At 43.3% G+C, this 121,896-nt stretch overlaps 4 protein-coding genes and 1 long non-coding RNA gene across 7 annotated transcripts; 3 read left to right on the forward strand and 2 right to left on the reverse strand.

The window, feature by feature from the left end:
• The first annotated feature begins 38,254 nt into the window (after window positions 1–38,254).
• Window positions 38,255–58,723, forward strand: ZDHHC15 (zDHHC palmitoyltransferase 15). Its single transcript, XM_014877153.2, has 12 exons — window positions 38,255–38,421; window positions 41,284–41,310; window positions 43,349–43,443; window positions 44,361–44,481; window positions 45,459–45,528; window positions 45,899–45,931; window positions 46,990–47,110; window positions 48,268–48,400; window positions 49,578–49,704; window positions 50,263–50,372; window positions 51,516–51,598; window positions 52,591–58,723. Exons 1-11 carry the CDS (start codon window positions 38,280–38,282, stop codon window positions 51,557–51,559), a joined length of 1,023 nt encoding a protein of 340 aa, XP_014732639.2. The 5' UTR covers window positions 38,255–38,279; the 3' UTR covers window positions 51,560–51,598; window positions 52,591–58,723.
• Window positions 58,724–59,607: 884 nt separating this feature from the next.
• Window positions 59,608–72,956, reverse strand: UPRT (uracil phosphoribosyltransferase homolog). Its single transcript, XM_014877156.2, has 7 exons — window positions 72,626–72,956; window positions 67,061–67,103; window positions 63,400–63,469; window positions 62,292–62,354; window positions 61,373–61,534; window positions 60,745–60,843; window positions 59,608–60,002 (listed from the first exon to the last, which is right to left on the reverse strand). The coding sequence occupies exons 1-7, from the start codon at window positions 72,919–72,921 to the stop codon at window positions 59,896–59,898; spliced, it is 840 nt and encodes a 279-aa protein (XP_014732642.1). The 5' UTR covers window positions 72,922–72,956; the 3' UTR covers window positions 59,608–59,895.
• On the forward strand, window positions 71,577–76,564 carry LOC148222088 (uncharacterized). Of its 3 annotated transcripts, none has more exons than XM_088172957.1 (4): window positions 71,577–72,086; window positions 74,492–74,549; window positions 74,843–74,931; window positions 76,199–76,564. In XM_088172957.1, the coding sequence occupies exons 1-4, from the start codon at window positions 71,697–71,699 to the stop codon at window positions 76,208–76,210; spliced, it is 549 nt and encodes a 182-aa protein (XP_088029083.1). In that variant the 5' UTR covers window positions 71,577–71,696; the 3' UTR covers window positions 76,211–76,564. The 3 variants fall into 3 exon arrangements, 1 of the variants encoding a protein (XP_088029083.1); XR_015806650.1 differs by lacking the exon at window positions 71,577–72,086 and adding an exon at window positions 73,652–73,891; XR_015806649.1 differs by lacking the exon at window positions 71,577–72,086 and adding an exon at window positions 73,904–74,196.
• LOC148222089 (uncharacterized) lies at window positions 73,175–75,381 on the reverse strand. Its single transcript, XR_015806651.1, has 3 exons — window positions 75,234–75,381; window positions 74,466–74,581; window positions 73,175–73,657 (listed from the first exon to the last, which is right to left on the reverse strand). It is a non-coding gene; the product is annotated as an uncharacterized LOC148222089 (long non-coding RNA).
• A 2,843-nt stretch (window positions 76,565–79,407) lies between the features above and the next one.
• On the forward strand, window positions 79,408–114,309 carry ABCB7 (ATP binding cassette subfamily B member 7). The gene is made up of 16 exons (XM_014877167.2): window positions 79,408–79,607; window positions 85,389–85,466; window positions 86,971–87,057; window positions 91,703–91,822; window positions 99,003–99,135; window positions 99,950–100,218; window positions 101,392–101,480; window positions 102,003–102,090; window positions 102,714–102,888; window positions 104,267–104,424; window positions 104,950–105,113; window positions 105,273–105,402; window positions 105,909–106,080; window positions 109,587–109,690; window positions 111,166–111,273; window positions 113,739–114,309. The coding sequence occupies exons 1-16, from the start codon at window positions 79,434–79,436 to the stop codon at window positions 113,955–113,957; spliced, it is 2,268 nt and encodes a 755-aa protein (XP_014732653.2). The 5' UTR covers window positions 79,408–79,433; the 3' UTR covers window positions 113,958–114,309.
• The last annotated feature ends 7,587 nt before the right edge of the window (window positions 114,310–121,896 follow it).

The raw sequence follows: 121,896 nt of genomic DNA on the forward strand, positions 1-121,896 counted from the left end.
TTGATATCTTCAGCAGATACATTTTTGGTCATAGATTTCTGCCCTGATCACCACGGAGCTGAGGGTGAGAAGTCTCAGCCCTCCTGTAAAATGTTCCCAGCTGTGCAGAGCCCCAGTGCAATCCCAACAAATCCAGCATATGGAAAAGGGAGATCTTGTTTCCTAGAGTCTATTTGGTTTTTGTTTGTGTCCTTTTGTGACCAAGTAGAGATAATAATTCAACATTACTTCTTCCAACAGAATGTGCACTAGGAAAGAGCTGAAGATTTTTACTCAATGATGTGAATTCCCCTTTTCCATATTCTCCAAAGGCTTTGTCGGCAGGGTTTTTTTTCCTCACTAAAAAGAGAATTATTGGCTAATTATTAACCACAGATGTGCTCCCTGATACCCAGACTTGACTCCACTGGGTGCAGTGGGTGGGATGATCAAATAGAAGAATTGAAGAATTCTTGGGCATCTCAAGTTGTTTTCCAATAAACTCACAATAAATGTTCTATTCCTAAGTGACCTAATCCTCCTTATGTCGAGCTCAAAGCAAAAGTATGACAATAAAACTCAAAACACTTTATTTTGTTATCCTGACACTCCCTCCTCTTTTCCTTTCAAGATGCATCTTTAAGCCAATTTGCTTTTTGTTTCTAAATATCCCTCCAGATCCAGCCTATAGCATAATTATATACTTTGATTTATTTTCAGATGGCAAGGTTGTATTTTCATTTCTGAGCACGCCTGTATGTGCAGTTCCTTATATCAGAGCTTGGTCCAAAAGGGTGATTGTACACATCTGCTTCAGTGCTCCTGCTGTGTATTCCCACCAGTGACCAGAGACAATTTGGTTATTCCCACCTCTCTCCGGGATAAATCCTACCTGCAGTTAATCAAATATTTAGAAAATACTATTAGTTCCTCCTCAGCTTGATGTACAGCTGGTTTCAAGTCTGAATTGGAGAAGATAAAGTTTAAATTGAATATTATTCGTTTTATTCCAAAGGAAAGTGTGACTTGTCAGGATGAGGAGTGAAGAAGGAAATTTTAAACTTGAATATGAAGGTCTTGTCTCTGCTTTATGTAGTTGAAACTACATAAATTGAAAATACTTGTGTGTACTTGAAATGCACTTGAAAGTTCCCAGAGCAGTTTTCACAGAAATGGAGTTTTGACAACATTATCTTTGCCAACGTTTTATTTCCCTCAGACGTTGTACGATGTGTTTTTAGTTGCCACTGTCTGCCATGAGAGTGGTTCTGTTTCAGTGGCACTGGAGTCATTTGTGAGTGTTGGAATGAAATGCTTGGTGTAAAAACAAGATTTGACACCAGTCAAATTCGTCACCCCCTCGTTTGGAGTGTGGCTGTTGCCAGCTCACTCAGGGCACAGGCACAAAATGCCTCTGTAGTGCCCAGCACTTCACCAATGTGGAGCAGCTCCTGAGCTGGTCCTGACTGCATGGAACTGGGAATTTCCTGGCTGGTTTGACAAGGACAATCTGAGTTTTAGCAAAGATGTTCTCATGCCACCAGACTTGCATAAAATGAGGACATTTTCTGTAAATATTCCATAGCAATTGTCTCTGTTGCAGCTCCGTGTGTTACTCACACCTTTTCTTGCTTGAGGCAGCTCTAGTGAGGTTTAAATATTTGAGTTGGGAGGGTGGAGTATCTTGCCTAACCCCCTTTATTTTGACCGAATTGTCCTGTAATACCTGTAGATGAGGGAAGAGTTTCGTTTTCCAGCTCCTTAGCTTTAGCTGGCAAGCCCAACAGCTGATATCTGTGTCTGGTCTGAAGGATGAGCATCCAAGAGGCTCCAGAGAGCAGCTGGTTATCAGTGTGGAACCTGTTCTATAGGCACAGGATTTACAGGAGCTGCTTCTGCCTCCAGAGATGGTTTTCAGTGCACTTTACCTGGTGGTACTTATCACGTGAACGTGAGCCAAAAGATGTTCCATGAAGTGGTTTTTGTAGTCAGAGCTTTCCCTGGGAGCCCTGTGTGTGTAACAGGGAGGTTGGTGCCCACCCTGCTCTCTTTGCTCGTTACTGTGAATGAAGGACTGAGACCACACCTGCATTAGCAGTGATTCTGAAGAATTGGTAATTACAGACAAAAAGCCTGAAGATGAAGCTCTGTGATTGTCAATATTTCACGGATAATCTGCTAAAAAAATAGAGAGCTCTTAAACCATTTCTAATGGATGCCAACTAATTTAAGACCCTGGTCTCATGCTGTGTTGGAGCCAGAAAATCTGGTAATCAGAGCAAGGACAATCTTTGTCACTTCTGTTTCCCAGCTGCTCTTCTTGGATGCAAATGGCAATACAGAATTTCCTTGCAAAGGCTGAAATCCAAATAATTATCTGGATTATTATATATCACAGTCTTTCTGTGATTTCAAATCTCATCAGGACTCAAGAATGAAAAATGTTTGTTTCAGGCTCTGTGTCCTCACCTCCTAAAAGAAAGCACCAAAATCATAAACAAATCATCTGCCTGTCACCAGAGATCACCAAAACTTCTGAGAGGTGACAAAAGCCACTTAACAGTTAGAAAAAGCAATTGCTAGAAAAGATCTGACTCTGTACTTGAAAACAGTCCAACCTCAGGCCACTGCTCCAGCTCCCAGGCTGCCCATTCCAACTGGGCCTGGTTGTTTTCAGTGCAGAACAATGGAAATTAGAGGTAATGGAAACTCCCTGCACAACAGAACCATGGAGGGTTTAACTGCACCTGCACTCTCCTTCTCTGTCTCTGGGTCTCTCTTGTAAAAGGTAACATGGAAATGTTATAGGAAAAGGTAGAAAGGACAATGCCACAAACAAGTTCCAACTGTCACAGCTCTAAGTGGGGTGGGGATACTGTGCCAAGAAATGGAGGAGGGATTTTGAAGAGTTTGAATATTTTATCATCCGAAACAATGGTTAATCTGAGTCAAAAGTTGAAGGGGTTTTTTTCGGTTTGGTAGCTTGTTCCAAGAGCTAGAACTGAATATTTTGATCTCTGGAAAGATTCAGCTCCAACCTGTGCAGGCAGCTCTTCCTTCATTGCAGACAGAATTAAAGCTTGAACAAAGGTATCCCGTTTGAATCTGGGCTCGAATTTGGTTTCTGGGGCACCTCTCTTTGTCACTGTCCTTGTCAAATTCTCCTTCACACTGCAAAATCTTACTGAGCCATTGTGTGTGAGAACCTTCCCCTCGTGGATGGGCTGGAGAGCAGAAATGCTCACATGTGGCACTGCTGTTGTTGACTGGTGCTGTGGATTTCCCTGGCTCACCTGGCAGCCTCTCCATCTTTAACTCTGGAGTCTGATTCTCACAGTGTGTTTTGGATAAAGCAGAGAGAAGTGGAGGAATGGATAGAGATGTTGAAGCTTTGTGCCATTTGCTGAGGTGCTCGTATGCCTGATTAATTATTGCTTAATTATAAACCCTCAGGGTCATACTTTTCACCAGTGAGAAGAAAATGTTACTCAGACTGCCAAGAAATATCAGATTTTCCATCCCAGCTGTTTTCTGATTAAAGGGCTGCACCACAAATTTAAGAGAGCTGTTCAGCTGCACTTGGGGATGGTTTGCCTTTTGTTTATCCCCCTAATGTCATCCCAAGCAGAACCTACACTTTTCCTCTCTCTCAGCAGGGGATTTTTTGGTGTCTAGAAGCAGTGGATAGGTATAGCTGAAATAACACACTTGGTTTTCCCTTTTGGCATCCCAGAGGTTGCTGTGCCCACTCCAGGGGAAGGGGACAGAAACACAGTAATAGTCACACTATGTACTGGGCAAAGGAACAGTGAAATTCTTTCTTTTTTCTTTTTCTATTTAAAGAGAGAACAAAACTGTTCAGAGAACTTTGGAAAGGGTTTAGATGGCTAAAGAAGATAATGGTGCTCCTGTTCCTAATTTCCCAGGTTTTTCAAAAGCACAGAAACTTAGCCCTTGACATTGTAGTTCACAAACACCCTCAAGTCTCTTCTGATGCACTTGAGAGCATTTTGGAGCCATGAGTAGCAGAGTTACCATTGCTTATGTGAAAAATAGACCCTGGGTTTGGTCCTGCTCTCTGCAGAGCTGCTCTGTGTAAGAGGCAGTTTTGGTCACAGGACTCTTTTTGCTGCCATATTCCAGAGTAAAAACAGGATGCAGTTTGGAGAATTGCTGACCCCTGTGCTGCTGGGGTAGAGAAGGACTTCAAAAAAATTCAAAATAGTTACTGATGGAGAACCTGCAGGTCCCTAACAAAGCATGAAGCAAAGACAGCAAGGATGATAGTAAGACACTGGTTTGTGCAAGTTAAATGATCTTTAGTCTATTGCAAGAAAGGAGCTGATTAAAGTGGGGATTTATCAACAGCAGAGCCATTTAATAGACATTCAACATGTTTACTGCTGTTTCGACATTTGTTTCTGGCAGAGTACTGTCATAAATACGAAAAATATCCATGGCAAAAAAAAATATTATGGACCAGCAAGAGAAGAGCACAGGTCAGAAATCTGGGTCTGAGTGACCTCTGAGGAGCTGCTGCAGCACTGTGGGATGGGGGGTTTAGAGAGTGATGGCTCAGGTGTGTTTGCAAGAGGAAGGCAGGGAACACACTGCTCTAAGCAAAGAAGCAGAATAAAAACCAGCAGGTAAGAGAATTCCAGAGTTAGACGTTTTTGGAAATTGTTAAAATGCTGATAATTGCTCACTGGATGAGATGCTTTAAGGAGAGTCCCTATTGTTGTAGATTGCAAAATCCTGTTGGGATAAACACCTGTTAAAATTGGAATAGACCTGTTAAAATTGTGTAGAGCTGTTGTAGCACCACACCTGGGGGTGAGCTCTATTTTCTGGAGATTATATAACGAGTCTGTGCAGAAATGAAACATCACATTTCCATTAAAAGGCAACAGAAGAAAGTTTTCATTTTTGTCCAGCTGTGCTTTATAGGCAATGTAATACTCCAGAATGATGTTCACTTGTCTTAGGACAGGAAACAAAGACTGTTGTTAGACCTGTGCTATATCCATTAGGAAGTCACTGACTTGTAGCATTTAAACTGTGCAGTAGGAGTGGAAATCTTAAAGGTATCAAAAAACACCTGACTTAATGAGCAAAATACAATTATTTCTAACAAATGTCTCTCTACTCTCTGTCTAGAGCTAGAGGGGAATTTTGGCCTTTGCAGGCTGGCCCAGGGTGTGATGCATATGTGTGTGCCAAGGGGCATTTCAAGCCACTGCAGTGTCTTGTTTGGAGGATTTAATGCAGAGCTGTGTTTGAGATGAGATTCTTCCACTGTCAAAGGGTCATCCTCAATCTGAGTGTCCTGGAAGAAAAACCAAAACATCCCATCAAACATCTATTCTGGTCCAAAATTTTAATTTACTTAGTTATTTGAATTTTCCCCCCTACTCCTTGATATGTGCCCTGGACCAAAGTGAGTTATCTGGGGTTTAGATCCAAACTTTTTGTTGGTATTAAATCTGCCCATTCCTTGTCTGTCCTATGTGCTGCCATGTTTAGTCACCTTGCCAAGCACCTTCTTTCTTCTATTCAAATCTGGTAAGGTCTTCTAGAAAAATCTTTTATCAGTACTTCAGAATGGGCTTTACTCATAAGTATTTGCCTGGAAACTGATAGCAGAAGAATTGTGTTTGTTATGGGAGAGGAGAAACCTTCTGCTGCTCACTGCAAAACATGAAATCCTCCTGTTTCTGCCCTTTAAAATGTCAAAATTTTCAGTGTTGACTCCAGTACTTGTCCTTAAGCACCTGTCCCTGCCCTGCAGCTTGTTCTGAATTCAGCCACTGTGTCAGTGTAGCACCAGGACTAATGGAATACACTTGGATTTGTCAGCACAGGCAGTTGTCATTCCTGAGTGGCCAGCAAATACAGATAAATATCCATAAGTATTAATTTCAAAATTAATGCAAAGGAGAATGAATTCCTACAGTGAGCACTGGCATAGGTGGTTGCTGTTGTTCTGTTTGACCAGTCTGCTCACCTCAGAGTGCAGCTAAAACCACTTTGTTACAACACCCTCGCTTTTATTGCTCTTTAAAATATTGATGCAATATTTTCTTCTCGAAAAAAACCCCACTATTTTTGTGTTAGAGGATTTGAAATTGACCTGTTCCCCAGACGTATGAGCAACAGGCTCCTGGTTTCTTCCCCAAGAACTTAATCCTGCAAGCACAGCTCACATGGAGCAAGCCCTTAGTCACAGAACAGTTTGTTTTGACAGTCCTAAATGATCCATACAAGTCACCCTTGCTGTACAAGAATTAAGTAATGTCTCCATGTCAACACTTTGTAGAGAGCATGCTGAAGTTAATTTGCACCCCAGGTCAGAGCCCAGATTCTTTCAAAAGAGTGACATTGAGCATAACTGGTTGGATTTCTGTAGCCCTTGGCTGAGGTCTTGGCAGCACAGTTTGTGTGAGTGTCCTGCACAGGACTGGTGTGAAAGCAGAGCAGCGAGCTGTTCACAGGCTTGGGGCTCCACTTGTGACTGCTCCCACAAATTGTCCAAATCCATTTCACTGCTGTGCACATCAGCAAGTGAAGAGCTATGAAATTGCCAGTGGTAATTGCCATCACTTGTTTGCAATACTTTGTATTTAAAAGATAAATAATAATCCCCCTTGGACATCCTTGGTTTGTATGCTGCCTGTGACAAAGGAGATCCACATCTCTCCCTGCACTTCCCTGGTCCTGCTGTCAAAGTATGAAGCCAGAAACTTCATGCAATCACAACTCTCTACAGAGAGCAAAAATCAATGACAAACATCACTGTAACCTTAATTTTCCTGCCATTTACCCCTTTAAAATGATGCTTAGAATTAGCATGCAATCAAGTATTATCTTCAAGAGAAAAAATAATTGCGCAGAGTCAGATCTTTCTTTTTTTATGTGAATCATCCTTAATTGCCTGCACTCAACAAAGGACAATTCAGTTTGTATGAAAATAGAGGAGATTTCAAAGGGAGAATAGTGTTAGCTATAAGCAGTTCCTTCTTGATGGAGCCATGATGGGCCAATATCAACAGATCCAATCCCAGCTGCTGGTTATTTCAAATTTATCTAGCAAAACAGAAAAGACCTGGAAAGGGACCCATTAATACCCATCCTATTATATTCTGCATAGAATTTTTGATACAGAAAATATTTAGCTGTAATTGTGATTTTGCTCACTCATTGTTCCTCTGCTCCCAGTAAAACTGGCAATTTTTTCCTTCATTTCATTATAGCAATAGCATGGCAGTTATCTGAATTCTTTGTAACTCAGCCCAGTGATTTAGATTGGAACCTGCTGGCGAGATTAGACCCCAAATTTTTTTCTTACTGCATTTTCATCAGTACTTTCCATGTAAAGAGTTTGATGCTGTAGGGATTGGTAACCCTATTCTGTAGGGATGGAACCCAAACTCACAACTGTAGGTGTCTTCTGTAGTTTTTTGGGGGTTTTTTTTGCAGCCTTGCTGCTGCCAGCTGCAGACACTCAAAGTGGATTTCCCAAGGCCATCTGATTCATGACTGAGATGCTCATCAGGACCTTCATCCTTTCAGAAATTCCCTTTGGTGTTTTCCTTTGTATATAAAAGTTGCCATGATCATAAAATTAAGCCGCTGTGAGATGGAAGTCGATTAAAAAAAAAATACTGGAAGCTATCCTTGAAGAAGGGGAGTAAGGAACATCCCCATCTGTGAGGTGGGAGAGTTGACTCTAAAATCAGCAGTGCTAATGCTACTGCTTGTAGGACTGCAGGTGGGCTGTGCTGCTTTTCTTTAGAGGACATCCAAGAGCTGCAATTCCTTGGGGAAAGGGAGGCTTTGTTATGAGAAGCAATCCCAGGGACTCACTTTTTCCAAAAGGTGCCTTGTACTTGCTCTCAGATTGTTGCGCTGTGTGGTGATGAATAACACTTGGAAGCAGATGTCAAAGGCACCAGTGCTCAGTGGAAATAGTACATTTTTTCCATTTTATGTCTAGTTTAGACTATATTAAGGAGGAGGGAAAAAATTTAAAAGCTGAAAACATGTTGAAACAAGTTACGGTTGTAACAGAACTGACGACAGCCAGGAAATTCCAAGTTCGGGTCCTCACTCCATCCTCTCTGGGCACTCAGAGTAAGAGTTCAACATCCAAGCCCTTGGGTCAGTGTTGGTCACATCAGCTTCAGCCTTGTTATTTGCTATTATGTGTGTGCCTCTCTGGTGCTGGCTGTCTTCCTCTTTTCTTTTGATCTTTCATAAAAATTTATAAAGTCCCTGTTCTGCACCGTGTGCCTTCATACCAGCTCAAAGCTGTTAGGTAACTATGACCTTTATAAACACTGGTCTAAAATGCTCTGCATCCCAGAAAGGTCACAGAAGGTTTGTTCTAGAGACAAGAATGAACACAAATATGAACTTCTATCACTGCTTATTAAAGCATGTGATATTTGCATAAACATTGCAATATTTTCTTTGCATGTGTTAGTAATAAAAACATTCTGAATTACTAAAATATGAATATTTAAATCATGTCATGTTGTTTTTTCTTGAAGGTAATATCAAATTTTATTTTGCTCAAATGTTGACAATAAAAACTGCTCTGACTGGGTTTGCTTTGATGGCACAGAGCAGTTCCATGTAGACACAGGGAGGCACAGGCCAGGTTAGACATTAATAAATGCAGTATAACCACGCCAGCCTTGATGCCTCTGCCCTGTTTCCCCTGCTCCTCTGATGTGGCTGGATTGTGCATTTCTGCCATTTGTTAGATTTGGGAAGGTGATTTTACCTGGAGACTTATAGATCATAAAGATTGAAGTCAAAGTGGACTCCTGTGGTCACGTAGAGCAGTTATGGATCACAAGATTGAACAGGAAGAATCCTGATCTTACAGTTTCCACTGATTCATCACAGTCTGTCTTCACTTATTCCAATAGTTGGTAACCAGAGTGTCTAAATTTGCTCCTTAACTCCTACTCCTACTCTGTTTTTGTGCCCACTGGACTTAAAAGCATTCTTGTCTCTAGACTGAAATGTTCCTCTTCTTGGATTTCTTCTATTTTTTAGGTATCTAAAAAGTTAGCATAGAATTCTCTCCTTAATAAGTTAAGCCAATGTTGCTCCTAGACTTCTTTACCCTGAACAAATTTAGTTTTTAATCCTGAATCAAACTGAATTGAGATCAAGGCAGATTTTTGTCGATACCAAATTTTGGGGTGGTACCTGCACCAGTACCTTACCCAGAGATGATGAACCACACTTCCCATCTGGGATACTCCACCTTGGGGAGCTCTCAATTACCAGATTATCCAGTGGGATCCTGCAGAGGATCTGGAGTGGCTGTGGAGCAGAGGGAAGCACCTGCAGGAGGGCTGGAGGTTGAGAGTCTGAGATTTGGCTGCACTGGGGCTGCTGCTCAGCTTCCCACGTGGTGCAGAGCACAATCAGTGCCCAATCTCTTCCTGATTTCTCCTCCCACGATGTCCTTTGCACTCATCTTTGGTCGAGGTTTATTGTTTGTTTCTTCCAGTTAACCATAGAATGTGTTAACACAGCCTCATAATTACTTTGGGATTCAGTAGGCAGGTACATTCCTGACTCCCCAATTAAATGCAGACAAATGCTATTTAACTAATTTGAAATCCTCTTAATATCTACCATGTTGATTTTGTCTTTCTTGCTTCTCAATAAGCAGCTTTTGTGACGTTCAGCCAAAATAGTTTTCTGTAAACCTCTATTGATTTGGATTATTTATAAATCTTCTTTGAGCTGCAGGGGCTGAAACATGTGCTGTTTTCCCTATATTTTCTTGTCTGGGAAGCGAGGCTGACCAGGCTGTCTTTGCCAGACTGTCCAACTGCCCTTTTTAGAAAGCTGGCACACCATCAGCTTTCTTTCAGTCCTCTGGAAATTCCACAGTCTTTCAAGAATTCCAAGTATTCCAAGACTTACGATGTCGTGCAATCTTGAATCCAAACTCCCCACCACATTTCCCTTCACAAAAATAACTATGAACTTTCTAAATTCAATTTATTTCTTTAAAGCATTTCCAAAGGTATAATGTTTTGTAGAATGTCTTTTATTGCAAAACCTAAATTTGGAGCCGAGAAGCTAGTTGGCTTTATCTTTAAAAACATGTTTTTTAAAAGATTCTCATTGTTCTACTCAAGCAATTCCAGTCTGTGGTATAAATAATTGTTTTAGTGTCTATTATGCTTAAGCACACTGTGTGAAGAAAGTGAAATTCCAGCTGGACATGTGTAGATAATTAATTTTGGGGGCAAGTTGTATCTCAAGTATACAGGGTTTGAATTTTCTGTTTGAAGTAAAATCATTATTTATCCACACACAAGGCACTGATGTATATTTGCTGAAGGAATACCATCAAAAACATACTTCAGAACAGGTTAATTTTAAAAAACCAGAGAAGCTGGACACCTATGAGATGTTTAGGGCAGGGAAAGCCTTAAATTATCAACTCCAAAGTCCCTAAAGAGGAAGGAAGGCTTTAAAGGACAAGTGTCAGAAGGGCTCTGGGATCACTTGGGAATTTTTTGTTACATTGAGAGCAGGGGTTTGAGATTTCAAGGCTCTGAGGAGGAGATCAGAGCATGGAAAGAGCAGGGCCAGCAGTGAGCACACCTGGTGCTGCAGTCTGTGGTGCCACTCCTGGCCAAGGGTGATCACAGCTCCTGTTCTTTTGGAAGGCACCTTCCAGAATTCAGAAGCCTCTTGTCTGGAGCTGCTCCTCCTCTCTCGCCCTCTGGATGTGAGTGGGAAACATTTTAGCACTTGAGCAGATCCTTCAAACGAGTTTCAGGAGCAATAACTGCAAACAGGACCTGGGCTATCAATTGTCTGAGCAAACTGAAGGATCCATGCGAATTTTAGCCACACAACTGTATTCTCCTGTGCTTGATAAAGCTATTTGTTCTCAGAAACCCCCTAACAATATAGCAGAGGCCAGATGCTTATTCCTAATCACACTGGTTCATGCTACAGGCTTTTAGTTGTCCCTCAGGGCTTGATGCCTTCGGTGGTTTGGTTTCTCTAAAATGCCACTGGAAATTGTCACACATGAAATTAATGTCAGTTATTGTCTATTTAAAACTGAAAGTGCCTCACTGGTGTATGCACATAGCTTACAAGTTTACAGCTTTTTAAACCCTGTAACCTATTAAATACAGAACAGTTTTGTAGCATGAGAACCACTTTGTGTTTTACAGCTGAGGGAAACTGATGAATAAAAACACCAGTGGCAGAGCTGGTGGGAAAACTCTCAAGTGTTGAACATCAGGGCACCTTCAAGGACCCTGGTTTTTAACCTCAGCTCATATGGCTTCTATTATTTATTGCATTTCACTTTTTTATCGGTGGCTTTAATATTAAAAGATGTTATCCTTGGTGAACTTCTGTTCAGCAAATGTGCTTTCTGCCTTTAATCTGTTACATGCAATCCAGAGCTCCCAAGGTTACTGCCAAGTTATAAACCCCTATGAAAATGGGCAAAACAACCAAAATGAACCAAAACAAGATCCAAGATCCAAGAACTTTCCCCAGTTTTGTTGTCAGGGAACATAAGGACTGATGTGACCTCAGTGGCCTAAATGGAATATTTGGAAGTGCTGCCTTCTGGGAGCACAGCTAATCTCCAGCATCCCTGCCAGCTCATGCTGCTGGCTATGTGTGGCATTTGTGGGTGAGAATGATTTTTTGATGCTACCTTTTATTAAACTAGAAAACAAAAAAGATCAAAAATCAGCTCCAGTCTTATGCAAGCTGCTTCCCAACCAATTATCTGAGCAGATAGAGCAATGGGATATTTGGGGTTGGGTGATGGGGATGATGAGGGTGATTGTTTTATGTCCATCCAAACTCTGTGGCAGTGACCTGGCTGTGATATCTGCTCCTGATTGTAAATTCAGCCCTGATTCATTAGGCAGCCACAGGAGGCTGCAAAACATCACTTGGCCCTGGCAGTGCTCATGGGACTTTTTTGGGTTAGGGGCTCCATCCCTTTTCTTTCCCACGCAGTTTCAGACACATTTCTTAAAACTTGATAAACTAAAAATAGTAATAGCAACTCAGATGAAAATTCATGATCTCAACTCATTTCTGGTTAAAGTTTTGGGCTTTAAAATCTGCAAATCAAAACCTGCATATTTTTGGGTTTGCAGTGGCCTCACTCTGAAATCCTGGCTGCCAGGGCAGCACCCAGAGCCCTGTGACTCTTCTGCAGGGCCACTGCCACCCTTCCCCAGCCCTCCACACCCCACACCATTAAACCTCGGGAAAATTTGGTACTTACAGGTCTAGCACAGGAGTTGAGGATTTCAGCTACGCTTCTGTATGTTTGGGTCTTCAGTTTTGATTGGAAATCTTTATTCTGCCAATATGCTGCTCACACAGTGTGATACCAAGTGTTCTCACTTCTTAAAGTCTTTGTAGATGGATCATGAATTTATTGTCTCTGAAAATAGAGTTGATCTTAAATTAGGACGCTTTCAGCTTTGCCAACCTGAAGCTCATAAAGTAATTAATGCAGTGAGTTAGTGAGTCTTTGTTGTCATTATCTGTAGATGGTTCCCAAAATGACTTTACTCCCTACTAGAGCAATAAGTCTTCCCTTGTACTTCTGTGAACATCTGCAGTCCCACAGGAAAATAATCTGCACAATTACAGCGATGCCTTTTTCCAGGAAATATCTGCAAATTGTGTCAGTCAATCAATAAACAAAACTCCCTCTTGTTTTTATCTCTGGTTCTTGTAAATGCTACGGTCAAAGCACTGCCTCTATTGGAAAGTTCTTTTACAAGTGCTGTAAGAGTTTGGGAAATGTGTCAAACATCCTGAGCAGCTGCTGAGCAGAGCCCTGCGATCCCTGTGTGCTTTGGCACCGGAGGGATGCACAGGAGCAGGAGTGAGTGGAGGAGCAGGGCTTTGAAGTCTGCTTGGTGATGTTATATTATTCTTGGCTCTCTGCACTCTGGAAAATCCACTGCACCGAGTTCTCAGCGCTGCTGCAGTGCACGGTTTTTCTTGAGGCTGGGGAAGGGTGGTTTTAGCATTACATTCCCTATGAAACACCTCAGTCGTTTTGCTGCTGAGATTATGTTATTTTATTAAACTCCCATCAGGTTTTTCCTTTTTAGGATTGGAGCAGTTGCCCGGTTTGTTTCTTGGGGTGTTTTCGTGCTTTCACCACAATGCTGATGAGTTCCCTCCTGTGCATTTGCAATAGGGTTTTGTAATGACTAAATCACAGCTGAATTTTCTGCTTTGTAATTGGATTCACCTACACCCCACACTTGAAAAATGGAATTACTTCACCTTCTATTGCGTCTTCCACTTACAGCTGAAAAAGCTCTTTACAACCTGTAATGTAAAGCTCAAAAGACAAAACCACAGTTCTGGGGCACTTAATAATTGGAACGTGGGATGTTTTCGTGGTTGTCTGATGGGTGGGAGTCACTGAGCTCTGGGGGAGGAGGGTGCTACAATAACTCTTTGTGAGGCAACAGCGACCTGTGCTTTTGGAACAGGAGTGTCTGGAAGGCGCTGCCACTCTCCGAGTGGCCAAGTGACAACAACTGGGCTAAGCTGCTGTCACAAACTCTCGCCAGTCTTCTCCCTTTGGCCAAGAGAAAAATAAGAGTAGGGAAGACTCAGGGAAGGGGCAGTGGCAGGAGAGAGGGGACACGAGATGATTTAAGCCACAGGAAAATGCTTTTTTCTCAAGGCAGACTTGAAAACTCATATGGCTGTTCAGGAGAGTCTTAGCCTCCCTCCAGCTGCATCCCAAAGAGTCATCCCCCTCTGGTACAAATCGTGTAGTTTGCACTCTTAACTAGAAAAGCATGTTGAGTCCAAAGTGCCAAGTTCTGCTTGCCAAATATTGCTACAGATCTAGAGCTTTTTTTCTTCTTCTGTTTCAAATTTTTGGGTTGCTACTCCGCGGCTTGGTAATGTTTTCCTACATGCACACTGGCATTCCCATTTGTGTCCTTGTTATTATTATTTTTTGTTATTATTAGTGTTCCCGTTGTTATTTCAGTGAATGCCTCACAGCTACATTTTTCTAATCTTTAAATTGCAGTGCAACATTTTTAAGCTCATTACGTTATCTCCCCTCATGACTTGAATGAAATATTTTCTTCAGAGCTTTGTTTAGACCTCCATGTCTGAAAAACACTCACATGGCTCAAACCTCAAACCAAGCTGTAGATAAACAGCTCATCTCAAACTGACCAAGACAAGTAGAAACAATAAAGGACAAAGGAATTCTCATGGACTTGTAAATCCATGGTGAGCCTTTGGTGTGGGCACAACGGATGGATTCATTCAAAATTTGTGGCAGAACCCAAACATTTTTTTTTTTTTATTTTGAAAAGAGTCAAACTTTTTAAAGGGCTTCACAACCTGACTGCTTTACCATGTCAAGTATTCTTGCAAAGGAGTCTCATGTCATGTGAGCAAAGGGTGTTGAAGCAGGCTCTGAAATACTGCTGATCCAAATTGCTGCTTTTCTCTCTCCTATTTTGGATGTTTTTGTCTTGTCGTGCACGTTAAAGGGATTGGAGGGGCTTTTTCTGGACTACTGTAAATCAAAAATAAGTATTATTATTGATAATATGCACTAAGATTGTAAAAGAGCCCAGTTGTTCTCAGTGTGGGCATTAATCATTGTCAGAGGGGGTTCAGCACCTGCTGCTTTGGCTTGTGATCTTCCAGAGGGAGCAGTTGCTGCATTTCTGCCTTTCTGCAGCTCAGGGAAGTTTGCTCAGATGGGGTTAAAGAACTGGTACTGGCAGGGTTACATGGAGCTCATAGGTGAGGAGAAAAGGAAGGAAAATAGGAACAATAGCATGAGTGGATATGTGGGAGAAATTAAAAACTTCTCCTTGAGTTGGTAAGTAAAGTATTTCTGTAGTTCACCGAAGTCTAATTTATTTTTTTTTTTACCAAAAGCAGTAGGGGCAGAAGAGCACTGAATAGGGGTTCCTAGGCCTTCAGGAAAAAGGGAATTTTAAACAAAGCAATGGACTGATTCCAGGGAGGTGCCAATGGCTGCAGATGGGTCTGAACATCCCAGTGCTGCCATTGGGGACAGTGGGGTGCTGTTGGGACACTAACTTAATTTAATGTATTTGGGCACTATCTCCAGTCACATGTAGCTAGATTTATTCCTTCTTTTTTCCATCACCAGAGTTTTGGGGTCTCAGGTACTGAGATTTTCTAGAAAGGAAAATACTTCAGTATGGAGACTCACAGAAAATAATTTATGGCCACACTCCTAAAATGCTTTTATCAGCCTCTGATTTGTACTTGAAAGACAAACAGGATTTTAAATATAGGACAGATATAAATTCATAAAGCGAAAGAGTTGCGTCACCTTCTTCTATTCATTAATTTGAGCATTCTCTTCTGACACTGCCTGTTTTTCTTCTTGACACAGAAGTCATCCTGTCAGCCTGCAGGAGATGCTGAGCCACGAGCAGAGGGCACATTTTACTGTCTTAGTCAAGAGAAAATCTCTGAGGCAGCACTTCCACTGAGGAAACAGAACTGTGAGAGTGTCACAGGCATTGACAGGGCTGCTCTGGCTCTGCAGCATCTGCCCAGGTCCCCTCCTGCACTAATGTTTTGCTGGTTTCACAGCAAGAGGTGATGGCCAGGTGTCCCCAGCACGCTCCTGCTGCCAGCCAGCTCCTCTGGGCTTCACAGAGCTCCTCGTCACACTGTCCCCACTCTCCCTGGAGCTGTGGCTCATGCAGCCAGCTCCCTTCTGTCAGTCTCGGTGTGTGTCAGAGACGCCCTCGTTCCATCCTGCCTCACCTGGCAGCACTCCCAGCTCCTGTGACAGAGCAGAGCATCACGCTCCTGGGAAATGCAGCATCTCCTCAGAGCCTGGGGTTATTTCTGAAGGATCTTTGCCGAAGGCACCAAACAGCCCAGTAAGTCAGCAGAGGGCTTTGCTCTGCAGGCAGAGCAGGGTTTAATTGCCCGTGCAGCAGCACCTCTCCAAGCACGTGTTCCAGACAGCCAAAGCCCCAGAAACTTGATGCTCCATGTGAAGAACACAATGTTCACCTGGTGCTTACTGCCAAGACTTGAAGGATGATTTTCAAGACCTGGGCAGCCTATAAACTCACACATTAGGCTGAGTCACTATTCTGGCAGGCTAGGTCTAATTTCTCTTTATATAAACTTATCTGCAAAGTACTTTATCATCCAGCAACTGCTCCAACACAACAGCCTCTGAATGGCTGAGCATTGCAGAAGCAATTATTTACATCAGGTGGGGGAAACAACTGAGGTAGGTCTTCCAAAGAAATGAAGCAAACGCAGATATTTTATTTCTGTGCTTTGTTTTAATGCTCAACTCCCCTTCGGATGATTCAAATCTCTCAGTTTTCCACGCCAATTTGTCTTATCCTTCCCAAGAGCATTGGGTCAGTTCATGCAGCTTTTCAGAGAGGCTCCATCTCTTCCACAAACACACACAGTGACACCACTCAGAAATGGCTCCTGGTAAACAAGGATGGTAATTGCTGGTAATTATAGGCTGGGAGGAGGAGGGAGGCATTTAAAAGAAGCTGCAGGCTTTGCAAGACAACAATTTGTAGCTGGATTAAGCTGGAATAAACCCAGGTCCCAGGAGTGAAAAGACAGCATTTCTAAGCCTAAAGCAACACTTGTCTGCCAGTTAGCTTGGAGTGTGCAGTGCCCAGTTGTAGTTCCAGGCTCTCTGGAAGCATTTAACAACCAAACATTAAGAGGACAAGAACTTAACCCTTACATGCTGGAGGCCTGAGTCGGTTAGGGTTTTCTATCTGTATATATGAGTGGTGTTTAATATTTAATATAATTTTTATATTATTATAATTAATAATTTTTAATAATTTTCATAATCTAGGCCGGTGTTTAATAATTTTTTTAACCTAAACATAACAACAATGATTTTTCTGTAGTATCTCACAAGCATCACTTGCTTAAAAAGCCACTTCAACAGTTAAAAGAATTAAGCTGAAATTCTTGGATTTCACTGGGAGGGCATCCTGTCCTTATCCATCAAGGTCTTGTCGCCAGCAGTTTTGCCAGGGATTTTATTCTGAAGTGTGATGGATGGGCACATGTTTGTAGCAGTGTTTATTGTAGACTTTTCTAACTCCAAGAGCACATTGGCCACAATGCTTATCTTGACAGACGTCAGAGAGCGATGTACAGGACAGGTATGCTGTGATTTTGGGCTGTGAATGCTTTGCAGAACTTTTCGTTCCTGGAGTGTTGGTATTTCCAGACCTGAGGGGATTGTCAGAGGTCAGAGTTTTGAAGAAATTAATCCCTGTTTTGGACTATCCCAGAGTCTTTATGTCAAACAGCACAGACAGTTTGTAGCACATGGTTTGTGCACTTGGGTAGTTTTTCCTTTTCCCCCTTTTCTGGCTACAAATGCAAAGAGCAGATGCAAACCTGAGGTTTTAAAGAAAAGTGCTCACAGGAAAAAAATTGTCCTCACAAAACCTGGGCAAACTTTAGAGGGGCCTGGAAAATTATTGGCTTCATCAGCATAACTCACGACTGTTAGATAAATACACACAGCAGAAGCGTACTTAAAAATTCTTTTTCTCTGCAGATCCCTGTGCAGAAGTCCCTTGCAGGAGCTGATGCCATCAGGGATTCTGGAAGGAAAATACTCTGGGTTTTAGCAGAGGTTCAGGGAACTTGGTGCTTCAGGGGTGAACTGCAGGACAAGGGCATGTAGGGTGTGAAGGGGGAGATGGCGTGGGGTGGCTTTGGGTGGCTTTGATGCTACAGAAAATACAGAACTGCATCCTCAGTTTCTAGCTGTAATCTCCTAGAGCATTCTTTAGGGCATACAAACACGTTAAAGACTTGGCAGAGTCTTTATAAAATAATCATTTATCTATAAGGAGTGTTCAGTGTCCTTTCAAGTATTCACTTTCCCAGAAAACGCGTGCAGCAGAAGAAATCATTTCAGGCTTAACGTATTTTGGGTTGTTTTTCAGTTGTTGCAATTTTATTTTATGAAGTTTTCCTTTAAAAATGCCAAGCTGATTAGTCTAGTGAGCTGCTTTCCCAGCCTAGCAGCCTCTTGCAGGGTTAAAGTGAAAAAGCAACAATTGCTAGATCTTTTAATTTCTGGGCCTCACTGAACGTGCTGCCTGTTAACCCCTGAGGACTGCTGAAACATTTGTGCTCTGCAGGCCCGTGGCCAAGCTTAGCATGCCACAGATGAAGTAATGCCATACCTGTCCATCTGTTTGGCCTATTGCTTTACAATATTTGGAATAAAAATCGAATTTCGTCTCATTTACTCTGACATTGTTTAGAAATAGACCATTCTGACGTGTCAGAATGAAATGCAAATCACCCCTTTAGCAAACCAAAGTGTGATTTCTGAGTGATATTTTGCAAGCCCTGACTGTTATGATTGCTACCCAGTTGTATATCCTCCCCTTCCTCCAGCAGAAAATGTAATGGAAAACGTAACCCTGACAATTACATACAGATGGCACCATCCCATGATTTCAGCTCTGTGTGGTGGCTTAGATTTCTGTGCTACAACTGGTGTAAATTAAATTGTAGTCATCCCCTGCACATGGATTATATTGTATCTGCAGCAGCAGTGAGAGCTGCACATCTGCTGGGTGAGAGGCCGTGCTGGCAATATTCAATTTATTTGGCTGGGACACGGTGCAAGTGCCAGTGAGGGCCCAGGGATCCAGCTGAATTTGCTGGAGACTGTATGAAGTGTCTTGGATCACCCCAGCCAGGATTTATCATCTCTCTGTGGTGACAGAGCAGGCTGGGGTGTCATTTTTTCTTCATCTTCTCCCGTGCTGGGAACAGCAGCCTTTTCCAATTGGAGTTATGGGATCTGTTATGGGATGGATATGTTCAGAGGGAGAGAGATTGGGTCTGTCAAAGCACAGGAGGGAGGGGAGGGGAGGCAAACAAGAGTCTGCACCCTGCCCACCCTTGAAAAACAGTTTTCTCTCTCTTTCTGTCTCACAAATGCTTAATTTTTCTTTTAAAAATAATCAGAGTAAAAAGGCCATAGTGTCCCTGAGGCACACACAGGATCCAGCTCAGCCACCATGGCCACCACAGCACTGCTGTCACTTGTCCCTCCTTAAACCTGGCACAGTTCTACAGCCTCAGGAGACTCGGTCTTCAGCTGAGCTAGGTGAGAACATCTCGTAGAGGCAAGATGAAATGATTTTGGGGTTGTCAGAAGAGTCAAAACATCAGCAGTAGAGCTTTATCCATCAGTGTTCCCAGGGCTCCTGCTCTAGGGATTCAGCTAATTAAAATTCCTTTTACCTACATTTTCCTTTACTGCTTCAGGTGGTTATAAGAACCTTCATTTCATGTCCCCAACTATTCTAATGTGTAAACCAGATGCTCTGTTCCATTCTGAAGTGGCAGCATTTCAACAGTGGATCAAATGATCCTCCTGCATAAGATCTGTTACTGGCTTGTGCCTGCGAAGATTGTGGCAAGAATTTTAATGAAAAGCCTAAGAATAACATGAAATTTTAAGATTATAAGTCTTTGTGCAGTATGAAGTGCTGGTTTTATTTGATTTTACCTTCTTTCCATTCCATGGCTCTGTGTGTGTTTATGTGTGTGTATATATATATCTCTCAATAAATTAAATTAGGAGCTCTTTCTAAAGACCTGGCTGTGTGATTCATGCATGGAAAAGGGACAATACCAAACATGTGAGTTGTTACTGTAAGATTATGAGCCCAGTCTTATTCCCAGGGAAATTGGTTTAAAGCAAGGCCTACATCCTTAATGTTTTCTACAGAAAAGCCTGAGACAGTAACCTTAGGAGAATGAAATGTGAAACCCCGGGGGCAATTTAAGCAGGGCCACAGTTGAAAAGCAGCAAGAACAGGTTCCCTTTGTACTTGTCTGAGCTGCACTTGGCATCCCTTGGGGCAAATTGGGAGAATTTCAGCCCTCAGTGTCTACACAATCCCTCATTTTTTCAGGAGGGAGGCTCGTTACAGAGGAATGCTCTCTGTTCTTGTGAGCCTGCAGTGGAAGGTGATCACTGATTAAAGCAGAGGCTTTTGATTAAATTTTGAGGCTACTTTAGTGGTTAAACACACACACACACACACAAAGGTATTTTGGTGGGTGCTTTCTGCAGGATCTTGGATAGGAGCTAAAGTAGAAGGGTCAATGGTGGTTTTGGTGGTTGGGAAGGTGCACAGCTTGGAAGGGGAAATTACAATTTTAGGATTATGCCAGTACTCGTCTGTAACCGGATCTCTGTTTATTTTTGATTCCCGAGATGCTGTCACAGGCATGTATTGTATTTACCTTTGTGACTGCAGACACACAACGCTGTGTCACTCATCACAGATAAAAGGCTTCAGTGTCCTCGGATAATTACGGAAGTTTTATTAGCTATGATGAAACAATGATAAAAGCTATCAGGGCTTTGATTCCATCTTTTGGAAAGGAGCCTATTTTTTCGTCCACATTTTCCTTTTATTGGAGCAATTTTTGAAGGGCTGGTAATCTTTTAGGAGTCAAACTACCCATTTCCATGAAGCTTTTACCCACATTCTCCAGGCATTGACTTCTGTAATCACCATAATTAGCACTGCACACAGCCCCACTGTTGCAGAATGATTCATTAGTGGGAAGGCACTGAAATCTCCTATCCAGTAATCTCAGTGCTCAGAACCACAGAGGTTTTGTTCAGCAGGACAGGAACTCTCTGCTTTCTGTGTAACTCTGCTCTGGTTTGCGTGTGCACTCCCAGCTCTGTGGAACTCCTATAAAATCGTGGAAAAAGGCAGTTCTGCTAACATTTGTTTCTATGTATTTTGCTGAGTTGCTATGCTTGCATTTTTTAGTATTTACATGCTGCAGGGATGTAAAAAGCACAATGTTATGGGGGAAAGGGCAGGGCTTGCTTCAAATTATCACTGAAAGAAAGAAAGAAAAAAATGCAGAGAAATGTCAGGAGATCTTGATGAACATGTTTCTGCGGGAACTGGAAAAGAGACCAAGCCACAAAATTGAGAACTAGATCCAGATTCCATATCCTTCAGCCTCACCCCTAAGGGGATGAGAAATTCAGAGCTGAAATACCACAAGTTTGGATGAAGTTTCTTGACTTCAACCTCTCTCTCCACAGCCTGGTTACACTGATAACTTCCTCATAAATGTTACTAGAGCAACACTTCTATCTGATTGTTGTATCTGAGCAAAACAAGAGTGTTTGCAATCAGATCAGGCATAAATGTAATTTCTTCCTATTTTTTTCCATGACATGAATGCATTGTTTGAAACAAGCAGTTATGCTAAATATTACTGAGTTGCCTACAAAAACATTGTGAGATGTTTTCTGCTTTTAAATTCAAACTAAAAAAATCATTGAACTTGTTTACACCCTGGCCCTTTAACCAATAGAACATAAATTAGTAGTTGTAAGAGATGGGCAAACATGTCAGCTTTTGGACTGAATGTTAGAGAGTTTTTAAATCTGAAAAACTAATTTGATTCCAAGCCAAACCAACCCTCAAGACAATACCAGGAGCTGCATTTAACTAAATAATCCAGCCTTTTCTCCCAACTATTTAGATATATGAATATTTATGTCAGAAATTTGTGATCCTGCTTTTTCATTTCAATATATCTCGATGACATTAAGTGAGAACTAGTTGTAACATCTTTGGGTATCACAGTATTTCCCCTTCCTGCATGGCAACGTTTAAGATAAAGCAAAACATAAAATCTTCCTGTGAATTTTAAGATTCGTATTAGTGTTGTTATAATGATTAAATGCAAGTGGGGTTTGGTGAATGCCCGAGATCAGAGGATGTGATGGTGCCTGAGGTGCTGGTTTGTGACCCAGCTCCAGGTACCTGCTGGGATCCCCAAGGTGTGATTAAAGCACAGAGATTGATGCATTTTTTTGTCCTTCAGTGTTGTACAGAAAATGGTCTGTCCCTGAGCCCTTGGTATTCTGCTGGCTCACCCCAGCCGAGACTTTTAGGAGCTTTAGTCATTTAATTTATTAGGTAAAACTCTGCTTATTATCTTCACAGTCAGAATGTTCTCCTTCCTATTTTCTCTCCTCTGGCTGAATTCCTCTGATAAAATAGAAGCAAAACTGTACAACGATGGAAAGAAAGAACCACCTTTCTTACTAAAGGTAGCCAAGACATAAAAGATGAGATAAAGAGCCTCAGGCACAAGAATACATCACATCAGCCTGATCATGGCTGTCTGCCTTGTGCCTTTTATCCTCTATCACAGAGGTACCTGCTTGTCTCTCTCTAAGTCAGAAGTTCTGTATCATTGGTGTGCTGCCAGGTCAGCTCTGACAAAAGAGAGTTTCCCTTCTGTAAAGAGAAAATAACTGTTGAACAGGCAAAGTGACATATTTTAGGAAAAAAATCCAGAATTATAATTATAGCATTATTATAGAATATTTTTATCAGAATTGTAGGCAGCACCAGTTCAGTTGGCTCAGCCATACCTGGTCATTAGAACTGGCCATACCTGGGCAGTATAATTGGCTTTCAATAACAATCATGTGTTTACAATTAATCCTAGTTCAATACCTTGACTTAGGTCAATTAGTTTATTCATTAGCACTAGGAATATTATAACCTTTGAGTAAAAGTCTCAGTTCTTGCACCGTTTTACTTTGTTCAAGTGTTGCAATGCATTTAAAAAGACCTCTAGTAGATAAGAGTGATATTTAGGTAGATTTAACCTGATCTGAATTTTACAGAACTACCTTGTCTTCACCTGTTGATCTCAAAAGCAGGAACACAAAGCTGTCATTGCAGCAGAGCAGCAGCAACTGAACTCTGAAGCATGTGAGGATGATAATTACCTTCAGCCTCTCTCCCAGGACTCTCTTTTGACAGATTCCCACCAATGCATAGAAACGTTGTCCTAGTAATGAAAATCACCTGGATTCGTAAAGTTTTTAGGGCTGTCTGCCCTGGTGTGTGTTGTGTTCCAGCAGCAGCCCAGGAAGGGGCTGTGGGAGCCCAGGGGACCAGGCTGGGTTAGGCAGGAGGAAGAAGGAGCTGGAGAAGGTCAGGAGGAGCCAGGGCTGCCTCTCCCAGCCCAGCCAAAGCCAGGGCTGGTCGGTGGGGCACGGCAAGGGAAGCGGCTGAAGGTGTTCAGAGACTTAAATCATCACAGCTGCCTTTTTCCACCCAGTTTTGTTCTGCCTCCTCTGAATTCCGACACCTACACAGTGCTCTGTCTTTTCAAAACAATGTTGGAGTTCCCGACATTGAACTCTGCAAACAAGTGTGTTCTCAATTAAGGGAAGAACTTCTCCTGCCCCCCCTGCTCCATCCCAGCCTTGGCTCAGATGTGCCGGCCTCCAGAGGAATCACACCAGCACATTTTTCACGAGGTTTCCCCCTCCCAAAATCCCATCGAATGGCTGTTTCTTATAAACCAATGGAGATAATTTCATGGCTTTTCCCTTTCATGGCCACCCACCTCCTCTTCCCAGCTAGCTTTGATATAAAAAGACAAATCCTTTCCCATTCACATCAAAAGCAGGAGGGTCGCCTTGTGTCACCCACCCTGGGATTTTGACTCAAGCCTTTGGAAAAAAATTAATGGAAAGAGCAACTTGGTTTTAACTCCACCACAGTGTGTGTCACCGAGAGTTTTCAGGGTCATTGACAGATCAGTTTCATAGACCAAACAGATAAATAGGCACAAGTTATTCTTTATTATTATTGTTAATAATTTGTTCATGCCATAAGTGTGCTGAGTGCACTGCAGGGATACCAGCCCTTCCTCGGGGAATGCAGGGCCTAAGCTGGACATATGTTTTGTATATTTTCAGTGTGTATTCAGGCACCTCCAGCACTGGATAGGCACTTTTAAAAACAAATTTGAAGTAATAACAATAACATGCTGAGTGATAACAACAGGCATGAGGGTGAGAGGAGGACGAGGGTTACAAAAATAAAGATCATGTGAATTGTTTGCTTTATGTCACACATGAGGCTTGGGATCTCTCTGTTTTTCTTTTCCTTTGAATGCTTTTGTCATTCCTTTCTCTTTGGCAAGGAAAGCTGACAGGCTTCAGAGGCAGAGGAATTGCTGCTGGAGTGAAGGAGCAATGAGGCAGAGGAAAGGGGCTGCTCCTGCTGATACCTGAGAAACCTCTGGCCTTGCTGCAGGCTGAGAGTTCACTTCGAGAAGGGGAAAGAAAATCTGAACACGATTTCTCCCCTATCTGGTGTATGAGGCTCTCCCTAGTACAAGGCTTGACACTGATTTTCTGAGGGTTAAAACTAGAAATAACTTTCTTCATTCTTACTCCAGCTGCCTCCAACAATAGTGAAGGTTTGTGAAAGCAAGAGAAAAACTGAGTGAAGTTCCCAGGACTCAGCATTGATAGTTCAGTGCTCCTTCTCAACACATTTACCTGGTTCTGCACATACCTGGTGCCTTTCCCTGAATCTGCTCAGTGCTTGGAGCAATCCCTGCATATGGGGGATGTTTCTAAGACACCTTTAGCCTCAGACAACTGCTGGACACCCTGCTCTGCTGGACGGTTTAATCTTTGTCAGATCCATCCTTGAGCATCCTTCCTGGTGCCTGATACCAGGAGCTCTGTGTAAGCTCCTGGTGGTTGCTGTTTGCTTGTGTGGGGTCAGGAGGCTCTGAAGAGTTGTTTACACACTGGAGGATCTCCTGAGGAGTCCCAGCTCCACACCACCCTCCCTGCCCCTGGCAGAGGGGACAGCCCAGCCCCAGCACAGATTGGTGTTTCCATCTGCCCTGTTCCCTGGGCCAGTCCTTGGACAGGGCCAGGAGTTACTTGGACTCCTGGTGGGAGTCACTGGCTCTTACTCTGTCTCAAAAAGTGGGGTGTAAATTTCCTACTTTCTTTGACAAGGTTGTCATTGCACAAATGCCTTTTTGCCTGTGCCTTACATCCTGCAAATCCCTTCTATTTCAGCATATTCCCACCACTGCATTCCCAGTGCCAAGGTCTGTGCCTGCCAGGAGATGTGGTCTATTTGTGCTTTTGTTTCCAGTTAAGTCTATTTTTTTTCCTCATCAGTGCTTGAGAAATGCTGTGGCCTGTAGAGATAGAACACATTTTTGCATTTTCTCCACTGAGTGAAGGAGTTAGCGGCTAATAAAGCCAATTCCTTTATCAGATGTTGTTTGCAAAAATATTTGTAACACATGCTGGAACTAATTTTTTTATCAGTTATTTGCTTCATGTGGGGATTACAATGGGCTGTGCTTCATCTGATAACTTTTGCAGCTTATTAGATGTGAATTTACTAGCTGTGAACAGTTGAATAATATAAAACTCACAGAAGAAATAAGCTGCACCATCACTAGTGTAACGATCTCTCTTAAATTAGCTCTGGCCAAAGTTCATATTTCACAATCCACTAAATAGCTTTCTTATGGATCATAAGATGAAGATACACTGAGTGAGGCAACTGAGTTTGTAATATCTTTGGTATAAGGTGAACACTTTCTAACAGATCATGACATTATCAAAGTGCTATTTGAAATTGGCTCCATATGCTGCAGCAATGCTGTGAGATTTCACCCAGAATTTCATTTTCAAATGTTTTCCATTCAAGTTCACTGAGGGTAAATTGGAAACACTTGGGTATATCCCACTTATGGACCTGTTAAGGCCCACTTAATTTTAACATGTGGATGTGCAGAGAGAGAGGAAGGGGAGGGGAGCTGTAGGATGGGGTGAGCAGGAATGACTCTATCTACTGGTGGTTTTCTTTTTTGGAAAATCTGAACAGTGTGTGTTGGGTAGGGGTTGCACAAACACTTCTGTAAACCTCCCCTCACCAGTGCATGACTTGTGTGAAGGATGGGATTTTGCTCTGGAGGGGCTGAGAGTCAGTCTTTGACTCCTCTTTGACCAAGGAGAAGCTGCACTGGAGCTGTGCTGTGGCTGGCAGGCTCTGGGCTGGCTGCAAACCCAACTTGCCAAAGCAGGACCTGCTCAGGATGCTCTGGGCTGGCTGCAAACCTGGCTCAGGATGCTCTGGGCTGGTTGCAAACCTTCCCTGCCAAAGCAGGACCTGCTCAGGATGCTCTGGGCTGGCTGCAAACCCACCTTGCCAAAGCAGGACCTGCTCAGGATGCTCTGGGAGTGGGGCAGGGAGTTGCTCACTTTGCTTTGTCAGGCTCTGCAAGACAAACGTGGTGATCTCAGTATCATCTTTTTTTTTGTGATTGTTGGGTAACAGATGCATCAGGAATTCCAAATGGGTTTAAATTATTTCCTTTCTTTAGAAGAAACTGTATGAGGGACTTTATTTTGCAAAGGAAGATTCAAGTTTCTTATTTCACCAACAAGAAGGGCTGAGGAAGGGACCAAACTGCTTCAGTGGCCACTGGCTACTGAAGACGAGGAGTCCCCAAGAGCTTTGTTGCACTTGTAGGCTAATGGCATTCTTTATGTGAACATTCTGCATCTGCTGCTAGGAATGGGTATAAAAAATGGGATTTGGTAGCAGTACTAAAGAGTCTTTTTATGTATTTGTATAAGGTATTATAAAGTACTTTAATTTGGATCTCAGGAGCTGGACTCGATGATCCTTGTGGGTCCCTTCCAACTCAGGATTCCATGAATCATGATAATTCAATTTAACGGGTTATTTGGACTAATGCCTGAAGGGGAAAAGTGCAATTTTCTTAGTGCTAGTTCAGTTCTGCACTTACATTTATCTGTGATATTTAATTATGGGCAGAAACACTGACTATTATTTGCATTAAGTATCTCAGTACCCGTCCAATCCTATTAAATATCTTCAATTTTTCTGGTGCTGATAATTGTTTTTGTAGGTTAACCACATTCTCGAAACACATGGGTTTTTATCACACTATTTCTAGCAGGTTTTCAGTGCCAGACAGGACATCTTTTCCCTAAGGGGAAAAAGCAGAAAAGAGCTAACTGGGAGATGGGATGTAACAGCTGTCACAGCCCCACCACATCACCCAGCAGAAACCATGGCAGGGGAGGTGATTGCACAGCTTATCCATGGCTGGAAGGGTATGGTTCTCATTTGGAAACTGCAATTCATCTAAAATCTCCAGTTCTTCTGCCCTCAGTGTGAGTGTTTCTGAGTTTTGCATCAGAGCCTGGAGTGGAGCCGCACACGTGCACACCTTTACATCTGGTGTTTTATGGATCGTTTGGAGGAGCTGTTACTAAGCAGCAGCTATATCAGGGCTCCATTTTATAAAGAGGAAGGGCTGTGTTACTCATTTTGTTTCCAAAAAATTCATTTGTTTTGCATTCCCAGAAGGTACTTTTATTCTCCCAGAAAGGTCAAGCAGAAACATTGATGTAAGTCCTGTTTATGGCAATTTTGTTAGATTTCCAGCAACTGCAATGGAACATATTTATAACAAGTGTGTTTCTCTCTAGGGTGATACCATTAGTCAAAATATGCTTTCTCATATTTCCTCTACATAAACACAAATATGTTTTAAGATTCAAACTCACTGGTCTTGAGGATTCCCACAGCCACATCTCATTAGAGGTTCAGAAGGCTGCACTAGCCATGGTTTCAATTTGGGATGAAAAGGTTTTGTTAGGAGCAGGAACTTCAACCAAATCAGAAGGGTGAAAAACAGGATAATATTCCATGAGTGAGCTGTGGTCCTGAACAACACAGCAAGCCTGAGAAGTCCAATGCTTTACACACACCAGTTGTGATTTGGTGTGCTGAGGATCCAGGGCTGGGCTGGGATTTGTGCTGTTTCCATAGCAGTCAGCATCTCACAAACTTCCACTCAGTGTGCTCAGGATCCAGCTGTCATCTGTGGTGCAGTGCAGCCACTGCCTCTGCTCTCTCCAGGTATCCCCAAATATTTCTATTTTGGGATCCTAGCTGATCCTAGGGGTCCTAGCAGAAAGTGTAAGGAAGCAAACTGTGCCCTGCTACGAATGTCAGGAACAGACTTGACAAGTAAAACTGATGGCTGGGAAGGAGATCAGGGATTGAGAAGATCAGAAGTTGTGGCTGATATAACCATGGGCATAAAATAAGTTCTGTATCTCTACTTCCATCTCGTATCTTCACTCACAGGGCTTCTCTTTCAAAAACCTGAGTGTTAATCTGGAAAGTGTCCAGACAAAGAGGTAAAAATGACCAAGAGGTCGAGTTGAAATGACATTTTAGATGCCAATGTAATAATGAACTGGCCATGAATTAATTATTGAAAGCAAAGCCTCCTGTGATGCCTTAGGAGGATATGTCTGCAGTGTGTGTCAGCTACTTTCTTCCATGTACATCTCAGTCTGAATAGAACTTGGTGTAGACACAAAAACTGGTTTTATAGGAATTTTGGAACTCTGGTACCTTGAACTCCACATTTAAATGTAAATCTCCCTGATGTACATGGAACAAAAGTGAATAAAACTGGGAAGTGCAAAACCCCTTTTTATTCCTCTCCTCCTGCTCCAGTTGAAGAGCAGCTGTTTGAAATGCAGAGGCCCCCCTTCCTGGGCTCTACCAGCACATGCATTAACTAGTTTTTGGCAGCAATCTCTCCAGCTGATCTCCATGTCCTAGGACCTCAGTGAGCTGAAACAGAATTTCAGGCCGAAGTTCCAAGGCACAGCGTTAAGGGCGTTGTTATGTATCACTATGTTAAAAACACTAACTACAAGTGAGCAGGAGAAAAGCTGGCAAAGCCCTGCCTCCTTTGCTCTGCCAATATTCCTGAGCACTCTGGGGGCTCATCGGCACAGCGAGGGAAGAGCGAGGCGAGTGCTCAGATTATGTTCCGAATATTTGGGGCCAAAACTTGTTTTTTCACACAGCATTTCAAGAAAAGTATTTTGTTTTTCCCACAGATTAGAATGGACAATTGACAATAAATTGCATTTTTTTCTCAGGGTCGTCAGCCATAATTCCCAACACCCATCACATCCCTCGCAGTCACAGTTTAGAGGAGTTGGTGCTCATGTAAGGCAAGAGAAAAGGGATGTGGGCTGTCAAAGGTGGGTTTAACCAGCAGCAGTCACTGCACTATTATTATGTCTTTTTGTACATTGAAGGCTAAAAGTAACAATGTCAGGTATTTGAAAGTGTCCTAGTTTTGTGTGAAATGGATTTACTGGAGATTCATAACAATGAGAACAAAACATTCATCGCTGATGGACTCAGTTGTGTCCCAGTGAATAGAATTTGCTGAAGTTAAGACAGACCCCATGGCAACTCAGAAGAGAGAAATCATCTGCTAAGAATAGAGAACAATTTTAATTATACAATACTCACCAAATCTTCTTTAATATCTCATTAATGCAATAAGAAGCTGGAAAAAAGTGATGGAGAAACAGAGGTGAAGAATTAAATAATGGTTTTGGGATTCACTTCCCATGCAACCGATTTTCACCAACTTTCTTGCAGCTACAAATATGTTTAGAAATAAAGCCATGTGGATAACGTGGTCTTTTCTTCTGATTGCTTTAGTTGCACCTCATCAGTTGTGGATTTCTCTACACCTCCAGTTTCTCTACCCAAAAGTCTCTATCAAACAATGAAAGCAAAGGAAATGTATTGGAACTGAAGGCAAAATAATAATGAAGAAGATGGATGTTATCTCTAAAATAAAGTAAAATGAACAATTCATCCATTGGAATACTGTGGACAGAGCAGTGCACAGTCTGCTAAGGACAGTGGAGAAGAATCATTCTGAGATGATTCCCACTAGAAAATGTTTCCCTATGTGCACCACAATCATGCTGGGGTCTGTCTGTCACTGCTGGGGTGGTTGAACACCATGAAAAGAAAAACAGAGGGGAAGATTGTCATGATTGACAAGAGATTAAAGGATTAAACAATTATAACTTGGATAAATGACAATTAAGGATGAGAAAATTTTCTGAAAGTAATTGAAGTTGAACTCTGGAGAGGGAGTAGGACTGTTCAGGGTTTTTTCATGGGGCCACAGGTAGGAAACAGAGAAAAAGAACTTGGTAAAACTGAGGGTAAACACTGAACTTTGGTGCAGTTGTTCTGGCTAAGGTGGGTACAAGCTCCATCACCAAGTCCTTTATATTTCAATGTTATAAATCTTTTTATGCTGTGGGGGATGACGTGTTACTGTCAGATGTGCAAACGAAATCTAACATTCTTAATAGATATTAATTGTCTTCTGTGTGTCCTTGCTGCCTGGATAGGGCAGCAGAGGAAAAAGGTCATGGAATTAACAATTCGTCAGCTATAATTTGTTTCTCGTTAGGAATATATCTTACACGTGTAGTAGTAGATTCTTGTGGGCTTTTCCATATGTTTTCTGAGTCAGGAGTTAATATATTATAAATGAAAGCACAAAAAATTCTTCACAGGACCAGCTAAACTTTTGTATATCTTGGATTCATAGCTTTAGACAGGCAAGTATTTGAATAGATCCTTTTTCCAAAAAATCAACAATTCCAGTGTCCTAGCAACAGTTCCATAGTTGATTGCAAATATCAGACTTCTCTGGGTATTGTGGAATTCATTCTAGCAATCCAATTTAATTAATTCCCTCTTCAAACTGATCACCAGACTAACACAGGTTCTGAAGCTTGGAAGAAACCTCAGATGTGAATGAGAGTGGAGCATCCTCCAGGAGATGGGCATGGATCCATGAAAAAAGGAGTGAGAAAATCCGTGGTCAGTAGTGATGGCATTGATTTTTAAAAAGTGCCTAAAGCCAAAGCTTATTTCTCTTTCATGCTGGTGGAGGAGTAGCAGGGTGTTTGAGAAATTTCTGCAGCACTTATCATTGTACTGAAGGAACAGACACTGCTGCTCCTGGGGAGACTCTGCCCTGGGAAGAGCAAAACCTGGGGAATCGGCTCAGAAGGTTCAGTTTGTGTTTTACTCTCAGAGGCTGAAGAGCAGTGAACTGCTGGAGTCACACCAGCTCTGTCCTGGGGCATGGAGGCAGTCATCAGTGTGAAACCCTTTAGAGAAGAAAGAAAACTCCAGTAAGATAAGGCAAAATTACCTAAATAGAAAAAGACAGTTGCTTTTTCCATATGAGTGGTTCTGTAGCAAGAGAACTTGAGTCAAATGCTGAAAATGCCTCCCTTGGTTCATTAAGGACAGCTCCTCCTAGCCCTGATTAGTCCAGATGAGGGAGTTGTGTGCCAGGGATCCTTAGCAGGCTCAGCAGCAGCAGCACGGGGTTGGATTTCTGGTGTCCTGATCCTGTGCAGGCTCTTGCTCAGGCTCTGCCTGGTAAACCCAGCTCTGTGGTGCTCTGCCTCGAGCCTGAGCTTTCAGCCAGGGGTGCAGGTTCTCCTGAAATCCTGAAATCCTGAAATACTGTACTGAAATACATTCACGTTTCATTATTTTGCAAAGGACAATCCTGCAAGGACCACGAGCAGTGTTTTCAAGTCTATACCTTGAGTAAAAAACTCAAAGCCACGTTGTTCTCCTGATTTCCTTGAGATTTTTCCTCCTTCAGTGCCTGGGGGATAAAAGCAGTAATTTGAAATTTGCATCCATATTATCTGCTGCCTTCCCCATCCATATGCACCCTCCAAGAGCCCAGGGCAAAGATGCCATTTTGCTCAGTCACTGCCCAGCCAGGTGCAGTCAGGAGATCTAACAATGTTAATAAAAGGGCTGATGAAGAACAAAAAATAAACAAACCTGCTATTGTGCCTGTAAGAATTGCTGCTACCAGGAAATTAAAAAATTACACGTGGCATATGCTGCCTGGCTGCACTCAGCACTGCTGTTCAACTCTGAAATCACAGCCACCAGGTACAAAGAAAACCAAGATTTGCAAAAAAAAAATTAAATTACAAACTGTGGTGAGGTTACAAAAATGTCATTTTCTTCTCTGCATCTCTGAGACTGCATATTTATTTTTATGGCTTAAAACACAACTCTAAGAAATCACATTACTGTGTACATCTCATTCTTGAAAGATGGCATAGACTGAAATTTTAAAAAGTTTTGCTGAAGCTTCACCACACTCACAGGACTACAAGCTCCACAGTGTGTTATTTTAAAAGATAAGGAAATAATGAATTGGCTGGGAGTGTGTTTATCTGCTTTCAAAAGTCAGTAATGTGAGGGAAAAAGGATACCAGGCAGTGTTTGAAAAAGACAGAGATTAAAAAAAAACTAATTATAGAAAGCAGCTATTTCAGAAACCAGACACTGGGTATCCTGGTGCAGTGCTCACAGATGGGTCAGGATGGGATCCATGGAGGAACTGAGTCAAAAAGACCAGAATTCTGTCATATTGATTCCATCAGACACTGCTCCCATTTCTGTGGGAGCAAAGTCAGGATTGCAGCAGGGCTCTGAGCTGGTGGAGCCCTGGGACTTGGGAAATGCTCTTGATTTTTTTTGGAGAGCTGCACTGATTAAAACCACTGGAAAGCAGAATTTTCTCTTTTTTGTGTTCTCCTCGTGGGGTCTTCTGTGCACAAACATTTCAGGGACAGAGAGTGGTGTAGCCCCAGAGTAGCAGCACACACTCACCTGGGACTGGTGGGACTCAACAACCTTAAAGGTCTTTTCCAACCTAAAATCTGTGATTCCAAGACTTTAACCACTGCAACAACTCGGGGTTTGTCCCAGCATTCATCCCATCCCATCCCTTGAGGGAGCCAAGTGGAACAAGGACTCCTTTGCCTGAAAAGACAGAGATTTAAGATATCACAGAGGAACCTCCTGAATGTAGAGTTTCTTTCCACATCTCTTCTCTAAGGGCACTGTGTGAGGAAGGAAAGGAAAAAGACCCCTCTGTCAGGTCAGTAGAGTCAGTTAGTGCCAACTGCTGTGGTTAATCCAATGTCAAATAGCAAATGTCTGTGAGGAAAAATTCAGGATTCACTTGGTGAGCCCAGGAGAAGAGGAGGGATGGGTAAGACAGGTTGGCTGTAGGTCTGTAGAATGATATTTGTGTTAATGTTTTGCCTTTAAAAGGTATGAAAAGATCTACATCAGCTGTCTTATTAGAAGGATGTTATTTAGGGTGAAAAATGAAGAATTTAAGAAATGTCAGGTTTATGGTATTCCATGGCACTTTTAACCTAAATCTACCTTATAAGTGCATTTTATTATACATGAATCTTTGTGGAGTCTGTGAAGACATTAGCTGCAGGAACATATTTCAATCGATATTTGGGCAAGGTTTATACACGTGACAAAACAAGATTATGGTTTTTCATCCCCAGATTTGTCTTTCTGAGACTCTCCTGTCCCTGTGGAGAAAAAGCAGCTCTGGAGCTGGATGTGGATCGGGATTGTGTGGACTCCAGCACCCTCTAATGGTGCCAGCACTCGCTCCCTGAACGTCCCTAAATCCTTACAAATCCTTTCAAACTATGTAATAATGAGAACAATTCTGCTGCAAATGGCCAATTTTTCACTCGGTGGCAATTAACAGTTTCGTGCTATTTTAAACAGCTTTAATTGCAAGCTGTGCTGTCAGACCCTGTTGCACTCTCCATATATCCTGCCTGTATTTCCATGTTAAATTAGGATAAAATGTTCCAGTGGGGGATGGGACAAATGAGAAACCGGAGTGAGCAGATGCAGGTGGTGACTAAGAGCAAACAACACCGCGTGTGCAGCTTGGCAGGGCTGGTACTGCTGGGTAGGACAAAAAAAAAGCTGAGAAACCTGAAGGGAAAAAAATCAATCCACCTTGGTCTAGTATTAATGGAAGGATAGTTGTCTAAATCTAACTTTTGTCTGAGAGCTGGAGAGAAATCTTAAAACTGAATGTTCAAATAGAGTTCCACCTGCTTCATTAGAGCTCTGCTGATTTACATGAGTACATTCTAGCAGTTTCCTAATTGACTTTCTCCACTGCAAGGTAGCATCCATGGGTTATGAGGATGAAGGAATGGCAGGACCATTGTGTGTGTGCACAAACTCCTGTGAAATGCAGGAGTCCCAGGACAGAGCTACAAAATCCTGCTGCAATAACAAAAAATCGCTTTTCCTAGGGTTTCTGGGAAGGTGTTAATGTGTAAATGTGGTGGCTTATCCCACATAGTGGAGAGTTCTTAATGCTTTTAACAAAAATACAACTTGCTCGTAGGTCAGTACCAATCCTCACTGCATGTTCTAGGGAAGCTCTGCCTGGCTCCTGTGCACGAGCTGGGGTGCAGCATTTTTGATAGAAAGCCCAAATCTGATATGATAACATTTAGCATTTTAGATTAGATTAATCTCCTTACCTACAAGTACAGTGTGTGATAGGCCAAGATGGGATTGAGATAGGGAGGGTTGCTGTGTTTTCTGACAATAAAGGACAAAAATGGGCCGGCCTTGGGGCTCACAAGTTTTTTTTTAGTCAGCAGGAGCTCAGGAGCCAGCAAGGGTTGGGTTTAGTTCCCATTTTAGCTCATGGATTATCAAATCTTCTTGGATCTCTGTCACTGATAAGCAAAACCACGTGTAACCTACCCCAGATAAAAATATGTCTGACAATTGGGTCACACCTTTATTTTACATGCCCTGGCTTCAGAGTAGTTTGAAAAGTTGGCTGTGCCCAAGGTTTGTCTCCCTGCAGTTTGCAGGGGTTGTAGCTGACTTTTCTCACAGCTCCAAGGCCCACGTGTTACAAGCTCAAGCAAGATTTGGAAATAAACAGTGGGGAAGTAACTTGTGCAACTTTGGTTTTCTGCATCAGAATATAATTTTGAAATTCAGACAGTAATCCAGACACAGTTTCACATTCAGCACTCCAAAGACAAACTTCATTTTCCATTGTTTTTTTTAACAGAATGAGACAATTGAGCATTTTCTACCATGAGAGATTTTTTAAAAAGCATTTTCTCACAGGAAAGAGCATCTCAGTGAAATTCGTACATGTGCGGTTTTCTGCAATTGTAAAAACTGGCATTTCTTTCCTGATTTCTACTGTTTCCTGATTTATTTTAGCTGTTTTGGACCAATGCCAGAGCCATCTCAGCTGCTGTCAGCCTTGCTGTGGTCTTCAGCTCTTGGGGATGACGTGAGAGTGTCCCTGCCACTGGTGAGTCACCACCATCTTCCTTTCTTTAAGCACCCAACAATTTGTTTTTCGAGAAGAACCAGCCATGATGAGCCTTATTTAAATGACCCTAAAGCTGCTGGGATTTGGTTTTTTTTCTGCAGTCTGTGCCAGTAGTTTGGAACAATGTAGTTACACCGTGGATGCAGTCACAGCTTCCTGAACCCTGCAGAAGTGTCCCTGTTTAAAGCTGTGTGAAATGTGTCTTAGCAGGTCAGGGTTAAATTTGAAGACAGAGATGTTATTTGGGATAATCCCACTGTTGGAGTTTCTCTGGAGCCCAAAGAGGCTGCACACCCAGAGAGGTTTTCCTCTACTTTTACAATTGGTTGAAGGTTAATTTAGATTCAATATTTATTTTGAATAACACCTGCAGTGTTGATATCTGGAAAGGGCAAGAGGTGCCTTATCCCATTTATATCTCACTCCAGCATTTTCAAAATGGGAGCTACCAGCAGAACCACAAGTGCAGAAACACATCCTAAAAATCACAAGATTTAAGGTCCCCTGATTGTTTTGTTTTAAAGAGCTGTATTTGGGAATCTTACCTCAGATGAGCTCTTGTTTGTATAACTAATTCTCCTCTGGAAGCCCAGGAAACAAAAGAATTTTATGGATAATCCATGTGGACCTTAGAGCACATAGAAAAACTGGCTGTTGAACAAAAGAAAAAGTCTTAAGTGTATTTGCAGAGGCTTTGTCTGACAGGGGCTGCTCACTTTTGCATGTTCCTTTGCTGTCTGTTGGGAAGGTGCCTTCCTGCTTTACAGGAACATGCAGGAAAAATGTCCCATGGATGTGCTGTTCATCCCATCTGTCTCAGGAGAGGAGATTCTGTGAATTGCTTTAGGGATTGATTTAACTCACAAGAGAGATTTTTAAATCTTGCTGATTATAAAATATATTGCTGGCAGGAATATTCCTTCCCAGCACTTACACAGTGGGGGAAGGAGGGAAATCAAGGGGGCACTCACATCTTCTCCTAAATCCTCAAAACTTTGAGTGTATGTGCTCTAAACCCCCTTCCTGAATCTCCTGGGAGGAGGTTTTTCATATATGTGTATATATATTAAAAAAGAAATATAAATTTCTAGTTTAGGGTTACATGCAGCTCAGGCCAACCTGTGTTATCCTACCTGCAAAGCACTTTTGCCACAGCAGGGGCTACCCAAAATCTTGGTTAAGTTCAACGACACACAGAAAATTAAAACAAGTGCCAAAAAGTTCAGGTTTTATAATAAAGGAAGAATTTAGTAGCCTGGAGAAGAGGATAATACTGATTGTATAGCCTGAGCAGGGTAGAGAAGAGGTTAAGACAGCTGTCACCTCAGTAGTGAACAGATTTTTTTGTCGAAAAAAAGGCTGTAGATCAATTAATCTTAAAATATTGAGAGAACTAAATACGGAATTATAGGTGTGGTCTGAGGATTTGTGGGTGATGTCTTCATTGGTTGATCTGGGCAGGAGAATGGAAAATGTGGTGTCTGTACCCAAAAAGAGAAAAGGGTTGGTAGAGGCAGCACAGCTCTGAGTGTGATCCAAAAAAGGGAAGTTTTAGAACAAATTTTGAGGGGAAAAAAACCTTGCTGAACAAAGAGGTGACCAGAAAGTGTCACAAATTACACCAGGGCTTTGTCAGAAGAACATTCTGTCAGACAAGTAATTCTCTTGATGAGAAAACTAATTTCCTTACCAGACATGATAAAGTGGAGTTAATTACCTGGAGCTGCAACTCAAATCACTGAGAGTGGGAACGAGGAGAGTCTACCAGAATTCAGAGGGGATTGTGGAGCAGTCTGGGGCGGGAGGGTTCTTTTTGTTTTCTTTTTTGTACAATAAATGCCATGTCGGAGAGGGCACTCCTTTTGTTCCACGAGTTGTGTGGAATCTGATCCTCCCATGGATATTCTGTAGTAATAAGTGAGTATTACATATATATTCATATATATATATATATATATATATATACTTGTAGATGTGTGTTTGTGTGTACATATATATATATTTACATAGTCCTAGGTGTGTGCTGAGGGAATTGGAGATTGGAGAGCAATGCCAAGCTCTTGTCTGTGCAGAGGACAGGACAGAGCTACAAGATCCCAGGATGGGTCAGGATGGGAGGGACCAGGATGGGTCCATCTGGTGCCACCTCCCTGCTCCAGCAGAGCCATCCCAGGGCACAGGGCACAGCATTGTGTCCAGACAGCTCCGAAATATCCCCAGGGAGGAGACTCCAGATCCTCTCTGGTCTCTCTGTTCAGAGCTGGGCACTGCCCAGGGAAGTTTTCCTCGTGTCCAGCTGAAACTTCCCGAGCACCAGTTCCTGCCCTGGTGCCATGGCTGGGCCCCCGGAGCAGAGCTTGGTGCATCCTCGGACACCTCCTTTTAGACTTTTATCATTAATGAAAGCCTCCTCCCGAGGCTGCGGAGCCGCAGCTCCCCGAGCCTTCCCCTCAGAGGCGCTGAGGGGCAGCATCACCTCTGTGATCATTGACAAAAGATTCCTGTTAATCACGAAACTCCTGGCGTCTGTATAAACCACAACGCTAAGGTCTGAAGTGAAGCATGGACACTAGATAAAGGAAAATACATGATTAAATCATTCTGGTTTAAATCACCTTGTTATGAATATTATGTTTTCCAAAGAAGTTGTATCTACTACCAGCTTGCAAAATCAGACTTCCCCACAGTCCTTCCTGCCTTTGTCTGATCAATGGTGCCTATCTCAAGGACCAGACTTCCAGAACTTCTCTGGTGGTTATCTACAAAGACCAGATGGTTATCTGTGACTGACTATCCCTAGAGACTTTGTGAATTTCAGTACGGATGTTTATTCGACCACCACTGCATACCTGGCAAAATTATGACAGCAAAAAATCAAAAATTATTAATCACAACGAGAGACCATAGCATAAGAAGCGGCTGCAAACCAAGGTTCGATGGAGCGTGGAGTGGGCAGTAACCCCTCACGTTCCCCAGCGCTGCCTGTTCCGTCTGTATCAACTAAAGCAATCTAAATGTCGTTAAATACCGAGACTTTGGTTTCTCATTTATAACACTTCCCTGCCCTCACCAGCAGCTCGGAGCCGGGAACGGGGCGGATTCTGAGGGAAAAGCGGCTTGGGAGTGAAGTCGCTCAGGCGGGACCCGGCCCGCCAGGGGGCGCCGCTGCGCGCAGGCCGCTCAGCCGAGCGCCGAGCGCGCCGGGCCCGGGCCGGCCCAGCCCGCGCAGCCGCGCGCCGATGCGCGGAGCTGAGGGCGGCGGGATGGCGCTGTGGCGGGGGCTGCGCTGCTGCCGCCGCGCCTTCGCCTGGCTGCCCGTGCTGCTCATCGCGCTGCTGCTGCTCTGGTCCTACTACGGATACGTCTGCGAGCTCTGCCTCGGTGAGCGCCCGCCCGCGCCCAGCCACGCCTGCCCGCCCGCCCCGGGCCGCGCCTCGGAGCTGCCGGGGCCCCCGCGGAGCGGCGGGTGGGGGGCGCGGCGGGCCGGGGGCTTCGGACCGTTCCCCGTCTCCTTCTCCTCTTCCTCCTTCTCCTCTTCCTCTTTCCCTCCTCGTCCTGTTCCTCGCCTTCTCCACTTCCTCCTCCTCCTCCTCCTCCTCCTCCTCCTCCCGTGTCCGCGGTGTGAGGGGGCCCCGCGCCCGCCCAGGTGCCCGCGGTGTCCCCACTCCGATCCCGGCACAGGGAGAAGCACTTGAGTACGGGTCGAGTCCTTTTCGGAATTAATGAGGGGTTTAGGGGTGCTGCCCTGTTTCCCACAGGGTTTGTGCCCCGGCGGGGCTGGGTGCGGGCTGTGGGTGCTGTTTGTTAGTCATGAGCCCTCGTTTTGTGAGTCCCTGTCAGCAGGGATTTGATGTCTGAGAGGGCTGGGAGAGCGATCCCTCTGTGAAAGCCAGTGCTGTTGTGATTTGATAACGTCCAGATGTGATTTATGAGCTAAACAGACACAAACGTCAGTCTGTGCCCTGCCTTACAATCGTTTTGTGTTTTCTATTCCGAGAAGACAAGAAATAGGTTACATGGAATCACACTCTGGTGTGGAGCTGTTACAGTAGCACAAAACCACTACATTTCAGAAGAAGAAGTTTTTTGCTGGCTAGTAATTGTACATTTCATGTAGCAATTTAACTGTATAGTAAGTTGCAAACTTTCTGATGTTTGTTATTTCTGGCTTAGCGTGCTACTAGAAAAAAACAAAGAGTTGCCGGGTCTGGTGGAGAGATCTGGAAGCTTGGATTTGTGAAATTGTGAGGGGGAGATGTGACTCCTCAGGACAGAGTAAGGCAGATAAATGAAACCAGAGGTCCCAGAAAGGATCGTTTGAGATGTTCCAGGGGCTGCACAGCAAACGTAAATCAGGTGTTTGTTAGGGTTGGCAGTGCAGTGAGATCTGATATTTTTTCTCGATGGGAACTGGGATGAAATGCAGCCTCTTTGGTCTGTTTTAATCAGCAGCTTGGCAAAGCCCCCAAACACTTCATCACATTTTTCCCATCTCTGAGACTGTGGGCTGTTCCTTTCAAGAATTCACATAGGATGATATCTCTGAGGTGCATGCAACTGTCATTAGAACATGTGACAAAAAATGTGGAGTGTTTTCCTGAGACACTGTCAGTCTTTTGAAATGTGCTGTGCAACTTCAGTAATACTGAACTCAGGCTGATCCCAGCTCTCAGTGCAGCTGCTAGAGGAGACTCAGGTGATTTGAGTGAGGTTTGGATCAGGGCTGTGCTGCTCTGCAAGTGCTGCTTCAGCTGGCAGGAGCTCAGCTCACTGCCTGGAATCACAACTTAAAATCATTCATTTCCCCACACCCACCTGATTTTTTTGCCCCATTTCTCTCTCATCTTTTTTATTTGTGTGTGGAGGAGTTTATCTATGCTGAAGTTGAAATCACTGGATTATTTCAGGATTTGAGCATGAACTGTTGGCCTGTGCTGTTACTTGCCAACCAGGACATTGTCTCCCTCCACATTTCTAACACAGCAAGGCTTGCTGAGCTGGCTGCCTCTTCTCAGCTGCTGTGAGCCTGTAAATAGCGAATGCTTTGTCTGGAATCTCGATTTGCATTTTCAGCTGTGCTGAGCACTGGAAGTGCTGTGGGGGTGATGTCTGGGAGGTGTCTCCTGATGCTGGGTTTGAGCTCTCAGTGCCTGGGGTGGCCTGTGAGTCACAGGAGGAGGCCTCAGTTCTGGTTTGGCTGGTGGTTGCTGCCACAGTGCCAACAATGATCCTGCCACAGAACCTTTTATATCATCTGTGCTTGTGCTCTTTTCTCAGGTAAAATCCTTAGCAAGGCCCTGCTGCAGGTGTGGTCAGGAGGGAGCCAGGAAGTGTTTGTGAAAAGCTCATCATAGCTTGATTGGCAGCAAACTAAAGGAAAAATTAAAGGTTTTCTAACAGTCTTGTTTACCTGAAATTGAGTGGGCTGAGACACAGCAAAGATTCACTTTCTTTTTTCACCTACATTGCTGTAGATCGCTGTCACAGAGCTTTGTCTTCCAAGCAATGCTCTATGAAAATATCACAGAACTCTCTGTTTTCAGTTCAAGAAAGCTGTCCTTGTCTCTTCTGTTAAACTTGGATGCTGGCTTTTAAAATAATGGATGGATTTTCAAATAGTCACTACAAGAAGGCATTGAACAATGCATCTTTTGCTGGTTACTCAAAGACCTTCTGTTAGTAGGGGCTTTTCTCTCATTATGGTGAAGTAAGGAGGGGTTGTAAAATTTCTGCTGGTAGGAAGTGTAAAAACAATGAAGTCATTGCAGTTGCTGACTTGGCCAAAGCTGAGAAATTTATAACTTTTTAATCCTGCTGATGCAGAAATGCTTTGGGCCAGTGCTTACAGCAGAGGGTCAAGACCAGCTGGAGACCAATAGAGAGCAGCTGTGAGTTTGTGGTGAATGCCTTGAGGTGCAGCTTGGAGCCCTGGTGATCTCCTCACTGTCACCAGAGGATTGCTTTTGTCATATTTCTAATGCAAAATATACAGGATATATTTTATAACAGGGAAGGCAGAGCACAAGTAACAGTGACTGAACATCTTGCTGTGGGTGTGTGCGTGAGTGAGGAGTTGTTACAGATGCTTTTGGTTTGATGCTGAACTGTGGGTTCTCTCTTTGCCTCTTGAATTTGAACATTTTTCCTAAAATGGCTGTATTTCACATAATTGTCACAAACTTCTCTGGGATTCATATTTCCTCTCTGGACACATGTTTTTTTGTTTCTGTTTTTCTTTTCCAGTGACTGTGAGCAACCCTGTGGAGAAAGGTATGTGTGATAATTTATTATTTGCCATTCAACCCTTGTGTAAAAGGACTCACAAATGTTCTGGCTGAAATGTCAGAATAATTTGTGATCATTTTTTTAAAGGTACATCCTCTTTCAGTATTTCTTTCCTGTAGTTGCAGCCTCCTGAGGTACTCAGTGTGCTGCACCTTCTGGGTGCATTGGGAAATGTTCATTTTAGCCACAGTCTGGGCAGAACATGGAAAAGCTTTGATCCCTCTGCCTCTTTCAGGAAAAGCTGTGTGTGTCTGTGCACACCCACACGCCTCTTCTCCCTTTCCCTTTCACATTTCTAGAGCTGATTTTACAAGCCAAACAGAAAATACGAGTTCCCATCTGCAGCCCACCTGGCTTTTTTCACTGTTCCGTTTGATCTCTCACTTAAAGCTATTTTTGACAAGCTTTTCCTCTCAGTGCTGCTGCCCACTAACAGATCCCGAGTCACAACACAGTAGGATTGCTCAATGGCACTCTTCAGACCAGTGTGCTGGTGGAGGTAATGGCCCTGTTCTAAGAATAAGGAGTCAGTGGCTATTTTAATATTCTCCCCCTTCTTTCCTGGAGGTGCTTTGGATGCTTTTGGCTAATCCAGGTGTTCTCTTGGTGACTTTCTTCTTCAGGGGTTATGAAGGACAGAAGTAGGTGTAGTGTAAGCTGTTCCCTGAAGAACAGTGCCAGCTGACATTTAAAGATCCTCCAGATTGCTGCATTCAGTAAATTCTCTTTCCCCTATAGAGCAGCTCTAATGTTTGAAACTGCAGAGAAACTGCAGAAAGCAGGATGTCACTGACTGCTCAGCAGAAGAAAGTTAATAGTTGCCTAATCTGTCAGTGCATCTCCAGGTCACCTTCCTCTAATGTGCTGCTGATCAACAAAATTAAAGCTGTTGCAAGATTGATCTCCTTCCAGATTAATTAAAAATGGCTCAGCTCCACCTGTAGTGTAAGGATAACATCTCAAACCAGCTTGGAGCATGAGAATGACTTAGTTGTGATTCACAGCTCCTTCCCACAGTCCATCACATCCTTATGAGATGTGTCCCATCATTTGCCATCTCATTTGAAAGTCTCACTGATGCATTTGGCCTTTTTTACCAATTTTCACACAGGAAAAGAAGTATTTTGACACAATTAAGAAGTGTTTGAATTTTCCTAGTGAATTTTTCCTAGTGGTTATTTTAATCTTATTTCTAGAATTTGAAGCTTAAATGAAGTGGGGGAAACGAGATTGTTTGATCATGTCTTAATGAGTTGAGTGTTAAAGAAATGGCAAATAGCCTGTGCAGCTGAAGGACGCCTCCTTTGGCTCCCTGTCCATGCCAAAGGCTCTGGAATCAGGTTTGCAGGTTGAACTAAGACTGCTCTGACACGGGCTGGTTTCACATGATAAGGTTTGCAATTCTTCCTCAGAAATCACAAGCCCTATTTTGCTCAATTTGAGGGAAGTTTTCCTGATTTATTGTATCAACTGTGGCAAACGTAAAAAATGTTTAATAAGAAATGTGTCTTTTTCTGGTGATGTAAAGCTCATATTATTTCTCTCTCACAAGAAGAACGTGGGGCAGGAGTGGGCAGTGCACACTCTGCTTCCCACTTTGCTTTCAGTAGCAACTCAATCCCAATACTGGAGGTGCTGGAGCATTGCAAAATTCACCTTTACACTGCTCATCACCAGCCACACTGCTGGGCTTGTGCCTGGGATGTGGGGAAGAGACAGGAATCCTGTCATTCCCAGGGATATGGGGTTGTCACCTGCCCTGCGGGACAATTCTCTGACAGCTGCATCTTCCTCACCCACGGAATGGGGTCTGGTGGAGCAGGGGAGGCTCTGAGATTGGTACCCCGAGCCATGAGGTTTAGCTGGACTGCAATAATGGGTGGCACTGGATGCACATCTGTCTTTTCCTTTCTTTTTTGACATTGTTGTAAAAAAATTGAATTATGCCCATCGTGGATGAAATCTTTACTTAAGAACTCATTACTCTGTTTCTGTTTATTTATTTTTCTCATTTTGTTTTTAGTGGCCTATCTTGTAGTATTCCATATTCTCTTTGTGCTCTTTGTGTGGACATATTGGAAGTCTGTTTTCACTCTCCCAATACAACCAGGCAAAAAGGTAAGAGAGCCAACACCTTTCATTCCTTGCAAAACAAAAGTGGAGATGTTAAAGAGAACTCAAAAATCCTTTAGTCTAGTTGATCTGGAGAGGAGAGTTGGAGGCAAATGTGTTTTAATTATTTTCAACCAAATACTTACTTTGTCATGGTGCTTGGATTTAGTAGATTTGTTTTTCACATTTCGTTTTACCTCTGTATGAAATAAAACACTCGGTTTGAGGCAACAGAATGAGGTCAATATTTGTGTGGCACTCCAAATATACACAGCCTTGCTCTGATCCTGATTACAAAAATGTAAATTCATAAATAATAGCTAATCTCAGTTCTAAAAATTTAAAAATACAAAGGCTCTTGTGTAGCCGTGGAAAGGGGTTTTAACGTTTTAACCCTTTAAGTGTGGCAGAAATGAGATGCACAGCTACATGGTCGCCTTTCATGATAGAAAAAAGGAGACAATAAAATGCTGTGCATCTTATTTCCACTGCACTTAAAGGGTTAAAACCCCTTTCCACGGCTACACTCTTGCTTACTAGAGAGGAGCTGAATGTGTTATAAAGGTAAGTAATGGTATTCATCTCAGGAGCAATTCTAGTAAGTTGTTTTATGAGCCTTAATTTCACTTTTTCATTTCTTATTGATGTGTGTCTCAGTATTCTGGCTCTCCAGCACTCACTACTTAAGTTTATCCTCCTAACAACCACATTTTTCCACTGCATTAATCTCAGGAGCAGGAGAAAAACGTTTCCAAACTCCCCCGTGTTGCAGTGCTCCCCCCGTGTTGCAGTGCTCCCCCCGTGTTGCAGTGCTCCCCCCGTGTTGCAGTGCTCCCCCCGTGTTGCAGTGCTCCCCCCGTGTTGCAATGCTCCCCTGTGTTGCAGTGCTCTCTGACTGCTGCCGCGGTGTGTTCTGGTTGCAGTTCCACATGTCCTACGCTGACCAGGAGCGCTATGAGAACGAGGAGAGGCCGGAGGTGCAGCGGCAAATCCTGGCCGAGATCGCCCGGAAGCTGCCGGTGTACACGAGGACAGGCAATGGAGGTCAGCTCAGCACAGAGCCCCTGGCCCCAAATCCACACACACAGCACGGCCTGGCACTCAGAGGATCCTGCTCACCAACAGCATTCCCAGGCACCCACTGACTCCTGCTCTACTCCTGTTCTTAGGGAAAACCAAAAAAGCCTTGAACCCTCTAATTCAGTGCAGTGCCAGGTGCTGCCTTTGAGAACCAACATGTTACCCCTTGGACTTACAGTCCAAAAGCCCACATGTGCTGTCTGTATTTAGAAATCTGTCATTATTTTTACTCAAAACAGAGTCTGGCTTAGAGATGCAGGACTGCAGTTTTCTGGACTGTGTTCAGTGATTAAATTCCTGCTGCACTCCCTTCACAGCTTAAAGAAATCTGTGTTCACATTGGAGGTTCTGACCTGCTCGTTTCTGTCAGGCAGGCCAAAGAATTCCAGAGAACTGGAATAAATAGGGAATTATCAAAATGAAGCGTAGGTAGTCTGAGTAAATGTGGATGCAGGTGTGCAGCTTTGGTTTGTCACTTTGAGCTTGGCTGTATGGGTTAGAGTAGGTTTGGGATAGATGTTAGGAAGGAATCCTCTCCTGTGAGGGTGGTGAGGCCCTGGCACAGGTTCCCAGAGAAGCTGTGGCTGCCCCTGGATCCCTGGAAGTGTCCAAGGCCAGGTTGGACAGGGCTTGGAGCAGCCTGGGATAGTGGGAGGTGTCCCTGTTCATGTCAGGGGGTGGAACAAGAGGAACTTTAGAGTGCCTGCCAACCCACACCATTCCATGGTTCTATGATTTTATGCTTTCACTGATTGTTGCCCTATCTGCAAAGTCTCCATCAGTGTTGCTTACCTGATTGTGACCTGGCAGCAAACACCAGGTCACCTGCTGAAGTGATAGAGGAAAGAAAAAGAATAGTTAGGAAATGAGCACAGTACCAACTAACACATGAAAAAAGAGCACTTTTCCATTGTTTTGTGTTAATTTGTCTCTAATTCCAGGGATCCGGTTCTGTGACAGATGCCAGCTGATCAAACCTGATCGTTGTCACCACTGCTCTGTTTGTGCCATGTAAGTCATGGGTTGCCCTTCACTCAAGTGCAGTCACCACAAGGTTCTGTGAGTGGGCTGCTCCTTCATGTGTCTTTTTACACAAAAAGGTTCCCCAGGGTCTCTGTTCCAGCTGCAGCCAGCAGGGCTCTAGGGCACAAATCATTCTCGTGTCTCTTTATCTACACAAAGACCAAGGACTTCAGTTGTCTTCAAACACTAAGAAATGTTTCATCTTAAAATTATATCTTCCTTAAAAAAACTGAGACAGCATCATTTTGAGTGTCTATTGTGTAGAAACCTCACAAAAATCGATGTTTTGCTGTTGGTCTGCAGTTGGTAATGAAGTACCAATTAAAAATCTTCCATTTTTCTTTTTGTCCTTTTGCAGGTGTGTGCTAAAAATGGATCATCACTGTCCATGGTATGTCATAGCTACTGGTTTGTGGTTTTCTGAAAGGAAAGGCTACTTAGATATATTTCTGTATGCCTCTCACATTTTAGGCTATCCATCTCTTTAGTTTGGCAAACTTATAAAATAATTGCACTTTGAATTGCCTGAAATGAAATTTTAACAAATCATTCATGTTTGCTCCATAACCCATGTGTAAAAATGCTATTATATTGATAAAATTTAAACCCCAACTGCTAATTCATTTATTAACTACTATTCAAATTTGAAAGGAGCTCCAGCTTAGCCTTTCCTTTGGGCTCTCTCAGAGTTTCAGCTGCACTTGGGGTGCTTCCAATAACAACATTTGCACATGGATTGTTTCTGAACTGATGCTGGTCAGAGACAGTCTGTGCAGAAAGCTGCATGGAATAATTGAGCTTTACACCTTTCAGAATTGCTGCCACTAAATTTCTTAAATTCCTCCTTTTTTTTAAAAAAAAAAAAAAAGGAAGATTTAAGAATTCAGAAACAACACAAACATTTCCCAACCTGAACCTTCCTAGTGATCAAAATTGTAGAGGATTTCCCAAACCTGAATTCTGACACAAACATCCACTAGGGTTTTTGTACATCCTCGTGTTCCTTTCTAGCGTTGTCCTGTGCACAGAGAATTCTAACCAAGTGTGGGGTCAATTGGGCTGTTTGTAAACGAACAGGCAGGGGTGAGGTGGCCCCTGAGGTTTGCAAAGGAATCAAAGAGCACAGAACTCCCAGCTCTGGTTGCCTTGGCAGACAAGACCCAGACGGGAGGAGCGAGCTGCTGCCTCTGTGACCCACTGACCTGTGGTACCAACCTTAAAACAATCCCAAAAACCTGAACCGTGCTTCTGCTTGGCCCGAGGAAGGGTTGGAGTGGGAAGCAGAGCCATCAGTTCTGTTCCCTTTCGGCCACTAAGGGGAGCTGCTTCTTGGCAAATCCCGCTGTGTGATCCAGGGGTTCCAAACCCCCCAAAACTGGTCGTGCTCGTTGTGTTACAACCACCGTGTGCTGCACAAATCCTGATTTCAACTTTGCTTTTGTCCTCCAGGGTGAATAACTGCATTGGATTTTCTAACTACAAATTCTTTCTACTGTTCTTAGCCTATTCTTTGTTGTATTGCTTGTATATTGCTGCAACAGTCTTCAAGTATTTCATTAAGTATTGGACAGTAAGTCACGAAATCCGGTTACTTTTTCATCTCCTGTCAGTCTCGTGGGCTTTAGTGACTCTCGGTGCTTTGTTGCTCTCAGGCAGTGGAGGGGCTGCATTTTCCTGGGAGGTGTTTCCTGGGCCCTTTGGGAGCTCACCTCCTGTTAGATGTCCAAAATGCACGAAGCAAGAAGCAAGTAGGCTTCAGGAATTTCAGACTAGATTATCTTCTGGCAGAGAAGTTCTATCCTTTGCCTGTCTTTGTGTTTGCATGGGTGTCCCTTGGAAAGTTTGGCATTGATGTGTAAGATGCTGGCAATGATTTGTTACATATTGACAGAAAAGAAAAAAGCAGGTCTAACAACCTTGTTCATTTTCTAACCCCCATAGGCCTCCTTTTTCCATTTAAAAACTGACTGACCCAAAGGAGGCTTTTATGTAGTTACTGTTGATGGTTTCTATGCAAGCAAGGCCAGTTGATAGCTCCAGTAAGGCACTGGCCCTTGGGCTCTATTTCTGTCCCCTCTGCTCAATAACTCTGAATGTTTGTGTTTAACTCCTTTGCTGTGCACTAATTGTTCCCCACACTCAGCCAGGCACAGCCCTGAGCCCTGGAGGTCCCCAGAGCCTGCCTGTGTCACTGCTGGGCATCTCTGGCACCTGGCTCTTCTACTGTAGAGGGAAAGGAGCCTTTCTTCTGCTTGGGAGGTCCCACTTGGCTTTTAAACTGTCCCCATCCATCTGTGCTCAGTTCTAAAACTCCCTGATAGCTGCAGATGTGGAGGGCAGGTTTCTCTGGGCTTACCTTTAGTAAGGTGCAGAATTTTAATGTATGCACAGGAAACTCAGCAGAATTTAAACAGAGCTTCCAGAGCTCCTGCCTGCTCATTTCCCATGGGCACAGGGTGTTCCTCATGCCCACCTGGGCACCTGTGCTGGCTCTGAGCCATACCAGGAGTTAATAACACCCCCCACTCTTGGTGCTGAGGTACAGGAGGGGAAATGAACCACATTCATTTCTTTGTCTCTTTTTGCTTTTTAGAGTAAGATTGACTTTTTTGTCTGTAAAAGTTTGAGAACTCCCAATAGGAGTTTTAGAATTATATTTCTAAAGTACAAAGAATTTCCATATTTAATTTGTTCCTGTCACTTGTTCTGTGTTGCTTTCCTTTCCAGGGTGAGCTGACCAATGGACGTTCCAAATTTCACATCCTTTTCCTTCTCTTCGTGGCAATCATGTTCTTTGTAAGCCTCATGTTTCTGTTTGGCTACCACTGCTGGCTCGTCAGCAGGAACAGATCCACTCTAGGTAAGGCTCTTCTGCCTGTTCCTTCTAGTAAAACACACCAAAAGTGCTGTAAGAAGAAAAAAAAAAGAGAAGAAAAAAGGCATTTGTTCTATTTCTGTAGATTCCTGCTGGTTTATGAGGGGAGGAAGATTTAAGATCTTGGTACAAGCTGCAGAAATTTGTCACTGCAAACGAGGTGCATTTATTAGCTGGTGTGACAAAAGCTTTGTTAGGGAAACCAGAGCCTTAAGGTGTAGCAGTCCAATTATAAGTGTTATGCATATGTAAAACTACATTTGCTGTGAAATGAGTGCAGCTTTTCAGGAATAATGGTTTGTTATGCTCCTGTGCTGGGGTACCTCCCAACCAGCTTGGTGAGCTTGGGAAACACAGTGTCCATCTTTATTGATAAAGACAAAGAAGCTGTGACTGTAAAAACCAAAGAAATTATCACCTAAAATAGCATAATTTGGTCAAAATTTCTTTGCCTTTCCTCAGATAAATGTTCAACTTTCATAGCTTTTGGGATAAAGTTTTGTAACAAAACAGACACTATCAAGAGTGAGCAAATATTCTGATTTTATCAAGTTATTTACTTCAAAAGTCATTTCATGGGGCACTGAAGCTCATCTATCCCAAAACATCAGACCTGTGCAGCAGCTGAGGAGGGAGATCAAACTGTTCCTAGGGCACTCAAGGTTCTTGTCTCCTCTCTTTTCTTAATTTTATGCCTCACCAGAACCCAGGGTTTATTTGCATTTGTTTGTCCCCAGTGCTTGTTCATTATAACATTCATGAATGAGGTGATTTAAATCTGCAGTGCCACTTCTGGAATATGCAATGAACACCAACCTCCTTCATTCTGCAGAGTTTTTTACCTAGAAACTTTGACCTTCTGAATTTCATCAAGTCCCACAGAGGATCTTTTAATTCCATTCTCTGGATGAAACAACCCTTTGTGTGTTGGTTTGACTGTTCTCTAGGTTCAGTTGCATGAACAAATTCCTGCCTTCAGTTGGAAAGTCTTTACAGGCTTTGCAAAATGGAAAAGCCATTCTTTTGAAACTTTTTAGTGCTGTATCTCTATAATCTGTTAAATCACATTGTCTTTAGATGGCTACAAGATGCACAACCCTGTTTCAGAGTGTTTGGCATTGATTTTAATTTTTTTTTCCACTGAAATTGCCTCTGTTTGCAGAGGCTTTCTCAGCTCCAGTGTTTCAAAATGGCCCAGATAAAAATGGATTCAATCTTGGCTTTGTGAAGAATCTCCAGCAAGTGTTTGGGGAAGAAAAAAAGCTCTGGCTGCTGCCTATTGCCTCTAGGTAAGTAACCCTGCTAAAAGCTGATACAATTACAGTTTTTCACACTTTGTGTACAGGTGCAGGTCACAGGAAAGTGGGGTTTTTATGTGTCTTTCAGTAAAATTGGGGCCATTTTCTATTGGGTGTCAGTCAAACACAGGTGAGATTTCTGCCCTGAAGAATCTGTGGAATAAATTGATAAAATTTATGCCTATTAGTTCTTTCTTTTTCATAAATGTTATCCTTAGTTCCACTGTCACTTCTAACTGCCCACAAGTTAATTTTTCCAGTTTTTTTTTTTCTGTATTCAAATTACTTGATCAAATTAGCACATTTACCTTCTGCTAAAAATTACCTAATTCCAGGCCACAAGTTTCAACTTCTGCACTCCAGAGACCTGGAAAAAAATCGAGAACCAAAATGAAAGCTAAACATGGTACTTTTCCAAGCTTAAGGAGGATTTTAAGTAAACCTGGAAAATACTGGCAACAGAAAACTTTGCAGAAAAAATGTAGAGAAATTATCATCTTTTAGAACTTTGCTGCTTTTGCAGTTCCCTCTCTGCCCTTTTCCATGCAGCCAGGGGGATGGACATTTTTTCCCAATGAGAGCCTTGAGTGAAGCTCGGAACCCTCTCCTGACAAATGAGGAGCAGTGGGAAGAGGATGGAATAGATGAAGAGCCTCAGGGTAAGGAAATGAGTGAAATTAATTGTCATGACCTACAGTGGCCAATAGCTGAATTATAAGAGCTAATCAAATTTTAAAAACTGTGTTGGTTAAGTCTCTGGGAAGCTCTGACTTGATTAAGGAGCATAGACTAAAAGTAAGTTCTGCTTTGGAAACAATTATTTCTTTTTTTTTTTTAGCAACTTCCTACTTGCAAGTGAATGAATTTAGAGGGTGTTTCAAGGGTTAGAGAAACTGAAGTTGCCACAAACTGAGAGTATTTACATGTAAATGTTGCTGCATGCAGCACAGTTATTTGGGACATAAAGTGGTGCCTGCAAGAAGGAGAATATTTAGATTTTTCAAAGTGTATTTATCCTCTGAGAATGTGTGAAAACAGGCATGCAAACCCCTGAGTGCAGGGATACATTTAGGAAGCTGCTTTATACTTTGTCCAGCTTTATTACCAGACTAAATTTATCTGCTCTCCCTGGTTGGTTCTATACATTTTGGTACTTACACAAGGTAATAAAAATGAGTTTTAAAACCAACAAGATTGCCTTTAAAAATAGCAAACTATGGCATTCCTGTGAATTTTTAATGATGCTTAAAATAACTCCTCTAGGAATGAGTCAGAGCTTCTTCCAATTTTTTACAAACTTTAAATTATCTGAATAAATAATTAATTCTTCCATATGAAAACGGTGACAGTGAGGTGATTTTTGGCTCGATCAGACCCCAGATTATGGTCTGGAGTTGATATGAAGTCTCCCAATTTATAGTGCTTATGAAATAACTGGCATTTCCAGGCAGTTGAACTGGATGATCATTGTGGGTCCTTTCAACTGAAATATTCAGATTCTCTCTTACACAACAGAGGTAAACCAGTAAAAATGTCTAACCAGAAAGACCTGAAATGCTCCATGAAAACTGCAAGACCTTCATTTGTCTTTGTGGCTTTAAAGCTTGTGGCTTGGTTATGAAATAAATAAAGCCAATAATAGAGAAATGTCAGTTAGAAACAGCTGCTCAGTTCTCTCTGACAAGTGGTTGTCTATTTTTGTTTGTAATTATCCTTAAAAACACAATCCCATGCTCAGTGAAAAATGTATTCTCAGTGATAAAACCAGATTTACTTACCTCTAACTGCTTTGGTTTTCCCAGGTTCTGGTGAAGCCTCATCCCTTGCCATAGAAAGGGAGACATAGCAGTGTGAAAACACAGTGATGTAAAGCTGGATCAGAAAGGTCAGTGTTCCTTTCTCTGTTTCCTTCAAAACCGCTGCTCTGCAGGGAGTGGGGAGGTGATGTCCAACAGGTTTGGGCTTTAGCAGAAAAATATTTCTCCAGCTTGCCCAGAAATCCCATGTTTAAGGAGCCCTGAAAGGAAGCAGAGGCTCTCAGTGGCCCTGGGCTGGGTGCTGGCACAGGTGACACCAGAGCCACCAGCACTCTGTGAAGGGGAGGACAGCAGCCCTGCAGCTCCTCTGGAAAACATGGCAGGAACAAACCTTGCACTGCTTGGACAGTGACAAGATGGGAATTCTGGGATCCGTGGGAGCTGTGGGAAGGGGCAGGTGCAGTGTTAAAGTGAGCTGAGCACAGCCAAGCTGCAGCTGGGAATACAAGGAAGTGCCTTGTAATGCCACATCAGCTGTCACTCTTCCCCAGGCTTTCTCTCCCCCTGGAAAAGGTGGGTCTGACACCAGCTGGGGCAGGTGCTGCTTCCAGAACATTCCCTGCTCTGCATCCTGTTCTGACTTGGAGGACAGGGGAGATGCCCCACACACATCCTGCCCCAGGAGCTGCAGGCAGTGAGGACACAGTGTCCTTGTCCAGGGGAATGTCACTGGCTGAGATTCCAGGAGCATCCTCTGCTGTCCCACTGGCAGGAGCTGGAATTGCCAGGTGGGGTTTGCCCCTCCCAGTTCCGAGGCTGTCAATAACTGTGGTGTGGCAGAGCTCTGCCATTCCTGCCTGGCTCCCCTGGGCCTCCACACTGCTATCAGTGGGCTTCTGGCACGTTGTAGGAGTCCACCTTGTTCCACTAAGGAAAAAACCCCAGAGTGTTTTTCTGTCAGCAATGAGGGCTGCATCCTGCAATCCCACCAGGGCAGGCAAAATCAGCATTTTGCTGTTGTTCTTCATGGCTTTAAAACGACTCCCAAAGCCCAGATCAACCCTCACTCCCTCATAACAGCAGTGCTATGGTTGCACATTTGTATTTCTTTAAATTTCAGCTTCCCTCTCAGGAGCCAACATCCCTTCTCTTGGCAAGGACTTCAGTTTTGAGGGGCAGAAAACAGGTGGATCTTCAAGATGAGGAAACATCCTGAAGTATTGTCTGATGGGAATCTGCATTCTAGAGTGCTTCTCCAGGAATCCTGCTGTCCAGATGTCCCAAGGCTTTAGAAGTTTAAGTTACAGAGTTAACAGAACAATTTTACAGAGTGATTCTGGCCAATCTTCTTTGGCCTGCTCTCTTTATTTTATAAATACTATATATTTTTTATTCAAAATAGGTGAAAGTGTTGATGCGAGTGCATTTCCAAAGGCCTTTCCATTTTGCAAACATCAGGGACTCGAGCTCTTGAAATTCTTCCAAGCCATAATATTCTTGGGGATGGTTATTTATTTTGAGGCTGATTCTCCAACCTTCCCTGACAAGTGGCATTTTCTAACGTGTTTAAATTCTGAGTCAGTTCAGCTCAATGCAAGACAGACCCAGTTAAATCTGGCACTAAATTGGTAGCTGAATTTAAGAGTGTTGAAGGAAAAAGTGCTGAACATGCACATGTACATGTGCAGCTGTGAATGAAAATAAAATATTCACTTTGCCAGTATCAAGATTCAAGAATATTGTGGCCATAGATTTTTTAAAACTTTTTTAGGAGGGTGTTATTGTCTTAGAGTTAGGGTTATAGTGCTTTTGCATCTTACTTGCAGGCTCCTCAAATGCAAAAGGGAACTTCAGACAGTCCAGTTTGCATTAATTCCTAGGACTAAAGTATCATCTCATTCCTGGATCAGTGTTTGATGGAGATTTGTGTGTTCATGGAGTCAAAAAGGAAGCTGTGAATGTGAAATGTGCACTGAAGTGTGGCTCCAAGAGTCGTGTTTGGAGTTTACACTCCACAGGGGTGGCTTGAACCCCAAAATGCTGAAGACACAATTGATACATTGAATTTTTTCAGACTTCTTCCCAGCTCAGTGCACTGACTGGCTTCAGGGGTTTCTGCACTAACAGGTGATCAGATTTGTTTCTGCATTTTGCTGCATTTACAGTCAAAGAGGTGTATCCCTGTTTTTGTTCTGAGGAGTGGAACTGAAACTTGGCTGGCCAGATTATGGACATTTTTCTAGACCTGAGTCCTTTTTTTTAATCTGCATGATTCAGCCCAGTCCATCATTCTTGTTTGAATTAGGTGCATGCTACAAGTATTGGTGTAGTGCCTCTAAGGTCATTTAGTACCATTTTCTATCCCATTTTTGTGTTTGTTCATCAGCCCACTGGTGTTGGCAGTGGCTACAGGAGCAGCTGTGCATGTCAGGAGAAAGGAGCTGATGAGTTTGGTGGTGGAGGCTTTGCCTACAGACTAAACCCCTTTTTCCTCTGCTGCTGCTGCCCCAGGGAATGTGTTTGTGAGCCAGGAGAGCCTTGCAGAGGTTCCTTCCCTAAGAGAAGCTGTTTAACTCCTGGCTGACCTGTGCCCTGGGGACAGGAATTTTGTCCCTCAGCCTCTGCAGTTTGTGTGGAGCAGGCAGTGCTGACCTCTCTGTGATGAATTTAGTTGTGAGGGGCCAAGGTGGGCTGGCCCAGGCTCGTGTGGGTTTGTGTCTCTCCTCAGGGTGGCCCTGAACACTGAAAATGTTCCTGCTTCAGCCACCTGAGCCCCATCTGCTGAGTGGCTCTGTCACCAAACGGCTGCTGAGTGCTGGAAGAGTTTTTCCTGTCAATCTAAAGCTGCATTTCTAATGTAAATCTGGTGTTGGACCTTGTGCTGTGTGTGATGCAAGGTGGCAGCTGAATTAATCCCCTCATTCCTGGCAAAATGTGCTCTGGAGGGGGAGCTTGAGAAGATGATGGCAGCTAAACACAGCCAGAATTTAGCACCTACAGAGGTGCTATTTGTGCCTTTAAAAACTTGAAATTCCTTGTATATAAAACCAGGAAGATGATTTGATGACTTTGTTTCATCCTGTCAGCTGCAGTTTATTTTTCCTGAGTTTTCTGAGCAGATTCTTGTGCCCTTCCTGGGTTTGGTCCTGGTTACAGCCCTGCCATTATTTGAGTTGTTTCTGTGCCAGGCAGCAGCAGAGCTGTGCAGGAGCTCCCCTGCCTGCTCCTGCTGCTGCTGCCCTGCTCTTTAGGGAGTACAGAAAATCAGGTTTTGTCTTCTAATACTAAGCCAGATATCTTTATGATGGCACAGGTTCCAAGCTCAGATTGAGAAAGGGTTTTAAATGTTTCCAAGTAACTTTTATTCAGTCACTTTTCTTGTAATTAATTTTTGTAATTAATTAATTCCCTTTCCTTCAAAGCAGCTCAGCCTCCCATGGCTGTAACAAACTCTTGTCCAGGTCAAAACAGTACAAAGTTTATCACTTCAGAGCCACTTCTCAATATCCACACATCAGATGCTTCATGAAATGTGAAACAAACCCAAAAGTTGTGTAAGATGAGGTAGAACAAAATAGGAAAAACCCACATGTCTGAGTGGGCAGCTCCATTTTGTTCCCTTCTGCTCACTTAAGGTGATATCCTTATTTTACTCCTGGCCTTTGTCCTTTTTCTGCTGAGTAAATGCACTGGAAAACAGAAGTTCCTCAGGCTGCTGTGGTCACTGCTGCAGGTGACAAAAGACAATATTCAGCCCAATGTGTGGTACTTTTTTTTTTACCTGTAAATGGCTTTTCAGGGGTAAGCCACTGCAGCATCTCCTTTGTTTTCCATGCCCTGATCCTCATCCAGAGGCTCTCCACCATCATCACTGACTGTAAGGGCTGTATCCTCAAACCTCTCCCCCACCTCCCCTGCCTGCACCCTCCATCCCAGAATTCCAGGAGTGGAATTCATCCAGAGTACTGCAGCTCTGGGAGCTGCCCAGTGATCCCAGTTCATCCTGTGTGTGTCACACTGCCTGTGCTGGTGTCCCAGCACTGCAGGACACCCTGAGCCCTCTGTGTGCCAGGAGCAGCCCAAGTGTTCCCACTGTGGCTGCCACCAGTGCTCCCTGTCCCTCTCTGGGTGTGTGCTGTAGAGGCAGTTCTGTGCAGAGAACCTGGAGAATTGTTCATGTTCGAGTCTCAGTTCTGGTGCTGATGTCAGCTGTGTGACTGTAGGGGTTGCTGAAGGTGTTCCACTCCAGCCTGGAGCAGTGTGGAGGCAGCAAGGGAACTGTCCCAACCCCTCCAGGGGCTGTTTTCTCTGCTTAGCATTGGATCTACACCACAGCTTTCTCAGCTCTGAGCAACTTTTCCAAGGGATGTCACTGTGGGAAAGGAAGGACCACTTTTGTTGGACTTTACTGTGATGCCTCTGTCGTTATCCCTCTACTCCTGGATTCATCCTCTGAAATAACTGACCACTAACAGCCACCTCCTCACCTCTCCCCCTTCTCTCCCATTTACATTCAGGTACAAAAACCCAGACAGAGCATCACACTGATGTTTCTCTGTGTGGAATTGTCCTCAGTCCAGTCATGGGCCACTGAGTCCTGCCCAAGGAACCAGGACTTGTGCAACCCTCACTGCACTGCCAGGTTTTTCTTGCTGAGTTGGAAATTTTTGGAGTAGGATGATCTTGTTTTCCTTCAAGCATGGAGCATGTTGGAGGTATCCAGTGTGAGTGGGGTGCAGTCACTGGTGAGAATCAGGAAGCTTCCAAATCGTTCTATGCAATGAATGTTTGCTTCCTGGGACAAACAGGAATGGATTCAGCAAAATCCACACCAGCTGCAGCTCTGGAGTTCTAGATGCTGGTCTGGACTGAAAGCACAACTTGATGCATAAAGTCTGTAATATGATATGAATGTAAAATGTCAAGGGGAAAAAATTCTTAAATTACAATTTTTTTCCCTGAATTTAGCTATGAAGAATGATGTGCTGAGCAGTTACTCTGTGCAAAGCTGGTGCAGTCATGGAAGGGTTTAATTAGCAGGGGAAGGAGCCACTGCTGACCTTGTTTACTAAGCCAGAATTAATTAACTCAAAAGGGTCACGTTTCAATTTCGGTGACTCCTGTGGTACAGATTTCTGAAATGGATCCATAGTACTTGAAAATACCTCAATTTTACTGCTATTTCTCCAATTCTATCAGCTTCTGTTTCATTACAGAACACTTGCAAACCTAAACTCATTCTGAACAGATGACTGAAGGTGTTTGCCTGGCAGAGGGGCTGTTTTCATTCCCAGCCTGCTCTGCCATGGGCTCTTCCTGCCTAGTGCTGCTTCCCCTGCCCTGGTCACAGACACTGAGCTCACACCCACTGCTGCAGGGTTTTAGTCTCTTGTCCTCTTTGCATCCCACTTTGAGTCTTCCCTCTTCCTCCTGAACATACAGTTAAATATTTTCAGCTTTGAGCTGCTTGTGCTGGTTTTTTGGGTACTGTGAAGGTGAGTAGGTGTCATTTTATGCAGTTGTGCCATGTATTTTATTTGTAATTAATCTCTCTGTTTGTCAGGTATTGGTTTGTGGTTCCCATCATCAGGCCCAGCTGGCTTTGCTTTGAGCAGGATCTCACTTCCTGCATTTTCTCTTTCTTAAAAGCCTAATTTCTTCATTCTCCAGCTTCCATTTGGGATGTAAACCTTGTGAAATAAAATGTAAGTTTACATTTCAAATACAAGCCTGTAAGTTGCTCATGCCTGCATGCTCCTTAAAATATTTTTTTTTTTCTGTATGAGGTTTTAAGATTTACAGCAGCATTTGTAAAACTTTAGTGAGTAACAGCCATTGTTTAAAAAAAATATGTTAAGGGGGGGGGGAAAAACCACAACCCAAAAAAAATCCAGCAAAAAGGACAAAAGGATCATCTCTGCTTCTTATACCAGCAGTGACTAAAAATAAATGCCTGCTTGCTTCCAGTGCTGGTGTCAGACAGCCCTTGGAGCACACAGGTACCTGACCTGACAGCTTCCCTGCTGTTTCACTTCCTGGAGTTAAACCTTGGACTAAATCCCACGGGAAGCCTGAGAAACCCAACACAATCGGCCTCCCCCTCTCCTTTCTAGCCTGGGGAAGGTGTGTGCAGCCCCTTCTCAGCACTTCCCTCTAAGAGAAACAGAAGCCCGAAGTGAAAGTGTTGGTGCGTTATTTCCCTCCCCCTCCCCTCCCAACCTTTTTCTGGAGGATCCGGGAGCCTCCAGGATGTGTCCCCGAACTCCCTGGAATGCTGCTGATGTCATGAACTGCTGCAGGTGACCTTCCCTGCAGGGAGGAGGGACAAGGCTGTGGCTGAGAGCTGGGGGGAGGAGGTGGAACCTGATTTAACTCCATCCTTTGGAATTAACCACATTATGGAGTGGCTTCTGCTGAACTCAGAGCTGCTCCAGAGTGATTCCAAATCCATTGTTGGAGCAGGGAACTTTGGGTTAGGAACACAGGAAGTAGGAAAGGTCTTGTTATTTTATAAATTTATCATCTGCCTGCCCAGATGGCTGCTCCTCATCTGAAAATGCTGCTTGTGGTGCAAATGAGTCCCTCAAAGACCGAACTGAGCTTAATCTCAGGGTCAGAGAATGGCAGAGTGGTGTTGTCAGTGTATCAGGAGGGTTTAACTTCCTCCCACAAAAGCCAGGGAATTTCACATGCTGGAAAATGGGGCTGGAGCAGAACCCCCCCTGCAGGGGCTGCTGTGGGTCAGGGGGGTCCTTTGGGACATCCCTCTGCCATTCCTGATGGATGGAGCTGACAGAATTGGGAAATTCAGCAATCCCCTGGAGTGGTTTGTAACTGCATCCAGCTGCTTTTTAGGAACCCAGCATGGCCTGGGGCTGGCAGTTGTTCCAGTCAGAACTGGTGGCTTAATACACATCCCTTCCCCCTAATTCAGGGGGAAGTAATTATTTTCCAAGGAATGTCACACTGGGATTGCTGCCCACCTTTGGGGCGTCGTGTTCAGGAATTTAATGCTGCTGCTGCTGGCATTGAGACTTTTGATATCAAGTGAGTTTTTACAAAAGCTTTGGGTACTTGTTTTTACTGTTGGACCAATGTTCTGACTATGCTGATGCTCTGTGGAGTTTCATTTTCCAGGTGTTTGTACAGTTTCTACAGCTGAATATCCTGTATGTTCTGCTTTGTTGTTTTTTATTATGGTTTATACTGCACTGCAGGCAAGGACTGCATTAAAACCATTTTTGGCTAATTCATTAGACTTGTGAATGGTTATTTCCTATGCTCAGGCTAAACATTGCCTCTCTGGAAGTGTTACACAACTTTAATTAATTGGAATTACTGCTTGGAACAGGGAAGGTTATCTGTGATAAAAAGACTCATTGGTGGGGGCAGTCCAGACCTCAGCACTCCACTCACCTGATGAGAGGTAAGGACACTGCTGGAGACAACATTCCCTAATCCTGCATTTGTAGAATACGGATATATTTTAAAATAATAGGGGTTTATATTGTATTTATGGAGTTCCCCGAAGTTACAGCAAGGGGAGGTACTGGCCAGCTGGGTATGGTGTATTTGATGCCAGAGGATTTAAAGAAAGAAGGGATTTGGCTGCAGATTGATGTTTAATGACTCAAACAATGAGGGCCCTGAGGGTTTGGAAAGGCTGCTGAGCCCTGAGGGCCATGCTTGTCTTCTGGCTCTGCTGCTCTGTGAACAGGACTAGAAATCGAGTTCCAGCTTTTTGCTGCAGTTTTCCTGTCATTTAAAGGGTTGATTAGACTGATCCAACCACAAGTTTTGCCTCTTAGAACTCTCAAGTTCTGTATGTGTAGAATTTCCACAGGCAGTGCTGCCCCCACCCCCAGCTCCTTACCCAGTTTGCACCTGTGCTGCAACAGGAATCTGGAATGATTCAGGGCCCTTGAGCAAGACAAGCAGGGGTGTTTCACTACTTGAGAATGTTTGCAGAACAAAATTCCAGTTGTCTCTTTGGCTCTTGGCCACCTGCCAAAGACCAAAACTCCACGTGGCTGCTCAGGAGGACACTGAGGTCCAAGTGCACCCTGAGATTTGGAAACACTGGGTGTGGCTGTAGCTGGAGTGATGCCAAGTGACCCTAGAAATGAAGGACACTCCCTTGGGGTTTAGTTGGGTTTATTTTGCTCTTGCAGGTGGCCACGGACAGGCTGGAGAAGAATAAATAGGTTAAAGCAGAGTGTGGCAATTAGAGAGCCCCAACATGGAGATGCTTGACCGTGTAACCAGAGTGCTTTGTCATTGTACCTGATCCCTGTTCAGGCCAGCACTACCCTAAGTTAGTTGGCCAAAAAGGTTTTTAAACATGCCCTCGACCAACTCAACAGTAATAAAATGTAAAAAAACCTCTTGTAATGCCATAGAGTCGTATCCAGTTGTTCCAAGACTGTCAGTCTGTCCCAAAGTACTTCTGTCCAAAGTGTGTTGGTGCAACAGGATGCACTTCTGTAGTTAAAATGGTGATTTCTGGGAATTCCTGGATGATGGATTTGGCACCTTGGAAGAGACAGCAAAGGGAATAATGACTACAGTGCTTCAGCCCATCAAATTGTGATCAGCAGCATTCCAAAAGTAAGTCAGGCTCTGTGCTTCTGTCTCTTCTTCCTGTTCCTGCCTTGGCTAACCATGGATGAGGAAAACTGCCTGATTTTAAGGGATTGCTCTTTTGGGGTTTTCTTGTTTGGAATTGCCTTTCCCATACACACATATTCCCAACTGAAGTGGTTACAGGCTGCTCTGCAGTTCAGCTGAGCTTTTTGATAGTGAGTTCTGCCATGGCCAATTTCTAATACACCACACAAGATCCTCTTTCCTCCCAGAGAAACAAATGTTCCCCATTTAGATCCCCTTTTACCTTTAACTTGCAGCCAGGCCAGTTGTGTAGCTCCATTCAGCTCCCACTCCTGGTGTTATTCTGGTGCTGGACCAACCCCCTCCATTCCATGGCCCAGAACAGCAGCTGGCCTGGCACTGCTCTGTGAGCCATGGACCTGGCAGTGCTGCAAACTCCTGCTTTCTGGAACACCCTCCCAGATGCAGTTTTGTCATTCAATCCCCTCCTCACTGCCCACACCAAACACGGTGCTGTGCTCTGAGTTTTACAATTCAGGCAAAAAACCCCAAACCTGCTCTGAGCAAAGCGATGCTGCCATGGCAGAGGCACAGCTCTGTCCTGCCTGTCCCAGGTGTGACTGATGTCACTGTCCCCAGCAGACACAGCTGTGCCCCTCCCACTCACCATGAGGGGTGGAGAAGAGGCTGAGCAGGATGATGACGCTGGGCTGGACCCCGTGTTCCACCAGCACTTTGACAGCCTCGATCACCGTGTTCCCAGTACCTGAGAGGGCAGGGAGGGGGAGAGGGCTTAGGGGTTTTGCCCTGGCTGATGAACTTGTCCTAAGCTGTCTGAGAATACCTGTGGTACAGCTGGTGTGACTGAATGGTGATTCTGTCCTTTCCCACTGGAAAGGCATCACCTCTGCATAAACTCCTTGTTGGTCTCCTAATGGCAGAACTTGGAGTGGACAAGTAACCTCATCCCAACCAATTCCTTATAATATTAATCTAGAAATGTCTCACAATAAGAAAAACACTGTTTGAGTGTTTTTCCCATGGCAAAATTCGTATCATTAAATTTCTATCCTATCTTAACCTCAGCCTTTCTCCCAAATGCAACCATGTCCAAATGATTTGCTCTGCATTCACACGGGTGCATCTGAGTAATGTGTGTCCTGATCAATCCCCTCCTCTGCCACCTAAACCAAGCAGAAAACCCAATCAAAGCCCCTGCCTGTGGGAGTTTTCTTTCAGTGCCAGCACTCAGGTTCAGAGGAGTCTGGCTGTCCGTGCTGCTGGCAGCCACTCACTCAGGATCGGGTACATGAGCAGCACTTTCCTCCTGTAGATGTCTGGGGGGAACTTGGCGTAGTACACCTTGGCTCGCTGCGTCTCCTCGTCGCTCTGGATCAGGATTTTCCCGATGCGGATGGATCTGCAGCAGTCCCGCAGGCCCTGCTCCATGGCCTCCCCTGCAGGGAGCAGCACAAACACAGCAGCACATGGGGACACTGAGAAAGGGCTGGGGACAAGGGGCTGCAGGGAGGGGACAGTGCCCAAAGGGACAGTGCCCAAAAGGGACAGTCCCCACAAGGACAGTCCTCAAAGGGACAGTGCCCAAATGACAGTGCCCAAAAGGGACAGTCCCCAAATGACAGTCCTCAAAGGAACAGTTCCCAAAAGGGACAGTCCCAAATGGACAGTCTCACCCCTGTGCTGGTGAACAATTCTAAGCATTAAAACCTTGAAGCTCTCGCCCTTTTTCCTCTGTTTACAGCACACCGAGTCTCCTCGGTGCTGCCCAGCCCCTGGGTTTGGTGTTCCCAGCTGTGCTGAGCTCCCACAGGAGACAGCTGGAAAGGTCAGAATGGGGTTTGGGGACATCCTGGTGACAGAGTGTGGGGCAGAGTGTGGGTTTGACAGCACAGATCCAAAGGTTTGCCCAGCACTGGGCAGTGACAGGGACTCTGCCCCCACGGAGCGTGGCTGGGCTGGGCCCTGGCTCTGGGCACAAACAGGGGAGGGCACCTGGCCCCTCACAGGGAACAGCTGCCAGGGAAGAGGCCACAGGAGATGTGTTCAGCCATTTGTGTCCTTAAGGGCTAATGGGAGATATTCCTGGACATTCTGCTATCAAGGATACCTAAGAAAGAACTTGGGTAAACCTATTGTTACACGTTTTTGAAAGGAAGTTGCTTACAGGTTTCCAAAGCAGCCAGCACCACCTACCACTTCTCATGATGCTGACCCCGCAGTTTCCCTTTTCAAACCGGACTCCTTCATACTTGTGTCCTGGGAGGAAAGAAACCAGGGCTCAGTGGCAGTGGCTGCTCCCTTCTGCCCTCTCTGAACAGAGATGGTCCTGGATCTGTCACTGACTGATGGGAACAGATGTGACACCAATGCTCAAGAGGTGAAGCAGCTGCAGAAGTAAACCCAGGTAAGGGATGGTGCCTCCTGGCTGGGTGTCTGAACTCTGTGTGTGGTTCCACAGTTGAGGGTTTGCAGTCCATCATTTCTCTAAGTGTAAGTAAAGCCACACCAATGCTTTACTGCAGAGTGGGACTGTCTCTCTGCAGCAATGCAAGTGCAGTTCTCAGGGGGAACAGGACTCAGGTGCTGTCACAGGTGTGCTGCGGGTCACACCAGGGAGCTGAGCAGCTCCCCCCAGCTTGCTGATACACTCAGCAGCTGGCCCTGAGTACTGCACACCTGAGTATCTGTAAAGATCTTACAGATCTTTACAGTGACAGGAAGAACCACAACTTCTGCAATGATTTTCTCTAGTGCTAACACAGCCACTTTTCATTTCCTGCTCATCCTCACTCCTACTGGCCCCAGTTGCAGGGCCAGGCTTAGGCTGGGCAAGGCAAAGCTGCTTGTGCCAAGTAGTTTTTCCTTACTGGGCATGTGAAATATCATCAGTTTTAATTCAAGGCTGTGGTGTGGGCAGGTGAACTGATCTTGCACATGCACTGGTACATTTTCATCGTGGTTTAGCAAGACCAATTTAATCCTTAGTGAAATGACAATGTTGACTGTTTTGCTCAGTTGTGTTGCTAGGTGCCTTGTAGCTTTTTAAACCAGCAGGGACACTCACTCCCTGCTCAGAGCTCCCCAGGGAAGTGCTTGTGGCACCAAATCTGTCAGAGTTCAAAGACCATCTGGATGTTGCAGGATTCAGTTTTAGGCAGTTCTCTGAGAAGCTGAGTTGGACTCAATGATTCTCTTGAGTCCCTTCCACCTCAGGATATTCTGTAACTCTTATAAGAATTTTCTGTATTTTGGTATCAGTTCCACTTCCAGTCCTAGCAGGCCAGGGTGATTTCCCACATACCTGTTGGAGTGGTCACAGTACATTCTGTGTAGGGCAGTTGATTCAATCCCTCTTCAACCACGAGTCTGATCTGTGGAACCAAAGAGATGGGTCAGCTTAAAGGGATTGTGATCTCTGGAGATAAGGCACTACATGGCAGTAATAGTTACAAGGACAGGGTGAGCCCAAAGGGTCTCTTTAACAGCAATTAGGGACTGGATTTAGAGTGGGTGAATTTGGGGGTGACACCTATGTTTTGGCCACAAATCAAACAAAGGCATTGCAGAACAAAATTGGGAGATGAGAGGGGCTCATAAGCAACCATAAAACTGACTTTATTTACACCTGGCAGGCAGAGGCTTCAGAGAGAAATTATTCTCAACAGATGAGTGAGGCATCAATGCAACTTCATCTGCTGACAGGAAATCCTGGTGAGGGAAAGCTCCCCCTCAGCCAGGCTCTGTTTTCACATCCCTGTTTCTAGGACTAAACTGCAGCTGGGCTGCCAGAACAGCCCCAGAAGCTGCAGCAATGCACACACATCACCAGTGCCCAAAGACAAGTCAGCAGGTGTAGGAATCTCTTTATCACCTTCACCTCCCAGCTTGTGCCAGCTCTGGTTTCCATGTGGAGCTCTGCCAATCCCTGCACTTTTGGATGGTGCAGGTGGAGGGGCAGCTCAGGAGCCCCCAGCCCTCCCCTGGTGCTGCCCTGCAAAGTACAAAACACATCCATCTGCACCCAGAATGATTGTCCTGAAGGATGCTCTGGGTATTAAAGATGTGAGAATTCTCTCTGTTCATGAGCCAAGGATTCACAGGCAGAACTGCTCAAGGAAAGCTACTGCCAAGCAAGAGCTTTAACTAAAAAATCACTGATTATTCAAAATTCACTGTGGGATGGCAGAAGTGAGGCAATGCTCCTGGGATGGAGTAGGTGTACTGCTCACCTCAGGCAGTTCTTATTCCAGAAACAGGGCAGCCTGGAAGGTTTTTCCTGTCCTTCCATTCTGCTCCAGTTCCTGGCACACAAGCAGCCTCTACTAAAAATGGTCCCTTACATTTATAATCTCTCTTTCAAGGTATTTTTAGTCATTTTAGTACAACTTTTTCTTCCTAGAACTGTGTTTGTGGCAACCATATTCAGAAGTTATGATCAGTTTCTGGGACATTTGTACCCAATTTTATTTTATGTTTTTGAACTTAATTCACTGAAAAAAAAAAAGCCAACCTATTTGCCAGGTTTAGAAGAAAAGCTTTTTTTCATCTTGGTGTAATGCTGATATTGCTCCACATAATCTGCCAAAAATTTAGAGTAATCCAGTGAAGGTCTTATGGTCAAATAATCTCTGTGATCTCCCTACACTTATCAGTGTTTTACACAGAGGCTGGAAGGATTCTTTGTAAACATTTATTTTTGCCCTGTGCTTTCTGCCACACTCAGGGATTAATTTCCTCCTTTTTTCTCTTGTGCCTCAAGAACCAGCTGCTCCTCTCCCAGAGAGGTGGCTGCCATTGCTTAGAAGATAAAACCAGTTTTATTACAGCCCCATATGAAACAGGAAGTAGAACTTTGATTCCAAGGTAGAAGAGTCTGACCAGAAAATCCTCTAACCCATTATGTGTGGCCTTCCTTGGAAGCTCAAGAGGAGGCAGAGCAGCCTCTGTATCTGTACAGCTCTTTGCAGCTGTATGAATGCTCACCCCCTGAAAGAGGCAGGTGGGCAGAAAGGTGAAGTGACCTGGTCACTGTTACTCAGGGAGCTGCTGGCAAGGCTGAGAAATTAATTCATGGCTCCACCTCAGGCCTTCAATCATCCCCCCAAAAATGTGTTTCCTGCTGCAAAGCACCAGCACTTGTGACAGCAGTTCAGTGCCTCCAGTGTGTGGGTGCAGGGATCAGGGGGAGCCTCCTGTGCAGAGGGGAGCTCTGTGCCCTTCCCACCAGCTGCCCTGAGTTCCAGCTGTCCCCAGTTCCACCACCACCAGCCATAAGGACTGAGTGTCTCCCATGCCAGGGGCTGCCTCCTCCTTCACCAACACCACACAGGTTTGTTTTGGTCCTTCCTTCTCATGCCTTTAACCTCAATTCTTTCAGCTTCAGGATCACAACCCTGGCAGTGGCTTTCAGACACTTCCTGCCAACCTCCACCGCCCATTATCTCCTTTTTCTCACAAGTATCTTCAAACATTTCCTTTGTGTCATCCCCTATGTGTGAAACAAATTGCCAGAAGAAAAGGCTGCACCACCAGAAATTCATCACCTTTAGAATCCCTCCTTAAGACCTCTTGCCCTGGTGATCTTAGGAGCCATTGCTCCTAACAGCTGCCAAGGTAGGAGCAAACTTCATTCTCATTTTCTCACTGCAACAAGGTATATTTTCTTCCCCTATAATCCCACACTTTTATTCATGTATTGCCTCTTGCCATTAAACTCTGTTTGCTCTCTGGGTGGAGAACGTGGCAAGCCCTAACTGTTTGCATCTTGCCAAGTTCAGTAGAGACCAAATCCCATATGGAATTATAACTATTCTTTGTCACACCTAGGAAAAATATTCAGAAAATGAGAGTCCTACATATTCTTTTGTGCAAAATTCCTCCTACAAAATGGAAAACAGAGCAGCAGGATGAGCACACAGAGGCTCTCTGGCTGTGCTGGCCAGCCCATAGAAGACACTGGTGCAAGGACCTGAACTCACTGCCTGGATCTGCAGTGTCCAGCAATGAGAGGGAGAAAAAAAAAATCAGTGTTTGCCTCAGAACAGGGCAGGACACCCAACAAAGGTGAGAAGGTACTTGGAAAAAGGTTCTTCACACTAATTATTGACAATAAGGCACTGAAATGTAGGAAACATCCTCAAGAAGGGGAAAGTAGGGGGGGAAATGGAAAACCATGAAGATAAAAAACACTGCAGTCACAATCTTAGGTTGTGGCTACATTTAAACCTGAGCAAGCCTGGATTAAGATTGGGCTCATCACAGGAAACCTGCCTGCTGTGGCTCTAACTGTGAATGGGCTGTGCACTATGCTGCAAGGGGAAAAACACTTCCTTCTGTTAATGAGAGTGGATTTGCAGAAAGCAAACACCCTTGTGGACACAAGTGTGTGTGGTAGCAAGTGCTGGGGTTTTCTTTAAGCTTGTAATTTAAATGAGATAAAGGCTGCACTCCCAGCAGTCTTTGTTCTGACTTACTAAAACATGTGAAAACTCCAAATTGCTTTGTCCCTGCCAGTAACCACCATATGGCTAAAGACAAATTCTCCATGTGGATGCACCCAGAGCTACTAATCTAACACACAGCAAGTGCCAGGAGGCACTTCTGCATGCAAGCAACTGGTAACATCTAAGCTGTAAGAAATTGTACTGCTCTGTTCACAAGATCAAAAGTGCTGCTTTAAAATAAAACTCAATTATCTGCACCCTCTGTGCATCTGGTTTTGAACAGAATTCTCTTATTACTACAGGTCTCTGTCCTCAAGTAGCTGTGTCTGGTAAAACCATGGTTTCTGGAACCCACTGAGATGAAACAGTGAACAGAAGTCCCTATACAGAAAGTTGTTGTCACACAGCAATGTCTTTTGGGTAAAAAAGTTGCTGTCACACCACCATTCTTCTGTTCTGAAAGACTCATTTTATGGAAGAGTTGCAAAGTACAATGTCAAGAAGAAACTCTTCACCTACCAGACGATCAGCAGAAAATACGAAGTCTCCTCTACTGGATTTCCTGAAAAAGGTAATAATTTACATTTTTAATTGGGGAATTGCTTTAAAAACATTGTTTAAATACAACATTAAATACTATATTCCAAGGTAGTTCAGAGAAAAGTCTCCTATGGCATACTAAATTTATCCCAGAGACTCTGCACCGTGGGTTTCCTGGTTGGTGGCAGAGATGCAGTGACCCAGCTCTGGGGTTTGGCAATGCTGCTGCTCTGTGCCAGTAGCAATCAAACACCAGAGGATGATGTTCTGTAGGGTTCCCATGGTACTGCTGTTCCAGCTCACTTCCAAAACACCTCCTGAGCTCAAATATTCCTGCATTCCCTGCAGCTCTGAGAGCAAATGAGCTTTGCTTGCCTGTCCTGCAGTCAGTCAGAAACCGTGGCACAATGATCATGCAGATCCTGAACCCAGGGCTGACAACACACCTGATAAGCAGCAGATAGATCCTGTCTTATCTGGAACTCACTGAGTGTGATTAGATCAGTGAATGTGAGCTTAAACTGAGCAGGGATTAATGAGCATTCCCGTGAAAACTTCTCTCTGCCTCTTATTAGTTTGGGTACAACCTTTTGCTCAGGTGCCTGTGTGGCTTCTGGCCCTTCAGAAGGCAAAATAAAAGGTTAAAAGCCTGAATTTTAGAAGCAGCTTTAACACTTTGCTTCCCATGCCAAGAGCAACTCTCACTACACCAGAACAGGACACTTCTGATCAAGGAGCCAACACTCACAGGACAGCAGCCTTGAAAACCCTCAGACACAGCACCAATACAGTATGAGGTACTTTTAAATGAAATGTTCTGTTAATCCCTCTCATGTTTTCAAACCCTGATACTCTGCATGTCTCCTTAAATACCATTTTGTATTTAATCCCCAACATCCTGAGACACCTCATGCTTACATGAATGAAAGTCAAAAGGTTTGCCTGCTCATTGCCTGGGAACCAGTCATTTATTCCCCACTTTAAAAGAGAGGCTTTAGAAGAGCATTAACTTAATCTAGTTTCTTTCCTAATAACACACTGTTAAAATACTGCTTGCTTTTATTTTTTCCTTCTTTCTGGTAACGACAGGAAATTCCAAACTTTCTGCTATTTTGACATTAACTAGACAGGCAATGCTCATAAAGAGCCTAAAACTGAAAAAAACCAAAAACAAAAAAACCAACAACCCAACCCCAAATCCAGACAATTATATGACCTGATATATTAAGGTTTTAGAAAGTTTCCTGCTTCTATCTGCAGTATAGATAAGTGTTTCTAAAAGAAGGAAGTAGCTAAGTGGCATATCTAGGTTCTTCCAGACTGGCATTTCAGAAAATTTAGATGAATTTCATAAATAGGTCTAAGACAGACCCAACAATGTCCAGACCACAGTTTTGACTGCAAAGTGATAAATAAAGTGTTTAGAGTGAACACTCTGAGTTATTAATGCAAATTATGAGGCTTTAAACCAAGTCCTCTGTGCTTGCAGAAGGACATATGTTCCTCTGCACAGTTCATTGAACTTCATTGGCCATACCTGGTTTATGAGAAGCAGAGGGCAACAGAAAACCACAGTGCATACAAATAACAATAATATAGAAAATGGCAGACCTCGTGTACAGGGGCAGCTGGAAAGCTGTGACCACATCTCAAACCCCACATCCTGTCAGAATTGCCAGGGGCAGAAAAAAAAAACAAAGGGCTTATGTGAAAACACTGTAACTGTTCTCCTTAAATACCAGATAGAAATACATAGAGTAATGATTCATGTCATATTAGAAACTGTTTCAGCTGCTTCATCAAAGAACAAGACAACACTACAAATATGAGGCATTAAAACCTAACTTGTAACAGGAACATTGTGTTACACAAGATAAATGAATTTCATTTTGTTTCTGAAGGCAGGAGAGTGTGGCTGATGTCACAGTGTTTGTCTCAGGAGGTGAGAAGAAAGGGGTTTTTTTGGACTGTAGTGTAATACAAAGTAGCTGCAGGGTTTTTTCCTGCTTTAGCACTTGGTACTAGTGACAAACACTGTCAGGTCTGCAGCTATGGAGGCTTCACTAATTCCTCTTTCTCTCATTACTTCACAGAACTTGTTGAGAGACACCCAGGGTGAAGGCCAGGCTGGAAAAAAGCCACTTCCCTACATGGGATTAGTAAAAGGTTTTTAAGAAAACTGAAGGCTGGACGAGCTGTTGGCATTCAGGGAGATGATGTAGCTGGGAACAGGTCCACGTTCTCCCTGCAGCACTTCAGTACTTAATGGACTGCAGCCCTCAATTGTTTCCATGCCAGGGCTGGGATGCAGAGGGATCCCACCCTTCCTGCCTGCACAGGTGAGTGACACACTCCCGAGTCCCCTGCTCTGTGCAACAGCCAGGACTGCACATCCAACCACTCTGCCATCTGCATTTCTATGTTATCACTCTGTTCCTTAGGGAGTAAGAAGCTTTAGCACAACACACGCAATGATCTCACCCAACAGACACAAGAACCTTAAAGTATCTGGATTTAAATCGTATCTCTTGTTAAATCATGAGTTAAAATCACACTGCCAACCTGAGCTAATGAATTTGCTTCTACATAAACACGTCACTGCACTCCTCATTTCAGCTTCCAGATCCCTGGTTCTCATCTGTGAGGCTAGAAATTACCTTGAGATCATTCCCTCCTTGTAAAGAGACTGTTCCAGAATGTTCAGTACTGCATCAGCTCACATCCCATTAGAGCACTTGAGGTTCATATCCCACTCACTATAAAAGGCACCTGCCCCCATTAAGCATTTGCTGAGCAGAAAAGTGACAAGCCTGAGGGAAAATGAGGAAATCCAGACAGAGTTGAGGTGATCTATCCATCTCCCTGACTGGCACACAGACCAAGTTCTTGTTAATTTTAAGGAGGCAAAAGTACCATTTTAGTCTTACCAGGATATCCCTGACCAAGCCAGGCACCTCTGAATCCCATGACCAGCCACATGAAGGTGGGTTTCTCCTTACAATAATACCAGTTGAAAGGCCATAATTTCTTTCTCTGAATCCTCTCAGGAACAAGGAAAGAGCTTTCCACTTCTCTGAGCAGCTCATGCTATGGACAAAAGAGAGTCCCTTCTGCAGCTGGCCTGACCATTCTTAGCTCCATCCCAGTTCACTGGGATTATCTGAGTATTTACCCTTTCCTCACTTATGGTAATAGCCCCAAATTGGTTTTTTCCCTGCTTTTGTTCCATTCCTCACTCTCCAGGAGCTTGCCTTTTAATGTCTGCCATTTTCAGGTACTGTTGTATTTGGAACATTCATCCTCTGCAGCATTAAAAATCTAAATATTCTCTGTAAGGTGTTACCTGTTCTTTTTTAATCCAGAAAGTCGAAGTGACAGAGCTCTAATTGCCTGTACATGACAACTTCTCCTTCTTCCCAAGCACTGTATGTGAACATATCCCTCTATCAGCTTAAATTGGATTTTTGACCAGTAGCTGCTCTGAGCCACGTTGCTGCCAGTTCACAAACAGGTTCTGAGGAGGAAGAGTTTCTTTTAGCACCTGGTTTGAATGCTACAGTAGCTAGAGAGTTGTCTTAAGGCAGATTGCAGCTGCCCAGGGAAAGGTTAATGAACAGTGCCTAAAAAAATCCTCTTCTCCCTTCAGCATCATTCTGAATGACAAGCACTATAACAGGCCAGACTGAGGTCTCTTAATGAAATGCAGCTGAATTCTTGGGACAGAACACAAAAATAATGTTTCCCTACTGTCCTCACCTACAAAAGCCAACCTTTCTGAGCAGGCTGCTGCCCGATTTTCCTCACTGGTTGGGAAGGGATTTTGAAAGTGACAGTTCCATCCCCACTTCCAGGGCAACATCACACTCAGAATAAAATACAGTCTGCGACTGCTGCAGCTGCTCTGAGTAATTCACTGTTTACAAGTCCTATTCTAGACTTCCTCTTACCAAAGTCTTGTGCAATAAAGCTGATGTAATTCTAAAAAATGGCCTTCAAGTTAAAATCACAGCTACTGCTTTCTGGATAAGCTCACTGTAGCCAGAAACCTCTTAAATGTGTTTGAAAGAGGTCAAAACCTGTGTACAACAGATTAATAATAATAAAACCCCTAAGTAATTACACTGCTAGTATTTGTCTAGATATCAAAACTGTATGGTTTTCACTAACCTCAAAACCTTTCACAGGCCATCACCAAGCCTGGTTTGGATTCCCTCTCTCTCTGTCTCTGCTTAGCCCATTCCCAGTTTCCTTTTCTGCTCCTCAGAGAAGCTGCCAGCTGGTTGTTCTCACCTGCAGAGATCTTCTATGTGCCCTCCACACATCAAGACTGCACTGCTTCTGGTGCTCCTGTTGCCAGGTTTTGTTTTTCCCACAATGCTTTGAAAACTAAGGAAAACCCCTCCACAAACTAGTTTAAGATAAGGAGGCTTAGCTAGGTTAATAAAATTAATGGAAGTGTTGTCTTAGAGAAACGGTGGTCAGTTTTGCATAAAAAATGAATTAATGTCAGCAACAAAATTAAGCCTCAAGAGCCAGAAAACAGCAAAACGTGGACTAAGCATCTGCAGATGTGAAACGCAGCAAGGAAGAGTGTCTCTGCAGTGACTTATTGCAGATGTCAGAAAGCCACTGTATCAGAGAAAGAGGGTTTTATTCAGAACCTAATCACTCTATGGATAGGCTTGATTTCACACCTCTTTGCTGGTTCTTGCAAACCCAGCAGTTTTTAATAACTAGATGGATGCTACTGAATCTTGTCTTATGTTGCATGCTCTACTTAATGCTTTCCACTACCACTGTCCCAATGCTGAACAAGCACGGCTTCAAACGCGGCCAGTGGGAGGGACGTGCTCAACACCTGAGCTGCGTTGTGGAACATGGAGCTCTCAGCTGTCTGCAGTCAGAGCCTGGGAAGGGCTCCCCGCCCGTGCTGCCTGCGGGGTGCGATCTGCAGGGAGAGGTAACGAGCCCCAGCTGCTGCCGGGCCCGCCCGCGGGACCATAAGGTACAGCCTCCTTTCCCTAGAGCTTTACACACCATGGTACCGCACGCTCCTTGCACTGATGATGTGGCACGCAAGCTCCGAGCCGCCCGCAGGGCGAAGGTGACCAAAAATCCCCATCCAGGGTGACGGTACAAATCCCTGAGGGGTTTAAAGAGCCGCCGAGCCGCTGTCCCGGTGCCCGGCAGCCCCGCGGAGCCGGGCAGGACCCCCGGGAGCGCTGCCCGGCCTGGGGCGGGCACTGCCCGGCCCGGCCCTGCCCTCGGGCCCGCGTCACCAGACAAGGCCGCGCCACCGGCCCGGCCGTTCAACCCGGCACACGCGGCACGGCAGCGCGTCCCGCCGGCCCCGGCCTCGGCCCCCGGGCCTGGCGGGGACAGCCCGGCCGAGCCGAGACCCCGCCGGCTGAGAGCGGCTCGGCGAGGCTGCGGCTCCCTGGGAGAGGGATGGATGGAGTGAGCGACGGGCGATGATTCCCCCTCCGTCTCCCCAGCCCGCCGCGGCTCCTCCCCACCCCAGGCTGCCCGGCCCGGCGCGCTCACTTGTCCCTGATGATGGTCTGCAGCTCCCGCAGCTGGTCGTTCATGGGCAGCAGCTTCAGCTGCGGCCCGATGGCCAGCGCGCCGTCCTCCCCGGCGGGCACCGGCGCCGGCGCCGCCACCACCCCGTTGCTGCTGCTGCTGCTGCTGTCCGGGCTGGGACAGCCGCTGTCCTCGCTGGGCTCGGCGAAGCGGATCAGCCGGGATCCGCCGCTCGCCGTGGCCGTGCTGGCGGCTGTCGGCGGCTCATCCTGCGGCCGCGGGCCGAGGCGCTGGTTCTGGCAGGGCATCGCCTCCATGCGCCGGGGCCGCGCCCCCGTGCGCGCCGCCGGGGCGGGGGAAGCGCGGCCGCCGCCCGCGCTCCATTGGCGGCCGGGGCCGCCGCTCAGCCCCGCGGCGGGAGCGCAGCGCGGGGGCGGGACCGGCACCGGGCGGGCACGTCCTGACCCGGCCCTGCCCGCACGGCGCGCTCCGGGACAGACCCCTGGAGCTGCAGGAAAGCCTCTTTTGGGTCAGTCAGTTTTTAAATGGAAAAAAGGAGGCCTATGGGGGTTAGAAAATGAACAAGGTTGTTAGACCTGCTTTTTTCTTTTCTGTCAATATGTAACAAATCATTGCCAGCATCTTACACATCAATGCCAAACTTTCCAAGGGACACCCATGCAAACACAAAGACAGGCAAGGGATAGAACTTCTCTGCCAGAAGATAATCTAGTCTGAAATTCCTGAAGCCTACTTGCTTCTTGCTTCGTGCATTTTGGACATCTAACAGGAGGTGAGCTCCCAAAGGGCCCAGGAAACACCTCCCAGGAAAATGCAGCCCCTCCACTGCCTGAGAGCAACAAAGCACCGAGAGTCACTAAAGCCCACGAGACTGACAGGAGATGAAAAAGTAACCGGATTTCGTGACTTACTGTCCAATACTTAATGAAATACTTGAAGACTGTTGCAGCAATATACAAGCAATACAACAAAGAATAGGCTAAGAACAGTAGAAAGAATTTGTAGTTAGAAAATCCAATGCAGTTATTCACCCTGGAGGACAAAAGCAAAGTTGAAATCAGGATTTGTGCAGCACACGGTGGTTGTAACACAACGAGCACGACCAGTTTTGGGGCGTTTGGAACCCCTGGATCACACAGCGGGATTTGCCAAGAAGCAGCTCCCCTTAGTGGCCGAAAGGGAACAGAACTGATGGCTCTGCTTCCCACTCCAACCCTTCCTCGGGCCAAGCAGAAGCACGGTTCAGGTTTTTGGGATTGTTTTAAGGTTGGTACCACAGGTCAGTGGGTCACAGAGGCAGCAGCTCGCTCCTCCCGTCTGGGTCTTGTCTGCCAAGGCAACCAGAGCTGGGAGTTCTGTGCTCTTTGATTCCTTTGCAAACCTCAGGGGCCACCTCACCCCTGCCTGTTCGTTTACAAACAGCCCAATTGACCCCACACTTGGTTAGAATTCTCTGTGCACAGGACAACGCTAGAAAGGAACACGAGGATGTACAAAAACCCTAGTGGATGTTTGTGTCAAAATTCAGGTTTGGGAAATCCTCTACAATTTTGATTACCAGGAAGCTTCAGGTAGGGAAATGTTTGTTTTGTTTCTGAATTTTTAAATCCTCATTTTAAAAAGAAAAAAAAAAAAAAAGAGGCGTTTAAGAAATTTAGTGGCAGCAATTCTGAAAGGCGCAAAGCTCAATTATTCCATGCAGCTTTCTGCACAAACTGTCTGAAATGAGAGAGGCATATAGACGTGTAGCAGTAATATATATATGTAAAAAAGCTTTTATTTTCAGTAAAGTGCCTTTAAAAAAGAGAAACTGAATGAGAAAAGAAAGACAGGGACTCACCTTTTCTCCTCCTCTTTCCTTTCCAGATCCTGGTGTGCAATTCAAGCAGTGTGCTGTGGGAAATGACACTGAGCCTACAAACAGGTGAGTCCTCCTTACTGAGGCTGAAGCTATTCCTGAAGAAGAAACAAAGCTGGAAGCATGAACTGCACACACTGAATTTCTCCTTTCCTTTCTGGCACACCTGACAAGCCTTACAGCTTCGCAGAAAACCATCCCAACCCACCCAAACCAGCAGTCCAGGCTGAGCCCCCGGCTGCAGAGCCTCCCCCAGTGTCCCTGGCTCTTTGCATCCCCTCCCGGAGCGCTGTGTCACAGCAGCTGCAGGAGCAGAGCTGATGTTTACCCCACACCTTCCCTTTGCCCCCATGTTCCAGACACAGCCAGAGATGCCCGAGGCTGTCACCGACCTCACAGGGAAAGACAAATTTCCAACGTGCCTGACAGAGCTGTGGAAGGACCAGAGGTGAGGAGGGTCCCAGAGCAGTTTCCAGGTTTCTCCATTCCTTGGCAGGCTCCTTGCTCCACCAAGCACCCAAAAGACACCCAGCCCTGACTCACAAGGCTCAAAACCTCCTTATCCAGGCCAGGCAGTTCCAGCAGGGTCACAGCCTCTGAGGGTCCCCTGGACCCATTAAACTGTGCTGCTAACAGGCTCTGAGCCCCCCAAACCAGTCCCTGTCTATTCCTTTGTTTCTCCCCTCACCTTCCTCCCAACATTTCAACTTTATATTGTAAATCTGCCTTTAAATTGTGCATTTCTCTTACCGGTTTCCATGGCCAAACACCTCATTATTGGTGCCTTCTGAACAGGGAGAAAGAAAAGCTCCCATTTGTGCCTGGCCAAGGCGAGTGCTCTGTGGACAGAAGGCTCTGTGTGCCCTCGTTCCCTTGGCAGGAAGAACAACCTCGGCCACTTCAGGGGAGGTGACTGGATTAGCAGGGGAGAAAGGGAAAAAAAGGGAAGAAGAAAAGCAACCAGTAACAACCAAAAAGTCTCAGGCATGGCCTGGTGCATTTGCAGGGAGCCAGAGCACAGGCTGGAACAAAACCTGGAGAAGGCAAAGGGATCAGGACATGACAGAGTCACAAACTGCTGGGGACTCACTGCAGGTTTGATCTTCCCCCAGGCAGTAAATCCATGCCCAGCCTGGACAAGGCTGGGTGGTTCTGCTCTGTTCTGGGCTGATGTGCCACATTCAGCTGTTTCTTGAGCACTTCAAGGCATGGTAATTCCACCACTGTCCTGGGTTACCCCTTCCAGTGCCTGACCACATTTTCAGTGAAAACAACTGGACATGTCATTTTTGTAACACAAACACATTTTAAAATACAGCTCTTTTATGCTACTTTTTAATTGACAGTGAGATATAATTCACACTGCATTTCCAAAGTGTGTGCAGCTGTTCAGTTCTTAAATGCAGGGTCTGAGGACTAATAGTTCATATTTTTCTAGAAACAAGTGCAACAGTTGCTATCTCCAAGAGCACTGTGCCTTTCAGCACACATTCTACTTGCCAAAATTATTTTACACCTCTGAACAACTGCTTCTATCTGCCCTCAATCTTGTCCTATTTTTCTGTTTTTATTTTCTTTGTATTACTTTCTTCTCATTAATTTTCCCTCTTGCTTCATATACTTCCTTGAAGCATTCCCCTCCTTGTGTTCATACCCTTCCAATACCATTGAGTCTAAATGATGTTTGAATATTGAAACTTTTCTTTTCCCTCTAGCCTGACTCCTGAATTGATTTTGATTGCCACAGCCCTGGGGGACTTTCTTTTAGGCTGATGCCTGCCACAGCTGGAACTGTCAATGTTACCATACAGAACAGAGGTTTCAGTCTCCCTTTGGCATACTGATTATCTGGAATTCAATGTTGATTCGTTCCATTTTATAGGAATGCTATTAATTATAAATTTTACTTCTATAAATAGTCTTTATGAAATTGTACTCTGCTTTTTACAGCTGGAAGAAATAAGTACTTGTTGCTAGAAGTGAAATTCATTACAGTGCTAGAATCATACCAGGCACCTTTAATGAGAAAGAAGCTAAGAGCGTCAAGAAACTGTAAATAAAATGTTATTTCACCTCTACAAGATAGGTGTTGTATTTCTGTTGCTGAGCTGCTTCTGTAAACTTTTCTAGCTGAAAAACTAACACGTTCTCATTCAGTACACTGACCTTGTTCTCAAGCCCTGGTTTGCTGTCTACACAGCCCCTGGAAAAAGTCCAGATCAGGTATCTTTTAGGATTCTATTCACAAATCTCTTTTGTGGTGAGTTATCTCCATTCCTGGAGCTTTTTTTTCTTCAACTGAGCTGCTTCTGTCATCTTTCCAGAGTGCCAGCTCTGGAGCAGGCATTGATTTGTCTGTCTCCAAGGAGATCCTCTGCTTCCACAGCTAAATCTGCAGAGAAATAGATATTTATTTTGTGGGGAGCTACTTTAAACAGTGTAAGTTCATAAAACTCCTCTGTTGGCTTTCTGTGTCTCTATCATGGGCTCTGTTCTCCTGGTTCAGTCACTCTGGGATAGAGAGTGTAACTACTACAGGAATGTGGGCTCTTTTCACCCTGGGTGTCTCTCAGGGTTTGTGCAGTGCCTTGTACAGGTACCAGTAATCTGGGATCACGTAAATAAAGTGGTATCAAAAGGAGAAGGAGATCAGAACTGGAAACAAGACTGAAATATTAGCAGAAGGAAATAAAACCAGTAGCATGGGAGAGTTATTAAAGAAGGAAGAGCAGCCAAAGTTTGCAGGGAGAATACTCATATCAAATATATTATATATGGAAAAATTAAAACGGTACATTGTCTAACAATGACAAGGCTGAGATGATGCAGGGGTTATGAGGTTTGACCATGAAGATTTGCAAGTCTCCATGACAGGCATTGGAGCAGTGAGATCCTGTGGTAGCACAGCACAGGGTTCTGCTGTCCATGTGCAGGAGGTTCCATGGAGCACGTGTCCAAAGAGCTTGACGTGGTCAAAACACTGGATACATTTCACAGGGCTGAGAGCCTGTGCTGCATGTTGGATCGACCCATAAAGCACTGTGTGTGCACAAACACTGTGCATGAAACCATTGCAGCAGTGCATGTGGGAAAATTACAGAAACATTTGAAATCACTCGAAAGATGCTGCCATGTTGGCCAGCCTGTTTTTCCAGGCTATCCCAGACAGAGTTGTGATTATCCCATTTTGCTTGGTCAAACTTCCATGTAGAACAGAGCATAGGGAAGAAAGTGGATGTATGTAAGTCAGAGGCCCAGAATTCCTGTATATCCCTCTGAATGATGCCATGGGGTGGCACTGTTCAGACCCAGCTCTGCCAAATGCAATTATGATGAAGAATTAGATTAGTGCCACAGAAATGTCGTCTCTGTCGTTTGAAGTGGATCCTGGTCAGGAGCAAAGTTGCGTATCAAAGCACAGACTAGAAAAATCCTGCCTCATTAAAAATCAACTTTAAGCCAATTGTCCTCTTCCTTCCTTTCTGTCTGTCTGTCTGTCTGTCTTTCTCCCCTGCAAATGAGCTTACAACTCTCCCTCAAGGCAAGAGCATCAGCAGTCAAGCTCTGGTAGCTTTGAAGAAATCTTTGTGTGATTAGAAATGCCACACAGAGTTACAGCCTTCTGACAGCTCTGCATGCCGATCACATGGGAGTATATAGGCCATTGGAAATGTAATCCATGGCATAGCTGTCTTCCTAAGTGGGTGTTTAATTAGGAACCGTACTATTGCTGCATTATTCTGGCTCAAAGGAACTACGGCTGAGCTGTGTGGGCTGGAGGAGGCCTCTGAGGTAGCTCAGAACTTAACCCTGGGAAGGGTGTGGAATACAGGATTAGGTCTGTGTGGAGATATATCATCCCACATGCCATCCACATCTTCTCCTCCAGCCTATGCTCCCTCATGGTGCTGCAGGCTAGGGTTTATCTGTGCCCCAGGCAAAGAAACTGCCTGGGCAACTGCTCTGTGAGGGACCCAAAATCCAGAGGGACTGTGTGCCAGCTCGAGCACCTCTTTCTGTCTCCAGCGATGTCAGTGTTCAGCACATCAGGACAAAGTGTGGGAGTGCTACCAGCAGCTTGGAAGGAGCACCCTGTATGAAGTACTGACAGCTGCTGTCCAACATGAACGATGCTTTCAGCTGTGTGGTTTGTGCTGAGGACACCCATATTCCAACAGTGCAGTGCCTCTAAGAGAAGGCTTTTATCTGCACAGTCAGAACAGAAAGCCTTCTGAGAGGGGCATGGCTCAGAATGGCCTGGTTCATTCCAGCTTGCAAGGGCCTGGTTAATTCCCAGCTCAGCAGGGACGTGCCTGTCCCCCTCAGGGAGCCATGGCAAGACTGAGAGCAGACTTTGTCATGGGACTGAGGGCAGCCCCTCTCACTGGGGCTTTGGCTGCTCCTTTGGGAGTTGCCACGATGGCACTCAGGGCAGCCCCTCTTGAGACACCATAGCAGAGCTAAGGGCTGCTCATCTCTGGGCTCCATGAGGGGGCAGAGGGCTGCCCCTCTCTGTGTGCCATGGTGGGGCTGAGGGCTGCCCCTCTCTGGGTGCCATGGTGGGGCTGAGGGCTGCCCCTCTCTGGGTGCCATGGTGGGGCTGAGGGCTGCCCCTCTCCGGGTGCCATGGTGCATCTGAGGACAGCCCCTGTCAGAGTGCTATGGTGGTGCTCAAAGCTGCCCATCTCGGGGCACCATGGCGGAGGGCAGCCCCTCTCACAGAACGCAAGGGGGAGGCCCAGAGCAGCCCCCCTCTGTCCGCTACGATGGGTCTGAGGGCAGCCTTTCTCGGGGTTCCTCCATGGTGGCTCTGGGGGCAGCCGAACCCAGCCCCACCACAGCTCCGCGCGCCACCTTCCCCTCAGGGCGGCCAGACCCTCCCCGCCCCGCCCCGCCCCGCGCGCGGGTCCGCCGCCGTCCCACAATCCCCTGCGCCCCGGCCCTCGCAAGATGGCGGTGCTGGGGGCACCGCGGGGCCTGGCGGCCGCAGCCTCCCGCAAGCGGCGGCTGCTGCTCGCCCTGGCCCTGCTGCGCCCGCCGCCCGCCGCCGCCGTCGCTTGCTTCTCCGGGGGGACATTGGGGAGCGGGCGGCGACGCGCCCGAGCCGCCCCAGGGGGCGTACAGGTGTGTGGGGGCGCCGGGGCGGGCGGTGAGGGGTTGAGGTGGCGCCGGGGGCTGAGGGGTGGACGAGGAGGGGCTGAGAGGGCGCCGGGGGCTGAGGGGTGGGCGAGGAGGGACTGAGAAGGCTCCGGTGCCCAGAGCGCTGTTCCGCCCGCTCTGCGAGCACCGCCCGGTTCGTCCTTGCCTTGCCGGTATCGGCTCCCGCCGCCCCGGGGGACGCGGGGGGCACCGGGGGCTCTCGGAGGCCGGGACCCGCGGGGACACTTGTGAGCAGGGACCGGCGGTGTCGTGGGGTCAAGCGTTAAAACCGCGTATTTAAACGGATGCTGAATACGTGCATAGCGAATAACTTGTGCTGACAGGTAATTCTGCCGCTATGTGCGGACAGGGAGTTGGAATTGGAATGCTTTCTGTCAGCTCTGGAAGGCTGTAATGTGTCCTAGTGAATTATTTTTTATTATAAGTAAAGTATTGAGTACTTTATCTCAGACTAAGCCCAGCTTTCAGTTACTCACATTTTTCAAAGTGGCTTAAGGAAGTGTATCCCAAAGACTGAGGGAATGAACTTTCATAAACTCTCAGTTTGTAATTCTGTTTGGTAATAAACTTTTTTATCCCCTCAGATTACTGCTGTTCATGAGTAACTTTTCTTTGTCACCCGCCTTGATTAGTTTTTCCTGACAGGCAGAATTATGTCACAGACTGCAGTCAACTTTATATTACTAGATGAGATGAGCAGGACTGAAAGGGTAAATTTCGGAGGTTTTAATTTTGAAACTGAGAGCTGAAGTCGATGCAGATCAAATATTTTACCCATGTATTTGCATACATTAAAATATACCTGAATACTCAGTATTGTCTGTTGTTCCTGGAGATGTGTTTCAGCTGTTGGGGAACAAACAGTAATGTTATCATGGTGATGAATAGAAGTGTTAATTATATTCCTGCTTTCCTTTTGAATTACTTTATTTTCCTGTGAGAAATGCCAGTCCCTGCTGATCAGTTTTAATTGCCACGTGTCACTAAATGTGGATTTGCGCTAGATTTACTGAACTAGAAAACTAATACTACATCTGTAGGACATCTATATCTGTTCATCTCTTTGGTTTTTTAGTTTCCAGGCATTTTTGTGTTAGAAAGTGGTCAATGAATGCATTTCTTAGTGGTCTGGTAATGAATTTTCACTATTACATCAAGTGCTATTTGGCTGAAAATTAGAATTCATGATGTGCATGAGAATTTATTTTATTAAACAAAAACTCTGACAGGAGGCTCAAACTTAAGTGTTCTGGACTTTTTAGTTATAATGCCCTTCAAAATTTTGGGACATGGTTTTTCAAACATTTAATTGAATTTGCTGCCAGAGGAAGATGTGTTGTCCTGGCAGTAGGGACTTTACAGAGGGTCACAGCTGCTGTGGCACAGTTACACCAGAGCTCCTCGCTGCTGGGGTAAAACCCCACAGTTCTGCTTTAATTGATGTAATTACACGAACAGCAGAGGTTCGTGGCAGCAGAACTGGGTCAGTCAGGAGTTGTATCTGGTACAGCTCAGGCTGGTGAACAGTACAGCCATAGCTTAACTCCCGAGGAAAAATGGGATTAAAGGAAGGAAGAAGCTCTGGTAAAATGACTGTAAGAGCAAAGTTGTCACCATTCTTTTTGAACAAGTTAATTTCAAAGACTTGGCTCTCATCCTTCTACTCTGCTTTGCATTCATGTGGTACTTGCTTTCCTGTCTTCATAGTAATTTCTTTTAATCTGACAATTAATTGTAAGCCTAATTGTATTACAATACATGTATTTTCCATGGCACTTGGCACCATGAGAGTCAAATACAGTAGAGTTGTTTGGGTGCTGTTGCATTACAGATCCAAATCTTTTTTTCCCCCCTCACACTTATATTTTTCTGTAGTTTGGATTAGAGTCTTGCTTTTCTGAATACTAAGAAATGTAACATTTGTGTCTTGGAGAGGAAAAAAGCTAAATTTATGGAGGGGAAAAACAGGTTTCATAAATACTGTGGAACTGGGATCAGGCATCTTTTTTTTTTTTTTTTTGATATTGAGATCAGTTTGTATTTCCATAACCAAAGCTCCTTCAGTTCACCCTCCTGTGGTTGGAGCAGGCAGGGGTTCATCATGTCAGAACTTGTGTTTGGCATTTAGGATTTCTGCTGAGTGGAGAGCTGGCATGTTGGCTTGAGAAACTTTCATGAGTAACTGAACAATTGCTGTTGGGTTTTTTTCCTAGGAAACTTGTGGGTTTGTTTTTTGGTTTTTTTGTTTGTTGGGTTTTTTAAAGAAGTTTACCTGTATCCAAAATAAAAGCAGTGACAAATTCTATTCAGTGTAAATATGGAAATTAAATAAATCTAAAAGTGAGTTAAATTAGCTAAATGAAAAGAAAATAGGTTTTGACTGGAAGGGTCAAGCAGCCCTTAACTAAGAATGATTCTTTTTATAGGAATCTTTATAAGCAAAGAACTACACTGAGGAGTTTCTTTCAGGGAGAACTTTGGCAGTTGTAGAAAGCAGGGCTGTGTAAATTATTGTAACTGTAACAGTACAAAATAGAGACTTTTCCCTTCCATTATCTTGCCCTTCCAGCTGCCAGTGATAAAGAGCTTGTTCTTCTGCATAACTTAATAATATCCCTTGCTCTGGAAGGGGTTGCATTTTTGTTACATTTATTTATATTTTACCTCGGTTTTTTATTTATTTGTTTTCACCTGAAGCTTGGTCTGTTCTGTAAAATGGCTCTGATGTTTATTGTCCAGATATTTCATGTGTTTGTGTGCATTGCTGAATTCTCTTTTCTGCACTCTGAAGGTGCAGCTGGACAGTCTCTGGCAGTCAGCAACCCTCACTGGCAAATACCTGCTTTGTAAGGGGCTACTTGAAATTCCCTGAATTTTCAAAATCCCTTTAGAGAGGAGGTGTTGCTGCTGAGCAGAGCAGCAATCCCATGTGTCTGCCTATAAAAATGGACATCTAAAACTGCTGTGAGGAAGGATGCTTCATCCCTGGAAATGTCCAAGGCCAGCTTGGATGGGCTTGGAGCAGCCTGGAGTCATGGAAGGTGTCCCTGCCCATGGCAGAGGGTGACACTGGATGAGCTTTAAGGTCCTTTCCTTTGCTCTGTACCCATCCATCCAAGTGTCCAGAGCAATTGCACGTTGGCCACTGTTAAATGTAGCTCCAGTTATATTGTTCATACTAGTGACAGCTTAGCCTATCTTTATACCAGAATATTTTCATCTTTTTTTCTCATTTTCCTCCACTCTTTCCTATTCATCATTTTCCTTGCCTTGTAAAGTCAGCAGGATTAGCTGTGGGACTTGAATCCCACCTTCAGTTATCTTTTCTCTTACAGTTAGTTTAAAAAAAATCTCCATGGGATGAGTGCAGCTTGTCTGGAACACAAGGTATCATGTTCCAGAGAGAAGCTTCTAAGTGTGGGTTTGACCTTGCACAAATGTTTAATCCCTGTTATTTGTTTGCATTTGTAGTATTTAAACTACTACCCACAGTCATGACACTTTAACAACATGACTTCTATGTGCAATCAGTACTAGACATCTGTTTCATCCTTTAGAGTTTATAGAATCATATCCAAAAATACATTGGAAGAACTTAATGGTGCAGAGTTAGACATTCAGGAGTTAGGAAATGCCAGAATTCGAGTTCCCTTCATTATTTCTTAAATTCTGAAAAAAGCAGGACTTGCTTCTGGTTCTTTAAAACAATATCCTGCTTCTTTTCTGTGTTGTGATTAGATTCAAGGATGGCTTTTCTTTGTAGTCTTAAAGCTCTGGGAGCCCTGGTGAGGGAAAGTGAGTCCTGAGTCTCCTGCAGGGTGTGTGGAGTGGCAGGGAAAGCTCCAGCCCCTCTCATTTGGGCAGTTTTGCTCTCAGAACTGTGATGTCAGAGGCATTGCCAGTGAAGGAAATTGTTCACCTTGTTTAACTCTTTGTTTCTTTGCTCAGATTTGTTTTTAACAGGAGCTTGAGAGAGGATTGAAACCTCCAGTCTTTCAGGCTCAAGACTGAAAATAAGAACAAGTTTTTCTGTGTATCTTGTGCAAAACCTTTAATGTTTTTACTATCTTAACCCATGACAGTTCATAGCTCCAGGCAAGAAATCAGACTATATGTAATGCAGTAATTGAGACCAAATCTGCTGGTGTTTCAGTAGAAGTTGTTTCTGTGATGTTGTTTGCTTCATATTTCAGTCAGAAGTGAACTCTGAGAACTTTGAGGTCAGAAGAGGTGGATTTTTAGTAAAACATTTCTATGATGTGCTGTGGGTACACTCTAGAAAACAGTAATTAGCTACTTTCCAATACTGCTGAGGCATCATAATTTTTCCATTATATTTTCTGTTTATGACACTGCCACCATTCCTGGAAAGTGTCTTTCTTTAGGTGGCATCATCTGTGCTGACACAAAGCTTGGAGTCATGAGTGCATCTACAAGAAAGTGCTTTAGAAATGCAACTCCTTTGTTTAACCCAGCTCTTGCAAGTATCAGGGTGGTTCAGCCAGGCCAGTTTGCTCTACTAAATACAAAATAAATAATTATGATGTTTACTCTTTCTCTCTGTATAATGTCATATAATAGAAATGGTTGGAATAGCAGGGCCATGTGATGGCTTGTGGAGAAATGGTTTTAATATTCTTTGAAATTACTCCTGAAATTATTACTTGAGATATGTGTCTTAGGAAAAGAAGGATGTTTAAGGCAAGGTATAAAATATATAATGCTGCTGCTGTTTGTCAAAGTTAAAATTATCCTTTTTTATGATAAAGGTGTGTTTTGGTTTTTTTTTTGTTTAGTTTTTGTTTGTTTGTATTTTTGTTATTTTTTTGTTTGTTTTGGTTTTGTTTTGTTGTTTGTTTTTTTTTCCTGCTTGTAGCTGGTGAGAAGCTCTTTGGCTCTTCTGCTCTGTTGTGTTTTTTCTATGGAGTGAGGTATTTGATTAATACTGTAACAGAGCAGTGAAACATTGAATATTGGGTGTCAGAGCTGATGTGGTACCATCAGTGCTGACCAGGAGAGGTCCCTGGGCTTTGCCATGGGGAAGCCCTGCCAGCCAGTCCCTCTGAGGAAAGGAAATGGTCCTTTAAAACATAAAAATATGGATTATTTTGCAAGGTCACATGTAGAGTGTGGTACAGTGTGTAGTGCAGGTTAGGGTGCATTGTTGGATCTGTGAATATTGCATACATTGTGTCCTGATAACTTCCAACTTGTTGCCAGCCCTGCTCCTCTTTCTCACAGTCCCAGGGCTTGCCAGGGAAAAGCTGTGGCTTTGATTTGCCTTCTGGAGACAAGCATGGCATGAGCTGAGCTATCAGGAATGGGGAATGGCAGAACCTATAAGCATAAAAATAACATTTCTTAATGAAAAACAGGACAAAAGACTATTTGAAAGAATTCAGAAGACAACCTGGGAGAAAATTAAAATGAGAGGAAAGGGAAAACTGAGCTTTTGTTGTACAGAAGAAACAAAGTCTGATGAGAGTGGGGATTCAGGGAAGGGAAATTCAGTTCATTGTCACTGAGCATTTCTGATGTGTGAATGTAATTTATTTTACAGCTGCTCCCCACCAATTTTCTTTTTCTGTGGTCAGTTGTTAAAAAACAAAGCCATCTGCCTTCTTTTCATGTTCTGCTTGTTTACATAAACTAGATGAATATTCTCTGAATGTGAAGTGCATGTTCTGCATGACTCTGTTTTCATTTCTCTTTTTTTTTTTTTCCCCATCCTGTTTTATTCTGTAGATTCCACCAATATGCAGGCAAAGATTATGGCACAGTCTAGGAGGGAATTATTCAAGGCCATTATTGGAGCACTCAGAGGTGAGTATAAATTGTTCTTCTTCTTACCTGCAGATGATGAGAAATTTAAGCCCTTGGAGCATCTTTCAGTTCAGACTGCTGTTGCTTTTATTTTTTTAAATTTCACTCTTTACAGTTTTGAAGTTAAACTTACATTTCTGCCCCTGGAAATCTTTGAGTCTCTGCAAATGAATGATAACACAATAACTTCAAAAAAGAGCTCTTAAAAGTGTAGGTTTTGTGTGGTGATATTTAGATTTATTTATTAAGCACAGAAAAGAGCCAGGTAAGGAACAGCCAGGTAGGACAATCTGCATTTTCCTTCAATGTGTAGGGCTTTATTCCTTCAAAATTCTGCTTAAGTTGTAGAATCTTCTCATCATTGAGTGCCAGGGTGTCAGGCTCTTACTCTGTGAGGTTTGCTTGCCTGAAAACCACTGCAAACACAGGGAAGATGCAATTTTTCCTGTTCATGGGAGAATTATGACACATTTCTGAGTAACACACTTGTTTGAATGAAGCTGAGAAATGTATTTCTCTTGCTTTTCTTTTTTGTTTTTAATTATAAAATAATAACCACTCATAACTGACTTAAGTAGCTGAAATCTTTTGAGGGTCATTGTGACTTCAAAGCATGAAATCTGCTTAGATTGTTTTTTTTTATAATGTTTTTCTTTTAAATGTGAGAAGTGACATTTTGATTTGGGAAACCCTGGGGTCTGCTATCAACCAACATACATAAAATAAGATTGCTAAGAAGCTTTTGCATAAGTTGAACCTGGAAATTGTCAACATGTAACAAATCTTTTAAACAAAAAGCAGATTCTTTTCTGAAAAGCTTTAAAAGGTCCATTGTTTGTGGCAGGCACTTTGAACTTGGAAAAATGCCTGGTGGTAGTGAGTTGTAATTTTTTAGTACATCTACATGCAAAAATAAATTCAGTCATTTTCTCCAGGGAATCTTGGCTACATGCTAAGAGAAGTGAGCATTTGTTTTTTAACAAGCAGGTTCTTTTCCAGATTGCCCCTGTACATGGATTGGAGCAGGGCCTCTGGAATGGGATAACTTGTGCCCATTCCCATCCTGGTAGCAAAGAAAAGTGTGGAGCAGATTTATATTTATATTTATTTTGCCCTCAAGTAAAGTTACTCTTGCATAAATGGACAGAGTATTATTGCTGAAATGTGTTCCATTTTACATATTAATGTACCCAAGTATGGCTATCCTCCAAAACCTCAAGGATTTTTCTCTGTTCTTCAGTTCATTTTCAATATTTAAGGATCTGTTATCTTGCCCTCCTGGCTGCTTGGAGCATGCTCTTTGCTGCTGGGATTATTAGATCCCTTTTTTATTGTTTTCTTAAACAAGGCAAGGTTTTTAGAGGGAGGTGAGATCTTTTATTAAAACAAGTTTCACCTGTTTGATGATGAGGGAGGCAAAACAGGCCAATAGTTCTTCTTTCTGCTGGCTTTTATGTGCCTGTTTCCTGAGGTTCTTGCAAACTGACTTTTCATTTTCACACAGATCCTGCCCAGGTGGCAACTGATAGAGAAGAGGATGTGTTGGCATGGCCATGCTGGTGGAGGGCTTCACACAGATCCAAAGGAAGGGGTAAAACTTGCTCAATTATTATTGTTTTTTAAATAAAAAATGTTATCAGCTTCCCCCAAAAAAAACTAATCTAAAAACTGGAGACCTCAAGCAACAATTTGTCCAAAATTCTCTTGGTAGATACATAAATATTGTAGTAGATACTGTTAAATTGTCAATGTAGACTTGCTGGCTCTTAAATCTCCAGATATTTGTGATAATGGTGTTGAAGGGCTTTATTTATTTTTTAAAAATACCATTTTACTGTTATACACTCCCTTGAAATTGGCCTGGAATAGATGATTTTGATGGAAAATATATTTTCTTGTCATTCACTGGTTTGTTGATCTTGTTTGTGACTGATATTTCCCTGTGACTTGGCAGACAGGATGGTAGAAATCAGCTCATGGGTTATTGCATCAGTTGGTAAAATCACACTTGAAATGGAAGGGGAGAGAAGCAATTAAACTGTGTGTATTTTTACTTGGAATTGATGGTAATACATCTGATACATTTTATAATAGACTGCATTTCTATTCAGGAAGCACATTAAAGTAATGATGATGGTATATAAGGAGAAGCAGGATCTTTTATTAGACCAAATGATTACAATCAGAAGATGAGGCAAACTTTTGGTTAAAACAGGACAGGATCAACTGTGTGATTAAAATTGCCAAATCAAAGCTCTTGGGTTTACAGAATTCTCATCTTCTCATTTCCTGGGCACACTTACTTCTGATGCTTTGTGTATTTGCAGAGTCATTCTGTATGAATGGTTATAACTTGTTTAAACTTGGGTGGAATCTTCCCTAAAATTAGTGAAGACCACATTGATGACAAACTGAATTTTGAGTTTCAGAATCCAGGTCTTTCAGGGCTGGTTTAACTCTTCTGAGGTTGTCTCTCCTACAGCCTCAGTTGTAAAGAAATGGAAGAATTCAATTTAGGATTTGCTTTCAAGTTTTCATCTGAGAGTTGTCCCTTCATTGAATCCAGACCTGTTTGTGCTGCAGGCAGAAGTCAGGAGAGGTGTATGTTTTATAATATGAGGGAATTTCATATCCTGAGGTGTAGCTTGTTTTAGTAAAACATCTGTGATCTTTTCTGCATGAGGCACAGGAGGAAACAAAATAATTGGCCATCTCCAGTCAGTGGCACCAGTGGCTCTGCATGTCATGTTAACTTCAGACTCATTTTGAGACCCACCTTGCAATAAATATAACCTCAGAGATTTCCTGGGCAAAGCAGACTTCAAACCTAACTGATTCTCCTTCTCTGTTTCACATATTCAAATTCCAGGGTTTTCTCTGGTCAGAAAGGAAATGGAAGGGTCTGTTTACCACAACACAAGTAGCCTTAAGGGATGTTGGATGTTCCTTAATGCTAAAACTCACTAGCAGTTATGTTATCCAAAATTTTAATTTGCTGGCAGTGTAAAATTCTATTGGCATTCTCCCTTCAGGCACTGCTTACAGCTATTCTTGTATAAATAAATCTCTTAACTTCTTTATTCCAATGCAGCTGTAAAGTGGTTAATAGAGAACATGATCAGTTCAGACTGTTGTCTAACTAAACAAATTCCTGCTGTCCAGGAGAAAGCAGCAAGGACCAGCTGAGGAAGAGGTGAAATGTGTGAAGAGTGGAAAAAAACAGGGGAACATTGGGTTTGCCAGGAATTTCTCAGCAAAACTGAAGGGAAGGAAATATTCTGCTGCTGCAGGTGTAGTTCCTGTATCTCACGTATACATGCACTTGTAGTCAGTGTGTAAAAATACTGGCACCCCATTTATCACACTTTTCCCCCTAGGATTAGACTTTTAGGAGAACTGCATGTGAGATACCTGTCAGCTCTATTACACCTTTCTCTCTTCCAGATTTTTTCTGACAAACCAGGCTGTTCATTCTGACTTTGGGAGTGACATTTTAAATTGCCCTTTTTATAGCAGCTTCTGCAGGTACAGAACTGAATCCCAAGGATGAGCACAGACTGAAGGGCACATTACCTTCATCTCACATGGAACTACTAGAGAAACTTACACTTTGAAAATTCCAAAATAACTTTTACTTACAGCAGTGGCTGCTGTGCTGAGTACTGAGATCAGAACTGGTCTTTGCCAGCTTTGGGGGTTTTTTGGTGGTGATTGGGAGAATAATCCCATGCAGGAGGAAAAACCTTGTGCTGGTACAATAAAAGGGATGATAGAGCTCCCTGAGGGAGCACACAGGGAGCCAGAATTGTGTCTTTCTCTCTTCATCAGCAGTGACAGCAGAAATTCAAGTCAAACTACCACTTTCTTGCATCCCACTTCTGACAGCTCATCATCCTGGCACTGGCTTTATCCACCAAGTGACAGGGTCAGCCCAGTGAATGCCTTGCAGTGCTCAATAACCATGGAGATTGTGAAGAGGGAATTATGGCTTTCTTTTTTCCCCCCTCTTTAGGTGTTTTAAAAGGTCCAGAACCTGGATGGGATGGGTGGAAGGGACAGGAAGTTGGTCAATGGTCATTTGTTTGCATAGTGTGTTTGAAAAACATGCTGCATTCAAAAAGAGAAAAAGGCTTTCCTTCTTTGCTCCCTGCTGTATTAGATTTATAATATTTTCCTTCCATTCCTTGCATTTCTGTAGAAATAGACCTTGAAAGAAAATGTAAAATATTACTGCCATTTAAAAGGAGGTAAAATAAATTCATCTCTTAACCTTTTTATGTACCTCAGAGAATCAAAAAAGGGCCTGAGTCCATTGAACAGATTGCTCATTTTAATTCTTAATGTTGCCACTTGCATATTTAAACAATTTTTAACTCATGTTTCTGTACAACAGTAACATTTATTTCATGCTAAACTTTGATGTAATATGTGTGCATTTTGCATCCTTTGATATTTCTTCTTGTTCCTTTGCAAGGCCTTTGGCAAATGAATGGCTGCCTCCTGACTTTTTTCTAAATGGATTTACTTCTGTCACCGTTCAGAGCCATGAAAAAAGGAAATGGATTCCTTGTTTGCAGCCAATGTATTTTGTTCCTTTTAATAGATTTTCTGTGCAAAGTCTGCCTAGCCAATAGCAACATATAATTAGAACTGCTCGATTGCACTTTTGTATCTTTTGTGTCAATGTGGTACCCGGTTTTTTTTAACTTCCTTTTAACCTGTAAGTGGTGATCAAAGATATTTTCCACATGTTTGAACTGCTTTTTATGCATATCCTTGGCTCAAATGAAAAGATTCATGTATATGCTGCAGCAGATATCTCCATTTTTTAAGTGGGTAGGACACAACAGAGGCACTTTTGCATCTTCTCTCCACTGACAAATCTTCCATATATCCATTTTTTAAAAGTAGTTTGAAATGTGCTTATCCTGTGTAATGTTCCAATACATTTGCAGTTAGTGACAAAATGCCTTGGTTTTGCTTGAAGCTGTGACTAGAAAAACTGAGATTAATTTCCTGGTGATTTTCAAAGCTTACCTTTATAGGATTGGCTTCCCTGGTGTCCTCAGCAATTTTACCTTTTAACAGACCTCTCCTTTCTTGCTTATTCACCCCAGACCTTAACAGAGAATTTCTTTTCTAATTTGGTTTATCCTCAAACAGTAAGATTTATTATAATACTCCCCCTTGCTACTGACTTCTGTCATGAGAGTCATCTTTGAAAGGTGTGCAGTAACTTTTTGTTTCCCTCCCTCCTCCCCAGTACAAAATATTGCCTGAAATGGAGAGATTAGCTGCCCTTGCTGCCCTCCTTTCTGTCTTAGATAACCCTCGTGTCTTTCAAGTTAACCCCAGTGTAGCCAGCACAGAAAAATGAGTTGTTGATACTTGTGCTCTGTGTTGCTGCACATTCTCTTGTTCTCAATTAGGAAATGTGGTTTAGGCTGCAGATAATTTAGCCTGAGAGTTCAGTGGGATAATCAGAAGTGTCAGTGATAGACATATGTCCATCTGTAAAATAACCTACATTGCTGTAAAAAATTACAGCAGCCAAACCCAACAATAGAAAAATAATCCCAAAGCAAAACTTAAAAGCAAACAGAAAAAGTCATGTTTTTCAAGCTGTTTTGTTAAATGGATTGTGCTCTTACTTAGAGCAAAATCTGAGATTTGGGGGAGAAGCTATTTTAAGAATTCAGTTAAAATTGATAGAATTAGTTAAGCCAGCACATGATCATGTGCATCTTCTGCCTTGTGAAGTCTGATTATCCAGTGTCAGGGAATATTATCCAAACTACTTTATTGTGGACCTTTCAGGTTTCCTTCTTGCCATAGTTATTTGGTTAATTTGTTAATATTTTTTGCATTTCTCTCCTGTTGTTTCTGAGCTAGTTTAAAACATCTTCCAAAAAAGAAATAGCAAGTCCTTGAATTTTAATCTTGAGGGGATAAAAAGGAAGGGTCAGTTTGTTTGTTCTGTGAAATATTTCTAGATGGGGAATTGTGGCTTTCTCTGTTTGAGTTGCAGGCTTGCACTCTGGAGAACATGGAACATTTTAATGGCTTGTCATGGATATAAACCTAAAAACTTCCAGCTCAAAATGTTCATAGGCAGTCCTATGGTGTCTCTTTCCTCTCAAATAAAATACAGAAGTGATCCAAATGCATAAAATCCATTCTTATTTTTAGTTCTTTAGGCCTCAGTGACCCAGTGCCTTTGTCTGTTATTCCCCCAGCTGAAGGAGATCGATGCCAAGAAGATCATCCGGGCAATGCTGTCCTACGTGTGGCCCAAGGACAGGCCAGACCTGAGGGCCAGGGTCGCCCTTTCCCTGGGATTTCTGGCAAGTGCCAAGGTAAGAACAGACACTTCTTGGACTCTCCCAGTTGTTGTTCATCTCTACAAGGAATAATTTTCATTTCTAGTGTTTAAGGGCTTTTACACTCTTAAGATGTCTGGGTTTTTCACAGCAGCATATATGAGAGGTAATAGCTTGGATTTTGGAACAGAGTGTATCTGCAGGTAATACTCATATGCGTGGTTAGGGATGTGATGATGACAACCAGAATTTTTATTTTCCTTGATCTCATTAGTTTAGCCCAGAATTTTCCATTGCTGGTAATTATTTTCCTCAGAAATTACAGGAAATGGGAGTTAAAGGCTGTTCTTCTCTTCCTGTGTGGTGCTCTCAGACAGGATTTCTTCAGGGCTCTGTGCCCATTCTCAACCCTGAACTTGATCAATGTGGTGGTGCCTATTCATAGGTCTTGCTATGCTGTGGGAAGGGGATTTGAGCTCCAGTCTGTTGATATTTCTCTATGAGATAACAGAGGAATTAATTGTTTTAGAGACTGCTCTGGTGTCCTAATATGAGAGAAGCTGTGTAACCTTTTGTATTTAACAAAATTAATTTTTTGCTTTCATTCAAATGATTTTTCACCTAGTCTTTGATTATGAAATAGAGGATTGCTCTTACTTTTATTGCATTATGTGAAAGGATCTTCCATATTCTTACCTGCAACAACATTAGTGTTTATTCTTTCAAAGAATTTTGCATGGAAAAGTGTTCTGCAGATTAAAAGGGGATATAATTCAAATTCTCTGCAAACCTTGTTGAGTTAGTTGAGAGGAGCAAATGTTAACTTCCTTTTGTTTTAAAAAAAAAAGAAGTATGTGATTGCAAAATACTGGGAGGAAGTTTTGTGAATTCCATTGAGACATACAGCTCAGCTGGGTTGCTTTTAAGTACAGCAATTTTAACCAACATAAAGCTAATATTAGCACTCAGCACCATTGCCATGTTATGAAAAGAGAGAAGAGACAAATTTCAGCTCTGTAGGTGTTAAAAGAGGAGTGCTTGGGAGAGAAATGTGCTCATTTCTGTGAGCTGAAGAGGAATTGCTGGTCTACAGTGCTTTCTCAAGAGGTTTTTATCTCTCAGGTACTTGTGGGCACTGTCTCCAGCAGATATTTGGGTTGTGCTGCAGTTCAGGATGTTGCTGATAATGCAGGTGATGACATGCAGAATGTGGCTGGACTGTGCAAGTGAGCTTCCCCCCTTTTTGTGTGCTTGGGCAAAACACACAGCAATGCTTTCCACTGCATTTTAAAACTCTGGGGGAAACTCTGCTCTAAATGCAGATGTCTTGAGGTTTTGTGATGTAGATCTACCAGGTGGATATGAGAATGATTCTAACTTACTTCCTTTTAAAAGACTCTTATTAGTAATGTTCATAATAATCTGAGGGCAGTTTTTAAATGTTTGAAGTATTGTTTTCTCTTCTTCTCCCCATTTCCCTATTCCCTAATTTGTAGTGTTACTTGGATAAGGTGGAGAATGTGAAAACAGCCTCTGATCCTGCATGTGGCAGCACTATACCTTGCTTTTAAGAAGTCTTGTTAATATTTCACCTTTCTGGGGTGTTAAGAAAACGAAGTTGATGACCAGGATACCTTGACTCTTGCCAATAGCTCTGTATTTCGTGTAAAATTATTTCTACTGGGAGAGAGAGATGTTTCCCCCATCAGAAAATCATTGAATTGCTCTTTGGGGAAGTAACTGGGTGTTTGGATCTTTTGCATGTTCTGTTAAGTTTCCCACTTTACATTTGTACAAGGCAGCCCAGAAGCCCTGATGTCCAGAGCAGACTCTGAGAAGAAAAGCAGAAAACCTGTTGAGCTTTGCCCAGGTTTTAGGAGATGCTTGTTAAAGCAGAAGTGTTTTGTGAGAATGTTTGTTTGGGCAAACAAGGATTTCATTGGGAAAACACACAGCAAGCTCCCTATGGAAAATATATATTACAACTGGCAGGGGTGAAAAATTTCATGGATGTCTTCTAGCTGTCCTTTGCTTTGTTCTGTCATTACAAAGCTGTGTTGGATAACTGAAAATTAAGGAGTTACCCCTCATCTTAAGAGCTGTGCTTTTCTTGAATTGCTTCATACCTTACACATGCTAAGTGTGTGTGTCAGTGTGACACAAGTGATGTGCAATAATTTATTCCAGAGCTGTAGTGAGTCTGTCACATCTTTGAGCCCTGAACATCTGCTGCCCTTCCAGAGCACACAAAAGGTCACTTTGTCCTGGAGAAAATGCAGTACAAAGTAGTTTACCTGTATCTTTCCTGGACCATGTGTAATTGTGTGTGGTTTCCTCATTATCCCATTTGGGAGCCCTTTGTTCTGGTTGCTTGTGAGGTTAATTACAATGCACTCCATAGACCACACAAGCTGTTTGTTAAAGTTTTTCTGCTATATAATTGTGTCAGCACAGGAACACCAGCATGTTTTTCTCCTCACTGTGCTCCTGGCCTGGTTTCTTTGTTCACTATGGAATAAAGTGAATTCTGTGTCTGAAAGATTTGCATCCTCATTGTGGATTTTGTGTAAAGGCCCCTCAGTCTGAGGGGGTTTGCATAGAGAACTGTGTGGTCGTGATGGCTGCTACAAGTCACCTTCTCCCAAAAGAAACACTTCTGTAAGCCTTCTGGCCAATTCCTTCTGAGCTGGACAAAGGGTTTTCAGGTTTTATACCTCTGAATTTATTGTGGGTTTCCAGTTAAAATACAGAGGCTGTAAGGTGGCTTCAGTTTTATTCTGAAAACTCCAAGGAATCACAGAGGACAGGTAGGTTATGAAATTGTCAGCCATGGGGGAAAAAATTAAGGAATACACCCCCAGTTTAATTTGATTACTTACCCACAAAACAGCTGGAGTTCATTTCTCCTTGTCCTGCTGCTTGAGAAATAATTTGTCTCTTTAAATCTTCCAGTTCAGTAAAATTCACTTTCAAAACAAAAGCCAGTTTGTGTGCAGCTACTGAAGAGCCTGCAGTTACAATCTGTCTTGACTCCTTTTGTGGGGCCCAGTTGCTTGTCATTGAACAAATTATTGTGATTTTTGGTTCCTTTTTGTCTCCACACAACTGCCTGTGGTATTGTGAGCCTTCAAAGTGAGCTGTTAGTATGGCTTTTTATGACAGGATGGAGTCTGCTCCAGGGCTAGTGAGATCTTTTCTTCCTGGCAAGGTTTGTTGTATTATTAAGACACACTTGTAAATTTTTACCTTAAATATTTATAGCCTATCTAGATGTGTGTACACAATGTGAAGGATGCAAGGGGAAGGCAGGTGAGAGGAGTACACAGGGCATTATCTGTATGTTCAGACACATAGCTCAGCCTGCTCAGGTTCTGCATATCTGGATTTTCTTTTCCCATGTTCTTCCCCCTTTTTTTGGCTTCTCTACTGGTGAATGTATAGCAAATGCTTCCTTACTTTTCTGTTTCTTCCATTTTTCTTCTGTGGCACAAGGAAAAAAGTGCTCAGGCTTCTGAGGAGCTGGATTAAACACATGAATATGACAAAATCACTTGTCACCTCTGTCAGCCTGCTATGGGTTTTGGCCTCCTGGTCACAGCCCAGGCATGTGTTATTCATGAGCCAAAGGATTCTTTCAGACTCTCTGCATTTCTACTGACTGCTAATTCTGCAAGTTTCAGAACAGGAGTGGTTGGCTGAGGAGGCAGGACACAAGGCTTGAATTGCAAATTCTGCCAGCTTGTGAAGATAACGATATCTATCTGATCAGTGAAGCATGTTCCTGTGATCCTGGTGTTTGAGCTCTTTCTGGGGGCTCAGATGGAGTCAGATAATTGCAATAAACCTTTAGAAATTGTTCGGCTTTTCGAGGAGTTTCAAGTGAAAAGTATTTAAAATTGGTTTGGGTTTTTTTCCTATTGGAAAAAGTGTAGTTCAGATCATCATTAAATTTAAAGAAGCCACGAAGCCTGGTGCTTCTTCCCTCACCTGGAGCACATTTTGGAGCTTCTTGCCTCCACGAGGGATGGAGATTTCTGTGTGCATCTCCACAAATGGAGCTGTTGGATGTGTATGTTTATATTGGTCCAGAGATAAATTCACTCATCTTCATGCCAGCGTTTCTCACTGAATCACTGGCAAAAGAACAGTTCACTGTGGACCAGTTTTATCTTGTTTGGGCTCAGCCTGTCATTAATTCATCATCTTTATTAAACAAAAAATGCTGGGAAGAGCAAAATGAAAGATAAGGCTGTTTGCCTTGAAAGTGGTGTAGTCCCATGAGGGAATAAAGATGATATTGCACTGTCAGCTTAAAACAGTGCAGTCATTAAAAAAATGTTTAAACTCATTTACTTATGATTCATTCTAGGGCAACCTGCTGTTAAATGTGGGCAATTGAGTTGGGATGATTTCATGGGATGCTGTATTTGCTTTCCAATAAATTCAAGCAAGGATAAGCTATTAATTCAAACCCAGGAATAGAAAATGTACAAATTCATATTAAAAGAGTCTTTTTAATGGGAATTGTTATCAAGCTTTCAGGCATTAGGCAGAGGAGGGAAGCCTGTACAGATATATTGTGCAAGACAATTGTTTTTCATGGTAGATTTTCATGGTCTACCAAGGTGTGCTTAAAGCTTTTTGTTCTGTGCCAGCAAATACAAAGAGAGAAATGTGAATTTATGCAGAAGGATGAAATTTTGTTTCCATTACTATGAACGTGATCTCATTGACTTAACAAATTGAGTAGGAAAGGCCTGTTTCTAATAATGGCCTCTCATCTCTTGCTATAAACTTTGTAAGATTAACTTTTTTCTTTTTAAATTACTGGAAAGCAGACTGTCTTGATTGCTAATGAAATGCAATACTGTGCTGCCTTGTTCTTATTCAAGCTTTACCCTCCAGGAGTCAGAACAACTATAACCTGAGACCAGGCTTTAAATTTCATTTAAAACTCTATTGGGAAGAATTATATTGATGTAAAAGAAGACATTTCTGCAAAATTGTAGGCTGTTACCAGTTAAATTAATTGTGAGTGGAGAACAGCAGTTTAAAGAATACATCTCTTTTCTTTAAAAGGGCTTTAAATATATCTGTAGTTCTATTTCAAAACTACCTGTAGTGCAGCACAGTCTAGTGAGGAGTAAAATCCCTGCAGAGAGATTTGTGAGAATCTGCAGCAAATGAAGACCATCTGCATTACAATATTCTTATTTTCTCCCAGGAAAACCTGCATTTTGTCATGTTGGTTGTCACTGGAACACACAAGGCAGTAGATTCATCTTTATTAAGAGCAAAATGCCACTCCAAAATGGAGTTTCAGTATCTCTGAAGGCAAAGTGGAGTTGTTTGGTTATACTGGGGAAGGGAGAGGCATTTGGGATTTCCACAATTCCCACCTGTTAGAAGGGGAGCTGTGGCTGAAGGGCTCTCAGGCTGCTCTGGACAAGTTCCAGAGGAATGTTGGAAGCAGGACCTGAACTTGCAGCTGTTTTCTCTTTTCAGTCACTAACAAACCAGCACTGACCTCACCCAGGTGCCCTCAGATCTCGTGTATCTCCTCTCAGGGGTTATCTAAATTATGCTGTGTTGAGAATTTTGAGGTGTTTTTTATAATGTATTTCATAGGAGACACATGGGAGAAGAGGAGAAAATGAATTCCTTCCTCATTTGCATTTAAATCTTTAGCCTAAACCACTGTCTAAAAAAGTTAACAGCACAGATTCAAAAAATTCATTTACATTTTTTTCTTTAAATCTGTAGTTCACAAAAATATTTTCAAAACTCCAATTACTCTGCCTGGTGAAGTTCATACCTTCCACTGTTTGCCATAATTTATAAAACTGGGAATATTGGATCCTGGGACAGTCATTAGAACTTCTGGAAGTCTAATTCTTCCCCCTTGAATTTGGACTGAACTTAAAAATGACTTTATCACTCTTTTCTCTCAAAGTCTAGTTTTACCCAGTTAATTTTCAGTTTTTTTCCCTGGTCTTTCAGCTCTGACAGATGTCCCTAAATACAATTGAGATCTAAGTGGGTATCCAAAACATTTGGTGGAGAGAGCTGAAATATCTGTATCAATCTGGTTTCTGGTTTTTGTTTCTTCTCATGTAAAATAATTTGTCATCTACCCACAAGTTTTTTCCAAATACTAAAAAAAAAGCCCAACTTTAAGCAAAGCCAACTTGTTGTAAAGTATTTTAACATCTGCTGTGATTGTAAGACTGTAGGTCATAGCATTCTTGTTCAACTGCTAAAAAAGTTGTGTCCTTATTTTCAAATCTTAACAGTTAGGAGCAGTTTGAATTAAGAAATTCTATTAATTTTATGAATTTTATCTGTAAATTGCCTTTGTGTTGATTTAAGTGAGCAATGTAACAACGGTGCATTAACAAGACTCGGGGATTTTATCTTTTCTGTGAGATTTTACATATTGTGCTACAGCTGTGCAAATAAAAAACTGCTGAAGTTGGTGTGTATATTAGACATTTGTTTGGGGGTTCACATCTAGAGGGGCCATCACTGTTGGGTGATAAGTGGTAGATGTCACTTTTTTGTTTGAAAACTCGTATTTGTACAGTAATTTGTAGTGTCTTACAGACTGTACAAAAAATCTTTTGTGCTGCTGTGCCAAACCCCAGGGGTAATGCTGACACCAAGTTAATGTTTGGAGTGATGCTGCAAATGGGAAACATTATTTAAATTTTAGGGGAGTATTACCAGAGACAAAGGGGGGGTTGGTTTATTTTCTTTGACTTCCCTGGAGCTTTGGTTTAGTCCATCGCAGTGACCCAGTGTTAGCAAAGTGCAGTGAGTGGTTTCCTGTGTAAGAACCTCACACTGAATCCTGTCAGCATCACAAAGAGCAACCAGCTCCAAATGATGACACAATTTAGCAGCACCGTGTGTGCCATGCAGTGATTCATTTCCTGGGCTTACCATGCTGTCCTGAGAGCTCAACCTCACTTCAAGGGCCTTGGCTGGGTCGTTTTTTGAGGATAGAAATCCACATTTAAAAGGAGACAGTGAGAGAGACAAAGTAACCCTGCAGTCCCAGCAGCAAGGAGAACATTGTGCTTGAAATAAAGAGCCAGCTCACCTGCACTAAGTGCTTAAGGACTAAATATAACAGTAGAGCAATTTCAGAAAAAAATAGTCATGCTCCATATGTGTTTTAATGCTAATGGTCTAATTGTTATTCTCCTGCTTTCAGGCCATGAATATTTTGGTGCCCTTCATGTTTAAATATGCAGTGGACAACCTCAACCAGGTGTCTGGGAACGTGCTCAACCTCGGTGATGCCCCCAGCACTGCAGCCACCCTGGCAACTGCTGTCCTCGTGGGCTGTGAGTGCATTCCCCAGTCCTGGATGGGAGCTGAGGCTCTGCAGGGAGGGGAGGGCTCAGCAGAGCTGCTGCCCATTGCACTGCTGAGCATCACACAGTCGTGCAGTGGTTTGGGCTGCAAGGGACCTTAAAGGTCACCCATGGGCAGGGACAGCTCCCACCATCCCAGGCTGCTCCAAGTCTGGCCAGCCTGGCCTTGGACACTCCCAGGGATCCAGGGGAAGTCACAGCTGCTCTGGGCACCCTGTGCCAGGGCCTGCCCACCCTCCTAGGGAACAATTCCTTCCCAATATCCCACCCATCCCTGCCCTCTTGCAGTGGGAAGCCATTCCCTGTGCCCTGTCCCTCCATCCCTTGTCCCTTTAGGCCCTGCAAGGGGCTCTGAGCTCTCCCTGGAGCTTTCCCTTCTCCAGGTGAGCACCCCCAGCTCTGCCACAGCCCCCAGAGCAGAGGGCTCCAGCCCTCAGAATGTTGTAACAATTTCAGAGTTACTCTGTGTTGATGTCTGTTCTCAATATTCTCTGACCTTGCTTCTTGGTATTCCAATTAAAAAAGGAAATAATGCTTATAGAATTATTCTTGATTATAAATTCTCCCCTTTCGTATAACCAGCTGCAGAAGAAACTGATTTAAATGTGTGCACAATGGTTTATAAATGAAAAATTGCATAAAGCTTGGCCCAATTAAGTATAAATTACCTTTGAACTAAAATTGTTGAAAATATATAAAGAATGAGTCTAGTGTAATTTCATGCATGAAGGGAAGTTGAAAATATAATTATTTTCATTCTGTAAACTTTTTCATCCCTTTTTAGATGGTATCTCAAGAGCTGGGGCAGCATTATTTAATGAAGCAAGAAATGCAGTATTTGGAAAAGTGGCTCAAAATTCAATCAGGAGGATTGCCAGGAATGTTTTTTTGCACCTTCACAACCTGGATCTGGCTTTCCATCTGAGCAGGCAAACAGGAGCACTGTCAAAAACCATCGACAGAGGCACCAGGGGCATCAGCTTTGTCCTCAGTGCTTTAGTGTTTAACCTGGGACCCACAATGTTTGAAGTGGCTCTGGTCAGTGGAATTCTGGTAAGTGTGGTTTAGTCATCATTACAATTGTCTCATTTAGGAATGATGCTCTTGCCAAAGTCTACTGAGTATTAACAATAATAATTGAATTTACAAGGTGAAAACAACTACTGTAAAAGACAGCAATCCATAGTTTTCAAATATCAGTTGCATTAAATAAGCTTATTTGAAATTATTTTCACATTTAAAGCCTCTCTTCAACCAGTTGCATTGATGAGAACAGTTTTAAATGTTTTTCTTCACAATTGTTGGGAAAATGAAATTAGAAAAGTAAACTGTGCACACAAGTATCAAATACACCCAGGTGAATAGTGAGAAAACAGAATAAAAATGTGGTTTAGTGCATTCAGGATAGAGGAGGGAGTGATTATTGGCTCTTTCCTGAACACTGGTCTGGACTTATCCAGAACTTAAAAGTGAAATTTAGCTTTTGAAAAATAGGCTTCTGGCAGGTTTTAAGCTTAACACTCTGAAATTTAAACTTCTGTAAAATAAATCACACTTTCTGTCTTTGAAGTCAGGATCTTTGGGTATTATTTAGGTGCAAAAATCTAAATCTTGATTATGTATCTCAGACTAAATGAAGAACAAGGATCTTGTTCTGTTTATTGCCTTTTAAGAAGGACTTAATCGAGTTTGAATGGCACAGTGAAATGCCTGTTAATGTTGGGTTACATTTTCTAACCAGTGGAAGTTGCAGACCAGGCTGGCTGTCAGCCAACCCTCCCTAGGGCTTTTCTCTCCTGATGTGCCCTGAAGTACAGAAAACGCTTCCTAAGTTGTTTTGCAAGGCCATTTATTTCTTCTACACTCTTCAGCTTTCTTTCAAAATCCACTAAAAAAGCATGGAAACAAATACTTATTTGTGAAAACAATAAGCACAAGCATCAGCAGCATTTGTGTTTTATAATGTGAAAAATAACTTTGCAGTATTATGTGCACTAGCTCTTGGTTATTGCCTCCAATCTTTTCATCTAAATCCTTCTTGCTGCTTTCCTTTTGAGTTTAAGCCTTTATTTAGCCTTAAGCTGTTGAGAGCAGGGATTGTGTTGGGAGGGACCATCATTTCTTGTCTTAAAATTAGGATAACTTAGCTGGAGACAACAGTGGAGTTTTGAAAATGATTATGATTCTTTTTTTTTTTTTTTTCTCACTTGATTTTAAATCTTCCAGTATTACAAATGTGGTGCTGAGTTTGCTTTGGTCACTCTGGGGACTCTGGGAGCCTATGCAGCATTCACCATAGGAATCACACAGTGGAGGTAAGGCAGGCCCTGGCCTCACATTGCTCTGATACCTCAGCCTGAACTTGTAATGATGTCTTGGAGTGGCTGCTAGAACCTAGAACAGAGGCTAGACAAGATGAAGAGAATAAAGTGGGGATTTAATAAAGGCCTTCCAACAGCTACACCGTGGGCAGTCAGGAGCCTCACAGAGGATCACCCAAGCTGGACAATGGTCATGAGTTTTTCAGACAATTATAAATTTAGTCCATTTACATATCAGGGGTTAATCCTCCAGTTACAGCTTTAGGCAATGAAGTTATATTCCCCCAGTTTGCTCCCTCCCAATTCACTTTTGTTGATAATTTTCGGGTCCTGAGGCAGTAGAGTGTCCTTGCATTTCAGGCCTAGGGGGATTATTTTGTCTGACCAAAATGTGAAGATAATTAACTAACACTCTGTATGGAGTTTAGAGTTATACATAATGCACTACAGGATTTGAAATACATAAAAGCTAAAATTCAAAGGCACCAGTGACTGGGTCAAACCTTCCTTTCCCAGGACTAAATTTCGGATAGAAATGAACAAAGCTGACAACGATGCCGGTAACGCTGCCATTGACTCGCTCCTGAATTATGAGACTGTGAAGGTAAGGCCAGCCTTTACTACCAGGCTCTTTGTCTTCCTTCTGTCAGCCTTAGGGAAGTGAGTCATAAGATTCATCTTTAAAGGGCTGCATATTTGGAGCAATAGCATATTTTTAAGCATTATTCATTTGAAGAGTAGTGCGTGGCATTGACAGAGTAGCAGGAAGGTTGTTAGCGGGGGCTGGAAAAAAATCTCTTTGTTAATAAAGAGTGAGAAGTTCCTCTCATGGCTGAATCACCTTGACCATCCATTTCTGCAAAGAGTAAACTTAGTCTTGAAGAGGAAGTTTAGGTTGGATATTGGGGAAAGTTTCTTCCCCCAGAGGGTGGTGAGGCACTGAACGGGCTCCCAGGGAATGGGCACGGCCCTGAGGCTGCCAGAGCTCCAGGAGTGTTTGGACAATGCTGTCAGGCACAGGATGGGATTGTTGGGATGTCCTGGGCAGGAGCTGGACTGGATGATCCTTTTGGGTTCCTTCCAACTCAGGATATTCTATGATTCTTTCCTTCAGTTGTTAGAGCTGCTGGAGAGGAGCTGTATGTGTGTCAGTGCGCTCTGTCTGTTCATACTTACAGTCCAACACGTTTGTCACTGTCACATTTACCATTCTTGTTTATATTGTAGTATTTCAATAACGAAAAATACGAAGCCCAACGGTATGATGAGTTCCTGAAGACCTATGAAAATGCCTCCCTGAAGACTACCTCTACTTTAGCTCTCCTCAACTTTGGCCAGAGCGCTATATTTAGTGTGGGCTTAACAGCCATCATGGTGCTCGCCAGCCAGGGCATTATTGCAGGTAACTCACATGTCTGGAAGCCTAAAATGAGTCTTTTAGCTCAGTTCATCCATAACAGAGGTGTTAGTTTTAATTAACTGAGGGTTGATGTGATAGACAAAACTTAAGGAAAAAACTCTCAACCAAAATCTCTCAAAATGAACTATGTATTTCTGCTTCTTGGAGTATTATTAAGTCCATTATATCTCTCTCTCTCAATGACTCTGTCAATCATACTATGATTTTATCAAAAACATTATAAAAGTTTGGCAGTTAAAGAAAGATCCCAAGAAAATGTCACTTCAGGAAGTTTTTGAAAGGTACTTCTATAGATAAAAATATTTCTGTGGACATTCTACAAAGATCCTTTCTTTCTGCCCTTCTTCCTTCCCATGTTGGCAAGATTCAGTGTATTTAGAGCCCTGTGCTTTGTCTCCATTAGTTTTGTTACCAATAATTCACTTTCCTTACATTAATAAGGGCACATTATTAAAAGAATTGCTTCCATCTGTTCTATACTTGTCTAATTTACTACATAAAGCCTGCTTGATTAGGAAGACACAGTGTAAGCTTCAAATACAGAATTGGGATAAAGCTCTGCTAAAGCAAGGTGGTTTTGGAGTAAAAATAATGATGCTTTAAAGACTGTTAACATCCAGAAGTGTTTGAAGGGCAGACCTTTATACCATGTGCTCTTTCTTGCATCTGCTTTGCCCTTTTTAAAGATGCCAGGGCAGGGAAGGGTTACTCTGAACAGATCAGTCAATAGGTGCAGTTTATAGCTGTTCTTAGGAAGATTTAGAATAGCTTGAGCAGGATGGTAGAAATATGGCTTTAAATCATCTTTTTGGGCCTGTTTCAGCTGAACTGACCTGCCACTTACCTTTAGCTGCTGTGACATCCTGAGTTTTCCCTTGATCAGCCTGTTTGATACTGAGCTGCCCAGAGGTTCTCAGTGTGTTTTAGCAGCTCTGTGGTATATACAGCATGAAAGCTCTCTCTTGATCATGACAAATTCTATCATTTGGATTTGTCTGTAATTGTACTTAAGATTGTCTTTTCTTATTTGTGCTTCCATATATTATTTCCTTCCCTTTTAAGTTCCTTAGGCCTCTCTGTGGATTTTACAATCTGATGTTGTATGTGCTGCTTGCCTTATTTGCCAGTGCTATTATATCTTTTTAAGAGTCAAATCCATACACACATTTCCATTCACTTCAGGCACCCCTGTATAAAATCTGAGAAGAGGTTCTGGTTTTTTTTTTTGTTCTTTAAACATCTGGGTTTAGAAATGGGATAAAAGAAATGAGGTTTGATTGACTTGATTCTTTCTTTTGGTTCATCCTAAAAGGAAAACTCTTCAAGTCTCCTGATTCTCTCACACCGCTTTTGTTTTAAGGCAGCCTTTCTGTTGGAGATCTGGTAATGGTGAATGGATTGCTGTTCCAGCTTTCTCTGCCCCTAAACTTCCTGGGAACAGTGTACAGAGAGACAAGACAAGCACTGATAGATATGAATACCTTGTTTACACTTCTCAGTGTAGATACCAAAATTAAAGTAAGTAGTAGTTTATTTTCCTAAAGCATCTTGAGCATTTAACAGAGCTGTTTGTGGCAATGCCATCATTTCACTGTGTTCTGATCTTCCAGGTTTAATTTCTATTCATGAAAGAGTTGTTATATGTGAGGTTGCTGTTCTGCCTCCTCTTTAAGTGCAATAGCAGTTAATTTTTTTTTTCTTGCAGAGAAGCAAAAATTGCCTCATGGAAGCTGTGTTTGTATTGAGATTTTTTAATTTAAGTATTCATGCCTCGTGCTTGAATTTTTATTGGTAATTAATGATGCAGAATATATTGCAAAAGAAGTTATGAGGCAGAGTGTTTACAGCAGGAATTTTTACCTCCTTTGGGGAAAAGGAGGAGCAAACCAATGTCACTTGTGCAGCAAATTATGATTATTTTCCACATATCCGAGCTGAAGTGTCTGTTTGCCTTTTTCTGAGATGAGAAAGGGACTGTTGAGCTTGTTGAAGGGTTGGAGATAATTTCTGGGCAGCAGATAAAGTGGAACTCTTCTTTTCTAGGACAAAGAGATGGCTCCAGCCCTGCAGATCACCCCCCAGACTGCTTCCATCGCCTTTGACAATGTGCATTTTGAATACCTGGAGGGGCACAAAGTCCTTGCTGGGCTGTCCTTTGAAGTCCCTGCAGGAAAGAAAGTGGCCATTGTAGGAGGTAGTGGGTCAGGGTGGGTAAATGGACTAAATATGCCAATCAATGCAGAATTTAGTTTCTTAAATGTGGTGCTGCTTGTATTTGCTTTTTATTAATTTTGTTTGTACATCAGTCCTGATTGGAGATTAGAAATGGCAAACCAGGATGTAACATTAATTCTTTTCAATTCCAGGAAAAGCACCATTGTGAGGTTATTATTTCGTTTCTATGAACCTCAGAAAGGAAATATTTATGTTGCTGGACAGAACATCCAAGATGTCAGTTTGGAAAGTCTGAGAAAGGCAATAGGAGTTGTGCCTCAGGTATTCCATGTTTCCTTCTCCCCAGACAGTCCATGGTAACAGTAATTCTAGTCTATTGGAACAGAAATTCTCAGGATCTGGCACTGGTGCAGTGAAGGCCAGTCCTAATGCAGTGGTGTTGCATGGTGACTTTCAAAGGAACTAGACTTTTTTCCCCCCAGGAAAAATTATGTTTTTATATGCATCACCATATAGATCCAATTTCTGAAATGTGTTTAAGCCTCCCCATGAGAAACTGCCTGCAGCTTTATGTGATTTAGCTTTATAGTTGATTAGCACCCGTAATGAGTTAGCAAAGTGGTGAAAGTATGCATGACATACATATTTAGGACACAAAATATATTAATCCCTTTTTTTGGGAAAAGAAATTTCCCCAAACACTTTTACCTTCAGGCTGCATAAAGAAAAATACAACCCATCCTGTGTTGATTCTTTCACGGGCTGGGGACAGTTTGGAAGCTGCTGTTCATGGTTTCTTGTTTAAAATGTGCTTCCCACAAATGCAGGATGCTGTTCTCTTCCATAACACCATCTACTACAACCTGCTCTATGGCAACACAGAGGCCACAGCAGAGGAGGTGTACACGGTGGCCAAGCTGGCAGGGATCCACGATGCCATCCTCAGGATGCCCAATGGCTACAACACCCAGGTTGGGGAACGAGGACTCAAGCTCTCAGGTTGGCTCCCAGATTCTCTGTACGCCCTCTGCTGCCTTCCATGCAGAGTTTAGTGTTCAGGTTTGCTCTTAGCTTATTTAGCTTACAGCACAGAATCATTAAGGTGGGAGAAGATCTCCAAGATCAAGTTTAACCTTTAACTAAACCACGTCACCAAGTGCCATGTGCACTCCTTCTTGGAACACTTGCATGGATGGTGACTCCACCACTGCCCTGGGCAGCCTGTTCCTATTCATGACCCTTCAGTGAAGAAATTCTTCTTATCATCCAACCTGAACCTCCCGTGGAGCAGATTGAGGTCATTTCCTCTCCTCCTGTCTCTGTTCCCTGGAAGCAGAGCTTGATCCCCCTGGCTGCCCCCTCCTGTCAGGGAGTTGTGCAAAGCCACAAGGTCCTCCCTGAGCCTCCTTTTCTCCAGACTGAGTCCCCCCACTTCCCTCAGCTGCTCCTCATAGGACGTTAAGTTCTAGAGCCTTCCCCAGCTCCATTCCCTTCTCTGAACACTCTCCAGCCCCTCAAAGTCCTTGTAGAGAGGAACCCAAAATACCTGCTTGTAAAAGCTAAATATTAATGTGAAGGTCTGCAGTTTAAGGCAGCTGTAGTCTGCAAGATATTCAAAGGAATGTATTTTCAGGGAATAGTGTTAAATGAGATTATAAGTGAGTCTGGAGGTGCATCTAAGTAAAACTGATTTTTCTCATGATCTGTTAGGGTAGTGGACTAGACTTGGGAACTCTGTGTGCTTTGAGCCCTGCTTGTGCTGAGGGATGCAGTGGGTGCAGACAGAGACAGCTCTTAAGGGTGTTTCTTTCTCTGTAGCTGCTGCAGTCAGGAGTCCTGGTGCCTTTGAAACGGGGGATCAGAGGGTACAGCCTGTACCCAGAATGTGCATGCTGCAGAAGGGGATTATGCAGAGACTTAGAAGGGAAATAAAATATGTGAAGCACAGATCTGGGTGAGGGAATAGAAGGTGCTAAATAGGTACTGGCAGAACTGAAGAGAATCGTGCTAACAATGAAAGATTTGTCTTGTGCTGCCTGTCTCCCCACACTCGTAATTGCTAGAAAGGATTTGACTGACAATAGGTTTGAAATGTCTTGGTGTTTATAGAAGAATAGAATGGTTTCAGTTGGAGAGAACCTTCTAAAAATTATCTAGACCAACTCTCTTGCTGCAAGCAGGAGCATCTTTCACTAGACCAGGTTGCTCAAAGCCTTGACCTTATGTTGAGGTTTAGATTGGATTTCAGGAAAAATTTCTTCACCCAAAGGTTTGATCAGGCTTCCCGGGGCAGTGGTGGACTCCTCGTGCCTGGAGGGATTGAACAGCCCTGTGGATGTGGCACTTGGGGACATGGGTCTGTGGTGGCTGGGGGAACACTTGGGCTCCATGGTTTTGTGAGGCCTTTCCAACCTGAAGGATTCTGTGTCCATTTCTGAGCCTGGAGCATTGTGTGTGGGTATGTTGGAGTTTCCTTCTGACCTCGAGACTCCTGTAACACAGCCTTTCTAAAAATGGGTTCTGCCTTTCCTCCATCCTTGTTTGTGCTGCCACTGGGATGGTCATAAACACCATCTGCCAGTGCTTCCACAAAGGTGGTGTTGAGAAAGGTAAGGGATTTGTGTTCTTCTCCTGCTTTGCTTGTATTCAAAGAAGAAAGAGTATGTAAAACACTCAGGGGAAAGACAATGGAATTCTTTTGAGCTCTGAGTAGGCATCTGCCACTGAAAGAACAGCTTCAGTTTCTTATTTTCAACAATTAGGTGAGGATTGACAAATCCCAGTAGTAAAGAAGCTTCAGGAATGTGTGCAGCCAGGGTACAGGAGTCTCAGGGCAGTGCTCTCAGAGATGGTGTCATTGTTCAAAGGATTGGAGATCTCAAATGGAAGGCTCTGAGTTCCTTCAGTGGCTCTGTAAAAAGCTACTGCTAATTGGAATCTACAGTTCTTTCAATAGTGGATTGGCTCCCTAAATTCTTATAAAGATATGTCTTGGATTAATTTCAGAATCAGTTTGTGGGGTATTTTTTAAGTTGGATGAGGCTTCTTCATGTCTAAGGAGAGCACAAAGTCCTGATTTGTTCTGTTATTTTGTGGCAGGAATAGGGTGAGTAAAAGCTATGTGAATTGAAGTGGTTCTCTTTAAAATCCAGGGGTTTATGTGCACAATGGAAAAACAAGATTTTAGCTGCAATGACAGATTTGCCAATTTAAATGGTGATGTAGCATTTCGTGCAGTTCTTACTGTTCTCAAGGATTGATTCATCAAGAATAAAGAATGGAAAACAAGTTGTTTGGGTTGTTCCAAGTAGAATGTACATCAGTGTTGTCTAATAAATGTGTAAGAGGCAGAGCTGCAGCAGCCCCACATCCCTGACTCTGTGAATGGAACAGTTACTGTGCTGCTGCCCTGAGTGTGAATGGGGAACAACGTGAGACAAGTGGATCTGCTGCAAATATGAGGGATCTGCTTACTGAAATATGTCTTTCAAACATGGATATTGTCAAGCTGTGAGTTTTGAAGATGCTGTACAGGGGAGGGAGGGAGAGCACACTAAAACAGTACTGAGTAAATCCTACAGTTCTAATTGCTCCTGAGTTCTGCCAAAGACAGTTTCAAATGTGAACTGCAGCATTACCACCAGCCTTTAAAATGGTTTATGAAAGCATGTTCTCTCCTGATAGGAATGGAACACTAACAAGAATATAATGGTATTAAATTGAATGTTTTGAAGTCTTGGATAAAACAAAGGAGGACAAGTGCACAAATGTGACGTGTGTGCGTCGCATACCAAATGTTTAGCAGATTTTAAGTTCTCAAATGCACCTGTTTTCCTGTCTGTAAAAGTTGCCCTGAGTTATTCTTGAGTAGATGTTGGCTGTAAGAATTGTTTAGGAAGGAAACTACTCTGAAACTGGGTTATATCAGAAACCACCAGGCTGTAGATGGCAGGCTGAAGGTGGTTTGCAGTACAGTATTAATGGTTCTTGAGTGAAATTTCCATTATGGGATGGGAAGTTGGATGAATATCAAGGAGAGACCTGAAAGACACAATATGTGAGCAAGATGCCTGAAATCCAATACAGCAGGTGTGGGCAGAGCAGTGGTGAGAGAAAAGTGGATTTGTGTGTGCAGAGTTACTGGATGGAGCAGAGCTTAGGCCAGGTGAATGGGCTCCTACTCCCAGGTGTACAGAGTGAGTAACTGCACTGCATTGTTACTCACCTGTGTCACACTCTTGTCTTCGAGCAGATATAAAATAGTTCTCTGTCCTTTTCCAAAAGGATGAGCAATCTTGAATCACTAAATTTACCAGGGAGCAGGAACTTGTGTGCTATCTTATGTAACATGTCAGACATTTGTCAGCAGTGACTATGATGTCTATTAAAAAAAGGAGAAAAGCCAACACCCAACCCTCAAAAATCACGTCTGCTGTTGAATTTAGACTATCACAATTGTAACTTCATTTTTTAAATTTTTTTTTTCCTCTTTCCCCCTCATTCAGGAGGAGAAAAGCAAAGAGTTGCAATTGCAAGAGCAATGTTAAAGGAGCCACTTATTTTTCTCTATGATGAAGCCACATCATCTTTAGATTCAATTACAGAAGAGGTAAACTGAGATAAAAAATTCTAAAATTTAAGTAATGCAGTGATGCCTGATTCTGATGCTTTTCCATATTCTTTTCCTCTCAGAACTCTGTTATTTTTCAAGTGTTTTCTCAGTATTATTAAGAGATGCTGTGTGTAAGCTGTTGTCCTGAAGAGCAGAGATGCTCAGTCCATTACCTGGTGATAGTGAGGGATATCAGCTGTCTCTGGGATATTTTCTGTTTCCACTCCGGAAATCCCATTTGAAGCTGGTGCAGGTGGCCATGAAGTGTGAAACTTTCTAATCCACTTCAGAAGGTGTTTAGATGCCATCTAAAAAGCATCCATCAAAAAAGCCTTCTAAATAGTTGGGACATAATTTAGGACAAACCCCTCTCGTTTATTGTGCAGCAGCTGCAGGTGAGGTAGGTGTGACCTGCAATGCTGGTGTTCATTTGTGTTCATTCCACAGAGAGGGCTGTGACATGGATGTGCTGAAGTGACAGGAGCTGCATCAACCTTCATAACAACATCTTTGCTCTCAGCACCAGCAGTAATTTCCCAAAGTAATGTCACCAAAAATGAGCTAAGATACAGCTCTGTTCACTTATGCAGATTGAGTGAATTTATTGTCCTGTAATCACTAAATTACTTTCATTTTCCAGATGCAAAGAATCCAGAGGATGAACTGTACATCCATATAGCACAGCACTGAAATGGAGCACAGCTTCCTCATGGGCCAGAAATGTCCATATCACACTCAGTTCTCAGATTTTCCCTCTCTCATTTTTTTCTGCAGAGCAGAAAGTTTCAGAGTAGAAATGTACTTGGAAGACAGCAAATTAAAATGAGGCTTTTCCACAAGAGTATTCCTGGGAATAGTAATATTTTCTGACAAAAATTTTCAGGGAAATAAAGTGGACACTTCACTTCCATAGTGAGGGCACAAATTCAGTGCTCCTTGCACAGGGATGTGGTTTGGAAGGTGGCATAGAGCTCACAAAGGAAATACTGGATAGACAGATAATTCCCAGAATTGTTCTGCCTTTGTTCCACATTGGCATAATACTGAGAGGGATTTTTTTTTTTCTTTAACAGTCATGGGAAAGCATTAATATTACAACCACGAGGAGTTCTTATTTTCAGATGCTTTTACTGCTGTTTGCTGCTTTTGTAGCATGGCTCCGTGGGGAAGTTTTTCCTGAAATGAAGTGACACTTCTCTTCCTTTGTCCCTGGGGATAACTGTGTTTTTCTGTGAATACAAGCTTTTTTTTTTCAGTTTGAGGCTTTAGCAAAACCACAGATAATTTCATGTTTGGGACTTTTCTCTTTCTCCTGTACATACTCGTGGCTGTTTGTTATTGGGAAGCTGTAGCAGTACCAGAGATGATTTTCAAAACTTATTTACAATAATTTGCATATTTCCAGCAGCATTTTATTTCTCCTCATCTCACTCAGGAGCATGTAAGAGTTTGTGTCTGTTGCAATCTTGCAGAACATTCTCAAAGCTATGAGGGACATGGTGAAGCACAGGACGTCGATTTTCATTGCCCACAGGTTGTCCACGGTGGTGGATGCAGATGAGATCATTGTGCTGGATCAGGTGAGGGCACCATGTCAGGATTTGCTTTAGGGGACTCTGTGTGTGTCCAGTTTGAATTGTTACACTCCCACCAAGCTGCTGGATATTTTTTCTTTGGAAATGAACAGTGTTTGAAAATCCCAGCCCAAGCTTGGCATGTGTGACTGGCTTGTATGTTGTTATTTTTATGCCTTACTGTTGGATGTTTTTTATCTCATTTTTTGCATGCCTCTGTCAGTTGAAGTTTCCTAATGTGTTCCCCCAATTTATGCTTCACTCTCATTGCTCAGTGTCTGTTTTTCACATAAATCCATTTTTTCCTTTCAGTGGAGAGAGGACAGCATGTTCCATTTCCATGCAGATAGAACTATTGCAGGATTGTTCAACCTAATTATGCTAAAAATCTGAGCACCATTCTCTGTTGTACCTGTAGAAAAGTGTGATTGTTCCCTTTCTGTAGGCTTCTTTTCTAAGAAAAACACGTTTCAACATTTGATTCCCTAATATCGGTGTTCAGCTGTTACCTCATATTCATCCCAAGTCCATTTTTTTCTCTATTATCCATATCTGGCAAGACATTTAAAATAAACAAATGTCCTTATGAAACTTCGTAATTATTCTTTTAACTGATAATGCTGAAAGTACAGTGCTGTAATCTGCTGATAATAGATGTTAAATTTATCCCTGCATTCATTTTTATCAGTTGCTATTTATAAGCTTGTGCTCATAGGTGTCTTTAGTGACTTAAAATGCACATCTAAAAGCAAATAAATTATTCTTACACTACATTCAATGATTTCATGGACAATTAGAACCACATCTTATGAAACTGTGACATTTGCTACACAAAACTCAGCTTTATATCAGTCTCAGGATGAAGTAGTGGAATAAATCACTTACAGTGCTCCGTGGAGTTTTTACTTGGTTTTGATCTACTTTGTTTTTTCAGCTTTTGCTGAAAAAGCCTCTCCTAAGGTGTATCCTTCCTACAAGTGCACGTTAAAACATCTCCCAGACATTTTGTAACGTGTCACAAGGCAATTGGCAGCTTTTTGTTTTCCATGCAAGCTTTCACAGCTTCCTAAGAGCGTGTTTTGTGTTGTAGTGTAACTGTTAAATTAAAAATAAAAGCACAGCCTCGAACTGTGAAGGAGCCAGGGTGCTCCCTTTGCTGAAGGATAGAATTGTGGATGAGGGAGGCAGTGCTGCCTTGTGCTGCTGCCATCCCAGCAGGATTGATGTGTTAGCAGCCAGATAAATAAGGCTCAGGAGCAGGGATGAGACAGGGGGATTGTGGCTGCTTTTGCTTAGCAGTGGTAATCATGGAATCACAACTCCAGCACCTTTGCTGAGGTAAATTCAGAATCATTCCTGAGTGAATAAACGTTGGAGTAATGATACAGATCCTGATGCTGTGGAGCTGAGAAGTTCAATTTTTGAGAATTGGTCAAGAGTTAGTAAAAAATAAAGCCATAATTCAAAACCCAGTCTCTACTCCAAATTAATCACTTAAAGGATTTAAGTAAATTCTGCAGTTCTGGTGGTCAAGTGTATGTTTGTTCAGATTCCACTGGCACAACTACCAATAGAAGTGCCAAGACTGAATATTTTCCCAGTTTGTCCATCAGCAGATGTCACAAGGAGGCAGATTTAATTGTAGATCAGAATTTAGGACTGATATAAAATCCATGTGGTGGTCTGTATAATGCCATCCTTTCCCAGAAGGAAAAGTAGCTGGAGAATGAATTAATACATTAGTTTAATTTGAAGTCAGTGAATGTGTCTCAAAGTGAAAAATGAATTTGGTTTTTTGAAGAGTGGTGGTATTTCTCTGTAGGGTTGGAATTCTCATGGAATTCTCTCCAACTCTTCCTTTCCATGCTGATAGTCAATAAATCATCTCTGCTCCTGAGAAGAGCCCAGAGAACTGAACTGCTCACACGATTTTCATGGTGGTGATTGCAGTGACACAAGCTGCAGAGCACCCATAAAAGCACAGTTTGCACTAATTGTTTTCAGGATTTGATCTTAGATGTGCTTGGCTTGTCTAATACAAACCCCTCTCTGTCTGCTCTTCTCTTTGAGCTCCTTCACATGTGTTTGTTACTGAGCAAACACAAATACATGTTTATTTTGGTACATCCATGTGACCTCTGCAGGAGTAGTTGAACACCTTGCTCCTCATACAGAGGTCCATGTTTTTACTTTAGATAACTCCTCAGTTTAGATAGTAAAACCTTCCATGCTGCTGGGCTTTTGATTTAGTCCAGGTGGACAAAAGGCACCTGCAGTGTGAGAGCACAGCTCCTTGTTTTCAGCTGGCAGTGCCCACACAGGTGAGTGCTCTGTGCATTCAGTCTTTCCTTGCTGCCTCAAGCTCCTCATTAATAACTGCTCTGGTCCATACTGTGACACTGTCACACAGGCTGGCCCATTCCTGAACATCTGGCAATGTGCATTTCTGACTTCCTGCCCTTGTTTTGCAGGGTAAAGTTGTAGAACGTGGGAAGCACACAGAGCTCCTGGCAAATCCCAGCAATCTCTACTATGAGATGTGGCACACACAGAGCAGCAAAGTGCTCCACAGTCACAACCACCCAAACTGGGAGGAGAGAAATAACCAGACATCCAAAGAGGAGGAGAGGAAGAAGCTGGAAGAAGAAATTATCAACAGTGTGAAAGGCTGTGGGAACTGTTCATGCTGAATAGGATCCTGGATCTTGTATAGCAGGTTAAAATTGCACAAGAATACAGTGAAATACAGCTCTTGTTTTTAAGTCAACATTCAAAAACTTCTGGGTTTTGCAGTTTTTGGATTTTACATTTTCACAGAGGGACATAATTTCAACCAAAGGAGTTCTATTTTTGCATCTTTAGGAATCTCTTAATATTCAGTGGCACCTGCAAGAGCTGAGCTTTTTCAAAAACTTTAAACTTCCCAACCAAGGGTGTAATTTATGGCAATTTTTAGGCATTGGTAAATTCTCCTGGTAGTCGCCTGATGTGGATTATTAAATTGTAAACAGACTTGTCCTTGATTTACATTATTTCTCATCATTGATGGCTGATAAATGCGTCATGTTTTAATTGTAATTGAGCCAATTTGAACTCATTTGCTAGTGAGGAAGATGCCTTTTAAATTCTCCAGTGATGTTCTGGTTTAGAATCTTATTCCTTGTAAAGAGTAAGAACAGCCTCAACAAAATATTAGGCTTCTGATAGCAAACTTAATATTGGAATTACCCCTCTCACCTTTCAGAAGCACCTTTCATACTGCACTATCAGGAAATGGATTGGTATTATTCTAAAGCAAAACTAACAGTATTTTTAAGTGAAAAGTAAAAAAATCCGAGTTCAGGATTCTGTATCCTCAGCATCTGCTGTAGTAGTGAAAGCAGAATGCAGTCACTCTTTCTAGTTCAGTCATGGTCTTAGGGAGCAATTAAGATTCAATAAAGACTTCCATAAATTTCTATTATCTCATTAATGTATGAGAAAATGACCTGGATAATGCTGAAAGCATTGCTATAATAATCTCCTCATTTCAGCAGCCAAAACTTCTCCAGTGGGAGGAAACCTCAGTCTCTGGGCTCTGCAGGACACTGTGGCTGTGCTGGGTTAGGGTGGGGGCTGCAGGGGTCACGGCTGGGAGAAGGTGCCAGAAGCTTCCCCTGTGTCCAACAGAGCCAAGGCTGAGCACAGCACCAGCAGGGCAATGCACTGCTGGGAGCACAGATTGGGGAAGGGAGGAAAAGCCCTGCAAGAGAAACTGCAGCCAGAGAGAGGAGTGGGACATGGCAGAACAACAGCCCTGCAGACATGAGGGCAGGGAACGAGGAGCAGGAGCAGCTCCAGGCACTGGAGCTGAGATTCCCTGCAGCCCATGGGGGTCCATGATGGAGCAGGGATCCACCTGCAGCCCTGGAGGGAGCCCTGGATGGAGCAGGGATGCACCTGCAGCCCTGGAAGGAGCCCTGGATGGAGCAGGGATGGACCTGCAGCCTGGGAAGGAGCCCTGGATGGAGCAGAGATGCACCTGCAGCCCGGCAAGGAGCCCTGGATGGAGCAGGGATGCACCTGCAGCCCTGGATGGAGGCAGGGGGATGTCCCCAGAGGAGGCTCTGGCTCTGAGAGAAGCCACCACTGGATCAGGCTCTCTCCAGTGGAGAGCAGGTTTGCTGTGACTCCATGGGCTGGAGCAGCCTTTTCCTGAAGGACTGCACCCCGTGGCAAGAGGACACATGGAAAAGACCCACTGGGGCAGGGGAAGAGGACGAGGAGGAAGGAGCAGCAGGGACAATGTGATGAACTGACCACAGCCCCCCTGCACTGCTTGGAAGGAGGGGGTGAATTCTGAAGTGAAGCCGAGCCTGGGAAGAAGGCAGGGATGGGAGGAAGATGTTTTAAGATTTTATTTTCTCATTACCCAGCTCACACTTCTAATTCACAGTAAATGAAGTTAATTTCCCCAAGTGGAGTCTGTTTTGCCCATGACAGTAATTGCTGAGTAATCCCTGGCCCTGCCTCGTCCCACGAGCCTTTTGTTGTGTTCTCTGCCCTGCCCGGCTGGGTGGGCACCCAGCATCCAGCCAGGGTCATCCCACCACAACAGGGTTCTGTTTTTAGGCCTTGTCTCTCCAGGGAAATTCACCATCTTATAGCATGAGCTATCCTGGTGTAATTCTTCATGTTGAATTTAAGAATTAAAATCTTTCTCTCGGATGCTGAAAAATAACTTTGTTATTTCTGGGGAATTACACCGGTATAATTACACTGATATAATTACATTTGTAAATCAGATGCAAGATTTCTCAGTGTGGGCACTAGGGAAGGGCTGAATTTGGTGCTTCTGGAAATTTAATTGCAAATAACGTTTATTTTTTTTGTTATACCCTCCCCTACAACTAAAAATAGGAACATAACTTAAAAGGAGTGAAACCTTTGCTAGTTACTTATTTTCTCTCTCTTAAAATGATGGGTGAAAAAACAACCTGGCATCATTCTCCAGTTAAAAATGATTCTAAAAGCACTTTAATTTTCATCCTTGGAGTGCAGAAGCAAACTGAAGTCCAGTTAATGCAGTGGCAGTGCAGGATTCCAGCTTACAGCCTCCCCTTTGTTTTCCCTACCTGTGCCCTGGTTGAGCTGCTGACAGCAGTGAGGGGACTGAAATGATGCAGTCACCTCCCAGCTGCCAGAAACAGCAAAGGTTTATTGAAAATCTTATTTATGAGGAATCTCCCTTTCCTGCATCGTGACAAACCCCAAACTTTGGCTCTTTCCCTGCTCTGCAAGAGCTGATTTTTAGAATTTGTCTGCTGTTCATGCAGCAGGTAACAGGCAAAGGCTGTAAATAATGATATTTCAATCCTAAGATTGTTTCCCTTTTGGCACAAAGATGAGAAATTACTCTGGTCTGAAATGTGGAGGGAAAGGGGTTTCCTCAATGAAAAGTTTTCCATGTTCCAGGGCTTGGACATCCCAGAAGGTCCCAGCAGGGTGCACAGAATCAGAAATCATCTGCAAAATGTCTGGAATCAAAAACCACTTTAATGCCAAGTTTGATTGTGTTTGTGAGGGACAATTTCAGATGAAAGCTGATGGATTTTATCACTGGGGATGGACTTTGCAAGGACTGAGAGTCTTGGGCATTACAGGTTTGGAAAGAGGTTGGTTTTCAGGTTGTAAATGCCAGGAATGATCAATACTTGTTTAAATCTGTAGGGTTTGATGCAGCTCTAAGGCCATTACCTGTCCCTGCCATCTTTTTGGTGCCAGTGGGATGTGCTACAGCTCTGTCCAGCTTTCAGTGGAATGACAGGAGGAAACTCTGGACAAAGGCAGTTCCTATAACAAGAGGCCAGTCATGCAGTAGAATATGCATTTTAAAGAACTGCATCAAGTTTCTGGAGATGACTGAGAACTTTCCCATGTCATGGAGTTGCTGGATAAACATTGCTGGCTTGGTGGTGGCTGTATTGAGGTGAATTGTTATGGAAAAACAGCAGCAATACTGGGTGAGTCTCCTGTCTGCTGCAAAGTCAAACTTGTGCTTTTTTAGTGGTTTTTTTCATTTAAATTTCGAGATTTTATTCCTGTACTGTGACTCCAGAGTGTCACCACTGAAGCAGATGCTTGAAGCACTGAATGGGAGAGTGGTGGCTTTGGAGAGACTCACTGACCCTTAGGACAATGTGCCTGGCACCTCTCAAAAAGCCCTGCAATTTTCACAGAAACCCATTGGTTTGGGGCTCTCTCCCAGCCTCGGTGGATCTTGGTAATTCTGCTCTGCTGCAAATTGAAACATCCCCTTTCTAAACAGCAGCTTTTCATATTCTGGACTCATAGCTGGTTGTTTTTCAAAATTCAAGTTATCTACTCCCATTATAAAATCTTTGCCTGCAATTTTAGACTAGAAAAAGACATTTAATTTTTTTTCTTCACTTTCTGTTTCTAGAGGAAATGTGTTTGTACAAAATGGATGTTAAAAAGGGGCTGCTGCTTGCAGTGTGTAGTGATCTGTTAGCTGTGAACTTACAAAAATCAATCCTAATTCCCATGGAAAAACTTTTTAAGCTCAGGATATCAAGTCACAACACACGAAATTTGGGCTATTTTAACCTCCAAGTTAGGAAACTTAATGAGTTACTGGCAAGGAGGTTGTGCTTTTTTCCAAGTGGATGTTTAAAGCTTACTCCTTGCAGATGATCCCTCAGGTAATCTCAGCTCTTCTGTTCCATGGAGTTATAGCTGCCTACATCTCTCAACACTGAGATTTTGTTGAAGTTTCTTTTCAGAATGGAAATGTAAAACTTACATTGTGCAGGAAGGTGACGTGTTCCAGAAGAACACAGAAAGCTGGGTTGAGATGAGATTGTGTAATCCTTCCTCTGGAAGACTCCTTACCCTGACTCCTGTGCTTCATCTGTGTGTAGATAATTCTTACTAAATAAAGGATTTATCTTTGTGAATAGAATTGGCTGTCCTGTCACAATGGCTCTTCCAGCTTTGCAGCAATTCCCAGAGGAAACAGTCACTGCCATGGAATGTGAGTTTTAATTCAGCAAATGTTTGTGGTGCTTGGTGCTGCCAGTGGAGCAGGTAACCAATCCCAGGCTGTGGGTTGGCATAAGGTGACAGAATTCCAGGTGATCCATCAGGGATAGGTTCATGGATCACACCTGGATCCTGCCCCCACTCAGAGGTAAGGAGCTCGTGTTGGCTGCATCCCCCTGATGGGAATGAATGTCCTTGTGAGAAGCCTGACTGCTTCTTGCTTTGAAACACTTTTTCTAAATGTAAACTCTGAACGTGTGCTCAAAGTAGAGCAGTTTTAAGAATGTGCTTGAGCCCTTGACATGACATTGTAATCACTGACTGGATTTCTGCTTGCAGCTGTAGCTCATTATCAAAGCAGAATGCAGGAAACATTTTTTTATTAAAATTATTACTGTTATTAATTACTGCACTGTATTGATCTGAGCCACAACAGCCACTGTCCTGCTGTCACTGAGCTCTTTGTGGTTGTACACAGGGCATGGTGCAGGATGGATGGGAGATCCTAGAGCAGCCTGAGGTGTTTCAGGTCTGACTGGATGAACTTTCAGCTGCTGTTTCTAAGTGTTCATTCGTTCTGCCTTTAAATCCTGTAATGGTGAATGCAGGAGTGCTCCATAAATGTTACTGACATTAATGGAATGGCCACGTCGTGGATGGAAGGGGTAAACTGTAGATAGATATATAATAATGCACAGAACAGACAAAATTCATCTACTTCTTGACTTTAGTGGATACATCTGATGTCTTTATAAGAAAATCCTTAAATGGTTAGTTCTTGAAAACTATCTTTTAAATTCCTCCCAGGTGACTTTTGACCAGCTACTGCAGATTTTGGGACTAAACTCAGGGAATAGCCTTACCCAGCCTGGAAAAGCAGCAGAAACCTTGAGAGGCAGGTCTGCAGGCTGGGCTGTGGCATCTCCTTCAGATGAGGAGTGTCAGTTGTACTACATTGCACAGAGGATTTATTAGTTTAAAAGAGCCAAAATGCTTTGCTGGTGTCTTTGGGCAAAATTTAAAACAGTATCCCCAAAGCTGAAAGAGTCATGTAACACCTCAGCTCCCCCACATCCATTTTCATTTTCTAATGCCCGTTATAAAATTGTCAAGTAAAGCATTTTAAATCACACCAACATAAACTTGTAAAGCCCTCAGCCTTGTGCTGGAGAGGGAAAAGGAGACAAGTTCTTCCCCTCCATTATGGAGAGGAATAAAGAGCCTGGAGCAGAATATATCAGGTGGTGCCTTATGCAGGGCTCTGCAACTGTCAGCTGAGGATTTTATTGGCCTTGTGCACACACCAACAAGTATTTAGAAAAGTGGAGGTTGAGCAGATGAAAAGTTTCCATATTACACTTGTTAGAGAAAGTGGAATGTGAAGGTCAGTCTGTAATTGGGAAGGAACCATTCAAGAACAGCAGTGGAGGAATTACAGAATGGGACAGGAGCTTTTAAAACACGGCAATACATGTTCATGTGTTTGCTCACAGAGTTGTAAAAATCTTTATTTCTTCAGTGAATTGAAAATTCACTGGCTTTTGAAGAACACAGATAAAAGATTCAGCTTATTTACAATTAAAACCAGGGAATGTTCTCTGGGGAAAACAGTGTTTGCAGAATCTGTAAAAGGTGATGAGTGATATCGCGTGTCGATGCCTCCACTTGTGATTGCAGGAACGTAGGATACTTGGCAGGATGCAAGAGAGGGGGAAGAGCACAAGGCACAAGTATTTTAGGCTGGAGTTGTTCCTTCTGCCTTGTGGAAATTGCTTCACTTCAAAGCCCACACAAGGACTGTGCTGGTAACACACTCACACAGTGTTTCTGAAGTTTGTGGGGTAAAAATTAATGACCTGATGTTGTACAGTACAGAGATTTTTTTAAAAAAAACGAAGCAATATTTTCTTTTACAGTAGTTAAATGTCAGAGGAAGAGAAATGCAGAGTGGTGAGCTTGGATTAGTGGAGAAGGAAGATTTTCTCCATTCAATCCCTTCAAACTGTGAGTGCTAATCTGGGCCCCACATTTCAGTGACCACGTGCAGGGGCCCCTTGGAGTTTTGTGTGTGAGCTGATCTCTCCTCCTTAGACATGACCTTACCTTGTGCCTCTTCTTCCTCCCTCTCCCCTTATTGGGGCTGTAATTCCATAATTCTCCCTAAAATGTTCCTGTCTGTAAACTGGAGGAAGCATTAGCAGCTTCTGTCTTAGGGCTGGGCTTTATCCCACGTGTTCTGTGGAGAGGTGCTGCCTCCAAAGGTGACCTCAGTGGAACGGGACACTGTGAAGTCTCCTGTGCTGCCTTTGCACCTCTGTAGCCACAACCTTGCAGGGTTTGTTCAGTGAAATGCTGCCTGGGGAGCTGTGTCACAACCTCTGCATATTCCAAGTTGGGCTTTAGGTCACCTGAAACAGCAGCCTGCTCCACCAGCCTGCTCCAGGTGGTTCTTGTCTGCAGGGGCTCAGGTGTTACTGGGCTTCTCCAGGTGTCTCATTTTCAGCAGCATGTCTGGGTGAGGTAGCTGTGCTTCCAAAATGCTCGGGGAGTTTTGCAGACAGCAGCCTGTGCACATGATTCCCACAGCATGGAAAGATCCATTTGAATGCCACATCCACTAAAAATCAGAACTCTGCTTAGTGCTGCTGCACAGAGCAAACCTGGCTGCTGAAGGTGTCTTTGGGCACTGTGCTGGTGCAATATGTGGAGCAATTGCATTCAGTCTTCTGATTTCTTATCAGTCCCTGGAATTTTTGATGCTAGAAATTTCTAGCTGACCACAGAAACCTGTCACCAAATGTAGAACTCCATGGCTAAAATGTTACCTCCTGAAGAGCAGCATGAGCAAGATTTATCCCATTAGGTGAGTTTTTGAATAGTTGCTGTTGTCTGAGCAGCAACTCCCAGCAAAACTGGTAGTTGGAATTTCCAGCAATTAATGAATTCTCAAATCAAAATATGTTGTACCAAAAAGTGGCTGAAAGTTGCTTAAGTATTCCTAAGACTTTGTGCAACTTCTGTCCTAGGTTTGTACATGAATTACTTAATTCTGCCAGATTTAGCTGGATATTTCCATGATGCAATTGTATCAAGCTGGGAAGAATTTATTGGCACAAAAGCCACGTGTCCAGCATGTGCTAGTGTGGGGTGTTTCCAACACTTTGTATCTTCCCTCAGGAGATGTGTGTGTGATTCACAGGTGAGTAACTCCTAATTCATACAGGAAATGCCACACCATCGAGCCCTGGCAGATATAAATGTGCTGAGTATGTCCAGTGAAAAAGGAACAACAGAAGCTGGGCTGCAGCACTGAAATTATTTCCTGATGGAAATGGTTCAGGAATCATTGACAAATGCAAAAAAGATTTGTGAAGACAAAAAGGAAACATTAAAAATTACTTTTAAGTGGATGATCAGCTCTGGAAGCTGAAAAAAAAGTGGGTTTTGTCGATTTTTTTGTGGGATTCGTTCAATTTAATTGAACTTTCTAACTTATTTAGCCTGCTGGGAAGCAGTCAAGTTCCAGCAAATAAATGCCCATGTGATTCCAGTAGGTATCTAGAAAAGCAAATCCTCCAAATGGCTGTT

The sequence above is a fragment of the Sturnus vulgaris genome, chromosome 14, assembly GCF_052056855.1.
Source record: "Sturnus vulgaris isolate bStuVul1 chromosome 14, bStuVul1.hap1, whole genome shotgun sequence".
NCBI lineage: Eukaryota > Metazoa > Chordata > Aves > Passeriformes > Sturnidae > Sturnus > Sturnus vulgaris.

What these genes read in the sequence shown, in the direction of transcription:
- ZDHHC15 (XM_014877153.2), top strand. Translation starts at nt 38,280, where the DNA reads ATGCGCGGAGCTGAGGGCGGCGGGATGGCGCTGTGGCGGGGGCTGCGC. An exon ending in GAGCAACCCTGTGGAGAAAG is followed by an intron (nt 41,311 to 43,348) that starts GTATGTGTGATA and finishes TTTTGTTTTTAG; the next exon opens with TGGCCTATCTTGTAGTATTC. An exon ending in CAGGAACAGATCCACTCTAG is followed by an intron (nt 48,401 to 49,577) that starts GTAAGGCTCTTC and finishes CTCTGTTTGCAG; the next exon opens with AGGCTTTCTCAGCTCCAGTG.
- LOC148222088 (XM_088172957.1), top strand. Translation starts at nt 71,697, where the DNA reads ATGTCAGAAAGCCACTGTATCAGAGAAAGAGGGTTTTATTCAGAACCT. An exon ending in CCCGCCCGCGGGACCATAAG is followed by an intron (nt 72,087 to 74,491) that starts GTACAGCCTCCT and finishes TTTCCTTTCCAG; the next exon opens with ATCCTGGTGTGCAATTCAAG. An exon ending in GACACTGAGCCTACAAACAG is followed by an intron (nt 74,550 to 74,842) that starts GTGAGTCCTCCT and finishes CCCATGTTCCAG; the next exon opens with ACACAGCCAGAGATGCCCGA.
- UPRT (XM_014877156.2), bottom strand. Translation starts at nt 72,921, where the DNA reads ATGGAGGCGATGCCCTGCCAGAACCAGCGCCTCGGCCCGCGGCCGCAG. An exon ending in TACTGTGACCACTCCAACAG is followed by an intron (nt 62,355 to 63,399) that starts GTATGTGGGAAA and finishes CTTTCCTCCCAG; the next exon opens with GACACAAGTATGAAGGAGTC. An exon ending in CCTCTTCTCCACCCCTCATG is followed by an intron (nt 60,003 to 60,744) that starts GTGAGTGGGAGG and finishes GTCTCTTCCAAG; the next exon opens with GTGCCAAATCCATCATCCAG.
- ABCB7 (XM_014877167.2), top strand. Translation starts at nt 79,434, where the DNA reads ATGGCGGTGCTGGGGGCACCGCGGGGCCTGGCGGCCGCAGCCTCCCGC. An exon ending in AACTGCTGTCCTCGTGGGCT is followed by an intron (nt 99,136 to 99,949) that starts GTGAGTGCATTC and finishes ATCCCTTTTTAG; the next exon opens with ATGGTATCTCAAGAGCTGGG. An exon ending in CTCTGGTCAGTGGAATTCTG is followed by an intron (nt 100,219 to 101,391) that starts GTAAGTGTGGTT and finishes TAAATCTTCCAG; the next exon opens with TATTACAAATGTGGTGCTGA.